The sequence below is a fragment of the Pristiophorus japonicus genome, chromosome 15, assembly GCF_044704955.1.
Source record: "Pristiophorus japonicus isolate sPriJap1 chromosome 15, sPriJap1.hap1, whole genome shotgun sequence".
In the NCBI taxonomy this organism is placed as follows: Eukaryota; Metazoa; Chordata; class Chondrichthyes; family Pristiophoridae; genus Pristiophorus; species Pristiophorus japonicus.
The window spans coordinates 94,199,375-94,340,229 of NC_091991.1; positions in this window are offsets into that span (position 1 = coordinate 94,199,375).

Consider the following 140,855-nt stretch of genomic DNA (forward strand, 5'->3'; position numbering starts at 1 on the left):
GCTCTCCACTCTCTGTCCTGTGACAGTTGGAACTGGTGCTCTCCACTCTCTCTCCTGTGACAGTTGGAACTGGTGCTCTCCACTCTCCCGTCCTGTGACAGTTGGAACTGGTGCTCTCCACGCTCCCGTCCTGTGACAGTTGGAACTGGTGCTCTCCACTCTCCCGTCCTGTGACAGTTGGAACTGGTGCTCTCCACTCTCTCTCCTGTGACAGTGGGAACTGGTGCTCCCCACTCTCCGTCCTGTGACAGTTGGAACTGGTGCTCTCCACTCTCCCGTCCTGTGACAGTTGGAACTGGTGCTCTCCACTCTCCAGTCCTGTGACAGTTGGAACTGGTGCTCTCCACTCTCCCGTCCTGTGACAGTTGGAACTGGTGCTCTCCACTCTCCCGTCCTGTGACTTTTGGAACTGGTGCTCTCCACTCTTCCATCCTGTAACAGTGGGAACTGGTGCTCTACACTCTCCCGTCCTGTGACAGTTGGAACTGGTGCTCTCCACTCTTCCATCCTGTGACAGTTGGAACTGGTGCTCTCCACTCTCCCGTCCTGTGACAGTGGGAACTGGTGCTCTCCACTCTCCCGTCCTGTGACTTTTGGAACTGGTGCTCTCCATTCTCTGTCCTGTGACAGTTGGAACTGGTGCTCTCCATTCTCTGTCCTGTGACAGTTGGAACTGGTGCTCTCCACTCTCCCGTCCTGTGACTTTTTGAACTAGTGCTCTCCACTCTTCCATCCTGTGACAGTTGGAACTGGTGCTCTCCACTCTCCCGTCCTGGGACAGTTGGAACTGGTGCTCTCCACTCTCCCGTCCTGCGACAGTTGGAACTGGTGCTCTCAACTCTCTGTCCTGTGACAGTTGGAACTGGTGCTCTCCACTCTCTGTCCTGTGACAGTTGGAACTGGTGCTCTCCACTCTCTGTCCTGTGACAGTTGGAAATGGTGCTCTCCACTCTCTCTCCTGTGACAGTTGGAACTGGTGCTCTCCACTCTCTGTCCTGTGACAGTTGGAACTGGTGCTCTCCACTCTCTGTCCTGTGACAGTTGGAAATGGTGCTCTCCACTCTCTGTCCTGTGACAGTTGGAACTGGTGCTCTCCACTCTCTCTCCTGTGACAGTTGGAACTGGTGCTCTCCACTCCATGTCCTGTGACAGTTGGAACTGGTGCTCTCCACTCTCTCTCTTGCGACACTTGGAACTGGTGCTCTCCACTCTCCCGTCCTGTGACAGTTGGAACTGGTGCTCTCCACTCTCCCGTCCTGTGACAGTTGGAGCTGGTGCTCTCCACTATCTGTCCTGTGACAGTTGGAACTGGTACTCTCCACTCTCCCGTCCTGTGACAGTTGGAACTGGTGCTCTCCACTCTCCCGTCCTGTGACAGTAGGAACTGGTGCTCTCCACTCTCCCGTCCTGTGACAGTGGGAACTGGTGCTCTCCACTCTCTGTCCTGTGACAGTTGGAACTGGTGCTCTCCACTCTCTGTCCTGTGACAGTGGGAACTGGTGCTCTCCACTCTCCCGTCCTGTGACAGTTGTAACTGGTGCTCTCCACTCTCCCGTCCTGTGACAGTTGGAACTGGTGCTCTCCACTCTCTGTCCTGTGACAGTTGGAACTGGTGCTCTCCACTCTCTCTCCTGTGACAGTTGGAACTGGTGCTCTCCACTCTCCCGTCCTGTGACAGTAGGAACTGGTGCTCTCCACTCTCTGTCCTGTGAAAGTTGGAACTGGTGCTCTCCACTCTCCCGTCCTGTGACAGTTGGAACTGGTGCTCTCCACTCTCTGTCCTGTGACAGTTGGAACTGGTGTTCTCCACTCTCTGTCCTGCGACAGTTGGAACTGGTGCTCTCCACTCTCTGTCCTGTGACAGTTGGAACTGGTGCTCTCCACTCTCTGTCCTGTGACAGTTGGAACTGGTGCTCTCCACTCTCTGTCCTGCGACAGTTGGAACTGGTGCTCTCCACTCTCTGTCCTGTGACAGTAGGAACTGGTGCTCTCCACTCTCCCGTCCTGTGACAGTTGGAACTGGTGCTCTCCACTCTCTCTCCTGTGACAGTTGGAACTGGTGCTCTGCACTCTCCCGTCCTGTGACAGTTGGAACTGGTGCTCTCCACTCTCTCTCCTGTGACAGTTGGAACTGGTGCTCTCCACTCTCTGTCCTGTGACAGTTGGAACTGGTGCTCTCCACTCTCTCTCCGGTGACAGTTGGAACTGGTGCTCTCCACTCTCTGTCCTGTGACAGTTGGAACTGGTGCTCTGCACTCTCCCGTCCTGTGACAGTTGGAACTGGTGCTCTCCACTCTCCCGTCCTGTGACAGTTGGAACTGGTGCTCTCCACTCTCTGTCCTGTGACAGTTGGAACTGGTGCTCTCCACTCTCTCTCCTGTGACAGTTGGAACTGGTGCTCTCCACTCTCCCGTCCTGTGACAGTAGGAACTGGTGCTCTCCACTCTCTGTCCTGTGACAGTTGGAACTGGTGCTCTCCACTCTCTCTCCTATGACAGTTGGAACTGATGCTCTCCACTCTCCCGTCCTGTGACAGTTGGAACTGATGCTCTCCACTCTCTGTCCTGTGACAGTAGGAACTGGTGCTCTCCACTCTCTCTCCTGTGACAGTTGGAACTGGTAATCTCCACTCTCTGTCCTGTGACAGTTGGAACTGGTGCTCTCCACTCTCTGTCCTGTGACAGTTGGAACTGGTACTCTCCACTCTCTGTCCTGTGACAGTGGGAACTGGTGCTCTCCACTCTCTGTCCTGTGACAGTTGGAACTGGTACTCTCCACTCTCTGTCCTGTGACAGTTGGAACTGGTGCTCTCCACTCTCCCGTCCTGTGAATTTTGGAACTGGTGCTCTCCATTCTCTGTCCTGTGACAGTTGGAACTGGTGCTCTCCATTCTCTGTCCTGTGACAGTTGGAACTGGTGCTCTCCACTCTCCCGTCCTGTGACTTTTGGAACTGGTGCTCTCCACTCTCCCGTCCTGTGACAGTTGGAACTGGTGCTCTCCACTCTCTCTCCTTTGACAGTTGGAACTGGTGCTCTCCACTCTCTGTCCTGTGACAGTTGGAACTGGTGCTCTCCACTCTCTCTCCTGCGACACTTGGAACTGGTGCTCTCCACTCTCCCGTCCTGTGACAGTTGGAACTGGTGCTCTCCACTCTCCCCTCCTGTGACAGTTGGAACTGGTGCTCTCCACTCTCTGTCCTGTGACAGTTGGAACTGGTGCTCTCCACTCTCTGTCCTGTGACAGTTGGAACTGGTGCTCTCCACTCTCTCTCCTGTGACAGTTGGAACTGGTGCTCTCCACTCTCTGTCCTGTGACAGTTGGACCTGGTGCTCTCCACTCTCTGTCCTGTGACAGTAGGAACTTTTGCTCTCCACTCTCTGTCCTGTGACAGTTGGAACTGGTGCTCTCCACTCTCTGTCCTGTGACAGTTGGAACTGGTGCTCTCCACTCTTCCATTCTGTGACAGTTGGAACTGGTGCTCTCCACTCTCTGTCCTGTGACAGTTGGAACTGGTGCTCTCCACTCTCTGTCCTGTGACAGTTGGATCTGGTGCTCTCCACTCTCTGTCCTGTGACAGTTGGAACTGGTGCTCTCCACTCTCTGTCCTGTGACAGTTGGAACTGGTGCTCTCCACTCTTCCATTCTGTGACAGTTGGAACTGGGGCTCTCCACTCTCCCGTCCTGTGACAGTTGGAACTGGTGCTCTCCACTCTCTGTCCTTTGACAGTTGGAACTGGTGCTCTCCACTCTCTGTCCTGTGACAGTTGGAACTGGTGCTCTCCATTCTCTCTCCTGTGACAGTTGGAACTGGTGCTCTCCACTCTCCCGTCCTGTGACAGTTGGAACTGGTGCTCACCACTCTCCCGTCCTGTGACAGTTGGAACTGGTGCTCTCCACTCTCCCGTCCTGTGACAGTTGGAACTGGTGCTCTCCACTCTCCCGTCCTGTGACAGTTGGAACTGGTGCTCTCCACTCTCTGTCCTGTGACAGTGGGAACTGGTGCTCTCCACTCTCGCATCCTGTGACTGTTGGAACTGGTGCTCTCCACTCTCCCGTCCTGTGACAGTTGGAACTGGTGCTCTCCACTCTCTGTCCTGTGACAGTTGGAACTGGTGCTCTCCATTCTCTGTCCTGTGACAGTTGGAACTGGTGCTCTCCACTCTCCCGTCCTGTGACTTTTGGAACTGGTGCTCTCCACTCTCCCGTCCTGTGACAGTTGGAACTGGTGCTCTCCACTCTCTCTCCTTTGACAGTTGGAACTGGTGCTCTCCACTCTCTGTCCTGTGACAGTTGGAACTGGTGCTCTCCACTCTCTCTCCTGCGACACTTGGAACTGGTGCTCTCCACTCTCCCGTCCTGTGACAGTTGGAACTGGTGCTCTCCACTCTCCCCTCCTGTGACAGTTGGAACTGGTGCTCTCCACTCTCTGTCCTGTGACAGTTGGAACTGGTGCTCTCCACTCTCTGTCCTGTGACAGTTGGAACTGGTGCTCTCCACTCTCTCTCCTGTGACAGTTGGAACTGGTGCTCTCCACTCTCTGTCCTGTGACAGTTGGACCTGGTGCTCTCCACTCTCTGTCCTGTGACAGTAGGAACTTTTGCTCTCCACTCTCTGTCCTGTGACAGTTGGAACTGGTGCTCTCCACTCTCTGTCCTGTGACAGTTGGAACTGGTGCTCTCCACTCTTCCATTCTGTGACAGTTGGAACTGGTGCTCTCCACTCTCTGTCCTGTGACAGTTGGAACTGGTGCTCTCCACTCTCTGTCCTGTGACAGTTGGATCTGGTGCTCTCCACTCTCTGTCCTGTGACAGTTGGAACTGGTGCTCTCCACTCTCTGTCCTGTGACAGTTGGAACTGGTGCTCTCCACTCTTCCATTCTGTGACAGTTGGAACTGGGGCTCTCCACTCTCCCGTCCTGTGACAGTTGGAACTGGTGCTCTCCACTCTCTGTCCTGTGACAGTTGGAACTGGTGCTCTCCACTCTCTGTCCTGTGACAGTTGGAACTGGTGCTCTCCATTCTCTCTCCTGTGACAGTTGGAACTGGTGCTCTCCACTCTCCCGTCCTGTGACAGTTGGAACTGGTGCTCACCACTCTCCCGTCCTGTGACAGTTGGAACTGGTGCTCTCCACTCTCCCGTCCTGTGACAGTTGGAACTGGTGCTCTCCACTCTCCCGTCCTGTGACAGTTGGAACTGGTGCTCTCCACTCTCTGTCCTGTGACAGTGGGAACTGGTGCTCTCCACTCTCGCATCCTGTGACTGTTGGAACTGGTGCTCTCCACTCTCCCGTCCTGTGACAGTTGGAACTGGTGCTCTCCACTCTCTGTCCTGTGACAGTGGGAACTGGTGCTCTCCACTCTCCCGTCCTTTGACAGTTGGAACTGGTGCTCTCCACTCTCTGTCGTGTGACAGTTGGAACTGGTGCTCTCCACTCTCCCGTCCTGTGACAGTTGGAACTGGTGCTCTCCACTCTCTGTCCTGTGACAGTTGGAACTGGTGCTCTCCACTCTCTCTCCTGTGACAGTTGGAACTGGTGCTCTCCACTCTCCCGTCCTGTGACAGTTGGAACTGGTGCTCTCCACGCTCCCGTCCTGTGACAGTTGGAACTGGTGCTCTCCACTCTCCCGTCCTGTGACAGTTGGAACTGGTGCTCTCCACTCTCTCTCCTGTGACAGTGGGAACTGGTGCTCCCCACTCTCCGTCCTGTGACAGTTGGAACTGGTGCTCTCCACTCTCCCGTCCTGTGACAGTTGGAACTGGTGCTCTCCACTCTCCAGTCCTGTGACAGTTGGAACTGGTGCTCTCCACTCTCCCGTCCTGTGACAGTTGGAACTGGTGCTCTCCACTCTCCCGTCCTGTGACTTTTGGAACTGGTGCTCTCCACTCTTCCATCCTGTAACAGTGGGAACTGGTGCTCTCCACTCTCCCGTCCTGTGACAGTTGGAACTGGTGCTCTCCACTCTCCCGTCCTGCGACAGTTGGAACTGGTGCTCTCCACTCTCCCGTCCTGTGACAGTTGGAACTGGTGCTCTCCACTCTCCCGTCCTGTGACAGTTGGAACTGGTGCTCTCCAATCTCTGTCCTGTGACAGTTGGAACTGGTGCTCTCCACTCTCTGTCCTGTGACAGTTGGAACTGGTACTCTCCACTCTCTCTCCTGTGACAGTTGGAACTGGTGCTCTCCACTCTCTGTCCTGTGACAGTTGGAACTGGTGCTCTCCACTCTCTGTCCTGTGACAGTTGGAACTGGTGCTCTCCACTCTCTGTCCTGTGACAGTTGGAACTGGTGCTCTCCACTCTCTCTCCTGTGACAGTTGGAACTGGTGCTCTCCACTCTCTCTCCTGTGACAGTAGGAACTGGTGCTCTCCACTCTCGGTCCTGTGACAGTAGGAACTGGTGCTCTCCACTCTCTGTCCTGTGACAGTTGGAACTGGTGCTCTCCACTCTCCCGTCCTGTGACAGTTGGAACTGGTGCTCTCCACTCTCCCGTCCTGTGACAGTTGGAACTGGTGCTCTCCACTCTCCCGTCCTGTGACAGTTGGAACTGGTGCTCTCCACTCTCTGTCCTGTGACATTTGGAACTGGTGCTCTCCACTCTCTGTCCTGTGACAGTTGGAACTGGTGCTCTCCACTCTCTGTCCTGTGACAGTTGGAACTGGTGCTCTCCACTCTCTCTCCTGTGACAGTTGGAACTGGTGCTCTCCACTCTCTCTCCTGCGACAGTTGGAACTGGTGCTCTCCACTCTCCCGTCCTGTGACAGTTGGAACTGGTGCTCTCCACTCTCCCGTCCTGTGACAGTTGGAACTGGTGCTCTCCAATCTCTGTCCTGTGACAGTTGGAACTGGTGCTCTCCACTCTCTCTCCTGTGACAGTGGGAACTGGTGCTCTCCACTCTCCCGTCCTGTGACAGTAGGAACTGGTGCTCTCTACTCTCTGTCCTGTGACAGAGGGAACTGGTGCTCTCCACTCTCCCGTCCTATGACAGTAGGAACTGGTGCTCTCCACTCTCTCTCCTGTGACAGTGGGAACTGGTGCTCTCCACTCTCCCATCCTGTGACAGTAGGAACTGGTGCTCTCCACTCTCTCTCCTGTGACAGTAGGAACTGGTGCTCTCCACTCTCCCGTCCTGTGACAGTTGGAACTGGTGCTCTCCACTCTCCCGTCCTGTGACAGTTGGAACTGGTGCTCTCCACTCTCTCTCCGGTGACAGTTGGAACTGGTGCTCTCCACTCTCTGTCCTGTGACAGTTGTAACTGGTGCTCTGCACTCTCCCGTCCTGTGACAGTTGGAACTGGTGCTCTCCACTCTCTCTCCTGTGACAGTTGGAACTGGTGCTCTCCACTCTCTGTCCTGTGACAGTTGGAACTGGTGCTCTCCACTCTCTCTCCGGTGACAGTTGGAACTGGTGCTCTCCACTCTCTGTCCTGTGACAGTTGGAACTGGTGCTCTGCACTCTCCCGTCCTGTGACAGTTGGAACTGGTGCTCTCCACTCTCCCGTCCTGTGACAGTTGGAACTGGTGCTCTCCACTCTCTGTCCTGTGACAGTTGGAACTGGTGCTCTCCACTCTCTCTCCTGTGACAGTTGGAACTGGTGCTCTCCACTCTCCCGTCCTGTGACAGTAGGAACTGGTGCTCTCCACTCTCTGTCCTGTGACAGTTGGAACTGGTGCTCTCCACTCTCTCTCCTATGACAGTTGGAACTGATGCTCTCCACTCTCCCGTCCTGTGACAGTTGGAACTGATGCTCTCCACTCTCTGTCCTGTGACAGTAGGAACTGGTGCTCTCCACTCTCTCTCCTGTGACAGTTGGAACTGGTAATCTCCACTCTCTGTCCTGTGACAGTTGGAACTGGTGCTCTCCACTCTCTGTCCTGTGACAGTTGGAACTGGTACTCTCCACTCTCTGTCCTGTGACAGTGGGAACTGGTGCTCTCCACTCTCTGTCCTGTGACAGTTGGAACTGGTACTCTCCACTCTCTGTCCTGTGACAGTTGGAACTGGTGCTCTCCACTCTCCCGTCCTGTGACTTTTGGAACTGGTGCTCTCCATTCTCTGTCCTGTGACATTTGGAACTGGTGCTCTCCATTCTCTGTCCTGTGACAGTTGGAACTGGTGCTCTCCACTCTCCCGTCCTGTGACTTTTGGAACTGGTGCTCTCCACTCTTCCATCCTGTGACAGTTGGAACTGGTGCTCTCCACTCTCCCGTCCTGGGACAGTTGGAACTGGTGCTCTCCACTCTCCCGTCCTGCGACAGTTGGAACTGGTGCTCTCCACTCTCCCGTCCTGTGACAGTTGGAACTGGTGCTCTCCAATCTCCCGTCCTGTGACAGTTGGAACTGGTGCTCTCCACTCTCTGTCCTGTGACAGTTGGAACTGGTGCTCTCCACTCTCTCTCCTGTGACAGTTGGAACTGGTGCTCTCCACTCTCTGTCCTGTGACAGTTGGAACTGGTGCTCTCCACTCTCTGTCCTGTGACAGTTGGAAATGGTGCTCTCCACTCTCTGTCCTGTGACAGTTGGAACTGGTGCTCTCCACTCTCTCTCCTTTGACAGTTGGAACTGGTGCTCTCCACTCTCTGTCCTGTGACAGTTGGAACTGGTGCTCTCCACTCTCTCTCCTGCGACACTTGGAACTGGTGCTCTCCACTCTCCCGTCCTGTGACAGTTGGAACTGGTGCTCTCCACTCTCCCCTCCTGTGACAGTTGGAACTGGAGCTCTCCACTCTCTGTCCTGTGACAGTTGGAACTGGTGCTCTCCACTCTCTGTCCTGTGACAGTTGGAACTGGTGCTCTCCACTCTCTCTCCTGTGAGAGTTGGAACTGGTGCTCTCCACTCTCTGTCCTGTGACAGTTGGAACTGGTGCTCTCCACTCTCTGTCCTGTGACAGTAGGAACTTTTGCTCTCCACTCTCTGTCCTGTGACAGTTGGAACTGGTGCTCTCCACTCTCTGTCCTGTGACAGTTGGAACTGGTGCTCTCCACTCTTCCATTCTGTGACAGTTGGAACTGGTGCTCTCCACTCTCCCGTCCTGTGACAGTTGGAACTGGTGCTCTCCACTCTCTGTCCTGTGACAGTTGGATCTGGTGCTCTCCACTCTCTGTCCTGTGACAGTTGGAACTGGTGCTCTCCACTCTCTGTCCTGTGACAGTTGGAACTGGTGCTCTCCACTCTTCCATTCTGTGACAGTTGGAACTGGTGCTCTCCACTCTCCCGTCCTGTGTCAGTTGGAACTGGTGCTCTCCACTCTCTGTCCTGTGACAGTTGGAACTGGTGCTCTCCACTCTCTGTCCTGTGACAGTTGGAACTGGTGCTCTCCATTCTCTCTCCTGTGACAGTTGGAACTGGTGCTCTCCACTCTCCCGTCCTGTGACAGTTGGAACTGGTGCTCACCACTCTCCCGTCCTGTGACAGTTGGAACTGGTGCTCTCCACTCTCCCGTCCTGTGACAGTTGGAACTGGTGCTCTCCACTCTCCCGTCCTGTGACAGTTGGAACTGGTGCTCTCCACTCTCTGTCCTGTGACAGTGGGAACTGGTGCTCTCCACTCTCGCATCCTGTGACTGTTGGAACTGGTGCTCTCCACTCTCCCGTCCTGTGACAGTTGGAACTGGTGCTCTCCACTCTCTGTCCTGTGACAGTGGGAACTGGTGCTCTCCACTCTCCCGTCCTTTGACAGTTGGAACTGGTGCTCTCCACTCTCTGTCGTGTGACAGTTGGAACTGGTGCTCTCCACTCTCCCGTCCTGTGACAGTTGGAACTGGTGCTCTCCACTCTCTGTCCTGTGACAGTTGGAACTGGTGCTCTCCACTCTCTCTCCTGTGACAGTTGGAACTGGTGCTCTCCACTCTCCCGTCCTGTGACAGTTGGAACTGGTGCTCTCCACGCTCCCGTCCTGTGACACTTGGAACTGGTGCTCTCCACTCTCCCGTCCTGTGACAGTTGGAACTGGTGCTCTCCACTCTCTCTCCTGTGACAGTGGGAACTGGTGCTCCCCACTCTCCGTCCTGTGACAGTTGGAACTGGTGCTCTCCACTCTCCCGTCCTGTGACAGTTGGAACTGGTGCTCTCCACTCTCCAGTCCTGTGACAGTTGGAACTGGTGCTCTCCACTCTCCCGTCCTGTGACAGTTGGAACTGGTGCTCTCCACTCTCCCGTCCTGTGACTTTTGGAACTGGTGCTCTCCACTCTTCCATCCTGTAACAGTGGGAACTGGTGCTCTACACTCTCCCGTCCTGTGACAGTAGGAACTGGTGCTCTCCACTCTCCCGTCCTGCGACAGTTGGAACTGGTGCTCTCCACTCTCCCGTCCTGTGACAGTTGGAACTGGTGCTCTCCACTCTCCCGTCCTGTGACAGTTGGAACTGGTGCTCTCCAATCTCTGTCCTGTGACAGTGAGAACTGGTGCTCTACAGTCTCCCGTCCTGTGACAGTTGGAACTGGTGCTCTCCACTCTCTGTCCTGTGACAGTTGGAACTGGTACTCTCCACTCTCTCTCCTGTGACAGTTGGAACTGGTGCTCTCCACTCTCTCTCCTGTGACAGTTGGAAATGGTGCTCTCCACTCTCTGTCCTGTGACAGTTGGAACTGGTGCTCTCCACTCTCTGTCCTGTGACAGTTGGAACTGGTGCTCTCCACTCTCTCTCCTGTGACAGTTGGAACTGGTGCTCTCCACTCTCTCTCCTGTGACAGTAGGAACTGGTGCTCTCCACTCTCGGTCCTGTGACAGTAGGAACTGGTGCACTCCACTCTCCCGTCCTGTGACAGTTGGAACTGGTGCTCTCCACTCTCCCGTCCTGTGACAGTTGGAACTGGTGCTCTCCACTCTCTGTCCTGTGACATTTGGAACTGGTGCTCTCCACTCTCTGTCCTGTGACAGTTGGAACTGGTGCTCTCCACTCTCTGTCATGTGACAGTTGGAACTGGTGCTCTCCACTCTCTCTCCTGTGACAGTTGGAACTGGTGCTCTCCACTCTCTCTCCTGCGACAGTTGGAACTGGTGCTCTCCACTCTCTGTCATGTGACAGTTGGAACTGGTGCTCTCCACTCTCTCTCCTGTGACAGTTGGAACTGGTGCTCTCCACTCTCTCTCCTGTGACAGTGGGAACTGGTGCTCTCCACTCTCCCGTCCTGTGACAGTAGGAACTGGTGCTCTCTACTCTCTGTCCTGTGACAGAGGGAACTGGTGCTCTCCACTCTCCCGTCCTATGACAGTAGGAACTGGTGCTCTCCACTCTCTCTCCTGTGACAGTGGGAACTGGTGCTCTCCACTCTCCCATCCTGTGACAGTAGGAACTGGTGCTCTCCACTCTCTCTCCTGTGACAGTAGGAACTGGTGCTCTCCACTCTCCCGTCCTGTGACAGTGGGAACTGGTGCTCTCCACTCTCCCGTCCTGTGACAGTTGGAACTGGTGCTCTCCACTCTCCCGTCCTGTGACAGTTGGAACTGGTGCTCTCCACTCTCTGTCCTGTGACAGTAGGAAATGGTGCTCTCCACTCTCCCGTCCTGTGACAGTGGGAACTGGTGCTCTCCACTCTCCCGTCCTGTGACAGTTGGAACTGGTGCTCTCCACTCTCCCGTCCTGTGACAGTTGGAACTGGTGCTCTCCACTTTCTGTCTTGTGACAGTTGGAACTGGTGCTCTCCACTCTCTGTCCTGTGACAGTGGGAACTGGTGCTCTCCACTCTCCCGTCCTGTGACAGTTGGAACTGGTGCTCTCCACTCTCCCGTCCTGTGACAGTTGGAACTGGTGCGCTCTACTCTCCCGTCCTGCGACAGTTGGAACTGGTGCTCTCTACTCTCCCGTCCTGTGACAGTTGGAACTGGTGCTCTCCACTCTCCCGTCCTGTGACAGTTGGAACTGGTGCTCTCCACTCTCTGTCCTGTGACAGTTGGAACTGGTGCTCTCCACTCTCTGTCCTGTGACAGTTGGAACTGGTACTCTCCACTCTCTCTCCTGTGACAGTTGGAACTGGTGCTCTCCACTCTCTGTCCTGTGACAGTTGGAACTGGTGCTCTCCACTCTCTCTCCTGTGACAGTAGGAACTGGTGCTCTCCACTCTCTGTCCTGTGACAGTAGGAACTGGTGCTCTCCACTCTCTGTCCTGTGACAGTAGGAACTGGTGCTCTCCACTCTCCCGTCCTGTGACAGTTGGAACTGGTGCTCTCCACTCTCCCGTCCTGTGACAGTTGGAACTGGTGCTCTCCACTCTCTGTCCTGTGACAGTTGGAACTGGTGCTCTCCACTCTCTGTCCTGTGACAGTTGGAACTGGTGCTCTCCACTCTCTGTCCTGTGACAGTTGGAACTGGTGCTCTCCACTCTCTCTCCTGTGACAGTTGGAACTGGTGCTCTCCACTCTCCCGTCCTGTGACAGTTGGAACTGGTGCTCTCCACTCTCTGTCCTGTGACAGTTGGAACTGGTGCTCTCCACTCTCTCTCCTGCGACAGTTGGAACTGGTGCTCTCCACTCTCCCGTCCTGTGACAGTTGGAACTGGTGCTCTCCAATCTCTGTCCTGTGACAGTTGGAACTGGTGCTCTCCACTCTCTCTCCTGTGACAGTGGGAACTGGTGCTCTCCACTCTCCCGTCCTGTGACAGTAGGAACTGGTGCTCTCTACTCTCTGTCCTGTGACAGAGGGAACTGTTGCTCTCCACTCTCCCGTCCTATGACAGTAGGAACTGGTGCTCTCCACTCTCTCTCCTGTGACAGTGGGAACTGGTGCTCTCCACTCTCCCATCCTGTGACAGTAGGAACTGGTGCTCTCCACTCTCTCTCCTGTGACAGTAGGAACTGGTGCTCTCCACTCTCCCGTCCTGTGACAGTGGGAACTGGTGCTCTCCACTCTCCCGTCCTGTGACAGTTGGAACTGGTGCTCTCCACTCTCCCATCCTGTGACAGTTGGAACTGGTGCTCTCCACTCTCTGTCATGTGACAGTAGGAAATGGTGCTCTCCACTCTCCCGTCCTGTGACAGTGGGAACTGGTGCTCTCCACTCTCCCGTCCTGTGACAGTTGGAACTGGTGCTCTCCACTCTCCCGTCCTGTGACAGTTGGAACTGGTGCTCTCGACTCTCTGTCTTGTGACAGTTGGAACTGGTGCTCTCCACTCTCTGTCCTGTGACAGTGGGAACTGGTGCTCTCCACTCTCCCGTCCTGTGACAGTTGGAACTGGTGCTCTCCACTCTCCCGTCCTGTGACAGTTGGAACTGGTGCGCTCTACTCTCCCATCCTGTGACAGTTGGAACTGGTGCTCTCCACTCTCCCGTCCTGTGACAGTTGGAGCTGGTGCTCTCCACTCTCCCGTCCTGTGACAGTTGGAACTGGTGCTCTCCACTCTCTGTCCTGTGACAGTTGGAACTGGTGCGCTCTACTCTCCCGTCCTGTGACAGTTGGAACTGGTGCTCTCCACTCTCTGTCCTGTGACAGTTGGAACTGGTACTCTCCACTCTCCCGTCCTGTGACAGTTGGAACTGGTGCTCTCCACTCTCCCGTCCGGTGACAGTAGGAACTGGTGCTCTCCACTCTCCCGTCCTGTGACAGTGGGAACTGGTGCTCTCCACTCTCTGTCCTGTGACAGTTGGAACTGGTGCTCTCCACTCTCTGTCCTGTGACAGTGGGAACTGGTACTCTCCACTCTCCCGTCCTGTGACAGTGGGAACTGGTGCTCTCCACTCTCTGTCCTGTGACAGTTGGAACTGGTGCTCTCCACTCTCTGTCCTGTGACAGTTGGAACTGGTGCTCTCCACTCTCTCTCCTGCGACAGTTGGAACTGGTGCTCTCCACTCTCTCTCCTGCGACAGTTGGAACTGGTGCTCTCCACTCTCCCGTCCTGCGACAGTTGGAACTGGTGCTCTCCACTCTCTCTCCTGCGACAGTTGGAACTGGTGCGCTCTACTCTCCCGTCCTGTGACAGTTGTAACTGGTGCTCTCCACTCTCCCGTCCTGTGACAGTTGGAACTGGTGCTCTCCACTCTCCCGTCCTGTGACAATGGGAACTGGTGCTCTCCACTCTCTGTCCTGTGACAGTTGGAACTGGTGCTCTCCACTCTCCCGTCCTGTGACAGTTGGAACTGGTGCTCTCCACTCTCCCGTCCTGTGACAGTTGTAACTGGTGCTCTCCACTCTCTGTCCTGTGACAGTTGGAACTGGTGCTCTCCACTCTCTGTCCTGTGACAGTTGGAACTGGTGCTCTCCACTCTCCCGTCCTGTGACAGTTGGAACTGGTGCTCTCCACTCTCTGTCCTGTGACAGTTGGAACTGGTGCTCTCCACTCTCTGTCCTGTGACAGTTGGAACTGGTGCTCTCCACTCTCTGTCCTGTGACAGTTGGAACTGGTGCTCTCCACTCTCTGTCCTGTGACAGTTGGAACTGGTGCTCTCCACTCTCTGTCCTGTGACAGTTGGAACTGGTGCTCTCCACTCTCTGTCCTGTGACAGTTGGAACTGGTGCTCTCCACTCTCTCTCCTGTGACAGTTGGAACTGGTGCTCTCCACTCTCTCTCCTGCGACAGTTGGAACTGGTGCTCTCCACTCTCCCGTCCTGTGACAGTTGGAACTGGTGCTCTCCACTCTCCCGTCCTGTGACAGTTGGAACTGGTGCTCTCCAATCTCTGTCCTGTGACAGTTGGAACTGGTGCTCTCCACTCTCTCTCCTGTGACAGTGGGAACTGGTGCTCTCCACTCTCCCGTCCTGTGAAAGTAGGAACTGGTGCTCTCTACTCTCTGTCCTGTGACAGAGGGAACTGGTGCTCTCCACTCTCCCGTCCTATGACAGTAGGAACTGGTGCTCTCCACTCTCTCTCCTGTGACAGTGGGAACTGGTGCTCTCCACTCTCCCATCCTGTGACAGTAGGAACTGGTGCTCTCCACTCTCTCTCCTGTGACAGTAGGAACTGGTGCTCTCCACTCTCCCGTCCTGTGACAGTGGGAACTGGTGCTCTCCACTCTCCCGTCCTGTGACAGTTGGAACTGGTGCTCTCCACTCTCCCGTCCTGTGACAGTTGGAACTGGTGCTCTCCACTCTCTGTCATGTGACAGTAGGAAATGGTGCTCTCCACTCTCCCGTCCTGTGACAGTGGGAACTGGTGCTCTCCACTCTCCCGTCCTGTGACAGTTGGAACTGGTGCTCTCCACTCTCTCTCCTGCGACAGTTGGAACTGGTGCTCTCCACTCTCCCGTCCTGTGACAGTTGGAACTGGTGCTCTCCACTCTCTCTCCTGTGACAGTTGGAACTGGTGGTCTCCACTCTCTCTCCTGCGACAGTTGGAACTGGTGCTCTCCACTCTCCCGTCCTGTGACAGTTGGAACTGGTGCTCTCCACTCTCCCGTCCTGTGACAGTTGGAACTGGTGCTCTCCAATCTCTGTCCTGTGACAGTTGGAACTGGTGCTCTCCACTCTCTCTCCTGTGACAGTGGGAACTGGTGCTCTCCACTCTCCCGTCCTGTGAAAGTAGGAACTGGTGCTCTCTACTCTCTGTCCTGTGACAGAGGGAACTGGTGCTCTCCACTCTCCCGTCCTATGACAGTAGGAACTGGTGCTCTCCACTCTCTCTCCTGTGACAGTGGGAACTGGTGCTCTCCACTCTCCCATCCTGTGACAGTAGGAACTGGTGCTCTCCACTCTCTCTCCTGTGACAGTAGGAACTGGTGCTCTCCACTCTCCCGTCCTGTGACAGTGGGAACTGGTGCTCTCCACTCTCCCGTCCTGTGACAGTTGGAACTGGTGCTCTCCACTCTCCCGTCCTGTGACAGTTGGAACTGGTGCTCTCCACTCTCTGTCATGTGACAGTAGGAAATGGTGCTCTCCACTCTCCCGTCCTGTGACAGTGGGAACTGGTGCTCTCCACTCTCCCGTCCTGTGACAGTTGGAACTGGTGCTCTCCACTCTCCCGTCCTGTGACAGTTGGAACTGGTGCTCTCCACTCTCTGTCTTGTGACAGTTGGAACTGGTGCTCTCCACTCTCTGTCCTGTGACAGTGGGAACTGGTGCTCTCCACTCTCCCGTCCTGTGACAGTTGGAACTGGTGCTCTCCACTCTCTGTCCTGTGACAGTTGGAACTGGTGCGCTCTACTCTCCCGTCCTGTGACAGTTGGAACTGGTGCTCTCCACTCTCCCGTCCTGTGACAGTGGGAACTGGTGCTCTCCACTCTCCCGTCCTGTGACAGTTGGAACTGGTGCGCTCTACTCTCCCGTCCTGTGACAGTGGGAACTGGTGCTCTCCACTCTCCCGTCCTGTGACAGTGGGAACTGGTGCTCTCCACTCTCCCGTCCTGTGACAGTTGGAACTGGTGCGCTCTACTCTCCCGTCCTGTGACAGTTGGAACTGGTGCTCTCCACTCTCCCGTCCTGTGACAGTTGGAGCTGGTGCTCTCCACTCTCCCGTCCTGTGACAGTTGGAACTGGTGCTCTCCACTCTCTGTCCTGTGACAGTTGGAACTGGTGCGCTCTACTCTCCCGTCCTGTGACAGTTGGAACTGGTGCTCTCCACTCTCTGTCCTGTGACAGTTGGAACTGGTACTCTCCACTCTCCCGTCCTGTGACAGTTGGAACTGGTGCTCTCCACTCTCCCGTCCTGTGACAGTAGGAACTGGTGCTCTCCACTCTCCCGTCCTGTGACAGTGGGAACTGGTGCTCTCCACTCTCTGTCCTGTGACAGTTGGAACTGGTGCTCTCCACTCTCTGTCCTGTGACAGTGGGAACTGGTACTCTCCACTCTCCCGTCCTGTGACAGTGGGAACTGGTGCTCTCCACTCTCTGTCCTGTGACAGTTGGAACTGGTGCTCTCCACTCTCTGTCCTGTGACAGTTGGAACTGGTGCTCTCCACTCTCTCTCCTGTGACAGTGGGAACTGGTGCTCTCCACTCTCCCATCCTGTGACAGTAGGAACTGGTGCTCTCCACTCTCTCTCCTGTGACAGTAGGAACTGGTGCTCTCCACTCTCCCGTCCTGTGACAGTGGGAACTGGTGCTCTCCACTCTCCCGTCCTGTGACAGTTGGAACTGGTGCTCTCCACTCTCCCGTCCTGTGACAGTTGGAACTGGTGCTCTCCACTCTCTGTCATGTGACAGTAGGAAATGGTGCTCTCCACTCTCCCGTCCTGTGACAGTGGGAACTGGTGCTCTCCACTCTCCCTTCCTGTGACAGTTGGAACTGGTGCTCTCCACTCTCTCTCCTGCGACAGTTGGAACTGGTGCTCTCCACTCTCCCGTCCTGTGACAGTTGGAACTGGTGCTCTCCACTCTCTCTCCTGTGACAGTTGGAACTGGTGGTCTCCACTCTCTCTCCTGCGACAGTTGGAACTGGTGCTCTCCACTCTCCCGTCCTGTGACAGTTGGAACTGGTGCTCTCCACTCTCCCGTCCTGTGACAGTTGGAACTGGTGCTCTCCAATCTCTGTCCTGTGACAGTTGGAACTGGTGCTCTCCACTCTCTCTCCTGTGACAGTGGGAACTGGTGCTCTCCACTCTCCCGTCCTGTGAAAGTAGGAACTGGTGCTCTCTACTCTCTGTCCTGTGACAGAGGGAACTGGTGCTCTCCACTCTCCCGTCCTATGACAGTAGGAACTGGTGCTCTCCACTCTCTCTCCTGTGACAGTGGGAACTGGTGCTCTCCACTCTCCCATCCTGTGACAGTAGGAACTGGTGCTCTCCACTCTCTCTCCTGTGACAGTAGGAACTGGTGCTCTCCACTCTCCCGTCCTGTGACAGTGGGAACTGGTGCTCTCCACTCTCCCGTCCTGTGACAGTTGGAACTGGTGCTCTCCACTCTCCCGTCCTGTGACAGTTGGAACTGGTGCTCTCCACTCTCTGTCATGTGACAGTAGGAAATGGTGCTCTCCACTCTCCCGTCCTGTGACAGTGGGAACTGGTGCTCTCCACTCTCCCGTCCTGTGACAGTTGGAACTGGTGCTCTCCACTCTCCCGTCCTGTGACAGTTGGAACTGGTGCTCTCCACTCTCTGTCTTGTGACAGTTGGAACTGGTGCTCTCCACTCTCTGTCCTGTGACAGTGGGAACTGGTGCTCTCCACTCTCCCGTCCTGTGACAGTTGGAACTGGTGCTCTCCACTCTCTGTCCTGTGACAGTTGGAACTGGTGCGCTCTACTCTCCCGTCCTGTGACAGTTGGAACTGGTGCTCTCCACTCTCCCGTCCTGTGACAGTGGGAACTGGTGCTCTCCACTCTCCCGTCCTGTGACAGTTGGAACTGGTGCGCTCTACTCTCCCGTCCTGTGACAGTGGGAACTGGTGCTCTCCACTCTCCCGTCCTGTGACAGTGGGAACTGGTGCTCTCCACTCTCCCGTCCTGTGACAGTTGGAACTGGTGCGCTCTACTCTCCCGTCCTGTGACAGTTGGAACTGGTGCTCTCCACTCTCCCGTCCTGTGACAGTTGGAGCTGGTGCTCTCCACTCTCCCGTCCTGTGACAGTTGGAACTGGTGCTCTCCACTCTCTGTCCTGTGACAGTTGGAACTGGTGCGCTCTACTCTCCCGTCCTGTGACAGTTGGAACTGGTGCTCTCCACTCTCTGTCCTGTGACAGTTGGAACTGGTACTCTCCACTCTCCCGTCCTGTGACAGTTGGAACTGGTGCTCTCCACTCTCCCGTCCTGTGACAGTAGGAACTGGTGCTCTCCACTCTCCCGTCCTGTGACAGTGGGAACTGGTGCTCTCCACTCTCTGTCCTGTGACAGTTGGAACTGGTGCTCTCCACTCTCTGTCCTGTGACAGTGGGAACTGGTACTCTCCACTCTCCCGTCCTGTGACAGTGGGAACTGGTGCTCTCCACTCTCTGTCCTGTGACAGTTGGAACTGGTGCTCTCCACTCTCTGTCCTGTGACAGTTGGAACTGGTGCTCTCCACTCTCTCTCCTGCGACAGTTGGAACTGGTGCTCTCCACTCTCTCTCCTGCGACAGTTGGAACAGGTGCTCTCCACTCTCCCGTCCTGCGACAGTTGGAACTGGTGCTCTCCACTCTCTCTCCTGCGACAGTTGGAACTGGTGCGCTCTACTCTCCCGTCCTGTGACAGTTGTAACTGGTGCTCTCCACTCTCCCGTCCTGTGACAGTTGGAACTGGTGCTCTCCACTCTCCCGTCCTGTGACAATGGGAACTGGTGCTCTCCACTCTCTGTCCTGTGACAGTTGGAACTGGTGCTCTCCACTCTCTGTCCTGTGACAGTTGGACCTGGTGTTCTCCACTCTCTGTCCTGCGACAGTTGGAACTGGTGCTCTCCACTCTCTGTCCTGTGACAGTTGGAACTGGTGCTCTCCACTCTCTGTCCTGCGACAGTTGGAACTGGTGCTCTCCACTCTCCCGTCCTGTGACAGTTGGAACTGGTGCTCTCCACTCTCCCGTCCTGTGACAGTTGGAACTGGTGCTCTCCACTCTTCCATCCTGTGGCAGTTGGAACTGGTGCTCTCCACTCTCCCGTCCTGTGACAGTTGGAACTGGTGCTCTCCACTCTCTGTCCTGTGACAGTTGGAACTGGTGCTCTCCACTCTCTCTCCGGTGACAGTTGGAACTGGTGCTCTCCACTCTCTGTCCTGTGACAGTTGGAACTGGTGCTCTGCACTCTCCCGTCCTGTGACAGTTGGAACTGGTGCTCTCCACTCTCTCTCCTGTGACAGTTGGAACTGGTGCTCTCCACTCTCCCGTCCTGTGACAGTTGGAACTGGTGCTCTCCACTCTCTGTCCTGTGACAGTTGGAACTGGTGCTCTCCACTCTCTCTCCTGTGACAGTTGGAACTGGTGCTCTCCACTCTCTGTCCTGTGACAGTTGGAACTGGGGCTCTCCACTCTCTGTCCTGTGACAGTTGGAACTGGTGCTCTCCACTCTCTGTCCTGTGACAGTTGGAACTGGTGCTCTCCACTCTCTGTCCTGTGACAGTTGGAACTGGTGCTCTCCACTCTCCCGTCCTGTGACAGTAGGAACTGGTGCTCTCCACTCTCTGTCCTGTGACAGTTGGAACTGGTGCTTTCCACTCTCTCTCCTATGACAGTTGGAACTGATGCTCTCCACTCTCCCGTCCTGTGACAGTTGGAACTGATGCTCTCCACTCTCTGTCCTGTGACAGTAGGAACTGGTGCTCTCCACTCTCTGTCCTGTGACAGTTGGAACTGGTGCTCTCCACTCTCTGTCCTGTGACAGTTGGAACTGGTGCTCCCCACTCTCTGTCCTGTGACAGTTGGAACTGGTGCTCTCCACTCTCTCTCCTGTGACAGTTGGGACTGGTGCTCTCCACTCTCTGTCCTGTGACAGTAGGAACTGGTGCTCTCCACTCTCTGTCCTGTGACAGTTGGAACTGGTGCTCTCCACTCTCCCATCCTGTGACAGTGGGAACTGGTGCTCTCCACTCTCCCGTCCTGTGACAGTTGGAACTGATGCTCTCCACTCTCTGTCCTGTGACAGTTGGAACTGGTACTCTCCACTCTCTGTCCTGTGACAGTTGGAACTGGTGCTCTCCACTCTCCCGTCCTGTGACTTTTGGAACTGGTGCTCTCCATTCTCTGTCCTGTGACAGTTGGAACTGGTGCTCTCCATTCTCTGTCCCGTGACAGTTGGAACTGGTGCTCTCCACTCTCCCGTCCTGTGACAGTTGGAACTGGTGCTCTCCACTCTTCCATCCTGTGACAGTTGGAACTGGTGCTCTCCACTCTCCCGTCCTGGGACAGTTGGAACTTGTGCTCTCCACTCTCCCGTCCTGCGACAGTTGGAACTGGTGCTCTCCACTCTCCCGTCCTGTGACAGTTGGAACTGGTGCTCTCCACTCTCCCGTCCTGTGACAGTTGGAACTGGTGCTCTCCACTCTCTGTCCTGTGACAGTTGGAACTGGTGCTCTCCACTCTCCCGTCCTGTGACAGTTGGAACTGGTGCTCTCCACTCTCTCTCCTGTGACAGTTGGAACTGGTGCTCTCCACTCTCTGTCCTGTGACAGTTGGAACTGGTGCTCTCCACTCTCTGTCCTGTGACAGTTGGAACTGGTGCTCTCCACTCTCTGTCCTGTGACAGTTGGAACTGGTGCTCTCCACTCTCTCTCCTGTGACAGTTGGAACTGGTGCTCTCCACTCTCTGTCCTGTGACAGTTGGAACTGGTGCTCTCCACTCTCTCTCCTGCGACACTTGGAACTGGTGCTCTCCACTCTCCCATCCTGTGACAGTTGGAACTGGTGCTCTCCACTCTCCCCTCCTGTGACAGTTGGAACTGGTGCTCTCCACTCTCCCGTCCTGTGACAGTTGGAACTGGTGCTCTCCACTCTCCCCTCCTGTGACAGTTGGAACTGGTGCTCTCCACTCTCTGTCCTGTGACAGTTGGAACTGGTGCTCTCCACTCTCTGTCCTGTGACAGTTGGAACTGGTGCTCTCCACTCTCTCTCCTGTGACAGTTGGAACTGGTGCTCTCCGCTCGCTCTCCTGTGACAGTGGGAACTGGTGCTCTCCACTCTCCCGTCCTGTGACAGTTGGAATTGGTGCTCTCCACTCTCCCGTCCTGTGACAGTTGGAACTGGTGCTCTCCACTCTCTGTCCTGTGACAGTTGGAACTGGTGCTCTCCACTCTCTCTCCTGTGACAGTGGGAACTGGTGCTCTCCACTCTCCCGTCCTGTGACAGTTGGAACTGGTGCTCTCCACTCTCTCTCCTGTGACAGTTGGAACTGGTGCTCTCCACTCTCTGTCCTGTGACAGTTGGAACTGGTGCTCTCCACTCTCTCTCCTGCGACACTTGGAACTGGTGCTCTCCACTCTCCCGTCCTGTGACAGTTGGAACTGGTGCTCTCCACTCTCTGTCCTGTGACAGTTGGAACTGGTGCTCTCCACTCTCTGTCCTGTGACAGTTGGAACTGGTGCTCTCCACTCTCTGTCCTTTGACAGTTGGAACTGGTGCTCTCCACTCTCTCTCCTGTGACAGTTGGAACTGGTGCTCTCCACTCGCTCTCCTGTGACAGTGGGAACTGGTGCTCTCCACTCTCCCGTCCTGTGACAGTAGGAACTGGTGCTCTCCACTCTCTGTCCTGTGACAGAGGGAACTGGTGCTCTCCACTCTCCCGTCCTATGACAGTAGGAACTGGTGCTCTCCACACTCTCTCCTGTGACAGTGGGAACTGGTGCTCTCCACTCTCCCGTCCTGTGACAGTAGGAACTGGTGCTCTCCACTCTCTGTCCTGTGACAGTAGGAACTGGTGCTCTCCACTCGCCCGTCCTGTGACAGTGGGAACTGGTGCTCTCCACTCTCCCGTCCTTTGACAGTTGGAACTGGTGCTCTCCACTCTCTGTCCTGTGACAGTTGGAACTGGTGCTCTCCACTCTCTCTCCTGTGACAGTTGGAACTGGTGCTCTCCACTCTCTGTCCTGTGACAGTTGGAACTGGTGCTCTCCACTCTCTGTCCTGTGACAGTTGGAACTGGTGCTCTCCACTCTCTGTCCTGTGACAGTTGGAACTGGTGCTCTCCACTCTCTCTCCTGTGACAGTTGGAACTGGTGCTCTCCACTCTCCCGTCCTGTGACAGTGGGAACTGGTGCTCTCCACTCTCTGTCCTGTGACAGTTGGAACTGGTGCTCTCCACTCTCTGTCCTGTGACAGTTGGAACTGGTGCTCTCCACTCTCTCTCCTGCGACACTTGGAACTGGTGCTCTCCACTCTCCCGTCCTGTGACAGTTGGAACTGGTGCTCTCCACTCTCCCCTCCTGTGACAGTTGGAACTGCTGCTCTCCACTCTCTGTCCTGTGACAGTTGGAACTGGTGCTCTCCACTCTCTGTCCTGTGACAGTTGGAACTGGTGCTCTTCACTCTCTGTCCTGTGACAGTTGGAACTGGTGCTCTCCACTCTCTCTCCTGTGACAGTTGGAACTGGTGCTCTCCACTCGCTCTCCTGTGACAGTGGGAACTGGTGCTCTCCACTCTCCCGTCCTGTGACAGTTGGAATTGGTGCTCTCCACTCTCCCGTCCTGTGACAGTTGGAACTGGTGCTCTCCACTCTCTGTCCTGTGACAGTTGGAACTGGTGCTCTCCACTCTCTCTCCTGCGACACTTGGAACTGGTGCTCTCCACTCTCCCGTCCTGTGACAGTTGGAACTGGTGCTCTCCACTCTCTGTCCTGTGACAGTTGGAACTGGTGCTCTCCACTCTCTGTCCTGTGACAGTTGGAACTGGTGCTCTCCACTCTCTGTCCTGTGACAGTTGGAACTGGTGCTCTCCACTCTCTCTCCTGTGACAGTTGGAACTGGTGCTCTCCACTCGCTCTCCTGTGACAGTGGGAACTGGTGCTCTCCACTCTCCCGTCCTGTGACAGTAGGAACTGGTGCTCTCCACTCTCTGTCCTGTGACAGAGGGAACTGGTGCTCTCCACTCTCCCGTCCTATGACAGTAGGAACTGGTGCTCTCCACACTCTCTCCTGTGACAGTGGGAACTGGTGCTCTCCACTCTCCCGTCCTGTGACAGTAGGAACTGGTGCTCTCCACTCTCTGTCCTGTGACAGTAGGAACTGGTGCTCTCCACTCGCCCGTCCTGTGACAGTGGGAACTGGTGCTCTCCACTCTCCCGTCCTGTGACAGTTGGAGCTGGTGCTCTCCACTCTCTGTCCTGTGACAGTTGGAACTGGTACTCTCCACTCTCCCGTCCTGTGACAGTGGGAACTGGTGCTCTCCACTCTCTGTCCTGTGACAGTGGGAACTGGTGCTCTCCACTCTCCCGTCCTGTGACAGTGGGAACTGGTGCTCTCCACTCTCTCTCCTGCGACAGTTGGAACTGGTGCTCTCCACTCTCCCGTCCTGTGACAGTGGGAACTGTTGCTCTCCACTCTCCTGTCCTGTGACAGTTGGAACTGGTGCTCTCCACTCTCCCGTCCTGTGACAGTTGGAACTGGTGCTCTCCACTCTCCCGTCCTGTGACAATGGGAACTGGTGCTCTCCACTCTCTGTCCTGTGACAGTTGGAACTGGTGCTCTCCACTCTCTGTCCTGTGACAGTTGGAACTGGTGTTCTCCACTCTCTGTCCTGTGACAGTGGGAACTGGTGCTCTCCACTCTCCCGTCCTGTGACAGTTGGAACTGGTGCTCTCCACTCTCCCGTCCTGTGACAATGGGAACTGGTGCTCTCCACTCTCTGTCCTGTGACAGTTGGAACTGGTGCTCCCCACTCTCTGTCCTGTGACAGTTGGAACTGGTGCTCTCCACTCTCTGTCCTGTGACAGTGGGAACTGGTGCTCTCCACTCTCCCGTCCTGTGACAGTTGGAACTGGTGCTCTCCACTCTCCCGTCCTGTGACAATGGGAACTGGTGCTCTCCACTCTCTGTCCTGTGACAGTTGGAACTGGTGTTCTCCACTCTCTGTCCTGTGACAGTGGGAACTGGTGCTCTCCACTCTCCCGTCCTGTGACAGTTGGAACTGGTGCTCTCCACTCTCTGTCCTGTGACAGTTGGAACTGGTGCTCTCCACTCTCTCTCCTGTGACAGTTGGGACTGGTGCTCTCCACTCTCCCGTCCTGTGACAGTTGGAACTGTTGCTCTCCACTCTCTGTCCTTTGACAGTAGGAACTGGTGCTCTCCACTCTCTGTCCTGTGACAGTTGGAACTGGTGCTCTCCACTCTCCCGTCCTGTGACAGTTGGAACTGGTGCTCTCCACTCTCCCGTCCTGTGACAGTTGGAACTGGTGCTCTCCACTCTCTGTCCTGTGACAGTTGGAACTGGTGCTCTCCACTCTCTGTCCTGTGACAGTTGGAACTGGTGCTCTCCACTCTCCCGTCCTGTGACAGTTGGAACTGGTGCTCTCCACTCTTCCATCCTGTGACAGTTGGAACTGGTGCTCTCCACCCTCCCGTCCTGGGACAGTTGGAACTTGTGCTCTCCACTCTCTGTCCTGTGACAGTTGGAACTGGTGCTCTCCACTCTCTGTCCTGTGACAGTTGGAACTGGTGCTCTCCACTCTCCCGTCCTGTGACAGTTGGAACTGGTGCTCTCCACTCTCCCGTCCTGCGAAAGTTGGAACTGGTGCTCTCCACTCTCCCGTCCTGTGACAGTTGGAACTGGTGCTCTCCACTCTCTCTCCTGTGACAGTTGGAACTGGTGCTCTCCACTCTCTGTCCTGTGACAGTTGGAACTGGTGCTCTCCACTCTCTGTCCTGTGACAGTTGGAACTGGTGCTCTCCACTCTCTGTCCTGTGACAGTTGGAACTGGTGCTCTCCACTCTCTCTCCTGTGACAGTTGGAACTGGTGCTCTCCACTCTCTGTCCTGTGACAGTTGGAACTGGTGCTCTCCACTCTCTCTCCTGCGACACGTGGAACTGGTGCTCTCCCATCTCCCGTCCTGTGACAGTTGGAACTGGTGCTCTCCACTCTCCCCTCCTGTGACAGTTGGAACTGGTGCTCTCCACTCTCTGTCCTGTGACAGTTGGAACTGGTGTTCTCCACTCTCTGTCCTGTGACAGTTGGAACTGGTGCTCTCCACTCTCTGTCCTGTGACAGTTGGAACTGGTGCTCTCCACTCTCTCTCCTGTGACAGTTGGAACTGGTGCTCTCCACTCTCCCGTCCTGTGACAGTTGGAACTGGTGCTCTCCACTCGCTCTCCTGTGACAGTGGGAACTGGTGCTCTCCACTCTCTCTCCTGTGTCAGTGGGAACTGGTGCTCTCCACTCTCCCGTCCTGTGACAGTTGGAACTGGTGCTCTCCACTCTCCCGTCCTGTGACAGTTGGAACTGGTGCTCTCCACTCTCTGTCCTGTGACAGTTGGAACTGGTGCTCTCCACTCTCTCTCCTGTGACAGTGGGAACTGGTGCTCTCCACTCTCCCGTCCTGTGACAGTTGGAACTGGTGCTCTCCACTCTCTCTCCTGTGACAGTTGGAACTGGTGCTCTCCACTCTCTGTCCTGTGACAGTTGGAACTGGTGCTCTCCACTCTCTCTCCTGCGACACTTGGAACTGGTGCTCTCCACTCTCCCGTCCTGTGACAGTTGGAACTGGTGCTCTCCACTCTCTGTCCTGTGACAGTTGGAACTGGTGCTCTCCACTCTCTGTCCTGTGACAGTTGGAACTGGTGCTCTCCACTCTCTCTCCTGTGACAGTTGGAACTGGTGCTCTCCACTCGCTCTCCTGTGACAGTGGGAACTGGTGCTCTCCACTCTCCCGTCCTGTGACAGTAGGAACTGGTGCTCTCCACTCTCTGTCCTGTGACAGTAGGAATTGGTGCTCTCCACTCGCCCGTCCTGTGACAGTGGGAACTGGTGCTCTCCACTCTCCCGTCCTGTGACAGTTGGAGCTGGTGCTCTCCACTCTCTGTCCTGTGACAGTTGGAACTGGTACTCTCCACTCTCCCGTCCTGTGACAGTTGGAACTGGTGCTCTCCACTCTCTGTCCTTTGACAGTAGGAACTGGTGCTCTCCACTCTCTGTCCTGTGACAGTTGGAACTGGTGCTCTCCACTCTCTGTCCTGTGACAGTTGGAACTGGTGCTCTCCACTCTCTCTCCTGTGACAGTTGGAACTGGTGCTCTCCACTCTCTGTCCTGTGACAGTTGGAACTGGTGCTCTCCACTCTCTGGCCTGTGACAGTTGGAACTGGTGCTCTCCACTCTCTCTCCTGCGACACGTGGAACTGGTGCTCTCCACTCTCCCGTCCTGTGACAGTTGGAACTGGTGCTCTCCACTCTCCCCTCCTGTGACAGTTGGAACTGGTGCTCTCCACTCTCTGTCCTGTGACAGTTGGAACTGGTGTTCTCCACTCTCTGTCCTGTGACAGTTGGAACTGGTGCTCTCCACTCTCTGTCCTGTGACAGTTGGAACTGGTGCTCTCCACTCTCCCGTCCTGTGACAGTTGGAGCTGGTGCTCTCCACTCTCTGTCCTGTGACAGTTGGAACTGGTACTCTCCACTCTCCCGTCCTGTGACAGTTGGAACTGGTGCTCTCCACTCTCTGTCCTTTGACAGTAGGAACTGGTGCTCTCCACTCTCTGTCCTGTGACAGTTGGAACTGGTGCTCTCCACTCTCTGTCCTGTGACAGTTGGAACTGGTGCTCTCCACTCTCTGTCCTGTGACAGTTGGAACTTGTGCTCTCCACTCTCTGTCCTGTGACAGTTGGAACTGGTGCTCTCCACTCTCTGTCCTGTGACAGTTGGAACTGGTGCTCTCCACTCTCTCTCCTGCGACACGTGGAACTGGTGCTCTCCACTCTCCCGTCCTGTGACAGTTGGAACTGGTGCTCTCCACTCTCCCCTCCTGTGACAGTTGGAACTGGTGCTCTCCACTCTCTGTCCTGTGACAGTTGGAACTGGTGTTCTCCACTCTCTGTCCTGTGACAGTTGGAACTGGTGCTCTCCACTCTCTGTCCTGTGACAGTTGGAACTGGTGCTCTCCACTCTCTCTCCTGTGACAGTTGGAACTGGTGCTCTCCACTCTCCCGTCCTGTGACAGTTGGAACTGGTGCTCTCCACTCGCTCTCCTGTGACAGTGGGAACTGGTGCTCTCCACTCTCTCTCCTGTGTCAGTGGGAACTGGTGCTCTCCACTCTCCCGTCCTGTGACAGTTGGAACTGGTGCTCTCCACTCTCCCGTCCTGTGACAGTTGGAACTGGTGCTCTCCACTCTCTGTCCTGTGACAGTTGGAACTGGTGCTCTCCACTCTCTCTCCTGTGACAGTGGGAACTGGTGCTCTCCACTCTCCCGTCCTGTGACAGTTGGAACTGGTGCTCTCCACTCTCTCTCCTGTGACAGTTGGAACTGGTGCTCTCCACTCTCTGTCCTGTGACAGTTGGAACTGGTGCTCTCCACTCTCTCTCCTGCGACACTTGGAACTGGTGCTCTCCACTCTCCCGTCCTGTGACAGTTGGAACTGGTGCTCTCCACTCTCTGTCCTGTGACAGTTGGAACTAGTGCTCTCCACTCTCTGTCCTGTGACAGTTGGAACTGGTGCTCTCCACTCTCTGTCCTGTGACAGTTGGAACTGGTGCTCTCCACTCTCTCTCCTGTGACAGTTGGAACTGGTGCTCTCCACTCGCTCTCCTGTGACAGTGGGAACTGGTGCTCTCCACTCTCCCGTCCTGTGACAGTAGGAACTGGTGCTCTCCACTCTCTGTCCTGTGACAGAGGGAACTGGTGCTCTCCACTCTCCCGTCCTATGACAGTAGGAACTGGTGCTCTCCATACTCTCTCCTGTGACAGTGGGAACTGGTGCTCTCCACTCTCCCGTCCTGTGACAGTAGGAACTGGTGCTCTCCACTCTCTGTCCTGTGACAGTAGGAATTGGTGCTCTCCACTCGCCCATCCTGTGACAGTGGGAACTGGTGCTCTCCACTCTCCCGTCCTATGACAGTAGGAACTGGTGCTCTCCATACTCTCTCCTGTGACAGTGGGAACTGGTGCTCTCCACTCTCTGTCCTGTGACAGTTGGAACTGGTGCTCTCCACTCTCTGTCCTGTGACAGTTGGAACTGGTGTTCTCCACTCTCTGTCCTGTGACAGTGGGAACTGGTGCTCTCCACTCTCCCGTCCTGTGACAGTTGGAACTGGTGCTCTCCACTCTCCCGTCCTGTGACAATGGGAACTGGTGCTCTCCACTCTCTGTCCTGTGACAGTTGGAACTGGTGCTCCCCACTCTCTGTCCTGTGACAGTTGGAACTGGTGCTCTCCACTCTCTGTCCTGTGACAGTGGGAACTGGTGCTCTCCACTCTCCCGTCCTGTGACAGTTGGAACTGGTGCTCTCCACTCTCCCGTCCTGTGACAATGGGAACTGGTGCTCTCCACTCTCTGTCCTGTGACAGTTGGAACTGGTGTTCTCCACTCTCTGTCCTGTGACAGTGGGAACTGGTGCTCTCCACTCTCCCGTCCTGTGACAGTTGGAACTGGTGCTCTCCACTCTCTGTCCTGTGACAGTTGGAACTGGTGCTCTCCACTCTCTCTCCTGTGACAGTTGGGACTGGTGCTCTCCACTCTCCCGTCCTGTGACAGTTGGAACTGGTGCTCTCCACTCTCTGTCCTTTGACAGTAGGAACTGGTGCTCTCCACTCTCTGTCCTGTGACAGTTGGAACTGGTGCTCTCCACTCTCCCGTCCTGTGACAGTTGGAACTGGTGCTCTCCACTCTCCCGTCCTGTGACAGTTGGAACTGGTGCTCTCCACTCTCTGTCCTGTGACAGTTGGAACTGGTACTCTCCACTCTCTGTCCTGTGACAGTTGGAACTGGTGCTCTCCACTCTCCCGTCCTGTGACAGTTGGAACTGGTGCTCTCCACTCTTCCATCCTGTGACAGTTGGAACTGGTGCTCTCCACCCTCCCGTCCTGGGACAGTTGGAACTTGTGCTCTCCACTCTCTGTCCTGTGACAGTTGGAACTGGTGCTCTCCACTCTCTGTCCTGTGACAGTTGGAACTGGTGCTCTCCACTCTCCCGTCCTGTGACAGTTGGAACTGGTGCTCTCCACTCTCCCGTCCTGCGACAGTTGGAACTGGTGCTCTCCACTCTCCCGTCCTGTGACAGTTGGAACTGGTGCTCTCCACTCTCTCTCCTGTGACAGTTGGAACTGGTGCTCTCCACTCTCTGTCCTGTGACAGTTGGAACTGGTGCTCTCCACTCTCTGTCCTGTGACAGTTGGAACTGGTGCTCTCCACTCTCTGTCCTGTGACAGTTGGAACTGGTGCTCTCCACTCTCTCTCCTGTGACAGTTGGAACTGGTGCTCTCCACTCTCTGTCCTGTGACAGTTGGAACTGGTGCTCTCCACTCTCTCTCCTGCGACACGTGGAACTGGTGCTCTCCACTCTCCCGTCCTGTGACAGTTGGAACTGGTGCTCTCCACTCTCCCCTCCTGTGACAGTTGGAACTGGTGCTCTCCACTCTCTGTCCTGTGACAGTTGGAACTGGTGTTCTCCACTCTCTGTCCTGTGACAGTTGGAACTGGTGCTCTCCACTCTCTGTCCTGTGACAGTTGGAACTGGTGCTCTCCACTCTCTCTCCTGTGACAGTTGGAACTGGTGCTCTCCACTCTCCCGTCCTGTGACAGTTGGAACTGGTGCTCTCCACTCGCTCTCCTGTGACAGTGGGAACTGGTGCTCTCCACTCTCTCTCCTGTGTCAGTGGGAACTGGTGCTCTCCACTCTCCCGTCCTGTGACAGTTGGAACTGGTGCTCTCCACTCTCCCGTCCTGTGACAGTTGGAACTGGTGCTCTCCACTCTCTGTCCTGTGACAGTTGGAACTGGTGCTCTCCACTCTCTCTCCTGTGACAGTGGGAACTGGTGCTCTCCACTCTCCCGTCCTGTGACAGTTGGAACTGGTGCTCTCCACTCTCTCTCCTGTGACAGTTGGAACTGGTGCTCTCCACTCTCTGTCCTGTGACAGTTGGAACTGGCGCTCTCCACTCTCTCTCCTGCGACACTTGGAACTGGTGCTCTCCACTCTCCCGTCCTGTGACAGTTGGAACTGGTGCTCTCCACTCTCTGTCCTGTGACAGTTGGAACTGGTGCTCTCCACTCTCTGTCCTGTGACAGTTGGAACTGGTGCTCTCCACTCTCTCTCCTGTGACAGTTGGAACTGGTGCTCTCCACTCGCTCTCCTGTGACAGTGGGAACTGGTGCTCTCCACTCTCCCGTCCTGTGACAGTAGGAACTGGTGCTCTCCACTCTCTGTCCTGTGACAGTAGGAATTGGTGCTCTCCACTCGCCCGTCCTGTGACAGTGGGAACTGGTGCTCTCCACTCTCCCGTCCTGTGACAGTTGGAGCTGGTGCTCTCCACTCTCTGTCCTGTGACAGTTGGAACTGGTGCTCTCCACTCTCTGTCCTGTGACAGTGGGAACTGGTGCTCTCCACTCTCCCGTCCTGTGACAGTAGGAACTGGTGCTCTCCACTCTCTGTCCTGTGACAGTTGGAACTGGTGCTCTCCACTCTCCCGTCCTGTGACAGTTGGAACTGGTGCTCTCCACTCTCCCGTCCTGTGACAGTTGGAACTGGTGCTCTCCACTCTCTGTCCTTTGACAGTAGGAACTGGTGCTCTCCACTCTCTGTCCTGTGACAGTTGGAACTGGTGCTCTCCACTCTCTGTCCTGTGACAGTTGGAACTGGTGCTCTCCACTCTCTCTCCTGTGACAGTTGGAACTGGTGCTCTCCACTCTCTGTCCTGTGACAGTTGGAACTGGTGCTCTCCACTCTCTGGCCTGTGACAGTTGGAACTGGTGCTCTCCACTCTCTCTCCTGCGACACGTGGAACTGGTGCTCTCCACTCTCCCGTCCTGTGACAGTTGGAACTGGTGCTCTCCACTCTCCCCTCCTGTGACAGTTGGAACTGGTGCTCTCCACTCTCTGTCCTGTGACAGTTGGAACTGGTGTTCTCCACTCTCTGTCCTGTGACAGTTGGAACTGGTGCTCTCCACTCTCTGTCCTGTGACAGTTGGAACTGGTGCTCTCCACTCTCCCGTCCTGTGACAGTTGGAGCTGGTGCTCTCCACTCTCTGTCCTGTGACAGTTGGAACTGGTACTCTCCACTCTCCCGTCCTGTGACAGTTGGAACTGGTGCTCTCCACTCTCTGTCCTTTGACAGTAGGAACTGGTGCTCTCCACTCTCTGTCCTGTGACAGTTGGAACTGGTGCTCTCCACTCTCTGTCCTGTGACAGTTGGAACTGGTGCTCTCCACTCTCTGTCCTGTGACAGTTGGAACTTGTGCTCTCCACTCTCTGTCCTGTGACAGTTGGAACTGGTGCTCTCCACTCTCTGTCCTGTGACAGTTGGAACTGGTGCTCTCCACTCTCTCTCCTGCGACACGTGGAACTGGTGCTCTCCACTCTCCCGTCCTGTGACAGTTGGAACTGGTGCTCTCCACTCTCCCCTCCTGTGACAGTTGGAACTGGTGCTCTCCACTCTCTGTCCTGTGACAGTTGGAACTGGTGTTCTCCACTCTCTGTCCTGTGACAGTTGGAACTGGTGCTCTCCACTCTCTGTCCTGTGACAGTTGGAACTGGTGCTCTCCACTCTCTCTCCTGTGACAGTTGGAACTGGTGCTCTCCACTCTCCCGTCCTGTGACAGTTGGAACTGGTGCTCTCCACTCGCTCTCCTGTGACAGTGGGAACTGGTGCTCTCCACTCTCTCTCCTGTGTCAGTGGGAACTGGTGCTCTCCACTCTCCCGTCCTGTGACAGTTGGAACTGGTGCTCTCCACTCTCCCGTCCTGTGACAGTTGGAACTGGTGCTCTCCACTCTCTGTCCTGTGACAGTTGGAACTGGTGCTCTCCACTCTCTCTCCTGTGACAGTGGGAACTGGTGCTCTCCACTCTCCCGTCCTGTGACAGTTGGAACTGGTGCTCTCCACTCTCTCTCCTGTGACAGTTGGAACTGGTGCTCTCCACTCTCTGTCCTGTGACAGTTGGAACTGGTGCTCTCCACTCTCTCTCCTGCGACACTTGGAACTGGTGCTCTCCACTCTCCCGTCCTGTGACAGTTGGAACTGGTGCTCTCCACTCTCTGTCCTGTGACAGTTGGAACTAGTGCTCTCCACTCTCTGTCCTGTGACAGTTGGAACTGGTGCTCTCCACTCTCTGTCCTGTGACAGTTGGAACTGGTGCTCTCCACTCTCTCTCCTGTGACAGTTGGAACTGGTGCTCTCCACTCGCTCTCCTGTGACAGTGGGAACTGGTGCTCTCCACTCTCCCGTCCTGTGACAGTAGGAACTGGTGCTCTCCACTCTCTGTCCTGTGACAGAGGGAACTGGTGCTCTCCACTCTCCCGTCCTATGACAGTAGGAACTGGTGCTCTCCATACTCTCTCCTGTGACAGTGGGAACTGGTGCTCTCCACTCTCCCGTCCTGTGACAGTAGGAACTGGTGCTCTCCACTCTCTGTCCTGTGACAGTAGGAATTGGTGCTCTCCACTCGCCCATCCTGTGACAGTGGGAACTGGTGCTCTCCACTCTCCCGTCCTGTGACAGTTGGAGCTGGTGCTCTCCACTCTCTGTCCTGTGACAGTTGGAACTGGTACTCTCCACTCTCCCGTCCTGTGACAGTTGGAACTGGTGCTCTCCACTCTCTGTCCTTTGACAGTAGGAACTGGTGCTCTCCACTCTCTGTCCTGTGACAGTTGGAACTGGTGCTCTCCACTCTCCCGTCCTGTGACAGTTGGAACTGGTGCTCTCCACTCTCCCGTCCTGTGACAGTTGGAACTGGTGCTCTCCACTCTCTGTCCTGTGACAGTTGGAACTGGTACTCTCCACTCTCTGTCCTGTGACAGTTGGAACTGGTGCTCTCCACTCTCCCGTCCTGTGACAGTTGGAACTGGTGCTCTCCACTCTTCCATCCTGTGACAGTTGGAACTGGTGCTCTCCACCCTCCCGTCCTGGGACAGTTGGAACTTGTGCTCTCCACTCTCTGTCCTGTGATAGTTGGAACTGGTGCTCTCCACTCTCTGCCCTGTGACAGTTGGAACTGGTGCTCTCCACTCTCCCGTCCTGTGACAGTTGGAACTGGTGCTCTCCACTCTCCCGTCCTGCGACAGTTGGAACTGGTGCTCTCCACTCTCCCGTCCTGTGACAGTTGGAACTGGTGCTCTCCACTCTCTCTCCTGTGACAGTTGGAACTGGTGCTCTCCACTCTCTGTCCTGTGACAGTTGGAACTGGTGCTCTCCACTCTCTGTCCTGTGACAGTTGGAACTGGTGCTCTCCACTCTCTGTCCTGTGACAGTTGGAACTGGTGCTCTCCACTCTCTCTCCTGTGACAGTTGGAATTGGTGCTCTCCACTCTCTGTCCTGTGACAGTTGGAATTGGTGCTCTCCACTCTCTCTCCTGCGACACGTGGAACTGGTGCTCTCCACTCTCCCGTCCTGTGACAGTTGGAACTGGTGCTCTCCACTCTCCCCTCCTGTGACAGTTGGAACTGGTGCTCTCCACTCTCTGTCCTGTGACAGTTGGAACTGGTGTTCTCCACTCTCTGTCCTGTGACAGTTGGAACTGGTGCTCTCCACTCTCTGTCCTGTGACAGTTGGAACTGGTGCTCTCCACTCTCTCTCCTGTGACAGTTGGAACTGGTGCTCTCCACTCTCCCGTCCTGTGACAGTTGGAACTGGTGCTCTCCACTCGCTCTCCTGTGACAGTGGGAACTGGTGCTCTCCACTCTCTCTCCTGTGTCAGTGGGAACTGGTGCTCTCCACTCTCCCGTCCTGTGACAGTTGGAACTGGTGCTCTCCACTCTCCCGTCCTGTGACAGTTGGAACTGGTGCTCTCCACTCTCTGTCCTGTGACAGTTGGAACTGGTGCTCTCCACTCTCTCTCCTGTGACAGTGGGAACTGGTGCTCTCCACTCTCCCGTCCTGTGACAGTTGGAACTGGTGCTCTCCACTCTCTCTCCTGTGACAGTTGGAACTGGTGCTCTCCACTCTCTGTCCTGTGACAGTTGGAACTGGTGCTCTCCACTCTCTGTCCTGTGACAGTTGGAACTGGTGCTCTCCACTCTCTCTCCTGTGACAGTTGGAACTGGTGCTCTCCACTCGCTCTCCTGTGACAGTGGGAACTGGTGCTCTCCACTCTCCCGTCCTGTGACAGTAGGAACTGGTGCTCTCCACTCTCTGTCCTGTGACAGAGGGAACTGGTGCTCTCCACTCTCCCGTCCTATGACAGTAGGAACTGGTGCTCTCCATACTCTCTCCTGTGACAGTGGGAACTGGTGCTCTCCACTCTCCCGTCCTGTGACAGTAGGAACTGGTGCTCTCCACTCTCTGTCCTGTGACAGTAGGAATTGGTGCTCTCCACTCGCCCGTCCTGTGACAGTGGGAACTGGTGCTCTCCACTCTCCCGTCCTGTGACAGTTGGAGCTGGTGCTCTCCACTCTCTGTCCTGTGACAGTTGGAACTGGTACTCTCCACTCTATCGTCCTGTGACAGTTGGAACTGGTGCTCTCCAGTCTCCCGTCCTGTGACAGTAGGAACTGGTGCTCTCCACTCTCCCGTCCTGTGACAGTGGGAACTGGTGCTCTCCACTCTCTGTCCTGGGACAGTGGGAACTGGTGCTCTCCACTCTCCCGTCCTGTGACAGTGGGAACTGGTGCTCTCCACTCTCTCTCCTGCGACAGTTGGAACTGGTGCTCTCCACTCTCCCGTCCTGTGACAGTGGGAACTGTTGCTCTCCACTCTCCCGTCCTGTGACAGTTGGAACTGGTGCTCTCCACTCTCCCGTCCTGTGACAGTTGGAACTGGTGCTCTCCACTCTCCCGTCCTGTGACAATGGGAACTGGTGCTCTCCACTCTCTGTCCTGTGACAGTTGGAACTGGTGCTCTCCACTCTCTGTCCTGTGACAGTTGGAACTGGTGTTCTCCACTCTCTGTCCTGTGACAGTGGGAACTGGTGCTCTCCACTCTCCCGTCCTGTGACAGTTGGAACTGGTGCTCTCCACTCTCCCGTCCTGTGACAATGGGAACTGGTGCTCTCCACTCTCTGTCTTGTGACAGTTGGAACTGGTGCTCTCCAATCTCTGTCCTGTGACAGTGGGAACTGGTGCTCTCCACTCTCCCGTCCTGTGACAGTTGGAACTGGTGCTCTCCGCTCTCCCGTCCTGTGACAGTTGGAACTGGTGCTCTCCACTCTCCCGTCCTGTGACAGTTGGAGCTGGTGCTCTCCACTCTCTGTCCTGTGACAGTTGGAACTGGTACTCTCCAATCTCCCGTCCTGTGACAGTTGGAACTGGTGCTCTCCACTCTCCCGTCCTGTGACAGTAGGAACTGGTGCTCTCCACTCTCCCGTCCTGTGACAGTGGGAACTGGTGCTCTCCACTCTCTGTCCTGTGACAGTGGGAACTGGTGCTCTCCACTCTCCCGTCCTGTGACAGTGGGAACTGGTGCTCTCCATTCTCCCGTCCTGTGACAGTTGGAACTGGTGCTCTGCACTCTCCCGTCTTGTGACAGTTGGAACTGGTGCTCTCCACTCTCCCGTCCTGTGACAATGGGAACTGGTGCTCTCCACTCTCTGTCCTGTGACAGTTGGAACTGGTGCTCTCCACTCTCTGTCCTGTGACAGTTGGAACTGGTGTTCTCCACTCTCTGTCCTGTGACAGTGGGAACTGGTACTCTCCACTCTCCCGTCCTGTGACAGTTGGAACTGGTGCTCTCCACTCTCCCGTCCTGTGACAGTTGGAACTGGTGCTCTCCACTCTTCCATCCTGTGACAGTTGGAACTGGTGCTCTCCACTCTCCCGTCCTGTGACAGTTGGAACTGGTGCTCTCCACTCTCTGTCCTGTGACAGTTGGAACTGGTGCTCTCCACTCTCTGTCCTGTGACAGTGGGAACTGGTGCTCTCCACCCTCTGTCCTGTGACAGTTGGAACTGGTGCTCTCCACTCTCTCTCCTGTGACAGTTTGAACTGGTGCTCTCCACTCTCTGTCCTGTGACAGTTGGAACTGGTGCTCTCCACTCTCTGTCCTGTGACAGTTTGAACTGGTGCTCTCCACTCTCCCGTCCTGTGACAGTTGGAACTGGTGCTCTCCACTCTCCCGTCCTGTGACAGTTGGAACTGGTGCTCTCCACTCTCTGTCCTGTGAGTGTTGGAACTGGTGCTCTGCACTCTCTGTCCTGTGACAGTGGGAACTGGTGCTCTCCACGATCCCGTCCTGTGACAGTTGGAACTGGTGCTCTCCACTGTCCCATCCTGTGACAGTTGGAACTGGTGCTCTCCACTCTCCCGTCCTGTGACAGTTGGAACTGGTGCTCTCCACTCTCTGTCCTGTGACAGTTGGAACTGGTGCTCTCCACTCTCTCTCCTGTGACAGTTGGAACTGGTGCTCTCCACTCTCCCGTCCTGTGACAGTAGGAACTGGTGCTCTCCACTCTCTGTCCTGTGACTGTTGGAACTGGTGCTCTCCACTCTCTTTCCTGTGACAGTTGGAACTGGTGCTCTCCACTCTCCCGTCCTGTGACAGTTGGAACTGGTGCTCTCCACTCTCTGTCCAGTGACAGTAGGAACTGGTGCTCTCCACTCTCTGTCCTGTGACATTTGGAACTGGTGCTCTCCACTCTCCCGTCCTGTGACAATGGGAACTGGTGCTCTCCACTCTCCCGTCCTGTGACAGTGGGAACTGGTGCTCTCCATTCTCCGGTCCTGTGACAGTGGGAACTGGTGCTCTCCACTCTCCCGTCCTTTGACAGTTGGAACTGGTGCTCTCCACTCTCCCGTCCTGTGACAGTTGGAACTGGTACTCTCCACTCTCTGTCCTGTGACAGTTGGAACTGGTGCTCTCCACTCTCTGTCCTGTGACAGTTGGAACTGGTGCTCTCCACTCTCTGTCCTGTGACAGTGGGAACTGGTGCTCTCCACTCTCCCGTCCTGTGACAGTTGGAACTGGTGCTCTCCACTCTCCCGTCCTGTGACAGTGGGAACTGGTGCTCTCCACTCTCCCGTCCTGTGACAGTTGGAACTGGTGCTCTCCACTCTCCCGTCCTGTGACAGTTGGAACTGGTGCTCTCCACTCTCCCGTCCTGTGACAGTTGGAGCTGGTGCTCTCCACTTTCTGTCCTGTGACAGTTGGAACTGGTACTCTCCACTCTCCCGTCCTGTGACAGTTGGAACTGGTGCTCTCCACTCTCCCGTCCTGTGACAGTAGGAACTGGTGCTCTCCACTCTCCCGTCCTGTGACAGTGGGAACTGGTGCTCTCCACTCTCTGTCCTGTGACAGTGGGAACTGGTGCTCTCCACTCTCCCGTCCTGTGACAGTGGGAACTGGTGCTCTCCACTCTCTCTCCAGCGACAGTTGGAACTGGTGCTCTCCACTCTCCCGTCCTGTGACAGTGGGAACTGTTGCTCTCCACTCTCCCGTCCTGTGACAGTTGGAACTGGTGCTCTCCACTCTCCCGTCTTGTGACAGTTGGAACTGGTGCTCTCCACTCTCCCGTCCTGTGACAATGGGAACTGGTGCTCTCCACTCTCTGTCCTGTGACAGTTGGAACTGGTGCTCTCCACTCTCTGTCCTGTGACAGTTGGAACTGGTGTTCTCCACTCTCTGTCCTGTGACAGTGGGAACTGGTACTCTCCACTCTCCCGTCCTGTGACAGTTGGAACTGGTGCTCTCCACTCTCCCGTCCTGTGACAGTTGGAACTGGTGCTCTCCACTCTTCCATCCTGTGACAGTTGGAACTGGTGCTCTCCACTCTCCCGTCCTGTGACAGTTGGAACTGGTGCTCTCCACTCTCTGTCCTGTGACAGTTGGAACTGGTGCTCTCCACTCTCTGTCCTGTCACAGCTTGAACTGGTGCTCTCCACTCTCCCGTCCTGTGACAGTTGGAACTGGTGCTCTCCACTCTCCCGTCCTGTGACAGTTGGAACTGGTGCTCTCCACTCTCTGTCCTGTGAGTGTTGGAACTGGTGCTCTCCACTCTCTGTCCTGTGACAGTGGGAACTGGTGCTCTCCACGATCCCGTCCTGTGACATTTGGAACTGGTGCTCTCCACTGTCCGATCCTGTGACAGTTGGAACTGGTGCTCTCCACTCTCCCGTCCTGTGACAGTTGGAACTGGTGCTCTCCACTCTCTGTCCTGTGACAGTTGGAACTGGTGCTCTCCACTCTCCCATCCTGTGACAGTTGGAACTGGTGCCATCTACTCTCCGTCCTGTGACAGTTGGAACTGGTGCTCTCCACTCTCTGTCCTGTGACAGTTGGAACTGGTGCTCTCCACTCTCTCTCCTGTGACAGTTGGAACTGGTGCTCTCCACTCTCTCTCCTGTGACAGTTGGAACTGGTGCTCTCCACTCTCTGTCCTGTGACAGTTGGAACTGGTGCTCGCCACTCTCCCGTCCTGTGACAGTTGGAACTGGTGCTCTCCACTCTCTCTCCTGTGACAGTTGGAACTGGTGCTCACCACTCTCCCGTCCTGCGACAGTTGGAACTGGTGCTCTCCACTCTCTGTCCTGTGACAGTTGGAACTGGTGCTCTCCACTCTCCCGTCCTGTGACAGTTGGAACTGGTGCTCTCCACTCTCTGTCCTGTGACAGTTGGAATTGGTGCTCTCCACTCTCCCGTCCTGTGACAGTTGGAACTGGTGCTCTCCACTCTTTGTCCTGTGACAGTTGGAACTGGTGCTCTCCACTCTCTCTCCTGTGACAGTTGGAATTGGTGCTGTCCACTCTCCCGTCCTGTGACATTTGGAACTGGTGCTCTCCACTCTCTGTCCTGTGACAGTTGGAACTGGTGCTCTCCACTCTCTCTCCTGTGACAGTTGGAACTGGTGCTCTCCACTCTCCCGTCCTGTGACAGTAGGAACTGGTGCTCTCCACTCTCTGTCCTGTGACAGTTGGAACTGGTGCTCTCCACTCTCTTTCCTGTGAGAGTTGGAACTGGTGCTCTCCACTCTCCCGTCCTGTGACAGTTGGAACTGGTGCTCTCCACTCTCTGTCCTGTGACAGTAGGAACTCGTGCTCTCCACTCTCTGTCCTGTGACAGTTGGAACTGGTGCTCTCCACTCTCCCGTCCTGTGACAATGGGAACTGGTGCTCTCCACTCTCTGTCCTGTGACAGTTGGAACTGGTGCTCTCCACTCTCTGTCCTGTGACAGTGGGAACTGGTGCTCTCCACTCTCTGTCCTGTGACAGTGGGAACTGGTGCTCTCCACTCTCTCTCCTGTGACAGTTGGAACTGGTGCTCTCCATTCTTCCATTCTGAGACAGTTGGAACTGGCGCTCTCCACTCTCCCGTCCTGTGACAGTGGGAACTGGTGCTCTAAACTCTCTGTCCTGTGACAGTGGGAACTGGTGCTCTCCACTCTCTGTCCTGTGACAGTGGGAACTGGTGCTCTCCACTCTCTGTCCTGTGACAGTTGGAACTGGTGCTCTCCATTCTTCCATTCTGAGACAGTTGGAACTGGCGCTCTCCACTCTCCCGTCCTGTGACAGTGGGAACTGGTGCTCTCCACTCTCTGTCGTTTGACAGTTGGAACTGGTGCTCTCCACTCTCTCTCCTGTGACAGTTGGAACTGGTGCTCTCCACTCTCCCGTCCTGTGACAGTTGGAACTGGTGCTCTCCACTCTCTGTCCTGTGACAGTTGGAACTGGTGCTCTCCACTCTCTGTCCTGTGACAGTGGGAACTGGTGCTCTCCACTCTCTCTCCTGTGACAGTGGGAACTGGTGCTCTCCACTCTCTGTCCTGTGACAGTGGGAACTGGTGCTCTCCACTCTCTCTCCTGTGACAGTTGGGACTGGTGCTCTCCACTCTCCCGTCCTGTGACAGTTGGAACTGGTGCTCTCCACTCTCCCGTCCTGTGACAGTTGGAACTGGTGCTCTCCACTCTCCCGTCCTGTGACAGTTGGAACTGGTGCTCTCCACTCTCTCTCCTGTGACAGTTGGAACTGGTGCTCTCCAGTCTCTGACATGTGACAGTTGGAACTGGTGCTCTCCACTCTCCCGTCCTGTGACAGTTGGAACTGGTGCTCTCCACTATCCCGTCCTGTGACAGTTGGAACTGGTGCTCTCCACTCTCCCGTCCTGTGACAGTTGGAACTGGTGCTCTCCACTATCCCGTCCTGTGACAGTTGGAACTGGTGCTCTCCACTATCCCGTCCTGTGACAGTTGGAACTGGTGCACTCCACTCTCTGTCCTGTGACAGTTGGAACTGGTGCTCTCCACTCTCTGTCCTGTGACAGTGGGAACTGGTGCTCTCCACTCTCGCATCTTTTGACTGTTGGAACTGGTGCTCTCCACTCTCCCATCCTGTGACAGTTGGAACTGGTGCTCTCCACTCTCCCGTCCTGTGACAGTTGGAACTGGTGCTCTCCACTCTCCCGTCCTGTGACAGTTGGAACTGGTGCTCTCCACTCTCTGTCCTGTGACAGTTGGAACTGGTGCTCTCCACTCTCTCTCCTGTGACAGTGGGAACTGGTGCTCTCCACTCTCTGTCCTGTGACAGTTGGAACTGGTGCTCTCCACTCTCTGTCCTGTGACAGTTGGAACTGGTGCTCTCCACTCTCTCTCCTGCGACACTTGGAACTGGTGCTCTCCACTCTCCCGTCCTGTGACAGTTGGAACTGGTGCTCTCCACTCTCCCCTCCTGTGACAGTTGGAACTGGTGCTCTCCACTCTCTGTCCTGTGACAGTTGGAACTGGTGCTCTCCACTCTCTGTCCTGTGACAGTTGGAACTGGTGCTCTCCACTCTCTGTCCTGTGACAGTTGGAACTGGTGCTCTCCACTCTCTCTCCTGTGACAGTTGGAACTGGTGCTCTCCACTCGCTCTCCTGTGACAGTGGGAACTGGTGCTCTCCACTCTCCCGTCCTGTGACAGTAGGAACTGGTGCTCTCCACTCTCTGTCCTGTGACAGAGGGAACTGGTGCTCTCCACTCTCCCGTCCTATGACAGTAGGAACTGGTGCTCTCCACACTCTCTCCTGTGACAGTGGGAACTGGTGCTCTCCACTCTCCCGTCCTGTGACAGTAGGAACTGGTGCTCTCCACTCTCTGTCCTGTGACAGTAGGAACTGGTGCTCTCCACTATCCCGTCCTGTGACAGTGGGAACTGGTGCTCTCCACTCTCCCGTCCTGTGACAGTTGGAGCTGGTGCTCTCCACTCTCTGTCCTGTGACAGTTGGAACTGGTACTCTCAACTCTCCCGTCCTGTGACAGTTGGAACTGGTGCTCTCCACTCTCCCGTCCTGTGACAGTAGGAACTGGTGCTCTCCACTCTCCCGTCCTGTGACAGTGGGAACTGGTGCTCTCCACTCTCTGTCCTGTGACAGTGGGAACTGTGCTCTCCACTCTCCCGTCCTGTGACAGTGGGAACTGGTGCTCTCCACTCTCTCTCCTGCGACAGTTGGAACTGGTGCTCTCCACTCTCCCGTCCTGTGACAGTGGGAACTGTTGCTCTCCACTCTCCCGTCCTGTGACAGTTGGAACTGGTGCTCTCCACTCTCCCGTCCTGTGACAGTTGGAACTGGTGCTCTCCACTCTCCCGTCCTGTGACAATGGGAACTGGTGCTCTCCACTCTCTGTCCTGTGACAGTTGGAACTGGTGCTCTCCACTCTCTGTCCTGTGACAGTTGGAACTGGTGTTCTCCACTCTCTGTCCTGTGACAGTGGGAACTGGTGGTCTCCACTCTCCCGTCCTGTGACAGTTGGAACTGGTGCTCTCCACTCTCCCGTCCTGTGACAATGGGAACTGGTGCTCTCCACTCTCTGTCTTGTGACAGTTGGAACTGGTGCTCTCCAATCTCTGTCCTGTGACAGTTGGAACTGGTGCTCTCCACTCTCCCGTCCTGTGACAGTTGGAACTGGTGCTCTCCACTCTCTGTCCTGTGACAGTTGGAACTGGTGCTCTCCACTCTCTGTCCTGTGACAGTGGGAACCGGTGCTCTCCACTCTCGCATCCTGTGACTGTTGGAACTGGTGCTCTCCACTCTCCCATCCTGTGACAGTGGGAACTGGTGCTCTCCACGATCCCGTCCTGTGACAGTTGGAACTGGTGCTCTCCACTGTCCCATCCTGTGACAGTTGGAACTGGTGCTCTCCACTCTCCCGTCCTGTGACAGTTGGAACTGGTGCTCTCCACTCTCTGTCCTGTGACAGTTGGAACTGGTGCTCTCCACTCTCTCTCCTGTGACAGTTGGAACTGGTGCTCTCCACTCTCTGTCCTGTGACAGTTGGAACTGATGCTCTCCACTCTCTGTCCTGTGACAGTTGGAACTGGTGCTCTCCACTCTCTGTCCTGTGACTGTTGGAACTGGTGCTCTCCACTCTCCCGTCCTGTGACAGTGGGAACTGGTGCTCGCCACTCTCCCCTCCTGTGACAGTTGGAACTGGTGCTCTCCACTCTCTGTCCTGTGACAGTTGGAACTGGTGCTCTCCACTCTCCCGTCCTGTGACAGTGGGAACTGGTGCTCGCCACTCTCCCCTCCTGTGACAGTTGGAACTGGTGCTCTCCACTCTCTCTCCTGTGACAGTTGGAACTGGTGCTCTCCACTCTCCCGTCCTGTGACAGTGGGAACTGGTGCTCTCCACTCTCTGCCCTGTGACAGTTGGAACTGGTGCTCTCCACTCTCTCTCCTGTGACAGTTGGAACTGGTGCTCTCCACTCTCCCGTCCTGTGACAGTAGGAACTGGTGCTCTCCACTCTCTGTCCTGTGACAGTTGGAACTGGTGCTCTCCACTCTCCCGTCCTGTGACAGTTGGAACTGGTGCTCTCCACTCTCTGTCCTGTGACAGTAGGAACTGGTGCTCTCCACTCTCTGTCCTGTGACAGTTGGAACTGGTGCTCTCCACTCTCCCGTCCTGTGACAATGGGAACTGGTGCTCTCCACTCTCTGTCCTGTGACAGTTGGAACTGGTGCTCTCCACTCTCTGTCCTGTGACAGTTGGAACTGGTGCTCTCCACTCTCCCGTCCTGTGACAGTTGGAACTGGTGCTCTCCACTCTCTGTCCTGTGACAGTTGGAACTGGTGCTCTCCACTCTTCCATTCTGAGACAGTTGGAACTGGCGCTCTCCACTCTCCCGTCCTGTGACAGTGGGAACTGGTGCTCTCCACTCTCTGTCGTGTGACAGTTGGAACTGGTGCTCTCCACTCTCTCTCCTGTGACAGTTGGAACTGGTGCTCTCCACTCTCCCGTCCTGTGACAGTTGGAACTGGTGCTCTCCACTCTCTGTCCTGTGACAGTGGGAACTGGTGCTCTCCACTCTCTCTCCTGTGACAGTGGGAACTGGTGCTCTCCACTCTCTGTCCTGTGACAGTGGGAACTGGTGCTCTCCACTCTCTCTCCTGTGACAGTTGGAACTGGTGCTCTCCACTCTCCCGTCCTGTGACAGTTGGAACTGGTGCTCTCCACTCTCCCGTCCTGTGACAGTTGGAACTGGTGCTCTCCACTCTCTGTCCTGTGACAGTTGGAACTGGTGCTCTCCACTCTCCCGTCCTGTGACAGTGGGGACTGGTGCTCTCCACTCTCTCTCCTGTGACAGTTGGAACTGGTGCTCCCCACTCTCTGACATGTGACAGTTGGAACTGGTGCTCTCCACTCTCTGTCCTGTGACAGTGGGAACTGGTGCTCTCCACTCTCTGTCCTGTGACAGTGGGAACTGGTGCTCTCCACTCTCTGTCCTGTGACAGTTGGAACTGGTGCTCTCCACTCTCCCGTCCTGTGACAGTTGGAACTGGTGCTCTCCACTCTCTGTCCTGTGACAGTTGGAAATGGTGCTCTCCACTCTCGCATCCTGTGACTGTTGGAACTGGTGCTCTCCACTCTCCCATCCTGTGACAGTTGGAACTGGTGCTCTCCACTCTCCCGTCCTGTGACAGTTGGAACTGGTGCTCTCCACTCTCCCGTCCTGTGACAGTTGGAACTGGTGCTCTCCACTCTCTGTCCTGTGACAGTTGGAACTGGTGCTCTCCACTCTCTCTCCTGTGACAGTGGGAACTGGTGCTCTCCACTCACCCGTCCTGTGACAGTTGGAACTGGTGCTCTCCACTCTCTGTCCTGTGACAGTTGGAACTGGTGCTCTCCACTCACTCTCCTGTGACAGTTGGAACTGGTGCTCTCCACTCTCCCGTCCTGTGACAGTAGGAACTGGTGCTCTCCACTCTCTGTCCTGTGACAGTTGGAACTGGTGCTCTCCACTCTCTTTCCTGTGACAGTTGGAACTGGTGCTCTCCACTCTCTGTCCTGTGACAGTTGGAACTGGTGCTCTCCACTCTCTGTCCTGTGACAGTTGGAACTGGTGCTCTCCACTCTCTCTCCTGTGACAGTGGGAACTGGTGCTCTCCACTCTCCCGTCCTGTGACAGTTGGAACTGGTGCTCTCCACTCTCTGTCCTGTGACAGTTGGAACTGGTGCTCTCCACTCTCTCTCCTGTGACAGTTGGAACTGGTGCTCTCCACTCTCCCGTCCTGTGACAGTAGGAACTGGTGCTCTCCACTCTCTGTCCTGTGACAGTTGGAACTGGTGCTCTCCACTCTCTTTCCTGTGACAGTTGGAACTGGTGCTCTCCACTCTCTTTCCTGTGACAGTTGGAACTGGTGCTCTCCACTCTCTGTCCTGTGACAGTGGGAACTGGTGCTCTCCACTCTCTGTCCTGTGACAGTTGGAACTGGTGCTCTCCACTCTCTTTCCTGTGACAGTTGGAACTGGTGCTCTCCACTCTCCCGTCCTGTGACAGTTGGAACTGGTGCTCTCCACTCTCTGTCCTGTGACAGTTGGAACTGGTGCTCTCCACTCTCTGTCCTGTGACAGTGGGAACTGGTGCTCTCCACTCTCCCGTCCTGTGACAATGGGAACTCGTGCTCTCCACTCTCTGTCCTGTGACAGTTGGAACTGGTGCTCTCCACTCTCTTTCCTGTGACAGTTGGAACTGGTGCTCTCCACTCTCTGTCCTGTGACAGTTGGAACTGGTGCTCTCCACTCTCTGTCCTGTGACAGTTGGAACTGGTGCTCTCCACTCTCTGTCCTGTGACAGTTGGAACTGGTGCTCTCCACTCTCCCGTCCTGTGACAGTTGGAACTGGTGCTCTCCACTCTCTGTCCTGTGACAGTTGGAACTGGTGCTCTCCACTCTCTCTCCTGTGACAGTGGGAACTGGTGCTCTCCACTCTCTGTCCTGTGACAGTTGGAACTGGTGCTCTCCACTCTCTGTCCTGTGACAGTTGGAACTGGTGCTCTCCACTCTCTCTCCTGCGACACTTGGAACTGGTGCTCTCCACTCTCCCGTCCTGTGACAGTTGGAACTGGTGCTCTCCACTCTCCCCTCCTGTGACAGTTGGAACTGATGCTCTCCACTCTCTGTCCTGTGACAGTTGGAACTGGTGCTCTCCACTCTCTGTCCTGTGACAGTTGGAACTGGTGCTCTCCACTCTCTGTCCTGTGACAGTTGGAACTGTTGCTCTCCACTCTCTCTCCTGTGACAGTTGGAACTGGTGCTCTCCACTCGCTCTCCTGTGACAGTGGGAACTGGTGCTCTCCACTCTCCCGTCCTGTGACAGTAGGAACTGGTGCTCTCCACTCTCTGTCCTGTGACAGAGGGAACTGGTGCTCTCCACTCTCCCATCCTATGACAGTAGGAACTGGTGCTCTCCACACTCTCTCCTGTGACAGTGGGAACTGGTGCTCTCCACTCTCCCGTCCTGTGACAGTAGGAACTGGTGCTCTCCACTCTCTGTCCTGTGACAGTAGGAACTGGTGCTCTCCACTATCCCGTCCTGTGACAGTGGGAACTGGTGCTCTCCACTCTCCCGTCCTGTGACAGTTGGAGCTGGTGCTCTCCACTCTCTGTCCTGTGACAGTTGGAACTGGTACTCTCCACTCTCCCGTCCTGTGACAGTTGGAACTGGTGCTCTCCACTCTCCCGTCCTGTGACAGTAGGAACTGGTGCTCTCCACTCTCCCGTCCTGTGACAGTGGGAACTGGTGCTCTCCACTCTCTGTCCTGTGACAGTGGGAACTGGTGCTCTCCACTCTCCCGTCCTGTGACAGTGGGAACTGGTGCTCTCCACTCTCTCTCCTGCGACAGTTGGAACTGGTGCTCTCCACTCTCCCGTCCTGTCACAGTGGGAACTGGTGCTCTCCACTCTCCCGTCCTGTGACAGTGGGAACTGGTGCTCTCCACTCTCTCTCCTGTGACAGTGGGAACTGGTGCTCTCCACTCTCCCGTCCTGTGACAGTTGGAACTGGTGCTCTCCACTCTCTGTCCTGTGACAGTTGGAACTGGTGCTCTCCACTCTCTCTCCTGTGACAGTTGGAACTGGTGCTCTCCACTCTCCCGTCCTGTGACAGTAGGAACTGGTGCTCTCCACTCTCTGTCCTGTGACAGTTGGAACTGGTGCTCTCCACTCTCTTTCCTGTGACAGTTGGAACTGGTGCTCTCCACTCTCTGTCCTGTGACAGTTGGAACTGGTGCTCTCCACTCTCTGTCCTGTGACAGTTGGAACTGGTGCTCTCCACTCTCTCTCCTGTGACAGTGGGAACTGGTGCTCTCCACTCTCCCGTCCTGTGACAGTTGGAACTGGTGCTCTCCACTCTCTGTCCTGTGACAGTTGGAACTGGTGCTCTCCACTCTCTGTCCTGTGACAGTGGGAATTGGTGCTCTCCACTCTCGCATCTTTTGACTGTTGGAACTGGTGCTCTCCACTCTCCCATCCTGTGACAGTTGGAACTGGTGCTCTCCACTCTCCCGTCCTGTGACAGTTGGAACTGGTGCTCTCCACTCTCCCGTCCTGTGACAGTTGGAACTGGTGCTCTCCACTCTCTGTCCTGTGACAGTTGGAACTGGTGCTCTCCACTCTCTCTCCTGTGACAGTGGGAACTGGTGCTCTCCACTCTCTGTCCTGTGACAGTTGGAACTGGTGCTCTCCACTCTCTGTCCTGTGACAGTTGGAACTGGTGCTCTCCACTCTCTCTCCTGCGACACTTGGAACTGGTGCTCTCCACTCTCCCGTCCTGTGACAGTTGGAACTGGTGCTCTCCACTCTCCCCTCCTGTGACAGTTGGAACTGGTGCTCTCCACTCTCTGTCCTGTGACAGTTGGAACTGGTGCTCTCCACTCTCTGTCCTGTGACAGTTGGAACTGGTGCTCTCCACTCTCTGTCCTGTGACAGTTGGAACTGGTGCTCTCCACTCTCTCTCCTGTGACAGTTGGAACTGGTGCTCTCCACTCGCTCTCCTGTGACAGTGGGAACTGGTGCTCTCCACTCTCCCGTCCTGTGACAGTAGGAACTGGTGCTCTCCACTCTCTGTCCTGTGACAGAGGGAACTGGTGCTCTCCACTCTCCCGTCCTATGACAGTAGGAACTGGTGCTCTCCACACTCTCTCCTGTGACAGTGGGAACTGGTGCTCTCCACTCTCCCGTCCTGTGACAGTAGGAACTGGTGCTCTCCACTCTCTGTCCTGTGACAGTAGGAACTGGTGCTCTCCACTATCCCGTCCTGTGACAGTGGGAACTGGTGCTCTCCACTCTCCCGTCCTGTGACAGTTGGAGCTGGTGCTCTCCACTCTCTGTCCTGTGACAGTTGGAACTGGTACTCTCCACTCTCCCGTCCTGTGACAGTTGGAACTGGTGCTCTCCACTCTCCCGTCCTGTGACAGTAGGAACTGGTGCTCTCCACTCTCCCGTCCTGTGACAGTGGGAACTGGTGCTCTCCACTCTCTGTCCTGTGACAGTGGGAACTGGTGCTCTCCACTCTCCCGTCCTGTGACAGTGGGAACTGGTGCTCTCCACTCTCTCCTGCGACAGTTGGAACTGGTGCTCTCCACTCTCCCGTCCTGTGACAGTGGGAACTGTTGCTCTCCACTCTCCCGTCCTGTGACAGTTGGAACTGGTGCTCTCCACTCTCCCGTCCTGTGACAGTTGGAACTGGTGCTCTCCACTCTCCCGTCCTGTGACAATGGGAACTGGTGCTCTCCACTCTCTGTCCTGTGACAGTTGGAACTGGTGCTCTCCACTCTCTGTCCTGTGACAGTTGGAACTGGTGTTCTCCACTCTCTGTCCTGTGACAGTGGGAACTGGTGCTCTCCACTCTCCCGTCCTGTGACAGTTGGAACTGGTGCTCTCCACTCTCCCGTCCTGTGACAGTTGGAACTGGTGCTCTCCACTCTCCCGTCCTGTGACAATGGGAACTGGTGCTCTCCACTCTCTGTCTTGTGACAGTTGGAACTGGTGCTCTCCAATCTCTGTCCTGTGACAGTTGGAACTGGTGCTCTCCAATCTCCCGTCCTGTGACAGTTGGAACTGGTGCTCTCCACTCTCTGTCCTGTGACAGTTGGAACTGGTGCACTCCACTCTCTGTCCTGTGACAGTGGGAACCGGTGCTCTCCACTCTCGCATCCTGTGACTGTTGGAACTGGTGCTCTCCACTCTCCCATCCTGTGACAGTGGGAACTGGTGCTCTCCACGATCCCGTCCTGTGACAGTTGGAACTGGTGCTCTCCACTGTCCCATCCTGTGACAGTTGGAACTGGTGCTCTCCACTCTCCCGTCCTGTGACAGTTGGAACTGGTGCTCTCCACTCTCTGTCCTGTGACAGTTGGAACTGGTACTCTCCACTCTCTCTCCTGTGACAGTTGGAACTGGTGCTCTCCACTCTCTCTCCTGTGACAGTTGGAACTGGTGCTCTCCACTCTCTGTCCTGTGACAGTTGGAACTGATGCTCTCCACTCTCTGTCCTGTGACAGTTGGAACTGGTGCTCTCCACTCTCTGTCCTGTGACTGTTGGAACTGGTGCTCTCCACTCTCCCGTCCTGTGACAGTGGGAACTGGTGCTCGCCACTCTCCCCTCCTGTGACAGTTGGAACTGGTGCTCTCCACTCTCTGTCCTGTGACAGTTGGAACTGGTGCTCTCCACTCTCCCGTCCTGTGACAGTGGGAACTGGTGCTCGCCACTCTCCCCTCCTGTGACAGTTGGAACTGGTGCTCTCCACTCTCTCTCCTGTGACAGTTGGAACTGGTGCTCTCCACTCTCCCGTCCTGTGACAGTTGGAACTGGTGCTCTCCACTCTCTGCCCTGTGACAGTTGGAACTGGTGCTCTCCACTCTCTCTCCTGTGACAGTTGGAACTGGTGCTCTCCACTCTCCCGTCCTGTGACAGTTGGAACTGGTGCTCTCCACTCTCTTTCCTGTGACAGTTGGAACTGGTGCTCTCCACTCTCCCGTCCTGTGACAGTTGGAACTGGTGCTCTCCACTCTCTGTCCTGTGACAGTAGGAACTGGTGCTCTCCACTCTCTGTCCTGTGACAGTTGGAACTGGTGCTCTCCACTCTCCCGTCCTGTGACAATGGGAACTGGTGCTCTCCACTCTCTGTCCTGTGACAGTTGGAACTGGTGCTCTCCACTCTCTGTCCTGTGACAGTTGGAACTGGTGCTCTCCACTCTCCCGTCCTGTGACAGTTGGAACTGGTGCTCTCCACTCTCTGTCCTGTGACAGTTGGAACTGGTGCTCTCCACTCTTCCATTCTGAGACAGTTGGAACTGGCGCTCTCCACTCTCCCGTCCTGTGACAGTGGGAACTGGTGCTCTCCACTCTCTGTCGTGTGACAGTTGGAACTGGTGCTCTCCACTCTCTCTCCTGTGACAGTTGGAACTGGTGCTCTCCACTCTCCCGTCCTGTGACAGTTGGAACTGGTGCTCTCCACTCTCTGTCCTGTGACAGTGGGAACTGGTGCTCTCCACTCTCTCTCCTGTGACAGTGGGAACTGGTGCTCTCCACTCTCTGTCCTGTGACAGTGGGAACTGGTGCTCTCCACTCTCTCTCCTGTGACAGTTGGAACTGGTGCTCTCCACTCTCCCGTCCTGTGACAGTTGGAACTGGTGCTCTCCACTCTCCCGTCCTGTGACAGTTGGAACTGGTGCTCTCCACTCTCTGTCCTGTGACAGTTGGAACTGGTGCTCTCCACTCTCCCGTCCTGTGACAGTGGGGACTGGTGCTCTCCACTCTCTCTCCTGTGACAGTTGGAACTGGTGCTCCCCACTCTCTGACATGTGACAGTTGGAACTGGTGCTCTCCACTCTCTGTCCTGTGACAGTGGGAACTGGTGCTCTCCACTCTCTGTCCTGTGACAGTGGGAACTGGTGCTCTCCACTCTCTGTCCTGTGACAGTTGGAACTGGTGCTCTCCACTCTCCCGTCCTGTGACAGTTGGAACTGGTGCTCTCCACTCTCTGTCCTGTGACAGTTGGAACTGGTGCTCTCCACTCTCGCATCCTGTGACTGTTGGAACTGGTGCTCTCCACTCTCCCATCCTGTGACAGTTGGAACTGGTGCTCTCCACTCTCCCGTCCTGTGACAGTTGGAACTGGTGCTCTCCACTCTCCCGTCCTGTGACAGTTGGAACTGGTGCTCTCCACTCTCTGTCCTGTGACAGTTGGAACTGGTGCTCTCCACTCTCTCTCCTGTGACAGTGGGAACTGGTGCTCTCCACTCACCCGTCCTGTGACAGTTGGAACTGGTGCTCTCCACTCTCTGTCCTGTGACAGTTGGAACTGGTGCTCTCCACTCACTCTCCTGTGACAGTTGGAACTGGTGCTCTCCACTCTCCCGTCCTGTGACAGTAGGAACTGGTGCTCTCCACTCTCTGTCCTGTGACAGTTGGAACTGGTGCTCTCCACTCTCTTTCCTGTGACAGTTGGAACTGGTGCTCTCCACTCTCTGTCCTGTGACAGTTGGAACTGGTGCTCTCCACTCTCTGTCCTGTGACAGTTGGAACTGGTGCTCTCCACTCTCTCTCCTGTGACAGTGGGAACTGGTGCTCTCCACTCTCCCGTCCTGTGACAGTTGGAACTGGTGCTCTCCACTCTCTGTCCTGTGACAGTTGGAACTGGTGCTCTCCACTCTCTCTCCTGTGACAGTTGGAACTGGTGCTCTCCACTCTCCCGTCCTGTGACAGTAGGAACTGGTGCTCTCCACTCTCTGTCCTGTGACAGTTGGAACTGGTGCTCTCCACTCTCTTTCCTGTGACAGTTGGAACTGGTGCTCTCCACTCTCTTTCCTGTGACAGTTGGAACTGGTGCTCTCCACTCTCTGTCCTGTGACAGTGGGAACTGGTGCTCTCCACTCTCTGTCCTGTGACAGTTGGAACTGGTGCTCTCCACTCTCTTTCCTGTGACAGTTGGAACTGGTGCTCTCCACTCTCCCGTCCTGTGACAGTTGGAACTGTTGCTCTCCACTCTCTCTCCTGTGACAGTTGGAACTGGTGCTCTCCACTCGCTCTCCTGTGACAGTGGGAACTGGTGCTCTCCACTCTCCCGTCCTGTGACAGTAGGAACTGGTGCTCTCCACTCTCTGTCCTGTGACAGAGGGAACTGGTGCTCTCCACTCTCCCGTCCTGTGACAGTTGGAACTGGTGCTCTCCACTCTCTGTCCTGTGACAGTTGGAACTGGTGCTCTCCACTCTCCCGTCCTGTGACAGTGGGGACTGGTGCTCTCCACTCCCTCTCCTGTGACAGTTGGAACTGGTGCTCCCCACTCTCTGACATGTGACAGTTGGAACTGGTGCTCTCCACTCTCTGTCCTGTGACAGTGGGAACTGGTGCTCTCCACTCTCTGTCCTGTGACAGTGGGAACTGGTGCTCTCCACTCTCTGTCCTGTGACAGTTGGAACTGGTGCTCTCCACTCTCCCGTCCTGTGACAGTTGGAACTGGTGCTCTCCACTCTCTGTCCTGTGACAGTTGGAACTGGTGCTCTCCACTCTCGCATCCTGTGACTGTTGGAACTGGTGCTCTCCACTCTCCCATCCTGTGACAGTTGGAACTGGTGCTCTCCACTCTCCCGTCCTGTGACAGTTGGAACTGGTGCTCTCCACTCTCCCGTCCTGTGACAGTTGGAACTGGTGCTCTCCACTCTCTGTCCTGTGACAGTTGGAACTGGTGCTCTCCACTCTCTCTCCTGTGACAGTGGGAACTGGTGCTCTCCACTCACCCGTCCTGTGACAGTTGGAACTGGTGCTCTCCACTCTCTGTCCTGTGACAGTTGGAACTGGTGCTCTCCACTCACTCTCCTGTGACAGTTGGAACTGGTGCTCTCCACTCTCCCGTCCTGTGACAGTAGGAACTGGTGCTCTCCACTCTCTGTCCTGTGACAGTTGGAACTGGTGCTCTCCACTCTCTTTCCTGTGACAGTTGGAACTGGTGCTCTCCACTCTCTGTCCTGTGACAGTTGGAACTGGTGCTCTCCACTCTCTGTCCTGTGACAGTTGGAACTGGTGCTCTCCACTCTCTCTCCTGTGACAGTGGGAACTGGTGCTCTCCACTCTCCCGTCCTGTGACAGTTGGAACTGGTGCTCTCCACTCTCTGTCCTGTGACAGTTGGAACTGGTGCTCTCCACTCTCTCTCCTGTGACAGTTGGAACTGGTGCTCTCCACTCTCCCGTCCTGTGACAGTAGGAACTGGTGCTCTCCACTCTCTGTCCTGTGACAGTTGGAACTGGTGCTCTCCACTCTCTTTCCTGTGACAGTTGGAACTGGTGCTCTCCACTCTCTTTCCTGTGACAGTTGGAACTGGTGCTCTCCACTCTCTGTCCTGTGACAGTGGGAACTGGTGCTCTCCACTCTCTGTCCTGTGACAGTTGGAACTGGTGCTCTCCACTCTCTTTCCTGTGACAGTTGGAACTGGTGCTCTCCACTCTCCCGTCCTGTGACAGTTGGAACTGTTGCTCTCCACTCTCTCTCCTGTGACAGTTGGAACTGGTGCTCTCCACTCGCTCTCCTGTGACAGTGGGAACTGGTGCTCTCCACTCTCCCGTCCTGTGACAGTAGGAACTGGTGCTCTCCACTCTCTGTCCTGTGACAGAGGGAACTGGTGCTCTCCACTCTCCCGTCCTATGACAGTAGGAACTGGTGCTCTCCACACTCTCTCCTGTGACAGTGGGAACTGGTGCTCTCCACTCTCCCGTCCTGTGACAGTAGGAACTGGTGCTCTCCACTCTCTGTCCTGTGACAGTAGGAACTGGTGCTCTCCACTATCCCGTCCTGTGACAGTGGGAACTGGTGCTCTCCACTCTCTCTCCTGTGACAGTGGGAACTGGTGCTCTCCACTCTCCCGTCCTGTGACAGTTGGAACTGGTGCTCTCCACTCTCTGTCCTGTGACAGTTGGAACTGGTGCTCTCCACTCTCTGTCCTGTGACAGTGGGAACTGGTGCTCTCCACTCTCTCTCCTGTGACAGTGGGAACTGGTGCTCTCCACTCTCTGTCCTGTGACAGTGGGAACTGGTGCTCTCCACTCTCTCTCCTGTGACAGTTGGAACTGGTGCTCTCCACTCTCCCGTCCTGTGACAGTTGGAACTGGTGCTCTCCACTCTCCCGTCCTGTGACAGTTGGAACTGGTGCTCTCCACTCTCTGTCCTGTGACAGTTGGAACTGGTGCTCTCCACTCTCCCGTCCTGTGACAGTGGGGACTGGTGCTCTCCACTCTCTCTCCTGTGACAGTTGGAACTGGTGCTCCCCACTCTCTGACATGTGACAGTTGGAACTGGTGCTCTCCACTCTCTGTCCTGTGACAGTGGGAACTGGTGCTCTCCACTCTCTGTCCTGTGACAGTGGGAACTGGTGCTCTCCACTCTCTGTCCTGTGACAGTTGGAACTGGTGCTCTCCACTCTCCCGTCCTGTGACAGTTGGAACTGGTGCTCTCCACTCTCTGTCCTGTGACAGTTGGAACTGGTGCTCTCCACTCTCGCATCCTGTGACTGTTGGAACTGGTGCTCTCCACTCTCCCATCCTGTGACAGTTGGAACTGGTGCTCTCCACTCTCCCGTCCTGTGACAGTTGGAACTGGTGCTCTCCACTCTCCCGTCCTGTGACAGTTGGAACTGGTGCTCTCCACTCTCTGTCCTGTGACAGTTGGAACTGGTGCTCTCCACTCTCTCTCCTGTGACAGTGGGAACTGGTGCTCTCCACTCACCCGTCCTGTGACAGTTGGAACTGGTGCTCTCCACTCTCTGTCCTGTGACAGTTGGAACTGGTGCTCTCCACTCACTCTCCTGTGACAGTTGGAACTGGTGCTCTCCACTCTCCCGTCCTGTGACAGTAGGAACTGGTGCTCTCCACTCTCTGTCCTGTGACAGTTGGAACTGGTGCTCTCCACTCTCTGTCCTGTGACAGTTGGAACTGGTGCTCTCCACTCTCCCGTCCTGTGACAGTAGGAACTGGTGCTCTCCACTCTCTGTCCTGTGACAGTTGGAACTGGTGCTCTCCACTCACTGTCCTGTGACAGTTGGAACTGGTGCTCTCCACTCTCTGTCCTGTGACAGTTGGAACTGGTGCTCTCCACTCTCTGTCCTGTGACAGTTGGAACTGGTGCTCTCCACTCTCTTTCCTGTGACAGTTGGAACTGGTGCTCTCCACTCTCTGTCCTGTGACAGTTGGAACTGGTGCTCTCCACTCTCTGTCCTGTGACAGTTGGAACTGGTGCTCTCCACTCTCTCTCCTGTGACAGTGGGAACTGGTGCTCTCCACTCTCTGTCCTGTGACAGTTGGAACTGGTGCTCTCCACTCTCTCTCCTGTGACAGTTGGAACTGGTGCTCTCCACTCTCCCGTCCTGTGACAGTAGGAACTGGTGCTCTCCACTCTCTGTCCTGTGACAGTTGGAACTGGTGCTCTCCACTCTCTTTCCTGTGACAGTTGGAACTGGTGCTCTCCACTCTCTTTCCTGTGACAGTTGGAACTGGTGCTCTCCACTCTCTGTCCTGTGACAGTGGGAACTGGTGCTCTCCACTCTCTGTCCTGTGACAGTTGGAACTGGTGCTCTCCACTCTCTTTCCTGTGACAGTTGGAACTGGTGCTGTCCACTCTCCCGTCCTGTGACAGTTGGAACTGTTGCTCTCCACTCTCTCTCCTGTGACAGTTGGAACTGGTGCTCTCCACTCGCTCTCCTGTGACAGTGGGAACTGGTGCTCTCCACTCTCCCGTCCTGTGACAGTAGGAACTGGTGCTCTCCACTCTCTGTCCTGTGACAGAGGGAACTGGTGCTCTCCACTCTCCCGTCCTATGACAGTAGGAACTGGTGCTCTCCACACTCTCTCCTGTGACAGTGGGAACTGGTGCTCTCCACTCTCCCGTCCTGTGACAGTAGGAACTGGTGCTCTCCACTCTCTGTCCTGTGACAGTAGGAACTGGTGCTCTCCACTATCCCGTCCTGTGACAGTGGGAACTGGTGCTCTCCACTCTCCCGTCCTGTGACAGTTGGAGCTGGTGCTCTCCACTCTCTGTCCTGTGACAGTTGGAACTGGTACTCTCCACTCTCCCGTCCTGTGACAGTTGGAACTGGTGCTCTCCACTCTCCCGTCCTGTGACAGTAGGAACTGGTGCTCTCCACTCTCCCGTCCTGTGACAGTGGGAACTGGTGCTCTCCACTCTCTGTCCTGTGACAGTGGGAACTGGTGCTCTCCACTCTCCCGTCCTGTGACAGTGGGAACTGGTGCTCTCCACTCTCTCTCCTGCGACAGTTGGAACTGGTGCTCTCCACTCTCCCGTCCTGTCACAGTGGGAACTGGTGCTCTCCACTCTCCCGTCCTGTGACAGTGGGAACTGGTGCTCTCCACTCTCTCTCCTGTGACAGTGGGAACTGGTGCTCTCCACTCTCCCGTCCTGTGACAGTTGGAACTGGTGCTCTCCACTCTCTGTCCTGTGACAGTTGGAACTGGTGCTCTCCACTCTCTCTCCTGTGACAGTTGGAACTGGTGCTCTCCACTCTCCCGTCCTGTGACAGTAGGAACTGGTGCTCTCCACTCTCTGTCCTGTGACAGTTGGAACTGGTGCTCTCCACTCTCTTTCCTGTGACAGTTGGAACTGGTGCTCTCCACTCTCTGTCCTGTGACAGTTGGAACTGGTGCTCTCCACTCTCTGTCCTGTGACAGTTGGAACTGGTGCTCTCCACTCTCTCTCCTGTGACAGTGGGAACTGGTGCTCTCCACTCTCCCGTCCTGTGACAGTTGGAACTGGTGCTCTCCACTCTCTGTCCTGTGACAGTTGGAACTGGTGCTCTCCACTCTCTGTCCTGTGACAGTGGGAATTGGTGCTCTCCACTCTCGCATCTTTTGACTGTTGGAACTGGTGCTCTCCACTCTCCCATCCTGTGACAGTTGGAACTGGTGCTCTCCACTCTCCCGTCCTGTGACAGTTGGAACTGGTGCTCTCCACTCTCCCGTCCTGTGACAGTTGGAACTGGTGCTCTCCACTCTCTGTCCTGTGACAGTTGGAACTGGTGCTCTCCACTCTCTCTCCTGTGACAGTGGGAACTGGTGCTCTCCACTCTCTGTCCTGTGACAGTGGGAACTGGTGCTCTCCACTCTCTCTCCTGTGACAGTGGGAACTGGTGCTCTCCACTCTCCCGTCCTGTGACAGTAGGAACTGGTGCTCTCCACTCTCTGTCCTGTGACAGTAGGAACTGGTGCTCTCCACTATCCCGTCCTGTGACAGTGGGAACTGGTGCTCTCCACTCTCCCGTCCTGTGACAGTTGGAGCTGGTGCTCTCCACTCTCTGTCCTGTGACAGTTGGAACTGGTACTCTCCACTCTCCCGTCCTGTGACAGTTGGAACTGGTGCTCTCCACTCTCCCGTCCTGTGACAGTAGGAACTGGTGCTCTCCACTCTCCCGTCCTGTGACAGTGGGAACTGGTGCTCTCCACTCTCTGTCCTGTGACAGTGGGAACTGGTGCTCTCCACTCTCCCGTCCTGTGACAGTGGGAACTGGTGCTCTCCACTCTCTCCTGCGACAGTTGGAACTGGTGCTCTCCACTCTCCCGTCCTGTGACAGTGGGAACTGTTGCTCTCCACTCTCCCGTCCTGTGACAGTTGGAACTGGTGCTCTCCACTCTCCCGTCCTGTGACAGTTGGAACTGGTGCTCTCCACTCTCCCGTCCTGTGACAATGGGAACTGGTGCTCTCCACTCTCTGTCCTGTGACAGTTGGAACTGGTGCTCTCCACTCTCTGTCCTGTGACAGTTGGAACTGGTGTTCTCCACTCTCTGTCCTGTGACAGTGGGAACTGGTGCTCTCCACTCTCCCGTCCTGTGACAGTTGGAACTGGTGCTCTCCACTCTCCCGTCCTGTGACAGTTGGAACTGGTGCTCTCCACTCTCCCGTCCTGTGACAATGGGAACTGGTGCTCTCCACTCTCTGTCTTGTGACAGTTGGAACTGGTGCTCTCCAATCTCTGTCCTGTGACAGTTGGAACTGGTGCTCTCCAATCTCCCGTCCTGTGACAGTTGGAACTGGTGCTCTCCACTCTCTGTCCTGTGACAGTTGGAACTGGTGCACTCCACTCTCTGTCCTGTGACAGTGGGAACCGGTGCTCTCCACTCTCGCATCCTGTGACTGTTGGAACTGGTGCTCTCCACTCTCCCATCCTGTGACAGTGGGAACTGGTGCTCTCCACGATCCCGTCCTGTGACAGTTGGAACTGGTGCTCTCCACTGTCCCATCCTGTGACAGTTGGAACTGGTGCTCTCCACTCTCCCGTCCTGTGACAGTTGGAACTGGTGCTCTCCACTCTCTGTCCTGTGACAGTTGGAACTGGTACTCTCCACTCTCTCTCCTGTGACAGTTGGAACTGGTGCTCTCCACTCTCTCTCCTGTGACAGTTGGAACTGATGCTCTCCACTCTCTGTCCTGTGACAGTTGGAACTGGTGCTCTCCACTCTCTGTCCTGTGACTGTTGGAACTGGTGCTCTCCACTCTCCCGTCCTGTGACAGTGGGAACTGGTGCTCGCCACTCTCCCCTCCTGTGACAGTTGGAACTGGTGCTCTCCACTCTCTGTCCTGTGACAGTTGGAACTGGTGCTCTCCACTCTCCCGTCCTGTGACAGTGGGAACTGGTGCTCGCCACTCTCCCCTCCTGTGACAGTTGGAACTGGTGCTCTCCACTCTCTCTCCTGTGACAGTTGGAACTGGTGCTCTCCACTCTCCCGTCCTGTGACAGTTGGAACTGGTGCTCTCCACTCTCTGCCCTGTGACAGTTGGAACTGGTGCTCTCCACTCTCTCTCCTGTGACAGTTGGAACTGGTGCTCTCCACTCTCCCGTCCTGTGACAGTTGGAACTGGTGCTCTCCACTCTCTTTCCTGTGACAGTTGGAACTGGTGCTCTCCACTCTCCCGTCCTGTGACAGTTGGAACTGGTGCTCTCCACTCTCTGTCCTGTGACAGTAGGAACTGGTGCTCTCCACTCTCTGTCCTGTGACAGTTGGAACTGGTGCTCTCCACTCTCCCGTCCTGTGACAATGGGAACTGGTGCTCTCCACTCTCTGTCCTGTGACAGTTGGAACTGGTGCTCTCCACTCTCTGTCCTGTGACAGTTGGAACTGGTGCTCTCCACTCTCCCGTCCTGTGACAGTTGGAACTGGTGCTCTCCACTCTCTGTCCTGTGACAGTTGGAACTGGTGCTCTCCACTCTTCCATTCTGAGACAGTTGGAACTGGCGCTCTCCACTCTCCCGTCCTGTGACAGTGGGAACTGGTGCTCTCCACTCTCTGTCGTGTGACAGTTGGAACTGGTGCTCTCCACTCTCTCTCCTGTGACAGTTGGAACTGGTGCTCTCCACTCTCCCGTCCTGTGACAGTTGGAACTGGTGCTCTCCACTCTCTGTCCTGTGACAGTGGGAACTGGTGCTCTCCACTCTCTCTCCTGTGACAGTGGGAACTGGTGCTCTCCACTCTCTGTCCTGTGACAGTGGGAACTGGTGCTCTCCACTCTCTCTCCTGTGACAGTTGGAACTGGTGCTCTCCACTCTCCCGTCCTGTGACAGTTGGAACTGGTGCTCTCCACTCTCCCGTCCTGTGACAGTTGGAACTGGTGCTCTCCACTCTCTGTCCTGTGACAGTTGGAACTGGTGCTCTCCACTCTCCCGTCCTGTGACAGTGGGGACTGGTGCTCTCCACTCTCTCTCCTGTGACAGTTGGAACTGGTGCTCCCCACTCTCTGACATGTGACAGTTGGAACTGGTGCTCTCCACTCTCTGTCCTGTGACAGTGGGAACTGGTGCTCTCCACTCTCTGTCCTGTGACAGTGGGAACTGGTGCTCTCCACTCTCTGTCCTGTGACAGTTGGAACTGGTGCTCTCCACTCTCCCGTCCTGTGACAGTTGGAACTGGTGCTCTCCACTCTCTGTCCTGTGACAGTTGGAACTGGTGCTCTCCACTCTCGCATCCTGTGACTGTTGGAACTGGTGCTCTCCACTCTCCCATCCTGTGACAGTTGGAACTGGTGCTCTCCACTCTCCCGTCCTGTGACAGTTGGAACTGGTGCTCTCCACTCTCCCGTCCTGTGACAGTTGGAACTGGTGCTCTCCACTCTCTGTCCTGTGACAGTTGGAACTGGTGCTCTCCACTCTCTCTCCTGTGACAGTGGGAACTGGTGCTCTCCACTCACCCGTCCTGTGACAGTTGGAACTGGTGCTCTCCACTCTCTGTCCTGTGACAGTTGGAACTGGTGCTCTCCACTCACTCTCCTGTGACAGTTGGAACTGGTGCTCTCCACTCTCCCGTCCTGTGACAGTAGGAACTGGTGCTCTCCACTCTCTGTCCTGTGACAGTTGGAACTGGTGCTCTCCACTCTCTTTCCTGTGACAGTTGGAACTGGTGCTCTCCACTCTCTGTCCTGTGACAGTTGGAACTGGTGCTCTCCACTCTCTCTCCTGTGACAGTGGGAACTGGTGCTCTCCACTCTCCCATCCTGTGACAGTTGGAACTGGTGCTCTCCACTCTCTGTCCTGTGACAGTTGGAACTGGTGCTCTCCACTCTCTCTCCTGTGACAGTTGGAACTGGTGCTCTCCACTCTCCCGTCCTGTGACAGTAGGAACTGGTGCTCTCCACTCTCTGTCCTGTGACAGTTGGAACTGGTGCTCTCCACTCTCTTTCCTGTGACAGTTGGAACTGGTGCTCTCCACTCTCTTTCCTGTGACAGTTGGAACTGGTGCTCTCCACTCTCTGTCCTGTGACAGTGGGAACTGGTGCTCTCCACTCTCTGTCCTGTGACAGTTGGAACTGGTGCTCTCCACTCTCTTTCCTGTGACAGTTGGAACTGGTGCTCTCCACTCTCCCGTCCTGTGACAGTTGGAACTGGTGCTCTCCACTCTCTGTCCTGTGACAGTAGGAACTGGTGCTCTCCACTCTCTGTCCTGTGACAGTTGGAACTGGTGCTCTCCACTCTCCCGTCCTGTGACAATGGGAACTGGTGCTCTCCACTCTCTGTCCTGTGACAGTTGGAACTGGTGCTCTCCACTCTCTTTCCTTTGACAGTTGGAACTGGTGCTCTCCACTCTCTGTCCTGTGACAGTTGGAACTGGTGCTCTCCACTCTCTGTCCTGTGACAGTTGGAACTGGTGCTCTCCACTCTCTCTCCTGTGACAGTGGGAACTGGTGCTCTCCACTCTCCCGTCCTGTGACAGTTGGAACTGGTGCTCTCCACTCTCTGTCCTGTGACAGTTGGAACTGGTGCTCTCCACTCTCTCTCCTGTGACAGTTGGAACTGGTGCTCTCCACTCTCCCGTCCTGTGACAGTAGGAACTGGTGCTCTCCACTCTCTGTCCTGTGACTGTTGGAACTGGTGCTCTCCACTCTCTTTCCTGTGACAGTTGGAACTGGTGCTCTCCACTCTCCCGTCCTGTGACAGTTGGAACTGGTGCTCTCCACTCTCTGTCCTGTGACAGTAGGAACTGGTGCTCTCCACTCTCTGTCCTGTGACAGTTGGAACTGGTGCTCTCCACTCTCCCGTCCTGTGACAATGGGAACTGGTGCTCTCCACTCTCTGTCCTGTGACAGTTGGAACTGGTGCTCTCCACTCTCTGTCCTGTGACAGTTGGAACTGGTGCTCTCCACTCTCCCGTCCTGTGACAGTTGGAACTGGTGCTCTCCACTCTCTGTCCTGTGACAGTTGGAACTGGTGCTCTCCACTCTTCCATTCTGAGACAGTTGGAACTGGCGCTCTCCACTCTCCCGTCCTGTGACAGTGGGAACTGGTGCTCTCCACTCTCTGTCGTGTGACAGTTGGAACTGGTGCTCTCCACTCTCTCTCCTGTGACAGTTGGAACTGGTGCTCTCCACTCTCCCGTCCTGTGACAGTTGGAACTGGTGCTCTCCACTCTCTGTCCTGTGACAGTTGGAACTGGTGCTCTCCACTCTCCCGTCCTGTGACAGTTGGAACTGGTGCTCTCCACTCTCCCGTCCTGTGACAGTTGGAACTGGTGCTCTCCACTCTCCCGTCCTGTGACAGTTGGAACTGGTGCTCTCCACTCTCTCTCCTGTGACAGTTGGAACTGGTGCTCCCCATTCTCTGACATGTGACAGTTGGAACTGGTGCTCTCCACTCTCCCGTCCTGTGACAGTTGGAACTGGTGCTCTCCACTATCCCGTCCTGTGACAGTTGGAACTGGTGCTCTCCACTCTCCCGTCCTGTGACAGTTGGAACTGGTGCTCTCCACTCTCTGTCCTGTGACAGTTGGAACTGGTGCTCTCCACTCTCTGTCCTGTGACAGTTGGAACTGGTGCTCTCCACTCTCTGTCCTGTGACAGTTGGAACTGGTGCTCTCCACTCTCTGTCCTGTGACAGTTGGAACTGGTGCTCTCCACTCTCTGTCCTGTGATAATGGGAACTGGTGCTCTCCACTCTCGCATCCTGTGACTGTTGGAACTGGTGCTCTCCACTCTCCCATCCTGTGACAGTTGGAACTGGTGCTCTCCACTCTCCCGTCCTGTGACAGTTGGAACTGGTGCTCTCTACTCTCCCGTCCTGTGACAGTTGGAACTGGTGCTCTCCACTCTCTGTCCTGTGACAGTTGGAACTGGTGCTCTCCACTCTCTCTCCTGTGAGAGTGGGAACTGGTGCTCTCCACTCTCTGTCCTGTGACAGTTGGAACTGGTGCTCTCCACTCTCTGTCCTGTGACAGTTGGAACTGGTGCTCTCCACTCTCTCTCCTGCGACACTTGGAACTGGTGCTCTCCTCTCTCCCGTCCTGTGACAGTTGGAACTGGTGCTCTCCACTCTCCCCTCCTGTGACAGTTGGAACTGATGCTCTCCACTCTCTGTCCTGTGACAGTTGGAACTGGTGCTCTCCACTCTCTGTCCTGTGACAGTTGGAACTGGTGCTCTCCACTCTCTCTCCTGTGACAGTTGGAACTGGTGCTCTCCACTCGCTCTCCTGTGACAGTGGGAACTGGTGCTCTCCACTCTCCCGTCCTGTGACAGTAGGAACTGGTGCTCTCCACTCTCTGTCCTGTGACAGAGGGAACTGGTGCTCTCCACTCTCCCGTCCTATGACAGTAGGAACTGGTGCTCTCCACACTCTCTCCTGTGACAGTGGGAACTGGTGCTCTCCACTCTCCCGTCCTGTGACAGTAGGAACTGGTGCTCTCCACTCTCTGTCCTGTGACAGTAGGAACTGGTGCTCTCCACTATCCCGTCCTGTGACAGTGGGAACTGGTGCTCTCCACTCTCCCGTCCTGTGACAGTTGGAGCTGGTGCTCTCCACTCTCTGTCCTGTGACAGTTGGAACTGGTGCTCTCCACTCTCTCTCCTGTGACAGTTGGAACTGGTGCTCTCCACTCGCTCTCCTGTGACAGTGGGAACTGGTGCTCTCCACTCTCCCGTCCTGTGACAGTGGGAACTGGTGCTCTCCACTCTCTCTCCTGTGACAGTGGGAACTGGTGCTCTCCACTCTCCCGTCCTGTGACAGTTGGAACTGGTGCTCTCCACTCGCTGTCCTGTGACAGTTGGAACTGGTGCTCTCCACTCTCTCTCCTGTGACAGTTGGAACTGGTGCTCTCCACTCTCCCGTCCTGTGACAGTAGGAACTGGTGCTCTCCACTCTCTGTCCTGTGACAGTTGGAACTGGTGCTCTCCACTCTCTTTCCTGTGACAGTTGGAACTGGTGCTCTCCACTCTCTGTCCTGTGACAGTTGGAACTGGTGCTCTCCACTCTCTGTCCTGTGACAGTTGGAACTGGTGCTCTCCACTCTCTCTCCTGTGACAGTGGGAACTGGTGCTCTCCACTCTCCCGTCCTGTGACAGTTGGAACTGGTGCTCTCCACTCTCTGTCCTTTGACAGTTGGAACTGGTGCTCTCCACTCTCTCTCCTGTGACAGTTGGAACTGGTGCTCTCCACTCTCCCGTCCTGTGACAGTTGAAACTGGTGCTCTCCACTCTCTGTCCTGTGACAGTTGGAACTGGTGCTCTCCACTCTCTTTCCTGTGATAGTTGGAACTGGTGCTCTCCACTCTCCCGTCCTGTGACAGTTGGAACTGGTGCTCTCCACTCTCTGTCCTGTGACAGTTGGAACTGGTGCTCTCCACTCTCTTTCCTGTGACAGTTGGAATTGGTGCTCTCCACTCTCCCGTCCTGTGACAGTTGGAACTGGTGCTCTCCACTCTCTGTCCTGTGACAGTAGGAACTGGTGCTCTCCACTCTCTGTCCTGTGACTGTTGGAACTGGTGCTCTCCACTCTCCCGTCCTGTGACAATGGGAACTGGTGCTCTCCACTCTCTGTCCTGTGACAGTTGGAACTGGTGCTCTCCACTCTCTGTCCTGTGACAGTTGGAATTTGTGCTCTCCACTCTCCCGTCCTGTGACAGTTGGAACTGGTGCTCTCCACTCTCTGTCCTGTGACAGTTGGAACTGGTGCTCTTCACTCTTCCATTCTGAGACAGTTGGAACTGGCGCTCTCCACTCTCCCGTCCTGTGACAGTGGGAACTGGTGCTCTCCACTCTCTGTCGTGTGACGGTTGGAACTGGTGCTCTCCACTCTCTCTCCTGTGACAGTTGGAACTGGTGCTCTCCACTCTCCCGTCCTGTGACAGTTGGAACTGGTGCTCTCCACTCTCTGTCCTGTGACAGTTGGAACTGGTGCTCTCCACTCTCCCGTCCTGTGACAGTTGGAACTGGTGCTCTCCACTCTCCCGTCCTGTGACAGTTGGAACTGGTGCTCTCCACTCTCCCGTCCTGTGACAGTTGGAACTGGTGCTCTCCACTCTCTCTCCTGTGACAGTTGGAACTGGTGCTCCCCACTCTCTGACATGTGACAGTTGGAACTGGTGCTCTCCACTCTCCCGTCCTGTGACAGTTGGAACTGGTGCTCTCCACTATCCCGTCCTGTGACAGTTGGAACTGGTGCTCTCCACTCTCCTGTCCTGTGACAGTTGGAACTGGTGCTCTCCACTCTCTGTCCTGTGACAGTTGGAACTGGTGCTCTCCACTCTCTGTCCTGTGACAGTGGGAACTGGTGCTCTCCACTCTCGCATCCTGTGACTGTTGGAACTGGTGCTCTCCACTCTCCCATCCTGTGACAGTTGGAACTGGTGCTCTCCACTCTCCCGTCCTGTGACAGTTGGAACTGGTGCTCTCCACTCTCCCGTCCTGTGACAGTTGGAACTGGTGCTCTCCACTCTCTGTCCTGTGACAGTTGGAACTGGTGCTCTCCACTCTCTCTCCTGTGACAGTTGGAACTGGTGCTCTCCACTCTCTGTCCTGTGACAATGGGAACTGGTGCTCTCCACTCTCTGTCCTGTGACAGTTGGAACTGGTGCTCTCCACTCTCTCTCCTGCGACACTTGGAACTGGTGCTCTCCACTCTCCCGTCCTGTGACAGTTGGAACTGGTGCTCTCCACTCTCTGTCCTGTGACAGTTGGAACTGGTACTCTCCACTCTCTGTCCTGTGACAGTTGGAACTGATGCTCTCCACTCTCTGTCCTGTGACAGTTGGAACTGGTGCTCTCCACTCTCTGTCCTGTGACAGTTGGAACTGGTGCTCTCCACTCTCTGTCCTGTGACAGTTGGAACTGGTGCTCTCCACTCTCTCTCCTGTGACAGTTGGAACTGGTGCTCTCCACTCTCTGTCCTGTGACAATGGGAACTGGTGCTCTCCACTCTCTGTCCTGTGACAGTTGGAACTGGTGCTCTCCACTCTCTCTCCTGCGACACTTGGAACTGGTGCTCTCCACTCTCCCGTCCTGTGACAGTGGAAACTGGTGCTCTCCACTCTCTGTCCTGTGACAGTTGGAACTGGTGCTCTCCACTCTCTGTCCTGTGACAGTTGGAACTGATGCTCTCCACTCTCTGTCCTGTGACAGTTGGAACTGGTGCTCTCCACTCTCCCCTCCTGTGACAGTTGGAACTGATGCTCTCCACTATCCCGTCCTGTGACAGTGGGAACTGGTGCTCTCCACTCTCCCGTCCTGTGATAGTTGGATCTGGTGCTCTCCACTCTCTGTCCTGTGACAGTTGGAACTGGTACTCTCCACTCTCCCGTCCTGTGACAGTTGGAGCTGGTGCTCTCCACTCTCTGTCCTGTGACAGTTGGAACTGGTACTCTCCACTCTCCCGTCCTGTGACAGTTGGAACTGGTGCTCTCCACTCTCCCGTCCTGTGACAGTAGGAACTGGTGCTCTCCACTCTCCCGTCCTGTGACAGTGGGAACTGGTGCTCTCCACTCTCTGTCCTGTGACAGTGGGAACTGGTGCTCTCCACTCTCCCGTCCTGTGACAGTGGGAACTGGTGCTCTCCACTCTCTCTCCTGCGACAGTTGGAACTGGTGCTCTCCACTCTCCCGTCCTGTCACAGTGGGAACTGGTGCTCTCCACTCTCCCGTCCTGTGACAGTGGGAACTGGTGCTCTACACTCTCTCTCCTGTGACAGTGGGAACTGGTGCTCTCCACTCTCCCGTCCTGTGACAGTTGGAACTGGTGCTCTCCACTCTCTGTCCTGTGACAGTTGGAACTGGTGCTCTCCACTCTCTCTCCTGTGACAGTTGGAACTGGTGCTCTCCACTCTCCCGTCCTGTGACAGTAGGAACTGGTGCTCTCCACTCTCTGTCCTGTGACAGTTGGAACTGGTGCTCTCCACTCTCTTTCCTGTGACAGTTGGAACTAGTGTTCTCCACTCTCTGTCCTGTGACAGTTGGAACTGGTGCTCTCCACTCTCTGTCCTGTGCCAGTTGGAACTGGTGCTCTCCACTCTCTCTCCTGTGACAGTGGGAACTGGTGCTCACCACTCTCCCATCCTGTGACAGTTGGAACTGGTGCTCTCCACTCTCTGTCCTGTGACAGGTGGAACTGGTGCTCTCCACTCTCTCTCCTGTGACAGTTGGAACTGGTGCTCTCCACTCTCCCGTCCTGTGACAGTAGGAACTGGTGCTCTCCACTCTCTGTCCTGTGACAGTTGGAACTGGTGCTCTCCACTCTCTTTCCTGTGACAGTTGGAACTGGTGCTCTCCACTCTCCCGTCCTGTGACAGTTGGAACTGGTGCTCTCCACTCTCTGTCCTGTGACAGTAGGAACTGGTGCTCTCCACTCTCTGTCCTGTGACAGTTGGAACTGGTGCTCTCCACTCTCCCGTCCTGTGACATTGGGAACTGGTGCTCTCCACTCTCTGTCCTGTGACAGTTGGAACTGGTGCTCTCCACTCTCTGTCCTGTGACAGTTGGAATTTGTGCTCTCCACTCTCCCGTCCTGTGACAGTTGGAACTGGTGCTCTCCACTCTCTGTCCTGTGACAGTTGGAACTGGTGCTCTTCACTCTTCCATTCTGAGACAGTTGGAACTGGCGCTCTCCACTCTCCCGTCCTGTGACAGTGGGAACTGCTGCTCTCCACTCTCTGTCGTGTGACGGTTGGAACTGGTGCTCTCCACTCTCTCTCCTGTGACAGTTGGAACTGGTGCTCTCCACTCTCTGTCCTGTGACAGTTGGAACTGGTGCTCTCCACTCTCCCGTCCTGTGACAGTTGGAACTGGTGCTCTCCACTCTCTGTCCTGTGACAGTTGGAACTGGTGCTCTCCACTCTCCCGTCCTGTGACAGTTGGAACTGGTGCTCTCCACTCTCCCGTCCTGTGACAGTTGGAACTGGTGCTCTCCACTCTCCCGTCCTGTGACAGTTGGAACTGGTGCTCTCCACTCTCTCTCCTGTGACAGTTGGAACTGGTGCTCCCCACTCTCTGACATGTGACAGTTGGAACTGGTGCTCTCCACTCTCCCGTCCTGTGACAGTTGGAACTGGTGCTCTCCACTATCCCGTCCTGTGAGAGTTGGAACTGGTGCTCTCCACTCTCCCGTCCTGTGACAGTTGGAACTGGTGCTCTCCACTCTCTGTCCTGTGACAGTTGGAACTGGTGCTCTCCACTCTCTGTCCTGTGACAGTGGGAACTGGTGCTCTCCACTCTCGCATCCTGTGACTGTTGGAACTGGTGCTCTCCACTCTCTGTCCTGTGACAGTTGGAACTGGTGCTGTCCACTCTCCCGTCCTGTGACAGTTGGAACTGGTGCTCTCCAATCTCCCGTCCTGTGACAGTTGGAACTGGTGCTCTCCACTCTCTGTCCTGTGACAGTTGGAACTGGTGCTCTCCACTCTCTCTCCTGTGACAGTTGGAACTGGTGCTCTCCACTCTCTGTCCTGTGACAATGGGAACTGGTGCTCTCCACTCTCTGTCCTGTGACAGTTGGAACTGGTGCTCTCCACTCTCCCATCCTGTGACAGTTGGAACTGGTGCTCTCCACTCTCCCCTCCTGTGACAGTTGGAACTGATGCTCTCCACTCTCTGTCCTGTGACAGTGGGAACTGGTGCTCTCCACTCTCTGTCCTGTGACAGTTGGAACTGGTGCTCTCCACTCTCTCTCCTGCGACACTTGGAACTGGTGCTCTCCACTCTCCCGTCCTGTGACAGTTGGAACTGGTGCTCTCCACTCTCCCCTCCTGTGACAGTTGGAACTGATGCTCTCCACTCTCTGTCCTGTGACAGTTGGAACTGGTGCTCTCCACTCTCTGTCCTGTGACAGTTGGAACTGGTGCTCTCCACTCTCTGTCCTGTGACAGTTGGAACTGGTGCTCTCCACTCTCTCTCCTGTGACAGTTGGAACTGGTGCTCTCCACTCGCTCTCCTGTGACAGTGGGAACTGGTGCTCTCCACTCTCCCGTCCTATGACAGTAGGAACTGGTGCTCTCCACACTCTCTCCTGTGACAGTGGGAACTGGTGCTCTCCACTCTCCCGTCCTGTGACAGTAGGAACTGGTGCTCTCCACTCTCTGTCCTGTGACAGTAGGAACTGGTGCTCTCCACTATCCCGTCCTGTGACAGTGGGAACTGGTGCTCTCCACTCTCCCGTCCTGTGACAGTTGGAGCTGGTGCTCTCCACTCTCTGTCCTGTGACAGTTGGAACTGGTACTCTCCACTCTCCCGTCCTGTGACAGTTGGAACTGGTGCTCTCCACTCTCCCGTCCTGTGACAGTAGGAACTGGTGCTCTCCACTCTCCCGTCCTGTGACAGTGGGAACTGGTGCTCTCCACTCTCTGTCCTGTGACAGTGGGAACTGGTGCTCTCCACTCTCCCGTCCTGTGACAGTGGGAACTGGTGCTCTCCACTCTCTCTCCTGCGACAGTTGGAACTGGTGCTCTCCACTCTCCCGTCCTGTGACAGTGGGAACTGTTGCTCTCCACTCTCCCGTCCTGTGACAGTTGGAACTGGTGCTCTCCACTCTCCCGTCCTGTGACAGTTGGAACTGGTGCTCTCCACTCTCCCGTCCTGTGACAATGGGAACTGGTGCTCTCCACTCTCTGTCCTGTGACAGTTGGAACTGGTGCTCTCCACTCTCTGTCCTGTGACAGTTGGAACTGGTGTTCTCCACTCTCTGCCCTGTGACAATGGGAACTGGTGGTCTCCACTCTCCCGTCCTGTGACAGTTGGAACTGGTGCTCTCCACTCTCCCGTCCTGTGACAATGGGAAGTGGTGCTCTCCACTCTCTGTCTTGTGACAGTTGGAACTGATGCTCTCCAATCTCTGTCCTGTGACAGTGGGAACTGGTGCTCTCCACTCTCCCGTCCTGTGACAGTTGGAACTGGTGCTCTCCACTCTCTGTCCTGTGACAGTTGGAACTGGTGCTCTCCACTCTCTGTCCTGTGACAGTGGGAACTGGTGCTCTCCACTCTCGCATCCTGTGACTGTTGGAACTGGTGCTCTCCACTCTCCCATCCTGTGACAGTGGGAACTGGTGCTCTCCACGATCCCGTCCTGTGACAGTTGGAACTGGTGCTCTCCACTGTCCCATCCTGTGACAGTTGGAACTGGTGCTCTCCACTCTCCCGTCCTGTGACAGTTGGAACTGGTGCTCTCCACTCTCTGTCCTGTGACAGTTGGAACTGGTGCTCTCCACTCTCTCTCCTGTGACAGTTGGAACTGGTGCTCTCCACTCTCTCTCCTGTGACAGTTGGAACTGGTGCTCTCCACTCTCTGTCCTGTGACAGTTGGAACTGATGCTCTCCACTCTCTGTCCTGTGACAGTTGGAACTGGTGCTCTCCACTCTCTGTCCTGTGACAGTTGGAACTGGTGCTCTCCACTCTCTGTCCTGTGACAGTTGGAACTGGTGCTCTCCACTCTCCCGTCCTGTGACAGTGGGAACTGGTGCTCGCCACTCTCCCGTCCTGTGACATTTGGAACTGGTGCTCTCCACTCTCTCTCCTGTGACAGTTGGAACTGGTGCTCTCCACTCTCCCGTCCTGTGACAGTTGGAACTGGTGCTCTCCACTCTCTGTCCTGTGACAGTTGGAACTGGTGCTCTCCACTCTCTCTCCTGTGACAGTTGGAATTGGTGCTCTCCACTCTCCCGTCCTGTGACAGTAGGAACTGGTGCTCTCCACTCTCTGTCCTGTGACAGTTGGAACTGGTGCTCTCCACTCTCTTTCCTGTGACAGTTGGAACTGGTGCTCTCCACTCTCCCGTCCTGTGACAGTTGGAACTGGTGCTCTCCACTCTCTGTCCTGTGACAGTAGGAACTGGTGCTCTCCACTCTCTGTCCTGTGACAGTTGGAACTGGTGCTCTCCACTCTCCCGTCCTGTGACAATGGGAACTGGTGCTCTCCACTCTCTGTCCTGTGACAGTTGGAACTGGTGCTCTCCACTCTCTTTCCTGTGACAGTTGGAACTGGTGCTCTCCACTCTCCCGTCCTGTGACAGTGGGAACTGGTGCTCTCCACTCTCTGTCCTGTGACAGTTGGAACTGGTGCTCTCCACTCTCTGTCCTGTGACAGTAGGAACTGGTGCTCTCCACTCTCTGTCCTGTGACAGTTGGAACTGGTGCTCTCCACTCTCCCGTCCTGTGACAATGGGAACTGGTGCTCTCCACTCTCTGTCCTGTGAAAGTTGGAACTGGTGCTCTCCACTCTCTTTCCTGTGACAGTTGGAACTGGTGCTCTCCACTCTCCCGTCCTGTGACAGTGGGAACTGGTGCTCTCCACTCTCTGCCCTGTGACAGTTGGAACTGGTGCTCTCCACTCTCTGTCCTGTGACAGTAGGAACTGGTGCTCTCCACTCTCTGTCCTGTGACAGTTGGAACTGGTGCTCTCCACTCTCCCGTCCTGTGACAATGGGAACTGGTGCTCTCCACTCTCTGTCCTGTGACAGTTGGAACTGGTGCTCTCCACTCTCTGTCCTGTGACAGTTGGAACTGGTGCTCTCCACTCTCCCGTCCTGTGACAGTTGGAACTGGTGCTCTCCACTCTCTGTCCTGTGACAGTTGGAACTGGTGCTCTCCACTCTTCCATTCTGAGACAGTTGGAACTGGCGCTCTCCACTCTCCCGTCCTGTGACAGTGGGAACTGGTGCTCTCCACTCTCTGTCGTGTGACAGTTGGAACTGGTGCTCTCCACTCTCTCTCCTGTGACAGTTGGAACTGGTGCTCTCCACTCTCCCGTCCTGTGACAGTTGGAACTGGTGCTCTCCACTCTCTGTCCTGTGACAGTTGGAACTGGTGCTCCCCACTCTCTGTCCTGTGAAAGTGGGAACTGGTGCTCTCCACTCTCTCTCCTGTGACAGTGGGAACTGGTGCTCTCCACTCTCTGTCCTGTTACAGTGGGAACTGGTGCTCTCCACTCTCCCGTCCTGTGACAGTTGGAACTGGTGCTCTCCACTCTCTCTCCTGTGACAGTTGGAACTGGTGCTCCCCACTCTCTGTCCTGTGACAGTTGGAACTGGTGCTCTCCACTATCCCGTCCTGTGACAGTTGGAACTGGTGCTCTCCACTCTCCCGTCCTGTGACAGTTGGAACTGGTGCTCTCCACTCTCTGTCCTGTGACAGTTGGAACTGGTGCTCTCCACTCTCTGTCCTGTGACAGTGGGAACTGGTGCTCTCCACTCTCGCATCCTGTGACTGTTGGAACTGGTGCTCTCCACTCTCCCATCCTGTGACAGTTGGAACTGGTGCTCTCCACTCTCCCGTCCTGTGACAGTTGGAACTGGTGCTCTCCACTCTCTGTCCTGTGACAGTTGGAACTGATGCTCTCCACTCTCTCTCCTGTGACAGTGGGAACTGGTGCTCTCCACTCTCCCGTCCTGTGACAGTTGGAACTGGTGCTCTCCACTCTCTGTCCTGTGACAGTTGGAACTGGTGCTCTCCACTCTCTCTCCTGTGACAGTTGGAACTGGTGCTCTCCACTCTCCCGTCCTGTGACAGTAGGAACTGGTGCTCTCCACTCTCCCGTCCTGTGACAGTAGGAACTGGTGCTCTCCACTCTCTGTCCTGTGACAGTGGGAACTGGTGCTCTCCACTCTCTTTCCTGTGACAGTTGGAACTGGTGCTCTCCACTCTCTGTCCTGTGACAGTTGGAACTGGTGCTCTCCACTTTCTGTCCTGTGACAGTTGGAACTGGTGCTCTCCACTCTCTCTCCTGTGACAGTGGGAACTGGTGCTCTCCACTCTCCCGTCCTGTGACAGTTGGAACTGGTGCTCTCCACTCTCTGTCCTGTGACAGTGGGAACTGGTGCTCTCCACTCTCTGTCCTGTGACAGAAGGAACTGGTGCTCTCCACTCTCCCGTCCTGTGACAGTTGGAACTGGTGCTCTCCACTCTCCCGTCCTGTGACAATGGGAACTGGTGCTCTCCACTCTCTGTCCTGTGACAGTTGGAACTGGTGCTCTCCACTCTCTGTCCTGTGACAGTTGGAACTGGTGCTCTCCACTCTCCCGTCCTGTGACAGTTGGAACTGGTGCTCTCCACTCTCTGTCCTGTGACAGTTGGAACTGGTGCTCTCCACTCTTCCATTCTGAGACAGTTGGAACTGGCGCTCTCCACTCTCCCGTCCTGTGACAGTGGGAACTGGTGCTCTCCACTCTCTGTCGTGTGACAGTTGGAACTGGTGCTCTCCACTCTCTCTCCTGTGACAGTTGGAACTGGTGCTCTCCACTCTCCCGTCCTGTGACAGTTGGAACTGGTGCTCTCCACTCTCTGTCCTGTGACAGTTGGAACTGGTGCTCTCCACTCTCTCTCCTGTGACAGTTGGAACTGGTGCTCTCCACTCTCCCGTCCTGTGACAGTTGGAACTGGTGCTCTCCACTCTCTGTCCTGTGACAGTTGGAACTGGTGCTCTCCACTCTCTGTCCTGTGACAGTTGGAACTGGTGCTCTCCACTCTCTGTCCTGTGACAGTGGGAACTGGTGCTCTCCACTCTCTCTCCTGTGACAGTGGGAACTGGTGCTCTCCACTCTCTCTCCTGTGACAGTTGGAACTGGTGCTCTCCACTCTCTCTCCTGTGACAGTTGGAACTGGTGCTCTCCACTCTCTGTCCTGTGACAGTTGGAACTGGTGCTCTCCACTCTCTGTCCTGTGACAGTGGGAACTGGTGCTCTCCACTCTCTCTCCTGTGACAGAGGGAACTGGTGCTCTCCACTCTCTGTCCTGTGACAGTGGGAACTGGTGCTCTCCACTCTCTCTCGTGTGACAGTTGGAACTGGTGCTCTCCACTCTCCCGTCCTATGACAGTTGGAACTGGTGCTCTCCACTCTCCCGTCCTGTGACAGTTGGAACTGGTGCTCTCCACTCTCCCGTCCTGTGACAGTTGGAACTGGTGCTCTCCACTCTCCCATCCTGTGACAGTTGGAACTGGTGCTCTCCACTCTCTCTCCTGTGACAGTTGGAACTGGTGCTCCCCACTCTCTGACATGTGACAGTTGGAACTGGTGCTCTCCACTCTCCCGTCCTGTGACAGTTGGAACTGGTGCTCTCCACTCTCTGTCCTGTGACAGTTGGAACTGGTGCTCTCCACTCTCCCGTCCTGTGACAGTTGGAACTGGTGCTCTCCACTCTCTGTCCTGTGACAGTTGGAACTGGTGCTCTCCAATCTCTGTCCTGTGACAGTGGGAACTGGTGCTCTCCACTCTCGCATCCTGTGACTGTTGGAACTGGTGCTCTCCACTCTCTCTCCTGTGACAGTGGGAACTGGTGCTCTCCACTCTCTGTCCTGTGACAGTTGGAACTGGTGCTCTCCACTCTCTCTCCTGTGACAGTGGGAACTGGTGCTCTCCACTCTCTGTCCTGTGACAGTTGGAACTGGTGCTCTCCACTCTCCCGTCCTGTGACAGTTGGAACTGGTGCTCTCCACTCTCTGTCCTGTGACAGTTGGAACTGGTGCTCTCCACTCTCTCTCCTGTGACAGTGGGAACTGGTGCTCTCCACTCTCTGTCCTGTGACAGTTGGAACTGGTGCTCTCCACTCTCTGTCCTGTGACAGTTGGAACTGGTGCTCTCCACTCTCTCTCCTGCGACACTTGGAACTGGTGCTCTCCACTCTCCCGTCCTGTGACAGTTGGAACTGGTGCTCTCCACTCTCCCCTCCTGTGACAGTTGGAACTGATGCTCTCCACTCTCTGTCCTGTGACAGTTGGAACTGGTGCTCTCCACTCTCTGTCCTGTGACAGTTGGAACTGGTGCTCTCCACTCTCTGTCCTGTGACAGTTGGAACTGGTGCTCTCCACTCTCTCTCCTGTGACAGTTGGAACTGGTGCTCTCCACTCGCTCTCCTGTGACAGTGGGAACTGGTGCTCTCCACTCTCCCGTCCTGTGACAGTTGGAACTGGTGCTCTCCACTCTCCCGTCCTGTGACAGTAGGAACTGGTGCTCTCCACTCTCTGTCCTGTGACAGAGGGAACTGGTGCTCTCCACTCTCTCTCCTGTGACAGTTGGAACTGGTGCTCTCCACTCTCCCGTCCTGTGACAGTTGGAACTGGTGCTCTCCACTCTCCCGTCCTGTGACAGTAGGAACTGGTGCTCTCCACTCTCTGTCCTGTGACAGAGGGAACTGGTGCTCTCCACTCTCCCGTCCTATGACAGTAGGAACTGGTGCTCTCCACACTCTCTCCTGTGACAGTGGGAACTGGTGCTCTCCACTCTCCCGTCCTGTGACAGTAGGAACTGGTGCTCTCCACTCTCTGTCCTGTGACAGTAGGAACTGGTGCTCTCCACTATCCCGTCCTGTGACAGTGGGAACTGGTGCTCTCCACTCTCCCGTCCTGTGACAGTTGGAGCTGGTGCTCTCCACTCTCTGTCCTGTGACAGTTGGAACTGGTACTCTCCACTCTCCCGTCCTGTGACATTTGGAACTGGTGCTCTCCACTCTCCCGTCCTGTGACAGTAGGAACTGGTGCTCTCCACTCTCCCGTCCTGTGACAGTGGGAACTGGTGCTCTCCACTCTCTGTCCTGTGACAGTGGGAATTGGTGCTCTAGAGAGATCATAAGATGAGATCATTAATCCACTCTCTCTCCTACGACAGTTGAACAGGTGCACTCCACTCTCCCGTCCTGTGACAGAGGAGATCACTGAGAGATGTACTCCACTCTCTCTCCTGCTGACAGTTGGAACTGGTGCTCTCCACTCTCCCGTCCCTGTGACAGTTGGGAACTGTTGCTCTCCACTCTCCCGTCCTGTGGACAGTTGGAAACTGGTGCTCTCCACTCTCTGTCCTGTGACAGTTGGAACTGGTGCTCTCCACTCTCTGTCCTGTGACAGTTGGAACTGGTGTTCTCCACTCTCTGTCCTGTGACAGTGGGAACTGGTGGTCTCCACTCTCCCGTCCTGTGACAGTTGGAACTGGTGCTCTCCACTCTCTGTCTTGTGACAGTTGGAACTGGTACTCTCCACTCTCTCTCCTGTGACAGTTGGAACTGGTGCTCTCCACTCTCTCTCCTGTGACAGTTGGAACTGGTGCTCTCCACTCTCTGTCCTGTGACAGTTGGAACTGGTGCTCTCCACTCTCTGTCCTGTGACAGTTGGAACTGGTGCTCTCCACTCTCTGTCCTGTGACAGTTGGAACTGGTGCTCTCCAATCTCCCGTCCTGTGACAGTGGGAACTGGTGCTCGCCACTCTCCCGTCCTGTGACATTTGGAACTGGTGCTCTCCACTCTCTCTCCTGTGACAGTTGGAACTGGTGCTCTCCACTCTCCCGTCCTGTGACAGTTGGAACTGGTGCTCTCCACTCTCTGTCCTGTGACAGTTGGAACTGGTGCTCTCCACTCTCTTTCCTGTGACAGTTGGAACTGGTGCTCTCCACTCTCCCGTCCTGTGACAGTTGGAACTGGTGCTCTCCACTCTCTGTCCTGTGACAGTAGGAACTGGTGCTCTCCACTCTCTGTCCTGTGACAGTTGGAACTGGTGCTCTCCACTCTCTGTCCTGTGACAGTAGGAACTGGTGCTCTCCACTCTCTGTCCTGTGACAGTAGGAACTGGTGCTCTCCACTCTCTGTCCTGTGACAGTTGGAACTGGTGCTCTCCACTCTCTGTCCTGTGACAGTTGGAACTGGTGCTCTCCACTCTCCCGTCCTGTGACAGTTGGAACTGGTGCTCTCCACTCTCTGTCCTGTGACAGTTGGAACTGGTGCTCTCCACTCTCCCGTCCTGTGACAGTGGGAACTGGTGCTCTCCACTCTCTGTCGTGTGACAGTTGGAACTGGTGCTCTCCACTCTCTCTCCTGTGACAGTTGGAACTGGTGCTCTCCACTCTCCCGTCCTGTGACAGTTGGAACTGGTGCTCTCCACTCTCTGTCCTGTGACAGTTGGAACTGGTGCTCTCCACTCTCTGTCCTGTGACAGTGGGAACTGGTGCTCTCCACTCTCTCTCCTGTGACAGTGGGAACTGGTGCTCTCCACTCTCTGTCCTGTGACAGTGGGAACTGGTGCTCTCCACTCTCTCTCCTGTGACAGTTGGAACTGGTGCTCTCCACTCTCCCGTCCTGTGACAGTTGGAACTGGTGCTCTCCACTCTCCCGTCCTGTGACAGTTGGAACTGGTGCTCTCCACTCTCCCCTCCTGTGACAGTTGGAACTGATGCTCTCCACTCTCTGTCCTGTGACAGTTGGAACTGGTGCTCTCCACTCTCTGTCCTGTGACAGTTGGAACTGGTGCTCTCCACTCTCTGTCCTGTGACAGTTGGAACTGGTGCTCTCCACTCTCTCTCCTGTGACAGTGGGAACTGGTGCTCTCCACTCTCCCGTCCTGTGACAGTAGGAACTGGTGCTCTCCACTCTCTGTCCTGTGACAGAGGGAACTGGTGCTCTCCACTCTCCCGTCCTATGACAGTAGGAACTGGTGCTCTCCACACTCTCTCCTGTGACAGTGGGAACTGGTGCTCTCCACTCTCCCGTCCTGTGACAGTAGGAACTGGTGCTCTCCACTCTCTGTCCTGTGACAGTAGGAACTGGTGCTCTCCACTATCCCGTCCTGTGACAGTGGGAACTGGTGCTCTCCACTCTCCCGTCCTGTGACAGTTGGAGCTGGTGCTCTCCACTCTCTGTCCTGTGACAGTTGGAACTGGTACTCTCCACTCTCCCGTCCTGTGACAGTTGGAACTGGTGCTCTCCACTCTCCCGTCCTGTGACAGTAGGAACTGGTGCTCTCCACTCTCCCGTCCTGTGACAGTGGGAACTGGTGCTCTCCACTCTCTGTCCTGTGACAGTGGGAACTGGTGCTCTCCACTCTCCCGTCCTGTGACAGTGGGAACTGGTGCTCTCCACTCTCTCTCCTGCGACAGTTGGAACTGGTGCTCTCCACTCTCCCGTCCTGTGACAGTGGGAACTGTTGCTCTCCACTCTCCCGTCCTGTGACAGTTGGAACTGGTGCTCTCCACTCTCCCGTCCTGTGACAGTTGGAACTGGTGCTCTCCACTCTCCCGTCCTGTGACAATGGGAACTGGTGCTCTCCACTCTCTGTCCTGTGACAGTTGGAACTGGTGCTCTCCACTCTCTGTCCTGTGACAGTTGGAACTGGTGTTCTCCACTCTCTGTCCTGTGACAGTGGGAACTGGTGGTCTCCACTCTCCCGTCCTGTGACAGTTGGAACTGGTGCTCTCCACTCTCTGTCTTGTGACAGTTGGAACTGGTACTCTCCACTCTCTCTCCTGTGACAGTTGGAACTGGTGCTCTCCACTCTCTCTCCTGTGACAGTTGGAACTGGTGCTCTCCACTCTCTGTCCTGTGACAGTTGGAACTGGTGCTCTCCACTCTCTGTCCTGTGACAGTTGGAACTGGTGCTCTCCACTCTCCCGTCCTGTGACAGTGGGAACTGGTGCTCGCCACTCTCCCGTCCTGTGACATTTGGAACTGGTGCTCTCCACTCTCTCTCCTGTGACAGTTGGAACTGGTGCTCTCCACTCTCCCGTCCTGTGACAGTTGGAACTGGTGCTCTCCACTCTCTGTCCTGTGACAGTTGGAACTGGTGCTCTCCACTCTCTTTCCTGTGACAGTTGGAACTGGTGCTCTCCACTCTCCCGTCCTGTGACAGTTGGAACTGGTGCTCTCCACTCTCTGTCCTGTGACAGTAGGAACTGGTGCTCTCCACTCTCTGTCCTGTGACAGTTGGAACTGGTGCTCTCCACTCTCTGTCCTGTGACAGTAGGAACTGGTGCTCTCCACTCTCTGTCCTGTGACAGTAGGAACTGGTGCTCTCCACTCTCTGTCCTGTGACAGTTGGAACTGGTGCTCTCCACTCTCTGTCCTGTGACAGTTGGAACTGGTGCTCTCCACTCTCCCGTCCTGTGACAGTTGGAACTGGTGCTCTCCACTCTCTGTCCTGTGACAGTTGGAACTGGTGCTCTCCACTCTTCCATTCTGAGACAGTTGGAACTGGCGCTCTCCACTCTCCCGTCCTGTGACAGTGGGAACTGGTGCTCTCCACTCTCTGTCGTGTGACAGTTGGAACTGGTGCTCTCCACTCTCTCTCCTGTGACAGTTGGAACTGGTGCTCTCCACTCTCCCGTCCTGTGACAGTTGGAACTGGTGCTCTCCACTCTCTGTCCTGTGACAGTTGGAACTGGTGCTCTCCACTCTCTGTCCTGTGACAGTGGGAACTGGTGCTCTCCACTCTCTCTCCTGTGACAGTGGGAACTGGTGCTCTCCACTCTCTGTCCTGTGACAGTGGGAACTGGTGCTCTCCACTCTCTCTCCTGTGACAGTTGGAACTGGTGCTCTCCACTCTCCCGTCCTGTGACAGTTGGAACTGGTGCTCTCCACTCTCCCGTCCTGTGACAGTTGGAACTGGTGCTCTCCACTCTCCCGTCCTGTGACAGTTGGAACTGGTGCTCTCCACTCTCTCTCCTGTGACAGTTGGAACTGGTGCTCCCCACTCTCTGACATGTGACAGTTGGAACTGGTGCTCTCCACTCTCCCGTCCTGTGACAGTTGGAACTGGTGCTCTCCACTATCCCGTCCTGTGACAGTTGGAACTGGTGCTCTCCACTCTCCCGTCCTGTGACAGTTGGAACTGGTGCTCTCCACTCTCTGTCCTGTGACAGTTGGAACTGGTGCTCTCCACTCTCTGTCCTGTGACAGTGGGAACTGGTGCTCTCCACTCTCGCATCCTGTGACTGTTGGGACTGGTGCTCTCCACTCTCCCATCCTGTGACAGTTGGAACTGGTGCTCTCCACTCTCCCGTCCTGTGACAGTTGGAACTGGTGCTCTCCACTCTCCCGTCCTGTGACAGTTGGAACTGGTGCTCTCCACTCTCTGTCATGTGACAGTTGGAACTGGTGCTCTCCACTCTCCCGTCCTGTGACAGTTGGAACTGGTGCTCTCCACTCTCTGTCCTGTGACAGTTGGAACTGGTGCTCTCCACTCTCTGTCATGTGACAGTTGGAACTGGTGCTCTCCACTCTCTCTCCTGTGACAGTGGGAACTGGTGCTCTCCACTCTCCCGTCCTGTGACAGTTGGAACTGGTGCTCTCCACTCTCTCTCCTGTGACAGTTGGAACTGGTGCTCTCCACTCTCCCGTCCTGTGACAGTTGGAACTGGAGCTCTCCACTCTCCGTCCTGTGACAGTGGGAACTGGTGCTCTCCACTCTCCCGTCCTGTGACAGTGGGAACTGGAGCTCTCCACTCTCCGTCCTGTGACAGTGGGAACTGGTGCTCTCCACTCTCCCGTCCTGTGACAGTTGGAACTGGTGCTCTCCACTCTCTCTCCTGTGACAGTTGGAACTGGTGCTCTCCACTCTCCCGTCCTGTGACAGTTGGAACTGGTGCTCTCCACTCTCTCTCCTGTGACAGTTGGAACTGGTGCTCTCCACTCTCCCGTCCTGTGACAGTGGGAACTGGTGCTCTCCAATCTCTGTCCTGTGACAGTGGGAACTGGTGCTCTCCACTCTCTGTCCTGTGACAGTTGGAACTGGTGCTCTCCACTCTCTTTCCTGTGACAGTTGGAACTGGTGCTCTCCACTCTCTGTCCTGTGACAGTTGGAACTGGTGCTCTCCACTCTCTGTCCTGTGACAGTTGGAACTGGTGCTCTCCACTCTCTCTCCTTTGACAGTGGGAACTGGTGCTCTCCACTCTCCCGTCCTGTGACAGTTGGAACTGGTGCTCTCCACTCTCTGTCCTGTGACAGTTGGAACTGGTGCTCTCCACTCTCTCTCCTGTGACAGTTGGAACTGGTGCTCTCCACTCTCCCGTCCTGTGACAGTAGGAACTGGTGCTCTCCACTCTCTGTCCTGTGACAGTTGGAACTGGTGCTCTCCACTCTCTTTCCTGTGACAGTTGGAACTGGTGCTCTCCACTCTCCCGTACTGTGACAGTTGGAACTGGTGCTCTCCACTCTCTGTCCTGTGACAGTTGGAACTGGTGCTCTCCACTCTCTGTCCTGTGACAGTTGGAACTGGTGCTCTCCACTCTCTCTCCTGTGACAGTTGGAACTGGTGCTCTCCACTCTCTGTCCTGTGACAGTTTGAACTGGTGCTCTCCACTCTCTGTCCTGTGACAGTTGGAACTGGTGCTCTCCACTCTCCCGTCCTGTGACAGTTGGAACTGGTGCTCTCCACTCTCTGTCCTGTGACAGTTGGAACTGGTGCTCTCCACTCTTCCATTCTGAGACAGTTGGAACTGGCGCTCTCCACTCTCCCGTCCTGTGACAGTGGGAACTGGTGCTCTCCACTCTCTGTCGTGTGACAGTTGGAACTGGTGCTCTCCACTCTCTCTCCTGTGACAGTTGGAACTGGTGCTCTCCACTCTCCCGTCCTGTGACAGTTGGAACTGGTGCTCTCCACTCTCTGTCCTGTGACAGTTGGAACTGGTGCTCTCCACTCTCTGTCCTGTGACAGTGGGAACTGGTGCTCTCCACTCTCTCTCCTGTGACAGTGGGAACTGGTGCTCTCCACTCTCTGTCCTGTGACAGTGGGAACTGGTGCTCTCCACTCTCTCTCCTGTGACAGTTGGAACTGGTGCTCTCCACTCTCCCGTCCTATGACAGTTGGAACTGGTGCTCTCCACTCTCCCGTCCTGTGACAGTTGGAACTGGTGCACTCCACTCTCCCGTCCTGTGACAGTTGGAACTGGTGCTCTCCACTCTCTCTCCTGTGACAGTTGGAACTGGTGCTCCCCACTCTCTGACATGTGACAGTTGGAACTGGTGCTCTCCACTCTCCCGTCCTCTGACAGTTGGAACTGGTGCTCTCCACTCTCTGTCCTGTGACAGTTGGAACTGGTGCTCTCCACTATCCCGTCCTGTGACAGTTGGAACTGGTGCTCTCCACTCTCCCGTCCTGTGACAGTTGGAACTGGTGCTCTCCACTCTCTGTCCTGTGACAGTTGGAACTGGTGCTCTCCACTCTCCCATCCTGTGACAGTGGGAACTGGTGCTCTCCATGATCCCGTCCTGTGACAGTTGGAACTGGTGCTCTCCACTGTCCCATCCTGTGACAGTTGGAACTGGTGCTCTCCACTCTCCCGTCCTGTGACAGTTGGAACTGGTGCTCTCCACTCTCTGTCCTGTGACAGTTGGAACTGGTACTCTCCACTCTCTCTCCTGTGACAGTTGGAACTGGTGCTCTCCACTCTCTCTCCTGTGACAGTTGGAACTGGTGCTCTCCACTCTCTGTCCTGTGACAGTTGGAACTGATGCTCTCCACTCTCTGTCCTGTGACAGTTGGAACTGGTGCTCTCCACTCTCTGTCCTGTGACAGTTGGAACTGGTGCTCTCCACTCTCTGTCCTGTGACAGTTGGAACTGGTGCTCTCCACTCTCCCGTCCTGTGACAGTGGGAACTGGTGCTCGCCACTCTCCCGTCCTGTGACATTTGGAACTGGTGCTCTCCACTCTCTCTCCTGTGACAGTTGGAACTGGTGCTCTCCACTCTCCCGTCCTGTGACAGTTGGAACTGGTGCTCTCCACTCTCTGTCCTGTGACAGTTGGAACTGGTGCTCTCCACTCTCTTTCCTGTGACAGTTGGAACTGGTGCTCTCCACTCTCTGTCCTGTGACAGTTGGAACTGGTGCTCTCCACTCTCTTTCCTGTGACAGTTGGAACTGGTGCTCTCCACTCTCTGTCCTGTGACAGTTGGAACTGGTGCTCTCCACTCTCTTTCCTGTGACAGTTGGAACTGGTGCTCTCCACTCTCTGTCCTGTGACAGTTGGAACTGGTGCTCTCCACTCTCTGTCCTGTGACAGTTGGAACTGGTGCTCTCCACTCTCTTTCCTGTGACAGTTGGAACTGGTGCTCTCCACTCTCCCGTCCTGTGACAGTTGGAACTGGTGCTCTCCACTCTCTGTCCTGTGACAGTAGGAACTGGTGCTCTCCACTCTCTGTCCTGTGACAGTTGGAACTGGTGCTCTCCACTCTCCCGTCCTGTGACAATGGGAACTGGTGCTCTCCACTCTCTGTCCTGTGACAGTTGGAACTGGTGCTCTCCACTCTCTGTCCTGTGACAGTTGGAACTGGTGCTCTCCACTCTCCCGTCCTGTGACAGTTGGAACTTGTGCTCTCCACTCTCTGTCCTGTGACAGTGGGAACTGGTGCTCTCCACTCTCTGTCCTGTGACAGTGGGAACTGGTGCTCTCCACTCTCTCTCCTGTGACAGTGGGAACTGGTGCTCTCCACTCTCCCGTCCTGTGACAGTTGGAACTGGTGCTCTCCACTATCCCGTCCTGTGACAGTTGGAACTGGTGCTCTCCACTCTTCCATTCTGAGACAGTTGGAACTGGCGCTCTCCACTCTCCCGTCCTGTGACAGTGGGAACTGGTGCTCTCCACTCTCTGTCCTGTGACAGTGGGAACTGGTGCTCTCCACTCTCTCTCCTGTGACAGTGGGAACTGGTGCTCTCCACTCTCCCGTCCTGTGACAGTTGGAACTGGTGCTCTCCACTATCCCGTCCTGTGACAGTTGGAACTGGTGCTCTCCACTCTCCCGTCCTGTGACAGTTGGAACTGGTGCTCTCCACTCTCTGTCCTGTGACAGTTGGAACTGGTGCTCCCCACTCTCTGACATGTGACAGTTGGAACTGGTGCTCTCCACTCTCCCGTCCTGTGACAGTTGGAACTGGTGCTCTCCACTATCCCGTCCTGTGACAGTTGGAACTGGTGCTCTCCACTCTCCCGTCCTGTGACAGTTGGAACTGGTGCTCTCCACTCTCTGTCCTGTGACAGTTGGAACTGGTGCTCTCCACTCTCTGTCCTGTGACAGTGGGAACTGGTGCTCTCCACTCTCGCATCCTGTGACTGTTGGAACTGGTGCTCTCCACTCTCCCGTCCTGTGACAGTTGGAACTGGTGCTCTCCACTCTCTGTCCTGTGACAGTTGGAACTGGTGCTCTCCACTCTCCCATCCTGTGACAGTTGGAACTGGTGCTCTCCACTCTCCCGTCCTGTGACAGTTGGAACTGGTGCTCTCCACTCTCCCGTCCTGTGACAGTTGGAACTGGTGCTCTCCACTCTCTGTCATGTGACAGTTGGAACTGGTGCTCTCCACTCTCTCTCCTGTGACAGTGGGAACTGGTGCTCTCCACTATCCCGTCCTGTGACAGTTGGAACTGGTGCTCTCCACTCTCTCTCCTGTGACAGTTGGAACTGGTGCTCTCCACTCTCTGTCCTGTGACAGTGGGAACTGGTGCTCTCCACTCTCTCTCCTGTGACAGTGGGAACTGGTGCTCTCCACTATCCCGTCCTGTGACAGTTGGAACTGGTGCTCTCCACTCTCTCTCCTGTGACAGTTGGAACTGGTGCTCTCCACTCTCTGTCCTGTGACAGTTGGAACTGGTGCTCTCCACTCTCTCTCCTGCGACACTTGGAACTGGTGCTCTCCACTCTCCCGTCCTGTGACAGTTGGAACTGGTGCTCTCCACTCTCCCCTCCTGTGACAGTTGGAACTGGTGCTCTCCACTCTCTGTCCTGTGACAGTTGGAACTGGTGCTCTCCACTCTCTGTCCTGTGACAGTTGGAACTGGTGCTCTCCACTCTCTGTCCTGTGACAGTTGGAACTGGTGCTCTCCACTCTCTCTCCTGTGACAGTTGGAACTGGTGCTCTCCACTCGCTCTCCTGTGACAGTGGGAACTGGTGCTCTCCACTCTCCCGTCCTGTGACAGTAGGAACTGGTGCTCTCCACTCTCTGTCCTGCGACAGAGGGAACTGGTGCTCTCCACTCTCCCGTCCTATGACAGTAGGAACTGGTGCTCTCCACACTCTCTCATGTGACAGTGGGAACTGGTGCTCTCCACTCTCCCGTCCTGTGACAGTAGGAACTGGTGCTCTCCATTCTCTGTCCTGTGACAGTAGGAACTGGTGCTCTCCACTCGCCCGTCCTGTGACAGTGGGAACTGGTGCTCTCCACTCTCCCGTCCTGTGACAGTTGGAGCTGGAGCTCTCCACTCTCTGTCCTGTGACAGTTGGAACTGGTACTCTCCACTCTCCCGTCCTGTGACAGTTGGAACTGGTGCTCTCCACTCTCCCGTCCTGTGACAGTAGGAACTGGTGCTCTCCACTCTCCCGTCCTGTGACAGTGGGAACTGGTGCTCTCCAGTCTCTGTCCTGTGACAGTGGGAACTGGTGCTCTCCACTCTCCCGTCCTGTGACAGTGGGAACTGGTGCTCTCCACTCTCTCTCCTGCGACAGTTGGAACTGGTGCTCTCCACTCTCCCGTCCTGTGACAGTGGGAACTGTTGCTCTCCACTCTCCCGTCCTGTGACAGTTGGAACTGGTGCTCTCCACTCTCCCGTCCTGTGATTGTTGCAACTGGTGCTCTCCACTCTCCCGTCCTGTGACAATGGGAACTGGTGCTCTCCACTCTCTGTCCTGTGACAGTTGGAACTGGTGCTCTCCACTCTCTGTCCTGTGACAGTTGGAACTGGTGTTCTCCACTCTCTGTCCTGTGACAGTGGGAACTGGTGCTCTCCACTCTCCCATCCTGTGACAGTTGGAACTGGTGCTCTCCACTCTCCCGTCCTGTGACAATGGGAACTGGTGCTCTCCACTCTCTGTCTTGTGACAGTTGGAACTGGTGCTCTCCAATCTCTGTCCTGTGACAGTGGGAACTGGTGCTCTCCACTCTCCCGTCCTGTGACAGTTGGAACTGGTGCTCTCCACTCTCCCGTCCTGTGACAGTTGGAACTGGTGCTCTCCACTCTCCCGTCCTGTGACAGTTGGAGCTGGTGCTCTCCACTCTCTGTCCTGTGACAGTTGGAACTGGTACTCTCCACTCTCCCGTCCTGTGACAGTTGGAACTGGTGCTTTCCACTCTCCCGTCCTGTGACAGTAGGAACTGGTGCTCTCCACTCTCCCGTCCTGTGACAGTGGGAACTGGTGCTCTCCACTCTCTGTCCTGTGACAGTGGGAACTGGTGCTCTCCACTCTCCCGTCCTGTGACAGTGGGAACTGGTGCTCTCCACTCTCCCGTCCTGTGACAGTTGGAACTGGTGCTCTCCACTCTCCCGTCTTGTGACAGTTGGAACTGGTGCTCTCCACTCTCCCGTCCTGTGACAGTTGGAGCTGGTGCTCTCCACTCTCCCGTCCTGTGACAGTTGGAACTGGTGCTCTCCACTCTCTGTCCTGTGACAGTTGGAACTGGTGCTCTCCACTCTCTGTCCTGTGACAGTTGGAACTGGTGTTCTCCACTCTCTGTCCTGTGACAGTGGGAACTGGTGGTCTCCACTCTCCCGTCCTGTGACAGTTGGAACTGGTGATCTCCACTCTCCCGTCCTGTGACAGTTGGAAATGGTGCTCTCCACTCTTCCATCCTGTGACAGTTGGAACTGGTGCTCTCCACTCTCCCGTCCTGTGACAGTTGGAACTGGTGCTCTCCACTCTCTGTCCTGTGACAGTGGGAACTGGTGCTCTCCACTCTCTGTCCTGTGACAGTTGGAACTGGTGCTCTCCACTCTCCGTCCTGTGACAGTTGGAACTGGTGCTCTCCACTCTCTCTCCTGTGACAGTTTGAACTGGTGCTCTCCACTCTCTGTCCTGTGACAGTTGGAACTGGTGCTCTCCACTCTCTGTCCTGTGACAGTTTGAACTGGTGCTCTCCACTCTCCCGTCCTGTGACAGTTGGAACTGGTGCTCTCCACTCTCCCGTCCTGTGACAGTTGGAACTGGTGCTCTCCACTCTCTGTCCTGTGAGTGTTGCAACTGGTGCTCTGCACTCTCTGTCCTGTGACAGTGGGAACTGGTGCTCTCCACGATCCCGTCCTGTGACAGTTGGAACTGGTGCTCTCCACTGTCCCATCCTGTGACAGTTGGAACTGGTGCTCTCCACTCTCTGTCCTGTGACAGTTGGAACTGGTGCTCTCCACTCTCTCTCCTGTGACATTTGGAACTGGTGCTCTCCACTCTCCCGTCCTGTGACAGTAGGAACTGGTGCTCTCCACTCTCTGTCCTGTGACAGTTGGAACTGGTGCTCTCCACTCTCTTTCCTGTGACAGTTGGAACTGGTGCTCTCCACTCTCCCGTCCTGTGACAGTTGGAACTGGTGCTCTCCACTCTCCCGTCCTGTGACAATGGGAACTGGTGCTCTCCACTCTCTCTCCTGTGACAGTGGGAACTGGTGCTCTCCATTCTCCGGTCCTGTGACAGTGGGAACTGGTGCTCTCCACTCTCCCGTCCTGTGACAGTGGGAACTGGTGCTCTCCATTCTCCGGTCCTGTGACAGTGGGAACTGGTGCTCTCCACTCTCCCGTCCTTTGACAGTTGGAACTGGTGCTCTCCACTCTCCCGTCCTGTGACAGTTGGAACTGGTACTCTCCACTCTCTGTCCTGTGACAGTTGGAACTGGTGCTCTCCACTCTCTGTCCTGTGACAGTTGGAACTGGTGCTCTCCACTCTCTGTCCTGTGACAGTGGGAACTGGTGCTCTCCACTCTCCCGTCCTGTGACAGTTGGAACTGGTGCTCTCCAATCTCTGTCCTGTGACAGTGGGAACTGGTGCTCTCCACTCTCCCGTCCTGTGACAGTTGGAACTGGTGCTCTCCACTCTCCCGTCCTGTGACAGTTGGAACTGGTGCTCTCCACTCTCCCGTCCTGTGACAGTTGGAGCTGGTGCTCTCCACTTTCTGTCCTGTGACAGTTGGAACTGGTACTCTCCACTCTCCCGTCCTGTGACAGTGGGAACTGGTGCTCTCCACTCTCGCATCCTGTGACTGTTGGAACTGGTGCTCTCCACTCTCCCATCCTGTGACAGTTGGAACTGGTGCTCTCCACTCTCCCGTCCTGTGACAGTTGGAACTGGTGCTCTCCACTCTCCCGTCCTGTGACAGTTGGAACTGGTGCTCTCCACTCTCTGTCCTGTGACAGTTGGAACTGGTGCTCTCCACTCTCTCTCCTGTGACAGTGGGAACTGGTGCTCTCCACTCTCTCTCCTGTGACATTTGGAACTGGTGCTCTCCACTCTCTGTCCTGTGACAGTTGGAACTGGTGCTCTCCACTCTCTCTCCTGCGACACTTGGAACTGGTGCTCTCCACTCTCCCGTCCTGTGACAGTTGGAACTGGTGCTCTCCACTCTCCCCTCCTGTGACAGTTGGAACTGGTGCTCTCCACTCTCTGTCCTGTGACAGTTGGAACTGGTGCTCTCCACTCTCTGTCCTGTGACAGTTGGAACTGGTGCTCTCCACTCTCTGTCCTGTGACAGTTGGAACTGGTGCTCTCCACTCTCTCTCCTGTGACAGTTGGAACTGGTGCTCTCCACTCGCTCTCCTGTGACAGTGGGAACTGGTGCTCTCCACTCTCCCGTCCTGTGACAGTAGGAACTGGTGCTCTCCACTCTCTGTCCTGTGACAGAGGGAACTGGTGCTCTCCACTCTCCCGTCGTATGAAAGTAGGAACTGGTGCTCTCCACACTCTCTCCTGTGACAGTGGGAACTGGTGCTCTCCACTCTCCCGTCCTGTGACAGTAGGAACTGGTGCTCTCCATTCTCTGTCCTGTGACAGTAGGAACTGGTGCTCTCCACTCGCCCGTCCTGTGACAGCGGGAACTGGTGCTCTCCACTCTCCCGTCCTGTGACAGTTGGAGCTGGTGCTCTCCACTCTCTGTCCAGTGACAGTTGGAACTGGTACTCTCCACTCTCCCGTCCTGTGACAGTTGGAACTGGTTCTCTCCACTCTCCCGTCCTGTGACAGTAGGAACTGGTGCTCTCCACTCTCCCGTCCTGTGACAGTGGGAACTGGTGCTCTCCACTCTCTGTCCTGTGACAGTGGGAACTGGTGCTCTCCACTCTCCCGTCCTGTGACAGTGGGAACTGGTGCTCTCCACTCTCTCTCCTGCGACAGTTGGAAATGGTGCTCTCCACTCTCCCGTCCTGTGACAGTGGGAACTGTTGCTCTCCACTCTCCCGTCCTGTGACAGTTGGAACTGGTGCTCTCCACTCTCCCGTCCTGTGACAGTTGGAACTGGTGCTCTCCACTCTCCCGTCCTGTGACAATGGGAACTGGTGCTCTCCACTCTCTGTCCTGTGACAGTTGGAACTGGTGCTCTCCACTCTCTGTCCTGTGACAGTTGGAACTGGTGTTCTCCACTCTCTGTCCTGTGACAGTGGGAACTGGTGCTCTCCACTCTCCCGTCCTGTGACAGTTGGAACTGGTGCTCTCCACTCTCCCGTCCTGTGACAATGGGAACTGGTGCTCTCCACTCTCTGTCTTGTGACAGTTGGAACTGGTGCTCTCCAATCTCTGTCCTGTGACAGTGGGAACTGGTGCTCTCCACTCTCCCGTCCTGTGACAGTTGGAACTGGTGCTCTCCACTCTCCCGTCCTGTGACAGTTGGAACTGGTGCTCTCCACTCTCCCGTCCTGTGACAGTTGGAGCTGGTGCTCTCCACTCTCTGTCCTGTGACAGCTGGAACTGGTGCTCTCCACTCTCCCGTCCTGTGACAGTTGGAACTGGTGCTCTCCACTCTCCCGTCCTGTGACAGTAGGAACTGGTGCTCTCCACTCTCCCGTCCTGTGACAGTGGGAACTGGTGCTCTCCACTCTCTGTCCTGTGACAGTGGGAACTGGTGCTCTCCACTCTCCCGTCCTGTGACAGTGGGAACTGGTGCTCTCCACTCTCCCGTCCTGTGACAGTTGGAACTGGTGCTCTCCACTCTCCCGTCTTGTGACAGATGGAACTGGTGCTCTCCACTCTCCCGTCCTGTGACAATGGGAACTGGTGCTCTCCACTCTCTGTCCTGTGACAGTTGGAACTGGTGCTCTCCACTCTCTGTCCTGTGACAGTTGGAACTGGTGCTCTCCACTCTTCCATTCTGAGACAGTTGGAACTGGCGCTCTCCACTCTCCCGTCCTGTGACAGTTGGAACTGGTGCTCTCCACTCTCTGTCGTGTGACAGTTGGAACTGGTGCTCTCCACTCTCTCTCCTGTGACAGTTGGAACTGGTGCTCTCCACTCTCCCGTCCTGTGACAGTTGGAACTGGTGCTCTCCACTCTCTGTCCTGTGACAGTTGGAACTGGTGTTCTCCACTCTCTGTCCTGTGACAGTGGGAACTGGTACTCTCCACTCTCCCGTCCTGTGACAGTTGGAACTGGTGCTCTCCACTCTCCCGTCCTGTGACAGTTGGAACTGGTGCTCTCCACTCTTCCATCCTGTGACAGTTGGAACTGGTGCTCTCCACTCTCCCGTCTTGTGACAGTTGGAACTGGTGCTCTCCACTCTCCCGTCCTGTGACAATGGGAACTGGTGCTCTCCACTCTCCCGTCCTGTGACAGTTGGAACTGGTGCTCTCCACTCTCTGTCCTGTGACAGTTGGAACTGGTGCTCTCCTCTCTCCCATCCTGTGACAGTTGGAATTGGTGCTCTCCACTCTCCCGTCCTGTGACAGTAGGAACTGGTGCTCTCCACTCTCTGTCCTGTGACAGTTGGAACTGGTGCTCTCCACTCTCCCGTCCTGTGACAATGGGAACTGGTGCTCTCCACTCTCTGTCCTGTGACAGTAGGAACTGGTGCTCTCCACTCTCTGTCCTGTGACAGTTGGAACTGGTGCTCTCCACTCTCTGTCCTGTGACAGTTGGAACTGGTGCTCTCCACTCTCTGTCCTGTGACAGTTGGAACTGGTGCTCTCCACTCTCCCGTCCTGTGACAGTTTGAACTGGTGCTCTCCACTCTCCCGTCCTGTGACAGTTGGAACTGGTGCTCTCCACTCTCTGTCCTGTGACAGTTGGAACTGGTGCTCTCCACTCTCCCATCCTGTGACAGTTGGAACTGGTGCTCTCCACTCTCCCGTCCTGTGACAGTTGGAACTGGTGCTCTCCTCTCTCCCGTCCTGTGACAGTTGGAATTGGTGCTCTCCACTCTCCCGTCCTGTGACAGTAGGAACTGGTGCTCTCCACTCTCTGTCCTGTGACAGTTGGAACTGGTGCTCTCCACTCTCCCGTCCTGTGACAATGGGAACTGGTGCTCTCCACTCTCTGTCCTGTGACAGTAGGAACTGGTGCTCTCCACTCTCTGTCATGTGACAGTTGGAACTGGTGCTCTCCACTCTCTGTCCTGTGACAGTTGGAACTGGTGCTCTCCACTCTCTGTCCTGTGACAGTTGGAACTGGTGCTCTCCATTCTCTGTCCTGTGACAGTTGGAACTGGTGCTCTCCACTCTCCCGTCCTGTGACAGTTGGAACTGGTGCTCTCCACTCTCCCGTCCTGTGACAGTTGGAACTGGTGCTCTCCACTCTCTGTCCTGTGACAGTTGGAACTGGTGCTCTCCACTCTCTGTCCTGTGACAGTTGGAACTGGTGCTCTCCATTCTCTGTCCTGTGACAGTTGGAACTGGTGCTCTCCACTCTCCCGTCCTGTGACAGTTGGAACTGGTGCTCTCCACTCTCCGGTCCTGTGACAGTGGGAACTGGTGCTCTCCACTCTCCCGTCCTGTGACAGTTTGAACTGGTGCTCTCCACTCTCCCGTCCTGTGACAGTTGGAACTGGTGCTCTCCACTCTCTGTCCTGTGACAGTTGGAACTGGTGCTCTCCACTCTCTGTCCTGTGACAGTTGGAACTGGTGCTCTCCACTCTCCCGTCCTGTGACAGTTGGAACTGGTGCTCTCCACTCTCCCGTCCTGTGACAGTGGGAACTGGTGCTCTCCACTCTCTGTCCTGTGACAGTTGGAACTGGTACTCTCCACTCTCTCTCCTGTGACAGTTGGAACTGGTGCTCTCCACTCTCCCGTCCTGTGACAGTTGGAACTGGTGCTCTCCACTCTCCCGTCCTGTGACAGTGGGAACTGGTGCTCTCCACTCTCCCGTCCTGTGACAGTTGGAACTGGTGCTCTCCACTCTCCCGTCCTGTGACAATGGGAACTGGTGCTCTCCACTCTCTGTCCTGTGACAGTTGGAACTGGTACTCTCCACTCTCTCTCCTGTGACAGTTGGAACTGGTGCTCTCCACTCTCTCTCCTGTGACAGTTGGAACTGGTGCTCTCCACTCTCTGTCCTGTGACAGTTGGAACTGGTGCTCTCCACTCTCCCGTCCTGTGACAGTTGGAACTGGTGCTCTCCACTCTCTGTCCTGTGACAGTTGGAACTGGTGCTCTCCACTCTCTGTCCTGTAACAGTTGGAACTGGTGCTCTCCACTCTCTCTCCTGTGACAGTTGGAACTGGTGCTCTCCACTCTCTCTCCTGTGACAGTTGGAAATGGTGCTCTCCACTCTCTGTCCTGTGACAGTTGGAACTGGTGCTCTCCACTCTCCCGTCCTGTGACAGTTGGAACTGGTGCTCTCCACTCTCCCGTCCTGTGACAGTTGGAACTGGTGCTCTCCACTCTCTGTCCTGTGACAGTTGGAACTGGTGCTCTCCACTCTCTGTCCTGTGACAGTTGGAACTGGTGCTCTCCACTCTCTGTCCTGTGACAGTTGGAACTGGTGCTCTCCACTCTCCCGTCCTGTGACAATGGGAACTGGTGCTCTCCACTCTCTGTCCTGTGACAGTTGGAACTGGTGCTCTCCACTCTCTGTCCTGTGACAGTTGGAACTGGTGCTCTCCACTCTCTGTCCTGTGACAATGGGAACTGGTGCTCTCCACTCTCCCGTCCTGTGACAGTTGGAACTGGTGCTCTCCACTCTCCCGTCCTGTGACAGTTGGAACTGGTGCTCTCCACTCTCTGTCCTGTGACAGTTGGAACTGGTGCTCTCCACTCTCTCTCCTGTGACAGTTGGAACTGGTGCTCTCCACTCTCCCGTCCTGTGACAGTAGGAACTGGTGCTCTCCGCTCTCTGTCCTGTGACAGTTGGAACTGGTGCTCTCCACTCTCTGTCCTGTGACAGTTGGAACTGGTGCTCTCCACTCTCCCATCCTGTGACAGTTGGAACTGGTGCTCTCCACTCTCCCGTCCTGTGACAATGGGAACTGGTGCTCTCCACTCTCTGTCCTGTGACAGTTGGAACTGGTGCTCTCCACTCTCTGTCCTGTGACAGTTGGAACTGGTGCTCTCCACTCTCTGTCCTGTGACAGTTGGAACTGGTGCTCTCCACTCTCTGTCCTGTGACAGTTGGAACTGTTGCTCTCCACTCTCTGTCCTGTGACAGTTGGAACTGGTGCTCTCCACTCTTCCATTCTGTGACAGTTGGAACTGGCGCTCTCCACTCTCCCGTCCTGTGACAGTGGGAACTGGTGCTCTCCACTCTCTGCCGTGTGACAGCTGGAACTGGTGCTCTCCACTCTCCCGTCCTGTGACAGTAGGAACTGGTGCTCTCCACTCTCCCGTCCTGTGACAGTTGAAACTGGTGGTCTCCACTCTCCCGTCCTGTGACAGTTGGAACTGGTGCTCTCCACTCTCCCGTCCTGTGACAGTTGGAACTGGTGCTCTCCACTCTCTCTCCTGTGACAGTTGGAACTGGTGCTCCCCACTCTCTGACATGTGACAGTTGGAACTGGTGCTCTCCACTCTCCCGTCCTGTGACAGTTGGAACTGGTGCTCTCCACTCTCCCGTCCTGTGACAGTTGGAACTGGTGCTCTCCACTCTCTGTCCTGTGACAGTTGGAACTGGTGCTCTCCACTATCCCGTCCTGTGACAGTTGGAACTGGTGCTCTCCACTTTCCCGTCCTGTGACAGTTGGAACTGGTGCTCTCCACTCTCTGTCCTGTGACAGTTGGAACTGGTGCTCTCCACTCTCTGTCCTGTGACAGTGGGAACTGGTGCTCTCCACTCTCCCGTCCTTTCACAGTTGGAACTGGTGCTCTCCACTCTCTGTCGTGTGACAGTTGGAACTGGTGCTCTCCACTCTCCCGTCCTGTGACAGTTGGAACTGGTGCTCTCCACTCTCCCGTCCTGTGACAGTTGGAACTGGTGCTCTCCACTCTCTGTCCTGTGACAGTTGGAACTGGTGCTCTCCACTCTCTGTCCTGTGACAGTTGGAACTGGTGCTCTCCACTCTTCCATTCTGTGACAGTTGGAACTGGTGCTCTCCACTCTCTGTCCTGTGACAGTTGGAACTGGTGCTCTCCACTCTTCCATTCTGTGACAGTTGGAACTGGCGCTCTCCACTCTCCCGTCCTGTGACAGTTGGAACTGGTGCTCTCCACTCTCTGTCCTGTGACAGTTGGAACTGGTGCTCTCCACTCTCTGTCCTGTGACAGTTGGAACTGGTGCTCTCCACTCTCTGTCCTGTGACAGTGGGAACTGGTGCTCTCCACTCTCTGTCGTGTGACAGTTGGAACTGGTGCTCTCCACTCTCCCGTCCTGTGACAGTTGGAACTGGTGCTCTCCACTCTCCCGTCCTGTGACAGTTGGAACTGGTGCTCTCCACTCTCCCGTCCTGTGAAAGTTGGAACTGGTGCTCTCCACTCTCCCGTCCTGTGACAGTTGGAACTGGTGCTCTCCACTCTCTCTCCTGTGACAGTTGGAACTGGTGCTCCCCACTCTCTGACATGTGACAGTTGGAACTGGTGCTCTCCACTCTCTGTCCTGTGACAGTTGGAACTGGTGCTCTCCACTCTCTGTCCTGTGACAGTTGGAACTGGTGCTCTCCACTCTCTGTCCTGTGACAGTGGGAACTGGTGCTCTCCACTCTCCCGTCCTGTGACAGTGGGAACTGGTGCTCTCCACTCTCCCGTCCTGTGACAGTGGGAACTGGTGCTCGCCACTCTCTGTCCTGTGACAGTTGGAACTGGTGCTCTCCACTCTCTGTCCTGTGACAGTTGGAACTGTGCTCTCCACTCTCGCATCCTGTGACTGTTGGAACTGGTGCTCTCCACTCTCCCATCCTGTGACAGTTGGAACTGGTGCTCTCCACTCTCCCGTCCTGTGACAGTTGGAACTGGTGCTCTCCACTCTCCCGTCCTGTGACAGTTGGAACTGGTGCTCTCCACTCTCTGTCCTGTGACAGTAGGAACTGGTGCTCTCCCCTCTCCCGTCCTGTGACCGTTGGAACTGGTGCTCTCCACTCTCTCTCCTGTGACAGTTGGAACTGGTGCTCTCCACTCTCCCATCCTGTGACAGTTGGAACTGGTGCTCTCCACTCTCCCGTCCTGTGACAGTTGGAACTGGTGCTCTCCACTCTCTGTCCTGTGACAGTGGGAACTGGTGCTCTCCACTCTCCCGTCCTTTGACAGTTGGAACTGGTGCTCTCCACTCTCTGCCGTGTGACAGTTGGAACTGGTGCTCTCCACTCTCCCGTTCTGTGACAGTTGGAACTGGTGCTCTCCACTCTCTGTCCTGTGACAGTTGGAACTGGTGCTCTCCACTCTCTCTCCTGTGACAGTTGGAACTGGTGCTCTCCACTCTCTGTCGTGTGACAGTTGGAACTGGTGCTCTCCACTCTCCCGTCCTGTGACAGTTGGAACTGGTGCTCTTCACTCTCTGTCCTGTGACAGTTGGAACTGGTGCTCTCCACTCTCTGTCCTGTGACAGTGGGAAGTGGTGCTCTCCACTCTCTGTCCTGCGACAGTTGGAACTGGTGCTCTCCACTCTCTGTCCTGTGACAGTTGGAACTGGTGCTCTCCACTCTCTGTCCTGTGACAGTTGGAACTGGTGCTCTCCACTCTCCCGTCCTGTGACAGTTGGAACTGGTGCTCTCCACTCTCCCGTCCTGTGACAGTTGGAACTGGTGCTCTCCACTCTCCCGTCCTGTGACAGTGGGAACTGGTGCTCTCCACTCTCTGTCCTGTGACAGTAGGAACTGGTGCTCTCCACTCTCTGTCCTGTGACAGTTGGAACTGGTGCTCTCCACTCTCTGTCCTGTGACAGTGGAAACTGGTGCTCTCCACTCTCTGTCCTGTGACATTTGGAACTGGTGCTCTCCACTCTCTGTCCTGTGACAGTTGGAACTGGTGCTCTCCACTCTCTGTCCTGTGACAGTTGGAACTGGTGCTCTCCACTCTCTCTCCTGTGACAGTTGGAACAGGTGCTCTCTACTCTTCCATCCTGTGACAGTTGGAACTGGTGCTCTCCACTCTCCCGTCCTGTGACAGTTGGAACTGGTGCTCTCCACTCTCTGTCCTGTGACAGTTGGAACTGGTGCTCTCCACTCTCTGTCCTGTGACATTTGGAACTGGTGCTCTCCACTCTCCCGTCCTGTGACAGTGGGAACTGGTGCTCTCCACTCTCTGTCCTGTGACAGTTGGAACTGGTGCTCTCCACTCTCTGTCCTGTGACAGTTGGAACTGGTGCTCTCCACTCTCTGTCCTGTGACAGTTGGAACTGGTGCTCTCCACTCTCCCGTCCTGTGACAGTTGGAACTGGTGCTCTCCACTCTCTGTCCTGTGACAGTTGGAACTGGTGCTCTCCACTCTCTCTCCTGTGACAGTTGGAACTGGTGCTCTCCACTCTCCCGTCCTGTGACAGTAGGAACTGGTGCTCTCCACTCTCTGTCCTGTGACAGTTGGATCTGGTGCTCTCCACTCTCTCTCCTGTGACAGTTGGAGCTGGTGCTCTCCACTCTCCCGTCCTGTGACAGTTGGAACTGGTGCTCTCCACTCTCTGTCCTGTGACAGTTGGAACTGGTGCTCTCCACTCTCCCATCCTGTGACAGTTGGAACTGGTGCTCTCCACTCTCTGTCCTGTGACAGTTGGAACTGGTGCTCTCCACTCTCTGTCCTGTGACAGTTGGAACTGGTGCTCTCCACTCTCCCGTCCTGTGACAGTTGGAACTGGTGCTCTCCACTCTCTGTCCTGTGACAGTTGGAACTGGTGCTCTCCACTCTCCAATCCTGTGACAGTTGGAACTGGTGCTCTCCACTCTCTGTCCTGTGACAGTTGGAACTGGTGCTCTCCACTCTCTGTCCTGTGACAGTTGGAACTGGTGCTCTCCACTCTCCCGTCCTGTGACAGTTGGAACTGGTGCTCTCCACTCTCTGTCCTGTGACAGTTGGAACTGGTGCTCTCCACTCTCCCGTCCTGTGACAGTTGGAACTGGTGCTCTCCACTCTCTGTCCTGTGACAGTTGGAACTGGTGCTCTACACTCTCTCTCCTGTGACAGTTGGAACTGGTGCTCTCCACTCTCCCGTCCTGTGACAGTTGGAACTGGTGCTCTCCACTCTCCCGTCCTGTGACAGTTGAAACTGTTGGTCTCCACTCTCCCGTCCTGTGACAGTTGGAACTGGTGCTCTCCATTCTCCCGTCCTGTGACAGTTGGAACTAGTGCTCTCCACTCTCTGTCCTGTGACAGTTGGAACTGGTGCTCTCCACTCTCTCTCCTGTGACAGTTGGAACTGGTGCTCTCCACTCTCCCGTCCTGTGACAGTTGGAACTGGTGCTCTCCACTCTCTGTCCTGTGACAGTTGGAACTGGTGCTCTCCACTCTCCCGTCCTGTGACAATGGGAACTGGTGCTCTCCACTCTCCCGTCCTGTGACAGTTGGAACTGGTGCTCTCCACTCTCCCGTCCTGTGACAGTTGGAACTGGTGCTCTCCACTCTCTGTCCTGTGACAGTTGGAACTGGTGCTCTCCACTCTCTGTCCTGTGACAGTTGGAACTGGTGCTCTCCACTCTCCCGTCCTGTGACAGTGGGAACTGGTGCTCTCCACTCTCTGTCCTGTGACAGTTGGAACTGGTGCTCTCCACTCTCTGTCCTGTGACAGTTGGAACTGGTGCTCTACACTCTCTCTCCTGTGACAGTTGGAACTGGTGCTCTCCACTCTCCCGTCCTGTGACAGTTGGAACTGGTGCTCTCCACTCTCCCGTCCTGTGACAGTTGGAACTGGTGCTCTCCACTCTCCCGTCCTGTGACAGTTGGAACTGGTGCTCTCCACTCTCTGTCCTGTGACAGTTGGAACTGGTGCTCTCCACTCTCTGTCCTGTGACGGTGGGAACTGGTGCTCTCCACTCTCCCGTCCTGTGACAGATGGAACTGGTGCTCTGCACTCTCTGTCCTGTGACAGTTGGAACTGGTGCTCTCCACTCTCCCGTCCTGTGACAGTTGGAACTGGTGCTCTCCACTCTCTGTCCTGTGACAGTTGGAACTGGTGCTCTCCACTCTCCCGTCCTGTGACAGTGGGAACTGGTGCTCTCCACTCTCTGTCCTGTGACAGTTGGAACTGGTGCTCTCCACTCTCTGTCCTGTGACAGTGGGAACTGGTGCTCTCCACTCTCTCTCCTGTGACAGTTGGAACTGGTGCTCTCCACTCTCTCTCCTGTGACAGTTGGAACTGGTGCTCTCCACTCTCTGTCCTGTGACAGTTGGAAATGGTGCTCTCCACTCTCCCGTCCTGTGACAGTAGGAACTGGTGCTCTCCACTCTCTGTCCTGTGACAGTTGGAACTGGTGCTCTCCACTCTCTGTCCTGTGACAGTTGGAACTGGTGCTCTCCACTCTCCCGTCCTGTGACAGTTGGAACTGGTGCTCTCCACTCTCCCGTCCTGTGACAGTTGGAACTGGTGCTCTCCACTCTCCCGTCCTGTGACAGTGGGAACTGGTGCTCTCCACTCTCTGTCCTCTGACAGTTGGAACTGGTGCTCTCCACTCTCCCGTCCTGTGACAATGGGAACTGGTGCTCTCCACTCTCTGTCCTGTGACAGTTGGAACTGGTGCTCTCCACTCTCTGTACTGTGACAGTTGGAACTGGTGCTCTCCACTCTCCCGTCCTGTGACAGTTGGAACTGGTGCTCTCCACTCTCTGTCCTGTGACAGTTGGAACTGGTGCTCTCCACTCTCCCGTCCTGTGACAGTTGGAACTGGTGCTCTCCACTCTTCCATCCTGTGACAGTTGGAACTGGTACTCTCCACTCTCCCGTCCTGTGACAGTTGGAACTGGTGCTCTCCACTCTCCCATCCTGTGACAGTTGGAATTGGTGCTCTCCACTCTCCCGTCTTGTGACAGTTGGAAGTGGTGCTCTCAACTCTCCCGTCCTGTGAGTGTTGGTACTGGTGCTCTCCACTCTCTGTCCTGTGAGTGTTGGAACTGGTGCTCTCCACTCTCTGTCCTGTGACAGTGGGAACTGGTGCTCTCCACTATCCCGTCCTGTGACAGTTGGAACTGGTGCTCTCCACTCTCTGTCCTGTGACAGTTGGAACTGGTGCTCTCCACTCTCCCGTCCTGTGACAGTTGGAACTGGTGCTCTCCACTCTCTGTCGTGTGACATTTGGAACTGGTGCTCTTCACTCTCCCGTCCTGTGACAGTTGGAACTGGTGCTCTCCACTCTCCCGTCCTGTGACAGTTGGAACTGGTGCTCTTCACTCTCCCGTCCTGTGACAGTTGGAACTGGTGTTCTCCACTCTCTGTCCTGTGACAGTGGGAACTGATAGTCTCCACTCTCCCGTCCTGTGATAGTTGGAACTGGTGCTCTCCACTCTCCCGTCCTGTGACAGTTGGAACTGGTGCTCTCCACTCTTCCATCCTGTGACAGTTGGAACTGGTGCTCTCTACTCTCCCGTCCTGTGACAGTTGGAACTGGTGCTCTCCATTCTCTGTCCTGTGACAGTTGGAACTGGTGCTCTCCACTCTCTGTCCTGTGACAGTTTGAACTGGTGCTCTCCACTCTCCCGTCCTGTGACAGTTGGAACTGGTGCTCTCCATTCTCTGTCCTGTGAGTGTTGGAACTGGTGCTCTCCACTCTCTGTCCTGTGACAGTGGGAACTGGTGCTCTCCACGATCCCGTCCTGTGACAGTTGGAACTGGTGCTCTCCACTGTCCCATCCTGTGACAGTTGGAACTGGTGCTCTCCACTCTCTGTCCTGTGACATTTGGAACTGGTGCTCTCCACTCTCTGTCCTGTGACAGTTGGAACTGGTGCTCTCCACTCTCTGTCCTGTGACAGTTGGAACTGGTGCTCTCCACTCTCCCGTCCTGTGACAGTTGGAACTGGTGCTCTCCACTCTCCCGTCAAGTGACAGTTGGAACTGGTGCTCTCCACTCTCTGTCCTGTGACAGTTGGAACTGGTGCTCTCCACTCTCTGTCCTGTGACAGTTGGAACTGGTGCTCTCCACTCTCTCTCCTATGACAGTTGGAACTGGTGCGCTCCACTCTCCCGTCCTGTGACAGTAGGAACTGGTGCTCTCCACTCTCTGTCCTGTGACAGTTGGAACTGGTGCTCTCCACTCTCCCGTCCTGTGACAGTTGGAACTGGTGCTCTCCACTCTCTCTCCTGTGACAGTTGGAACTGGTGCTCTCCACTCTCTCTCCTGTGACAGTTGGAACTGGTGCTCTCCACTCTCTCTCCTGTGACAGTTGGAACTGGTGCTCTCCACTCTCTCTCCTGTGACAGTTGGAACTGGTGCTCTCCACTCTCCCGTCCTGTGACAGTTGGAACTGGTGCTCTCCACTCTCTCTCCTGTGACAGTTGGAACTGGTGCTCTCCACTCTCTGTCCTGTGACAGTTGGAACTGGTGCTCTCCACTCTCTCTCCTGTGACAGTTGGAACTGCTGCTCTCCACTCTCCCGTCCTGTGACAGTTGGAACTGGTGCTCTCCACTCTCTGCCCTGTGACAGTAGGAACTGGTGCTCTCCACTCTCTGTCCTGTGACAGTTGGAACTGGTGCTCTCCACTCTCCCGTCCTGTGACAGTTGGAACTGGTGCTCTCCACTCTCCCGTCCTGTGACAGTTGGAACTGGTGCTCTCCACTCTCTGTCCTGTGACAGTTGGAACTGGTGCTCTCCACTCTCCCGTCCTGTGACAGTTGGAACTGGTTCTCTCCACTCTCCCGTCCTGTGACAATGGGAACTGGTGCTCTCCACTCTCCCGTCCTGTGACAGTTGGAACTGGTGCTCTCCACTCTCTGTCCTGTGACAGTGGGAACTGGTGCTCTCCACTCTCCCGTCCTGTGACAGTTGGAACTGGTGCTCTCCACTCTCTGTCCTGTGACAGTTGGAACTGGTGCTCTCCACTCTCTGTCCTGTGACAGTTGGAACTGGTGCTCTCCACTCTCTGTCCTGTGACAGTGGGAACTGGTGCTCTCCACTCTCCCGTCCTGTGACAGTTGGAACTGGTGCTCTCCACTCTCCCGTCCTGTGACAGTTGGAACTGGTGCTCTCCACTCTCCCGTCCTGTGACAGTTGGAACTGGTGCACTCCACTCTCTGTCCTGTGACAGTTGGAACTGGTGCTCTCCACTCTCCCGTCCTGTGACAGTTGGAACTGGTGCTCTCCACTCTCTGTCCTGTGACAGTTGGAACTGGTGCTCTCCACTCTCTGTCCTGTGACAGTTGGAACTGGTGCTCTCCACTCTCCCGTCCTGTGACAGATGGAACTGGTGCTCTCCACTCTCTGTCCTGTGACAGTTGGAACTGGTGCTCTCCACTCTCTGTCCTGTGACAGTGGGAACTGGTGCTCTCCACTCTCTGTCCTGTGATAGTTGGAACTGGTGCTCTCCACTCTCTGTCCTGTGACAGTTGGAACTGGTGCTCTCCACTCTCCCGTCCTGTGACAGTTGGAACTGGTGCTCTCCACTCTCTCTCCTGTGACAGTTGGAACTGGTGCTCTCCACTCTCTGTCCTGTGACAGTTGGAACAGGTGCTCTCCACTCTCCCGTCCTGTGACAGTGGGAACTGGTGCTCTCCACTCTCTGTCCTGTGACAGTTGGAACTGGTGCTCTCCACTCTCTGTCCTGTGACAGTAGGAAGTGGTGATCTCCATTCTCTGTCCTGTGACAGTTGGAACTGGTGCTCTCCACTCTCCCGTCCTGTGACAGTTGGAACTGGTGCTCTCCACTCTCCCGTCCTGTGACAATGGGAACTGGTGCTCTCCACTCTCTGTCCTCTGACAGTTGGAACTGGTGCTCTCCACTCTCCCGTCCTGTGACAATGGGAACTGGTGCTCTCCACTCTCCCGTCCTGTGACAGTTGGAACTGGTGCTCTCCACTCTCTGTCCTGTCACAGTTGGAACTGGTGCTCTCCACTCTTCCATCCTGTGACAGTTGGAACTGGTGCTCTCCACTCTCTGTCCTGTGAAAGTTGGAACTGGTGCTCTCCACTCTCTCTCTGTGACAGTTGGAACTGGTGCTCTCCACTCTCCCGTCCTGTGACAGTTGGAACTGGTGCTCTCCACTCTCTGTCCTGTGACAGTTGGAACTGGTGCTCTCCACTCTCCCGTCCTGTGACAGTTGGAACTGGTGCTGTCCACTCTCCCGTCTTGTGACAGTTGGAACTGGTGCTCTCCACTCTCCCGTCCTGTGAGTGTTGGAACTGGTGCTCTCCACTCTCTGTCCTGTGACAGTTGGAACTGGTGCTCTCCACTCTCTGTCCTGTGACAGTTTAACTGGTGCTCTCCACTCTCTGTCCTGTGACAGTTGGAACTGGTGCTCTCCACTCTCCCGTCCTGTGACAGTTGGAACTGGTGCTCTCCACTCTCTGTCCTGTGACAGTTGGAACTGGTGCTCTCCACTCTCTGTCCTGTGACGGTGGGAACTGGTGCTCTCCACTCTCCCGTCCTGTGACAGATGGAACTGGTGCTCTCCACTCTCTGTCCTGTGACAGTTGGAACTGGTGCTCTCCACTCTCCCGTCCTGTGACAGTTGGAACTGGTGCTCTCCACTCTCTGTCCTGTGACAGTTGGAACTGGTGCTCTCCACTCTCCCGTCCTGTGACAGTTGGAACTGGTGCTCTCCACTCTCTGTCCTGTGACAGTTGGAACTGGTGCTCTCCACTCTCCCGTCCTGTGATAGTGGGAACTGGTGCTCTCCACTCTCTGTCCTGTGACAGTTGGAACTGGTGCTCTCCACTCTCTGTCCTGTGACAGTTGGAACTGGTGCTCTCCACTCTCTGTCCTGTGACAGTTGGAACTGGTGCTCTCCACTCTCTCTCCTGTGACAGTTGGAACTGGTGCTCTCCACTCTCTCTCCTGTGACAGTTGGAACTGGTGCTCTCCACTCTCTGTCCTGTGACAGTTGGAAATGGTGCTCTCCACTCTCCCGTCCTGTGACAGATGGAACTGGTGCTCTCCACTCTCTGTCCTGTGACAGTTGGAACTGGTGCTCTCCACTCTCTCTCCTGTGACAGTTGGAACTGGTGCTCTCCACTCTCTGTCCTGTGACAGTGGGAACTGGTGCTCTCCACTCTCTGTCCTGTGACAGTTGGAACTGGTGCTCTCCACTCTCCCGTCCTGTGACAGTTGGAACTGGTGCTCTCCACTCTCTGTCCTGTGACAGTTGGAACTGGTGCTCTCCACTCTCTCTCCTGTGACAGTTGGAACTGGTGCTCTCCACTCTCTGTCCTGTGACAGTGGGAACTGGTGCTCTCCACTCTCTGTCCTGTGACAGTTGGAACTGGTGCTCTCCACTCTCCCGTCCTGTGACAGTTGGAACTGGTGCTCTCCACTCTCTGTCCTGTGACAGTTGGAACTGGTGCTCTCCACTCTCTGTCCTGTGACAGTGGGAACTGGTGCTCTCCACTCTCTGTCCTGTGACAGTTGGAACTGGTGCTCTCCACTCTCTGTCCTGTGACAGTGGGAACTGGTGCTCTCCACTCTCTGTCCTGTGACAGTTGGAACTGGTGCTCTCTACTCTCTGTCCTGTGACAGTGGGAACTGGTGCTCTCCACTCTCTCTCCTGTGACAGTTGGAACTGGTGCTCTCCACTCTCTCTCCTGTGACAGTTGGAACTGGTGCTCTCCACTCTCTGTCCTGTGACAGTTGGAACTGGTGCTCTCCACTCTCTGTCCTGTGACAGTTGGAAATGGTGCTCTCCACTCTCCCGTCCTGTGACAGTGGGAACTGGTGCTCTCCACTCTCCCGTCCTGTGACAGTAGGAACTGGTGCTCTCCACTCTCTGTCCTGTGACAGTTGGAACTGGTGCTCTCCACTCTCTGTCCTGTGACAGTTGGAACTGGTGCTCTCCACTCTCCCGTCCTGTGACAGTTGGAACTGGTGCTCTCCACTCTCCCGTCCTGTGACAGTTGGAACTGGTGCTCTCCACTCTCCCGTCCTGTGACAGTGGGAACTGGTGCTCTCCACTCTCTGTCCTCTGACAGTTGGAACTGGTGCTCTCCACTCTCCCGTCCTGTGACAATGGGAACTGGTGCTCTCCACTCTCTGTCCTGTGACAGTTGGAACTGGTGCTCTCCACTCTCTGTACTTGTGACAGTTGGAACTGGTGCTCTCCACTCTCCCGTCCTGTGACAGTTGGAACTGGTGCTCTCCACTCTCTGTCCTGTGACAGTTGGAACTGGTGCTCTCCACTCTCCCGTCCTGTGACAGTTGGAACTGGTGCTCTCCACTCTTCCATCCTGTGACAGTTGGAACTGGTACTCTCAACTCTCCCGTCCTGTGACAGTTGGAACTGGTGCTCTCCACTCTTCCATCCTGTGACAGTTGGAACTGGTGCTCTCCACTCTCTGTCCTGTGAAAGTTGGAACTGGTGCTCTCCACTCTCTCTCTGTGACAGTTGGAACTGGTGCTCTCCACTCTCCCGTCCTGTGACAGTTGGAACTGGTGCTCTCCACTCTCTGTCCTGTGACAGTTGGAACTGGTGCTCTCCACTCTCCCGTCCTGTGACAGTTGGAACTGGTGCTGTCCACTCTCCCGTCTTGTGACAGTTGGAACTGGTGCTCTCCACTCTCCCGTCCTGTGAGTGTTGGAACTGGTGCTCTCCACTCTCTGTCCTGTGACAGTTGGAACTGGTGCTCTCCACTCTCTGTCCTGTGACAGTTTAACTGGTGCTCTCCACTCTCTGTCCTGTGACAGTTGGAACTGGTGCTCTCCACTCTCCCGTCCTGTGACAGTTGGAACTGGTGCTCTCCACTCTCTGTCCTGTGACAGTTGGAACTGGTGCTCTCCACTCTCTGTCCTGTGACGGTGGGAACTGGTGCTCTCCACTCTCCCGTCCTGTGACAGATGGAACTGGTGCTCTCCACTCTCTGTCCTGTGACAGTTGGAACTGGTGCTCTCCACTCTCCCGTCCTGTGACAGTTGGAACTGGTGCTCTCCACTCTCTGTCCTGTGACAGTTGGAACTGGTGCTCTCCACTCTCCCGTCCTGTGACAGTTGGAACTGGTGCTCTCCACTCTCTGTCCTGTGACAGTTGGAACTGGTGCTCTCCACTCTCCCGTCCTGTGATAGTGGGAACTGGTGCTCTCCACTCTCTGTCCTGTGACAGTTGGAACTGGTGCTCTCCACTCTCTGTCCTGTGACAGTTGGAACTGGTGCTCTCCACTCTCTGTCCTGTGACAGTTGGAACTGGTGCTCTCCACTCTCTCTCCTGTGACAGTTGGAACTGGTGCTCTCCACTCTCTCTCCTGTGACAGTTGGAACTGGTGCTCTCCACTCTCTGTCCTGTGACAGTTGGAAATGGTGCTCTCCACTCTCCCGTCCTGTGACAGATGGAACTGGTGCTCTCCACTCTCTGTCCTGTGACAGTTGGAACTGGTGCTCTCCACTCTCTCTCCTGTGACAGTTGGAACTGGTGCTCTCCACTCTCTGTCCTGTGACAGTGGGAACTGGTGCTCTCCACTCTCTGTCCTGTGACAGTTGGAACTGGTGCTCTCCACTCTCCCGTCCTGTGACAGTTGGAACTGGTGCTCTCCACTCTCTGTCCTGTGACAGTTGGAACTGGTGCTCTCCACTCTCTCTCCTGTGACAGTTGGAACTGGTGCTCTCCACTCTCTGTCCTGTGACAGTGGGAACTGGTGCTCTCCACTCTCTGTCCTGTGACAGTTGGAACTGGTGCTCTCCACTCTCCCGTCCTGTGACAGTTGGAACTGGTGCTCTCCAATCTCTGTCCTGTGACAGTTGGAACTGGTGCTCTCCACTCTCTGTCCTGTGACAGTGGGAACTGGTGCTCTCCACTCTCTGTCCTGTGACAGTTGGAACTGGTGCTCTCCACTCTCTGTCCTGTGACAGTGGGAACTGGTGCTCTCCACTCTCTGTCCTGTGACAGTTGGAACTGGTGCTCTCTACTCTCTGTCCTGTGACAGTGGGAACTGGTGCTCTCCACTCTCTCTCCTGTGACAGTTGGAACTGGTGCTCTCCACTCTCTCTCCTGTGACAGTTGGAACTGGTGCTCTCCACTCTCTGTCCTGTGACAGTTGGAACTGGTGCTCTCCACTCTCTGTCCTGTGACAGTTGGAAATGGTGCTCTCCACTCTCCCGTCCTGTGACAGTGGGAACTGGTGCTCTCCACTCTCCCGTCCTGTGACAGTAGGAACTGGTGCTCTCCACTCTCTGTCCTGTGACAGTTGGAACTGGTGCTCTCCACTCTCTGTCCTGTGACAGTTGGAACTGGTGCTCTCCACTCTCCCGTCCTGTGACAGTTGGAACTGGTGCTCTCCACTCTCCCGTCCTGTGACAGTTGGAACTGGTGCTCTCCACTCTCCCGTCCTGTGACAGTGGGAACTGGTGCTCTCCACTCTCTGTCCTCTGACAGTTGGAACTGGTGCTCTCCACTCTCCCGTCCTGTGACAATGGGAACTGGTGCTCTCCACTCTCTGTCCTGTGACAGTTGGAACTGGTGCTCTCCACTCTCTGTACTGTGACAGTTGGAACTGGTGCTCTCCACTCTCCCGTCCTGTGACAGTTGGAACTGGTGCTCTCCACTCTCTGTCCTGTGACAGTTGGAACTGGTGCTCTCCACTCTCCCGTCCTGTGACAGTTGGAACTGGTGCTCTCCACTCTTCCATCCTGTGACAGTTGGAACTGGTACTCTCCACTCTCCCGTCCTGTGACAGTTGGAACTGGTGCTCTCCACTCTCCCATCCTGTGACAGTTGGAATTGGTGCTCTCCACTCTCCCGTCTTGTGACAGTTGGAAGTGGTGCTCTCAACTCTCCCGTCCTGTGAGTGTTGGTACTGGTGCTCTCCACTCTCTGTCCTGTGAGTGTTGGAACTGGTGCTCTCCACTCTCTGTCCTGTGACAGTGGGAACTGGTGCTCTCCACTATCCCGTCCTGTGACAGTTGGAACTGGTGCTCTCCACTCTCTGTCCTGTGACAGTTGGAACTGGTGCTCTCCACTCTCCCGTCCTGTGACAGTTGGAACTGGTGCTCTCCACTCTCTGTCGTGTGACATTTGGAACTGGTGCTCTTCACTCTCCCGTCCTGTGACAGTTGGAACTGGTGCTCTCCACTCTCCCGTCCTGTGACAGTTGGAACTGGTGCTCTTCACTCTCCCGTCCTGTGACAGTTGGAACTGGTGTTCTCCACTAACTGTCCTGTGACAGTGGGAACTGATAGTCTCCACTCTCCCGTCCTGTGATAGTTGGAACTGGTGCTCTCCACTCTCCCGTCCTGTGACAGTTGGAACTGGTGCTCTCCACTCTTCCATCCTGTGACAGTTGGAACTGGTGCTCTCTACTCTCCCGTCCTGTGACAGTTGGAACTGGTGCTCTCCATTCTCTGTCCTGTGACAGTTGGAACTGGTGCTCTCCACTCTCTGTCCTGTGACAGTTTGAACTGGTGCTCTCCACTCTCCCGTCCTGTGACAGTTGGAACTGGTGCTCTCCATTCTCTGTCCTGTGAGTGTTGGAACTGGTGCTCTCCACTCTCTGTCCTGTGACAGTGGGAACTGGTGCTCTCCACGATCCCGTCCTGTGACAGTTGGAACTGGTGCTCTCCACTGTCCCATCCTGTGACAGTTGGAACTGGTGCTCTCCACTCTCTGTCCTGTGACATTTGGAACTGGTGCTCTCCACTCTCTGTCCTGTGACAGTTGGAACTGGTGCTCTCCACTCTCTGTCCTGTGACAGTTGGAACTGGTGCTCTCCACTCTCCCGTCCTGTGACAGTTGGAACTGGTGCTCTCCACTCTCTGTCCTGTGACAGTTGGAACTGGTGCTCTCCACTCTCTGTCCTGTGACAGTTGGAACTGGTGCTCTCCACTCTCTCTCCTATGACAGTTGGAACTGGTGCGCTCCACTCTCCCGTCCTGTGACAGTTGGAACTGGTGCTCTCCACTCTCTGTCCTGTGACAGTGGGAACTGGTGCTCTCCACTCTCTGTCCTGTGACAGTTGGAACTGGTGCTCTCCACTCTCCCGTCCTGTGACAGTTGGAACTGGTGCTCTCCACTCTCTCTCCTGTGACAGTTGGAACTGGTGCTCTCCACTCTCTGTCCTGTAACAGTGGGAACTGGTGCTCTCCACTCTCTGTCCTGTAACAGTGGGAACTGGTGCTCTCCACTCTCTGTCCTGTGACAGTTGGAACTGGTGCTCTCCACTCTCCCGTCCTGTGACAGTTGGAACTGGTGCTCTCCACTCTCTCTCCTGTGACAGTTGGAACTGGTGCTCTCCACTCTCTCTCCTGTGACAGTTGGAACTGGTGCTCTCCACTCTCTCTCCTGTGACAGTTGGAACTGGTGCTCTCCACTCTCTCTCCTGTGACAGTTGGAACTGGTGCTCTCCACTCTCCCGTCCTGTGACAGTTGGAACTGGTGCTCTCCACTCTCTCTCCTGTGACAGTTGGAACTGGTGCTCTCCACTCTCTGTCCTGTGACAGTTGGAACTGGTGCTCTCCACTCTCTCTCCTGTGACAGTTGGAACTGCTGCTCTCCACTCTCCCGTCCTGTGACAGTTGGAACTGGTGCTCTCCACTCTCTGTCCTGTGACAGTAGGAACTGGTGCTCTCCACTCTCTGTCCTGTGACAGTTGGAACTGGTGCTCTCCACTCTCCCGTCCTGTGACAGTTGGAACTGGTGCTCTCCACTCTCCCGTCCTGTGACAGTTGGAACTGGTGCTCTCCACTCTCTGTCCTGTGACAGTTGGAACTGGTGCTCTCCACTCTCCCGTCCTGTGACAGTTGGAACTGGTTCTCTCCACTCTCCCGTCCTGTGACAATGGGAACTGGTGCTCTCCACTCTCCCGTCCTGTGACAGTTGGAACTGGTGCTCTCCACTCTCTGTCCTGTGACAGTGGGAACTGGTGCTCTCCACTCTCCCGTCCTGTGACAGTTGGAACTGGTGCTCTCCACTCTCTGTCCTGTGACAGTTGGAACTGGTGCTCTCCACTCTCTGTCCTGTGACAGTTGGAACTGGTGCTCTCCACTCTCTGTCCTGTGACAGATGGAACTGGTGCTCTCCACTCTCTGTCCTGTGACAGTGGGAACTGGTGCTCTCCACTCTCCCGTCCTGTGACAGTTGGAACTGGTGCTCTCCACTCTCCCGTCCTGTGACAGTTGGAACTGGTGCTCTCCACTCTCCCGTCCTGTGACAGTTGGAACTGGTGCACTCCACTCTCTGTCCTGTGACAGTTGGAACTGGTGCTCTCCACTCTCCCGTCCTGTGACAGTTGGAACTGGTGCTCTCCACTCTCTGTCCTGTGACAGTTGGAACTGGTGCTCTCCACTCTCTGTCCTGTGACAGTTGGAACTGGTGCTCTCCACTCTCCCGTCCTGTGACAGATGGAACTGGTGCTCTCCACTCTCTGTCCTGTGACAGTTGGAACTGGTGCTCTCCACTCTCTGTCCTGTGACAGTGGGAACTGGTGCTCTCCACTCTCTGTCCTGTGACAGTTGGAACTGGTGCTCTCCACTCTCCCGTCCTGTGACAGTTGGAACTGGTGCTCTCCACTCTCTGTCCTGTGATAGTTGGAACTGGTGCTCTCCACTCTCTGTCCTGTGACAGTTGGAACTGGTGCTCTCCACTCTCCCGTCCTGTGACAGTTGGAACTGATGCTCTCCACTCTCTGTCCTGTGACAGTTGGAACTGGTGCTCTCCACTCTCTGTCCTGTGATAGTTGGAACTGGTGCTCTCCACTCTCTGTCCTGTGACAGTTGGAACTGGTGCTCTCCACTCTCCCGTCCTGTGACAGTTGGAACTGGTGCTCTCCACTCTCTCTCCTGTGACAGTGGGAACTGGTGCTCTCCACTCTCCCGTCCTGTGACAGTTGGAACTGGTGCTCTCCACTCTCTGTCCTGTGACAGTTGGAACTGGTGCTCTCCACTCTCTGTCCTGTGACAGTTGGAACTGGTGCTCTCCACTCTCTGTCCTGTGACAGTTGGAACTGGTGCTCTCCACTCTCTGTCCTGTGACAGTTGGAACAGGTGCTCTCCACTCTCCCGTCCTGTGACAGTAGGAACTGGTGCTCTCCACTCTCTGTCCTGTGACAGTAGGAAGTGGTGATCTCCATTCTCTGTCCTGTGACAGTTGGAACTGGTGCTCTCCACTCTCCCGTCCTGTGACAGTTGGAACTGGTGCTCTCCACTCTCCCATCCTGTGACAATGGGAACTGGTGCTCTCCACTCTCTGTCCTCTGACAGTTGGAACTGGTGCTCTCCACTCTCCCGTCCTGTGACAATGGGAACTGGTGCTCTCCACTCTCCCGTCCTGTGACAGTTGGAACTGGTGCTCTCCACTCTCTGTCCTGTCACAGTTGGAACTGGTGCTCTCCACTCTTCCATCCTGTGACAGTTGGAACTGGTGCTCTCCACTCTCTGTCCTGTGAAAGTTGGAACTGGTGCTCTCCACTCTCTCTCTGTGACAGTTGGAACTGGTGCTCTCCACTCTCCCGTCCTGTGACAGTTGGAACTGGTGCTCTCCACTCTCTGTCCTGTGACAGTTGGAACTGGTGCTCTCCACTCTCCCGTCCTGTGACAGTTGGAACTGGTGCTGTCCACTCTCCCGTCTTGTGACAGTTGGAACTGGTGCTCTCCACTCTCCCGTCCTGTGAGTGTTGGAACTGGTGCTCTCCACTCTCTGTCCTGTGACAGTTGGAACTGGTGCTCTCCACTCTCTGTCCTGTGACAGTTTAACTGGTGCTCTCCACTCTCTGTCCTGTGACAGTTGGAACTGGTGCTCTCCACTCTCCCGTCCTGTGACAGTTGGAACTGGTGCTCTCCACTCTCTGTCCTGTGACAGTTGGAACTGGTGCTCTCCACTCTCTGTCCTGTGACAGTTTAACTGGTGCTCTCCACTCTCTGTCCTGTGACAGTTGGAACTGGTGCTCTCCACTCTCCCGTCCTGTGACAGTTGGAACTGGTGCTCTCCACTCTCCCGTCCTGTGATAGTTGGAACTGGTGCTCTCCACTCTCCCGTCCTGTGACAGTTGGAACTGGTGCTCTCCACTCTTCCATCCTGTGACAGTTGGAACTGGTGCTCTCTACTCTCCCGTCCTGTGACAGTTGGAACTGGTGCTCTCCATTCTCTGTCCTGTGACAGTTGGAACTGGTGCTCTCCACTCTCTGTCCTGTGACAGTTTGAACTGGTGCTCTCCACTCTCCCGTCCTGTGACAGTTGGAACTGGTGCTCTCCACTCTCTGTCCTGTGACAGTTGGAACTGGTGCTCTCCACTCTCCCGTCCTGTGACAGTTGGAACTGGTGCTCTCCACTCTTCCATCCTGTGACAGTTGGAACTGGTGCTCTCCACTCTCCCGTCCTGTGACAGTTGGAACTGGTGCTCTCCACTCTCCCGTCCTGTGACAGTTGGAACTGGTGCTCTCCATTCTCTGTCCTGTGAGTGTTGGAACTGGTGCTCTCCACTCTCTGTCCTGTGACAGTGGGAACTGGTGCTCTCCACGATCCCGTCCTGTGACAGTTGGAACTGGTGCTCTCCACTGTCCCGTCCTGTGACAGTTGGAACTGGTGCTCTCCACTCTCTGTCCTGTGACAGTTGGAACTGGTGCTCTCCAATCTCTGTCCTGTGACAGTTGGAACTGGTGCTCTCCACTCTCTGTCCTGTGACAGTTGGAACTGGTGCTCTCCACTCTCTCTCCTGTGACAGTTGGAACTGGTGCTCTCCACTCTCCCGTCCTGTGACAGTAGGAACTGGTGCTCTCCACTCTCTGTCCTGTGACAGTTGGAACTGGTGCTCTCCACTCTCTCTCCTGTGACAGTTGGAACCGCTGCTCTCCACTCTCCCGTCCTGTGACAGTTGGAACTGGTGCTCTCCACTCTCTGTCCTGTGACAGTAGGAACTGGTGCTCTCCACTCTCTGTCCTGTGACAGTTGGAACTGGTGCTCTCCACTCTCCCGTCCTGTGACAGTTGGAACTGGTGCTCTCCACTCTCCCGTCCTGTGACAGTTGGAACTGGTGCTCTCCACTCTCCCGTCCTGTGACAGTTGGAACTGGTGCTCTCCACTCTCTGTCCTGTGACAGTGGGAACTGGTGCTCTCCACTCTCTGTCCTGTGACAGTTGGAACTGGTGCTCTCCACTCTCCGTCCTGTGACAGTTGGAACTGGTGCTCTCCACTCTCCCGTCCTGTGACAGTTGGAACTGGTGCTCTCCACTCTCTGTCCTGTGACAGTTGGAACTGGTGCTCTCCACTCTCTCTCCTGTGACAGTTGGAACTGGTGCTCTCCACTCTCCCGTCCTGTGACAGTGGGAACTGGTGCTCTCCACTCTCTGTCCTGTGACAGTAGGAACTGGTGCTCTCCACTCTCTGTCCTGTGACAGTTGGAACTGGTGCTCTCCACTCTCTGTCCTGTGACAGTAGGAACTGGTGCTCTCCACTCTCTGTCCTGTGACAGTTGGAACTGGTGCTCTCCACTCTCCCGTCCTGTGACAGTTGGAACTGGTTCTCTCCACTCTCCCGTCCTGTGACAATGGGAACTGGTGCTCTCCACTCTCCCGTCCTGTGACAGTTGGAACTGGTGCTCTCCACTCTCTGTCGTGTGACATTTGGAACTGGTGCTCTTCACTCTCCCGTCCTGTGACAGTTGGAACTGGTGCTCTCCACTCTCCCGTCCTGTGACAGTTGGAACTGGTGCTCTTCACTCTCCCGTCCTGTGACAGTTGGAACTGGTGTTCTCCACTCTCTGTCCTGTGACAGTGGGAACTGATAGTCTCCACTCTCCCGTCCTGTGATAGTTGGAACTGGTGCTCTCCACTCTCCCGTCCTGTGACAGTTGGAACTGGTGCTCTCCACTCTTCCATCCTGTGACAGTTGGAACTGGTGCTCTCTACTCTCCCGTCCTGTGACAGTTGGAACTGGTGCTCTCCATTCTCTGTCCTGTGACAGTTGGAACTGGTGCTCTCCACTCTCTGTCCTGTGACAGTTTGAACTGGTGCTCTCCACTCTCCCGTCCTGTGACAGTTGGAACTGGTGCTCTCCATTCTCTGTCCTGTGAGTGTTGGAACTGGTGCTCTCCACTCTCTGTCCTGTGACAGTGGGAACTGGTGCTCTCCACGATCCCGTCCTGTGACAGTTGGAACTGGTGCTCTCCACTGTCCCATCCTGTGACAGTTGGAACTGGTGCTCTCCACTCTCTGTCCTGTGACATTTGGAACTGGTGCTCTCCACTCTCTGTCCTGTGACAGTTGGAACTGGTGCTCTCCACTCTCTGTCCTGTGACAGTTGGAACTGGTGCTCTCCACTCTCCCGTCCTGTGACAGTTGGAACTGGTGCTCTCCACTCTCCCGTCAAGTGACAGTTGGAACTGGTGCTCTCCACTCTCTGTCCTGTGACAGTTGGAACTGGTGCTCTCCACTCTCTGTCCTGTGACAGTTGGAACTGGTGCTCTCCACTCTCTCTCCTATGACAGTTGGAACTGGTGCGCTCCACTCTCCCGTCCTGTGACAGTTGGAACTGGTGCTCTCCACTCTCTCTCCTATGACAGTTGGAACTGGTGCTCTCCACTCTCTGTCCTGTGACAGTTGGAACTGGTGCTCTCCACTCTCTGTCCTGTGACAGTTGGAACTGGTGCTCTCCACTCTCCCGTCCTGTGACAGTTGGAACTGGTGCTCTCCACTCTCTCTCCTGTGACAGTTGGAACTGGTGCTCTCCACTCTCTCTCCTGTGACAGTTGGAACTGGTGCTCTCCACTCTCTCTCCTGTGACAGTTGGAACTGGTGCTCTCCACTCTCTCTCCTGTGACAGTTGGAACTGGTGCTCTCCACTCTCCCGTCCTGTGACAGTTGGAACTGGTGCTCTCCACTCTCTCTCCTGTGACAGTTGGAACTGGTGCTCTCCACTCTCTGTCCTGTGACAGTTGGAACTGGTGCTCTCCACTCTCTCTCCTGTGACAGTTGGAACTGCTGCTCTCCACTCTCCCGTCCTGTGACAGTTGGAACTGGTGCTCTCCAATCTCTGTCCTGTGACAGTAGGAACTGGTGCTCTCCACTCTCTGTCCTGTGACAGTTGGAACTGGTGCTCTCCACTCTCCCGTCCTGTGACAGTTGGAACTGGTGCTCTCCACTCTCCCGTCCTGTGACAGTTGGAACTGGTGCTCTCCACTCTCTGTCCTGTGACAGTTGGAACTGGTGCTCTCCACTCTCCCGTCCTGTGACAGTTGGAACTGGTTCTCTCCACTCTCCCGTCCTGTGACAATGGGAACTGGTGCTCTCCACTCTCCCGTCCTGTGACAGTTGGAACTGGTGCTCTCCACTCTCTGTCCTGTGACAGTTGGAACTGGTGCTCTCCACTCTCTGTCCTGTGACAGTTGGAACTGGTGCTCTCCACTCTCTGTCCTGTGACAGTTGGAACTGGTGCTCTCCACTCTCTGTCCTGTGACAGTTGGAACTGGTGCTCTCCACTCTCTGTCCTGTGACAGTTGGAACTGGTGCTCTCCACTCTCTGTCCTGTGACAGTGGGAACTGGTGCTCTCCACTCTCTGTCCTGTGACAGTTGGAACTGGTGCTCTCCACTCTCTGTCCTGTGACAGTGGGAACTGGTGCTCTCCACTCTCTGTCCTGTGACAGTGGGAACTGGTGCTCTCCACTCTCCCGTCCTGTGACAGTTGGAACTGGTGCTCTCCACTCTCTGTCCTGTGACAGTTGGAACTGGTGCTCTCCACTCTCTGTCCTGTGACAGTTGGAACTGGTGCTCTCCACTCTCTGTCCTGTGACAGTTGGAACTGGTGCTCTCCACTCTCTGTCCTGTAACAGTGGGAACTGGTGCTCTCCACTCTCCCGTCCTGTGACAGTTGGAACTGGTGCTCTCCACTCTCCCGTCCTGTGACAGTTGGAACTGGTGCTCTCCACTCTCCCGTCCTGTGACAGTTGGAACTGGTGCACTCCACTCTCTGTCCTGTGACAGTTGGAACTGGTGCTCTCCACTCTCCCGTCCTGTGACAGTTGGAACTGGTGCTCTCCACTCTCTGTCCTGTGACAGTTGGAACTGGTGCTCTCCACTCTCTGTCCTGTGACAGTTGGAACTGGTGCTCTCCACTCTCCCGTCCTGTGACAGATGGAACTGGTGCTCTCCACTCTCTGTCCTGTGACAGTTGGAACTGGTGCTCTCCACTCTCTGTCCTGTGACAGTGGGAACTGGTGCTCTCCACTCTCTGTCCTGTGATAGTTGGAACTGGTGCTCTCCACTCTCTGTCCTGTGACAGTTGGAACTGGTGCTCTCCACTCTCCCGTCCTGTGACAGTTGGAACTGGTGCTCTCCACTCTCTCTCCTGTGACAGTTGGAACTGGTGCTCTCCACTCTCTGTCCTGTGACAGTTGGAACAGGTGCTCTCCACTCTCCCGTCCTGTGACAGTAGGAACTGGTGCTCTCCACTCTCTGTCCTGTGACAGTAGGAAGTGGTGATCTCCATTCTCTGTCCTGTGACAGTTGGAACTGGTGCTCTCCACTCTCCCGTCCTGTGACAGTTGGAACTGGTGCTCTCCACTCTCCCGTCCTGTGACAATGGGAACTGGTGCTCTCCACTCTCTGTCCTCTGACAGTTGGAACTGGTGCTCTCCACTCTCCCGTCCTGTGACAATGGGAACTGGTGCTCTCCACTCTCCCGTCCTGTGACAGTTGGAACTGGTGCTCTCCACTCTCTGTCCTGTCACAGTTGGAACTGGTGCTCTCCACTCTTCCATCCTGTGACAGTTGGAACTGGTGCTCTCCACTCTCTGTCCTGTGAAAGTTGGAACTGGTGCTCTCCACTCTCTCTCTGTGACAGTTGGAACTGGTGCTCTCCACTCTCCCGTCCTGTGACAGTTGGAACTGGTGCTCTCCACTCTCTGTCCTGTGACAGTTGGAACTGGTGCTCTCCACTCTCCCGTCCTGTGACAGTTGGAACTGGTGCTGTCCACTCTCCCGTCTTGTGACAGTTGGAACTGGTGCTCTCCACTCTCCCGTCCTGTGAGTGTTGGAACTGGTGCTCTCCACTCTCTGTCCTGTGACAGTTGGAACTGGTGCTCTCCACTCTCTGTCCTGTGACAGTTTAACTGGTGCTCTCCACTCTCTGTCCTGTGACAGTTGGAACTGGTGCTCTCCACTCTCCCGTCCTGTGACAGTTGGAACTGGTGCTCTCCACTCTCTGTCCTGTGACAGTTGGAACTGGTGCTCTCCACTCTCTGTCCTGTGACAGTTTAACTGGTGCTCTCCACTCTCTGTCCTGTGACAGTTGGAACTGGTGCTCTCCACTCTCCCGTCCTGTGACAGTTGGAACTGGTGCTCTCCACTCTCCCGTCCTGTGATAGTTGGAACTGGTGCTCTCCACTCTCCCGTCCTGTGACAGTTGGAACTGGTGCTCTCCACTCTTCCATCCTGTGACAGTTGGAACTGGTGCTCTCTACTCTCCCGTCCTGTGACAGTTGGAACTGGTGCTCTCCATTCTCTGTCCTGTGACAGTTGGAACTGGTGCTCTCCACTCTCTGTCCTGTGACAGTTTGAACTGGTGCTCTCCACTCTCCCGTCCTGTGACAGTTGGAACTGGTGCTCTCCACTCTTCCATCCTGTGACAGTTGGAACTGGTGCTCTCCACTCTCCCGTCCTGTGACAGTTGGAACTGGTGCTCTCCACTCTCCCGTCCTGTGACAGTTGGAACTGGTGCTCTCCATTCTCTGTCCTGTGACAGTGGGAACTGGTGCTCTCCACGATCCCGTCCTGTGACAGTTGGAACTGGTGCTCTCCACTGTCCCGTCCTGTGACAGTTGGAACTGGTGCTCTCCACTCTCTGTCCTGTGACAGTTGGAACTGGTGCTCTCCACTCTCTGTCCTGTGACAGTTGGAACTGGTGCTCTCCACTCTCTGTCCTGTGACAGTTGGAACTGGTGCTCTCCACTCTCTCTCCTGTGACAGTTGGAACTGGTGCTCTCCACTCTCCCGTCCTGTGACATTAGGAACTGGTGCTCTCCACTCTCTGTCCTGTGACAGTTGGAACTGGTGCTCTCCACTCTCTCTCCTGTGACAGTTGGAACCGCTGCTCTCCACTCTCCCGTCCTGTGACAGTTGGAACTGGTGCTCTCCACTCTCTGTCCTGTGACAGTAGGAACTGGTGCTCTCCACTCTCTGTCCTGTGACAGTTGGAACTGGTGCTCTCCACTCTCCCGTCCTGTGACAGTTGGAACTGGTGCTCTCCACTCTCCCGTCCTGTGACAGTTGGAACTGGTGCTCTCCACTCTCCCGTCCTGTGACAGTTGGAACTGGTGCTCTCCACTCTCTGTCCTGTGACAGTGGGAACTGGTGCTCTCCACTCTCTGTCCTGTGACAGTTGGAACTGGTGCTCTCCACTCTCCGTCCTGTGACAGTTGGAACTGGTGCTCTCCACTCTCCCGTCCTGTGACAGTTGGAACTGGTGCTCTCCACTCTCTGTCCTGTGACAGTTGGAACTGGTGCTCTCCACTCTCTCTCCTGTGACAGTTGGAACTGGTGCTCTCCACTCTCCCGTCCTGTGAAAGTAGGAACTGGTGCTCTCCACTCTCTGTCCTGTGACAGTTGGAACTGGTGCTCTCCACTCTCCCGTCCTGTGACAGTTGGAACTGGTTCTCTCCACTCTCCCGTCCTGTGACAATGGGAACTGGTGCTCTCCACTCTCCCGTCCTGTGACAGTTGGAACTGGTGCTCTCCACTCTCTGTCCTGTGACAGTGGGAACTGGTGCTCTCCACTCTCCCGTCCTGTGACAGTTGGAACTGGTGCTCTCCACTCTCTGTCCTGTGACAGTTGGAACTGGTGCTCTCCACTCTCTGTCCTGTGACAGTTGGAACTGGTGCTCTCCACTCTCTGTCCTGTGACAGTGGGAACTGGTGCTCTCCACTCTCCCGTCCTGTGACAGTTGGAACTGGTGCTCTCCACTCTCCCGTCCTGTGACAGTTGGAACTGGTGCTCTCCACTCTCCCGTCCTGTGACAGTTGGAACTGGTGCACTCCACTCTCCCGTCCTGTGACAGTTGGAACTGGTGCTCTCCACTCTCCCGTCCTGTGACAGTTGGAACTGGTGCTCTCCACTCTCCCGTCCTGTGACAGTTGGAACTGGTGCTCTCCACTCTCTGTCCTGTGACAGTTGGAACTGGTGCTCTCCACTCTCTGTCCTGTGACAGTTGGAACTGGTGCTCTCCACTCTCCCGTCCTGTGACAGATGGAACTGGTGCTCTCCACTCTCTGTCCTGTGACAGTTGGAACTGGTGCTCTCCACTCTCTGTCCTGTGACAGTGGGAACTGGTGCTCTCCACTCTCTGTCCTGTGACAGTTGGAACTGGTGCTCTCCACTCTCTGTCCTGTGACAGTTGGAACTGGTGCTCTCCACTCTCCCGTCCTGTGACAGTTGGAACTGGTGCTCTCCACTCTCTCTCCTGTGACAGTTGGAACTGGTGCTCTCCACTCTCTGTCCTGTGACAGTTGGAACTGGTGCTCTCCACTCTCCCGTCCTGTGACAGTAGGAACTGGTGCTCTCCATTCTCTGTCCTGTGACAGTAGGAAGTGGTGCTCTCCATTCTCTGTCCTGTGACAGTTGGAACTGGTGCTCTCCACTCTCCCGTCCTGTGACAGTTGGAACTGGTGCTCTCCACTCTCCCGTCCTGTGACAATGGGAACTGGTGCTCTCCACTCTCTGTCCTCTGACAGTTGGAACTGGTGCTCTCCACTCTCTGTCCTGTGACAATGGGAACTGGTGCTCTCCACTCTCCCGTCCTGTGACAGTTGGAACTGGTGCTCTCCACTCTCTGTCCTGTCACAGTTGGAACTGGTGCTCTCCACTCTTCCATCCTGTGACAGTTGGAACTGGTGCTCTCCACTCTCTGTCCTGTGACAGTTGGAACTGGTGCTCTCCACTCTCTCTCTGTGACAGTTGGAACTGGTGCTCTCCACTCTCCCGTCCTGTGACAGTTGGAACTGGTGCTCTCCACTCTCCCGTCTTGTGACAGTTGGAACTGGTGCTCTCCACTCTCCCGTCCTGTGACAGTGGGAACTGGTGCTCTCCACTCTCTGTCCTGTGACAGTTGGAACTGGTGCTCTCCACTCTCCCGTCCTGTGACAGTTGGAACTGGTGCTCTCCACTCTCCCGTCCTGTGACAGTTGGAACTGGTGCTCTCCACTCTCCCGTCCTGTGACAGTTGGAACTGGTGCTCTCCACTCTCTCTCCTGTGACAGTTGGAACTGGTGCTCTCCACTCTCTGTCCTGTGACAGTTTAACTGGTGCTCTCCACTCTCTGTCCTGTGACAGTTGCAACTGGTGCTCTCCACTCTCCCGTCCTGTGACAGTTGGAACTGGTGCTCTCCACTCTCTGTCCTGTGACAATGGGAACTGGTGCTCTCCACTCTCCCGTCCTGTGACAGTTGGAACTGGTGCTCTCCACTCTCCCGTCCTGTGACAGTTGGAACTGGTGCTCTCCACTCTCCCGTCCTGTGACAGTTGGAACTGGTGCTCTCCACTCTCTGTCGTGTGACATTTGGAACTGGTGCTCTCCACTCTCTCTCCTGTGACAGTGGGAACTGGTGCTCTCCACTCTCTGTCCTGTGACAGTTGGAACTGGTGCTCTCCACTCTCTGTCCTGTGACAGTTGGAACTGGTGCTCTCCACTCTCCCGTCCTGTGACAGTTGGAACTGGTGCTCTCCACTCTCTGTCGTGTGACATTTGGAACTGGTGCTCTCCACTCTCTGTCCTGTGACAGTGGGAACTGGTGCTCTCCACTCTCTGTCCTGTGACAGTTGGAACTGGTGCTCTCCACTCTCTCTCCTGTGACAGTGGGAACTGGTGCTCTCCACTCTCTGTCCTGTGACAGTTGGAACTGGTGCTCTCCACTCTCTGTCCTGTGACAGTGGGAACTGGTGCTCTCCACTCTCCCGTCCTGTGACAGTTGGAACTGGTGCTCTCCACTCTCCCGTCCTGTGACAGTTGGAACTGGTGCTCTCCACTCTCCCGTCCTGTGACAGTTGGAACTGGTGCTCTCCACTCTCTGTCCTGTGACAGTTGGAACTGGTGCTCTCCACTCTCCCGTCCTGTGACAGTTGGAACTGGTGTTCTCCACTCTCTGTCCTGTGACAGCTGGAACTGGTGCTCTCCACTCTCCCATCCTGTGACAGTTGGAACTGGTGCTCTCCACTCTCTGTCGTGTGACATTTGGAACTGGTGCTCTCCACTCTCCCGTCCTGTGACAGCTGGAACTGGTGCTCTCCACTCTCCCGTCCTGTGACAGTTGGAACTGGTGCTCTCCACTCTCTGTCGTGTGACATTTGGAACTGGTGCTCTTCACTCTCCCGTCCTGTGACAGTTGGAACTGGTGCTCTCCACTCTCCCGTCCTGTGACAGTTGGAACTGGTGCTCTTCACTCTCCCGTCCTGTGACAGTTGGAACTGGTGTTCTCCACTCTCTGTCCTGTGACATTGGGAACTGGTGCTCTCCACTCTCCCGTCCTGTGACAGTTGGAACTGGTGCTCTTCACTCTCCCGTCCTGTGACAGTAGGAACTGGTGCTCTCCACTCTCCCGTCCTGTGACAGTTGGAACTGGTGCTCTCCACTCTCCCGTCCTGTGACAGTGGGAACTGGTGCTCTCCACTCTCTGTCCTGTGACAGTTGGAACTGATGCTCTCCACTCTCTGTCCTGTGACAGTTGGAACTGGTGCTCTCCACTCTCCCGTCCTGTGACTGTTGGAACTGGTGCTCTCCACTCTCTGTCCTGTGACAGTTGGAACTGGTGCTCTCCACTCTCCCGTCCTGTGACTGTTGGAACTGGTGCTCTCCACTCTCTGTCCTGTGACAGTTGGAACTGGTGCTCTCCACTCTCCCGTCCTGTGACTGTTGGAACTGGTGCTCTCCACTCTCTGTCCTGTGACAGTTGGAACTGGTGCTCTCCACTCTCCCGTCCTGTGACAGTTGGAACTGGTGCTCTCCACTCTTCCATCCTGTGACAGTTGGAACTGGTGCTCTCCACTCTCCCGTCCTGTGACAGTTGGAACTGGTGCTCTCCACTCTCTGTCCTGTGACAGTTGGAACTGGTGCTCTCCACTCTCCCGTCCTGTGACAGTTGGAACTGGTGCTCTCCACTCTCTGTCCTGTGACAGTTGGAACTGGTGCTCTCCACTCTCCCGTCCTGTGACAATGGGAACTGGTGCTCTCCACTCTCTGTCCTGTGACAGTTGGAACTGGTGCTCTCCACTCTCCCGTCCTGTGACAGTTGGAACTGGTGCTCTCCACTCTTCCATCCTGTGACAGTTGGAACTGGTGCTCTCCACTCTCCCGTCCTGTGACTGTTGGAACTGGTGCTCTCCAATCTCTGTCCTGTGACAGTTGGAACTGGTGCTCTCCAATCTCCCGTCCTGTGACAGTTTGAACTGGTGCTCTCCACTCTCCCGTCCTGTGACAGTTGGAACTGGTGCTCTCCACTCTCCCGTCCTGTGACAGTGGGAACTGGTGCTCTCCACGATCCCGTCCTGTGACAGTTGGAACTGGTGCTCTCCACTCTCCCGTCCTGTGACAGTTGGAACTGGTGCTCTCCATTCTCTGTCCTGTGAGTGTTGGAACTGGTGCTCTCCACTCTCTGTCCTGTGACAGTGGGAACTGGTGCTCTCCACTCTCTGTCCTGTGACAGTGGGAACTGGTGCTCTCCACGATCCCGTCCTGTGACAGTTGGAACTGGTGCTCTCCACTCTCTGTCCTGTGACAGTTGGAACTGGTGCTCTCCACTCTCTCTCCTGTGACAGTTGGAACTGGTGCTCTCCACTCTCTGTCCTGTGACAGTGGGAACTGGTGCTCTCCACTCTCTGTCCTGTGACAGTGGGAACTGGTGCTCTCCACGATCCCGTCCTGTGACAGTTGGAACTGGTGCTCTCCACTCTCTGTCCTGTGACAGTTGGAACTGGTGCTCTCCACTCTCTCTCCTGTGACAGTTGGAACTGGTGCTCTCCACTCTCTGTCCTGTGACAGTTGGAACTGTTGCTCTCCACTCTCTGTCCTGTGACAGTTGGAACTGGTGCTCTCCACTCTCCCGTCCTGTGACAGTAGGAACTGGTGCTCTCCATTCTCTGTCCTGTGACAGTAGGAAGTGGTGCTCTCCATTCTCTGTCCTGTGACAGTTGGAACTGGTGCTCTCCACTCTCCCGTCCTGTGACAGTTGGAACTGGTGCTCTCCACTCTCCCGTCCTGTGACAATGGGAACTGGTGCTCTCCACTCTCTGTCCTCTGACAGTTGGAACTGGTGCTCTCCACTCTCTGTCCTGTGACAATGGGAACTGGTGCTCTCCACTCTCCCGTCCTGTGACAGTTGGAACTGGTGCTCTCCACTCTCTGTCCTGTCACAGTTGGAACTGGTGCTCTCCACTCTTCCATCCTGTGACAGTTGGAACTGGTGCTCTCCACTCTCTGTCCTGTGACAGTTGGAACTGGTGCTCTCCACTCTCTCTCTGTGACAGTTGGAACTGGTGCTCTCCACTCTCCCGTCCTGTGACAGTTGGAACTGGTGCTCTCCACTCTCCCGTCTTGTGACAGTTGGAACTGGTGCTCTCCACTCTCCCGTCCTGTGACAGTGGGAACTGGTGCTCTCCACTCTCTGTCCTGTGACAGTTGGAACTGGTGCTCTCCACTCTCCCGTCCTGTGACAGTTGGAACTGGTGCTCTCCACTCTCCCGTCCTGTGACAGTTGGAACTGGTGCTCTCCACTCTCCCGTCCTGTGACAGTTGGAACTGGTGCTCTCCACTCTCTCTCCTGTGACAGTTGGAACTGGTGCTCTCCACTCTCTGTCCTGTGACAGTTTAACTGGTGCTCTCCACTCTCTGTCCTGTGACAGTTGCAACTGGTGCTCTCCACTCTCCCGTCCTGTGACAGTTGGAACTGGTGCTCTCCACTCTCTGTCCTGTGACAATGGGAACTGGTGCTCTCCACTCTCCCGTCCTGTGACAGTTGGAACTGGTGCTCTCCACTCTCCCGTCCTGTGACAGTTGGAACTGGTGCTCTCCACTCTCCCGTCCTGTGACAGTTGGAACTGGTGCTCTCCACTCTCTGTCGTGTGACATTTGGAACTGGTGCTCTCCACTCTCTCTCCTGTGACAGTGGGAACTGGTGCTCTCCACTCTCTGTCCTGTGACAGTTGGAACTGGTGCTCTCCACTCTCTGTCCTGTGACAGTTGGAACTGGTGCTCTCCACTCTCCCGTCCTGTGACAGTTGGAACTGGTGCTCTCCACTCTCTGTCGTGTGACATTTGGAACTGGTGCTCTCCACTCTCTGTCCTGTGACAGTGGGAACTGGTGCTCTCCACTCTCTGTCCTGTGACAGTTGGAACTGGTGCTCTCCACTCTCTCTCCTGTGACAGTGGGAACTGGTGCTCTCCACTCTCTGTCCTGTGACAGTTGGAACTGGTGCTCTCCACTCTCTGTCCTGTGACAGTGGGAACTGGTGCTCTCCACTCTCCCGTCCTGTGACAGTTGGAACTGGTGCTCTCCACTCTCCCGTCCTGTGACAGTTGGAACTGGTGCTCTCCACTCTCCCGTCCTGTGACAGTTGGAACTGGTGCTCTCCACTCTCTGTCCTGTGACAGTTGGAACTGGTGCTCTCCACTCTCCCGTCCTGTGACAGTTGGAACTGGTGTTCTCCACTCTCTGTCCTGTGACAGCTGGAACTGGTGCTCTCCACTCTCCCATCCTGTGACAGTTGGAACTGGTGCTCTCCACTCTCTGTCGTGTGACATTTGGAACTGGTGCTCTCCACTCTCCCGTCCTGTGACAGCTGGAACTGGTGCTCTCCACTCTCCCGTCCTGTGACAGTTGGAACTGGTGCTCTCCACTCTCTGTCGTGTGACATTTGGAACTGGTGCTCTTCACTCTCCCGTCCTGTGACAGTTGGAACTGGTGCTCTCCACTCTCCCGTCCTGTGACAGTTGGAACTGGTGCTCTTCACTCTCCCGTCCTGTGACAGTTGGAACTGGTGTTCTCCACTCTCTGTCCTGTGACATTGGGAACTGGTGCTCTCCACTCTCCCGTCCTGTGACAGTTGGAACTGGTGCTCTTCACTCTCCCGTCCTGTGACAGTAGGAACTGGTGCTCTCCACTCTCCCGTCCTGTGACAGTTGGAACTGGTGCTCTCCACTCTCCCGTCCTGTGACAGTGGGAACTGGTGCTCTCCACTCTCTGTCCTGTGACAGTTGGAACTGATGCTCTCCACTCTCTGTCCTGTGACAGTTGGAACTGGTGCTCTCCACTCTCCCGTCCTGTGACTGTTGGAACTGGTGCTCTCCACTCTCTGTCCTGTGACAGTTGGAACTGGTGCTCTCCACTCTCCCGTCCTGTGACTGTTGGAACTGGTGCTCTCCACTCTCTGTCCTGTGACAGTTGGAACTGGTGCTCTCCACTCTCCCGTCCTGTGACTGTTGGAACTGGTGCTCTCCACTCTCTGTCCTGTGACAGTTGGAACTGGTGCTCTCCACTCTCCCGTCCTGTGACAGTTGGAACTGGTGCTCTCCACTCTTCCATCCTGTGACAGTTGGAACTGGTGCTCTCCACTCTCCCGTCCTGTGACAGTTGGAACTGGTGCTCTCCACTCTCTGTCCTGTGACAGTTGGAACTGGTGCTCTCCACTCTCCCGTCCTGTGACAGTTGGAACTGGTGCTCTCCACTCTCTGTCCTGTGACAGTTGGAACTGGTGCTCTCCACTCTCCCGTCCTGTGACAATGGGAACTGGTGCTCTCCACTCTCTGTCCTGTGACAGTTGGAACTGGTGCTCTCCACTCTCCCGTCCTGTGACAGTTGGAACTGGTGCTCTCCACTCTTCCATCCTGTGACAGTTGGAACTGGTGCTCTCCACTCTCCCGTCCTGTGACTGTTGGAACTGGTGCTCTCCAATCTCTGTCCTGTGACAGTTGGAACTGGTGCTCTCCAATCTCCCGTCCTGTGACAGTTTGAACTGGTGCTCTCCACTCTCCCGTCCTGTGACAGTTGGAACTGGTGCTCTCCACTCTCCCGTCCTGTGACAGTGGGAACTGGTGCTCTCCACGATCCCGTCCTGTGACAGTTGGAACTGGTGCTCTCCACTCTCCCGTCCTGTGACAGTTGGAACTGGTGCTCTCCATTCTCTGTCCTGTGAGTGTTGGAACTGGTGCTCTCCACTCTCTGTCCTGTGACAGTGGGAACTGGTGCTCTCCACTCTCTGTCCTGTGACAGTGGGAACTGGTGCTCTCCACGATCCCGTCCTGTGACAGTTGGAACTGGTGCTCTCCACTCTCTGTCCTGTGACAGTTGGAACTGGTGCTCTCCACTCTCTCTCCTGTGACAGTTGGAACTGGTGCTCTCCACTCTCTGTCCTGTGACAGTGGGAACTGGTGCTCTCCACTCTCTGTCCTGTGACAGTGGGAACTGGTGCTCTCCACGATCCCGTCCTGTGACAGTTGGAACTGGTGCTCTCCACTCTCTGTCCTGTGACAGTTGGAACTGGTGCTCTCCACTCTCTCTCCTGTGACAGTTGGAACTGGTGCTCTCCACTCTCTCTCCTGTGACAGTTGGAACTGGTGCTCTCCACTCTCTGTCCTGTGACAGTTGGAACTGCTGCTCTCCACTCTCTGTCCTGTGACAGTGGGAACTGGTGCTCTCCACTCTCCCGTCCTGTGACAGTTGGAACTGGTGCTCTCCACTCTCTGTCCTGTGACAGTGGGAACTGGTGCTCTCCACTCTCCCGTCCTGTGACAGTTGGAACTGGTGCTCTCCACTCTCCCGTCCTGTGACAGTAGGAACTGGTGCTCTCCATTCTCCCGTCCTGTGACAGTTGGAACTGGTGCTCTCCACTCTCTGTCCTGTGACAGTTGGAACTGGTGCTCTCCACTCTCCCGTCCTGTGACAGGGGGAACTGGTGCTCTCCACTCTCTGTCCTGTGACAGTTGGAACTGGTGCTCTCCACTCTCCCGTCCTGCGACAGTTTGAACTGGTGCTCTCCACTCTCCCGTCCTGTGACAGTTGGAACTGGTGCTCTCCACTCTCTGTCCTGTGACAGTTGGAACTGGTGCTCTCCACTCTCTCTCCTGTGACAGTTGGAACTGGTGCTCTCCACTCTCTGTCCTGTGACAGTTGGAGCTGGTGCTCTCCACTCTCTGTCCTGTGACAGTTGGAACTGGTGCTCTCCACTCTCTGTCCTGTGACAGTGGGAACTGGTGCTCTCCACTCTCTGTCCTGTGACAGTGGGAACTGGTGCTCTCCACTCTCTCTCCTGTGACAGTTGGAACTGGTGCTCTCCACTCTCTCTCCTGTGACAGTTGGAACTGGTGCTCTCCACTCTCTCGTCCTGTGACAGTTGGAACTGGTGCTCTCCACTCTCCCGTCCTGTGACAGTTGGAACTGGTGCTCTCCACTCTCTGTCCTGTGACAGTTGGAACTGGTGCTCTCCACTCTCTCTCCTGTGACAGTTGGAACTGGTGCTCTCCACTCTCTGTCCTGTGACAGTTGGAGCTGGTGCTCTCCACTCTCTGTCCTGTGACAGTTGGAACTGGTGCTCTCCACTCTCTGTCCTGTGACAGTGGGAACTGGTGCTCTCCACTCTCTGTCCTGTGACAGTGGGAACTGGTGCTCTCCACTCTCTCTCCTGTGACAGTTGGAACTGGTGCTCTCCACTCTCCCGTCCTGTGACAGTTGGAACTGGTGCTCTCCACTCTCTGTCCTGTGACAGTTGGAACTGGTGCTCTCCACTCTCCCGTCCTGTGACAGTTGGAACTGGTGCTCTCCACTCTCCCGTCCTGTGACAGTTGGAACTGGTGCTCTCCACTCTCCCGTCCTGTGACAGTTGGAACTGGTGCTCTCCACTCTCCCGTCCTGTGACAGTTGGAACTGGTGCTCTCCACTCTCTGTCCTGTGACAGTGGGAACTGGTGCTCTCCACTCTCTGTCCTGTGACAGTTGGAACTGGTGCTCTCCACTCTCCCGTCCTGTGACAGTGGGAACTGGTGCTCTCCACTCTCTGTCCTGTGACAGTTGGAACTGGTGCTCTCCACTCTCCCGTCCTGTGACAGTGGGAACTGGTGCTCTCCACTCTCTGTCCTGTGACAGTTGGAACTGGTGCTCTCCACTCTCTCTCCTGTGACAGTTGGAACTGGTGCTCTCCACTCTCTGTCCTGTGACAGTGGGAACTGGTGCTCTCCACTCTCCCGTCCTGTGACAGTGGGAACTGGTGCTCTCCACTCTCCCGTCCTGTGACAGTTGGAACTGGTGCTCTCCACTCTCCCGTCCTGTGACAGTTGGAACTGGTGCTCTCCACTCTCTGTCCTGTGACAGTGGGAACTGGTGCTCTCCACTCTCTGTCCTGTGACAGTTGGAACTGGTGCTCTCCACTCTCTCTCCTGTGACAGTTGGAACTGGTGCTCTCCACTCTCCCGTCCTGTGACAGTTGGAACTGGTGCTCTCCACTCTCCCGTCCTGTGACAGTTGGAACTGGTGCTCTCCACTCTCTGTCCTGTGACAGTTGGAACTGGTGCTCTCCACTCTCTCTCCTGTGACAGTTGGAACTGGTGCTCTCCACTCTCCCGTCCTGTGACAGTTGGAACTGGTGCTCTCCACTCTCTGTCCTGTGACAGTTGGAACTGGTGCTCTCCACTCTCTGTCCTGTGACAGTTGGAACTGGTGCTCTCCACTCTCTCTCCTGTGACAGTTGGAACTGGTGCTCTCCACTCTCTGTCCTGTGACAGTTGGAACTGGTGCTCTCCACTCTCTGTCCTGTGAGAGTTGGAACTGGTGCTCTCCACTCTCCCGTCCTGTGACAGTGGGAACTGGTGCTCTCCACTCTCTGTCCTGTGACAGTTTGAACTGGTGCTCTCCACTCTCTGTCCTGTGACAGTTGGAACTGGTGCTCTCCACTCTCTGTCCTGTGACAGTTGGAACTGGTGCTCTCCACTCTCTGTCCTGTGACAGTGGGAACTGGTGCTCTCCACTCTCTGTCCTGTGACAGTTGGAACTGGTGCTCTCCACTCTCTGTCCTGTGACAGTTGGAACTGGTGCTCTCCACTCTCTGTCCTGTGACATTTGGAACTGGTGCTCTCCACTCTCTGTCCTGTGACAGTTGGAACTGGTGCTCTCCACTCTCTGTCCTGTGACAGTAGGAACTGGTGCTCTCCACTCTCCCGTCCTGTGACAGTTGGAACTGGTGCTCTCCACTCTCTGTCCTGTGACAGTTGGAACTGGTGCTCTCCACTCTCTGTCCTGTGACAGTGGGAACTGGTGCTCTCCACTCTCTGTCCTGTGATAGTTGGAACTGGTGCTCTCCACTCTCTGTCCTGTGACAGTTGGAACTGGTGCTCTCCACTCTCCCGTCCTGTGACAGTTGGAACTGGTGCTCTCCACTCTCTCTCCTGTGACAGTTGGAACTGGTGCTCTCCACTCTCTGTCCTGTGACAGTTGGAACAGGTGCTCTCCACTCTCCCGTCCTGTGACAGTAGGAACTGGTGCTCTCCACTCTCTGTCCTGTGACAGTAGGAAGTGGTGATCTCCATTCTCTGTCCTGTGACAGTTGGAACTGGTGCTCTCCACTCTCCCGTCCTGTGACAGTTGGAACTGGTGCTCTCCACTCTCCCGTCCTGTGACAATGGGAACTGGTGCTCTCCACTCTCTGTCCTCTGACAGTTGGAACTGGTGCTCTCCACTCTCCCGTCCTGTGACAATGGGAACTGGTGCTCTCCACTCTCCCGTCCTGTGACAGTTGGAACTGGTGCTCTCCACTCTCTGTCCTGTCACAGTTGGAACTGGTGCTCTCCACTCTTCCATCCTGTGACAGTTGGAACTGGTGCTCTCCACTCTCTGTCCTGTGAAAGTTGGAACTGGTGCTCTCCACTCTCTCTCTGTGACAGTTGGAACTGGTGCTCTCCACTCTCCCGTCCTGTGACAGTTGGAACTGGTGCTCTCCACTCTCTGTCCTGTGACAGTTGGAACTGGTGCTCTCCACTCTCCCGTCCTGTGACAGTTGGAACTGGTGCTGTCCACTCTCCCGTCTTGTGACAGTTGGAACTGGTGCTCTCCAATCTCCCGTCCTGTGAGTGTTGGAACTGGTGCTCTCCACTCTCTGTCCTGTGACAGTTGGAACTGGTGCTCTCCACTCTCTGTCCTGTTACAGTTTAACTGGTGCTCTCCACTCTCTGTCCTGTGACAGTTGGAACTGGTGCTCACCACTCTCCCGTCCTGTGACAGTTGGAACTGGTGCTCTCCACTCTCTGTCCTGTGACAGTTGGAACTGGTGCTCTCCACTCTCTGTCCTGTGACAGTTTAACTGGTGCTCTCCACTCTCTGTCCTGTGACAGTTGGAACTGGTGCTCTCCACTCTCCCGTCCTGTGACAGTTGGAACTGGTGCTCTCCACTCTTCCATCCTGTGACAGTTGGAACTGGTGCTCTCCACTCTCCCGTCCTGTGACAGTTGGAACTGGTGCTCTCCACTCTCCCGTCCTGTGACAGTTGGAACTGGTGCTCTCCATTCTCTGTCCTGTGAGTGTTGGAACTGGTGCTCTCCACTCTCTGTCCTGTGACAGTGGGAACTGGTGCTCTCCACGATCCCGTCCTGTGACAGTTGGAACTGGTGCTCTCCACTGTCCCGTCCTGTGACAGTTGGAACTGGTGCTCTCCACTCTCTGTCCTGTGACAGTTGGAACTGGTGCTCTCCACTCTCTGTCCTGTGACAGTTGGAACTGGTGCTCTCCACTCTCTGTCCTGTGACAGTTGGAACTGGTGCTCTCCACTCTCTGTCCTGTGACAGTTGGAACTGGTGCTCTCCACTCTCTGTCCTGTGACAGTTGGAACTGGTGCTCTCCACTCTCTCTCCTGTGACAGTTGGAACTGGTGCTCTCCACTCTCTGTCCTGTGACAGTTGGAACTGGTGCTCTCCACTCTCTGTCCTGTGACAGTTGGAACTGGTGCTCTCCACTCTCCCGTCCTGTGACAGTAGGAACTGGTGCTCTCCACTCTCTGTCCTGTGACAGTAGGAACTGGTGCTCTCCACTCTCTGTCCTGTGACAGTTGGAACTGGTGCTCTCCACTCTCTCTCCTGTGACAGTTGGAACTGGTGCTCTCCACTCTCCCGTCCTGTGACAGTGGGAACTGGTGCTCTCCACTCTCCCGTCCTGTGACAGTTGGAACTGGTGCTCTCCACTCTCCCGTCCTGTGACAGTTGGAACTGGTGCTCTCCACTCTCCCGTCCTGTGACAGTTGGAACTGGTGCTCTCCACTCTCTCTCCTGTGACAGTTGGAACTGGTGCTCTCCACTCTCTGTCCTGTGACAGTTGGAACTGGTGCTCTCCACTCTCTCTCCTGTGACAGTTGGAACTGGTGCTCTCCACTCTCCCGTCCTGTGACAGTAGGAACTGGTGCTCTCCACTCTCTGTCCTGTGACAGTTGGAACTGGTGCTCTCCACTCTCTCTCCTGTGACAGTTGGAACTGGTGCTCTCCACTCTCCCGTCCTGTGACAGTGGGAACTGGTGCTCTCCACTCTCCCGTCCTGTGACAGTTGGAACTGGTGCTCTCCACTCTCTGTCCTGTGACAGTGGGAACTGGTGCTCTCCACTCTCCCGTCCTGTGACAGTTGGAACTGGTGCTCTCCACTCTCCCGTCCTGTGACAGTGGGAACTGATGCTCTCCACTCTCCCGTCCTGTGACAGTTGGAACTGGTGCTCTCCACTCTCTGTCCTGTGACAGTGGGAACTGGTGCTCTCCACTCTCCCGTCCTGTGACAGTTGGAACTGGTGCTCTCCACTCTCCCGTCCTGTGACAGTTGGAACTGGTGCTCTCCACTCTCCCGTCCTGTGACAGTTGGAACTGGTGCTCTCCACTCTCCCGTCCTGTGACAGTTGGAACTGGTGCTCTCCACTCTCCGTCCTGTGACAGTTGGAACTGGTGCTCTCCACTCTCCCGTCCTGAGACAGTTGGAACTGTTGCTCTCCACTCTCCCGTCCTGTGACAGTTGGAACTGGTGCTCTCCACTCTCTGTCCTGTGACAGTTGGAACTGGTGCTCTCCACTCTCTCTCCTGTGACAGTTGGAACTGGTGCTCTCCACTCTCCCGTCCTGTGACAGTAGGAACTGGTGCTCTCCACTCTCTGTCCTGTGACAGTTGGAACTGGTGCTCTCCACTCTCCCGTCCTGTGACAGTTGGAACTGGTTCTCTCCACTCTCCCGTCCTGTGACAATGGGAACTGGTGCTCTCCACTCTCCCGTCCTGTGACAGTTGGAACTGGTGCTCTCCACTCTCTGTCCTGTGACAGTGGGAACTGGTGCTCTCCACTCTCCCGTCCTGTGACAGTTGGAACTGGCGCTCTCCACTCTCTGTCCTGTGACAGTTGGAACTGGTGCTCTCCACTCTCTGTCCTGTGACAGTTGGAACTGGTGCTCTCCACTCTCTGTCCTGTGACAGTGGGAACTGGTGCTCTCCACTCTCCCGTCCTGTGACAGTTGGAACTGGTGCTCTCCACTCTCCCGTCCTGTGACAGTTGGAACTGGTGCTCTCCACTCTCCCGTCCTGTGACAGTTGGAACTGGTGCACTCCACTCTCTGTCCTGTGACAGTTGGAACTGGTGCTCTCCACTCTCCCGTCCTGTGACAGTTGGAACTGGTGCACTCCACTCTCTGTCCTGTGACAGTTGGAACTGGTGCTCTCCACTCTCTGTCCTGTGACAGTTGCAACTGGTGCTCTCCACTCTCCCGTCCTGTGACAGTTGGAACTGGTGCTCTCCACTCTCCCGTCCTGTGACAGTTGGAACTGGTGCTCTCCACTCTCTGTCCTGTGACAGTGGGAACTGGTGCTCTCCACTCTCTGTCCTGTGACAGTTGGAACTGGTGCTCTCCACTCTCCCGTCCTGTGACAGATGGAACTGGTGCTCTCCACTCTCTGTCCTGTGACAGTTGGAACTGGTGCTCTCCACTCTCTGTCCTGTGACAGTGGGAACTGGTGCTCTCCACTCTCCCGTCCTGTGACAGTTGGAACTGGTGCTCTCCACTCTCCCGTCCTGTGACAGTTGGAACTGGTGCTCTCCACTCTCTCTCCTGTGACAGTTGGAACTGGTGCTCTCCACTCTCTGTCCTGTGACAGTTGGAACTGGTGCTCTCCACTCTCCCGTCCTGTGACAGTAGGAACTGGTGCTCTCCACTCTCTGTCCTGTGACAGTAGGAAGTGGTGCTCTCCACTCTCTGTCCTCTGACAGTTGGAACTGGTGCTCTCCACTCTCCCGTCCTGTGACAATGGGAACTGGTGCTCTCCACTCTCCCGTCCTGTGACAGTTGGAACTGGTGCTCTCCACTCTCTGTCCTGTCACAGTTGGAACTGGTGCTCTCCACTCTTCCATCCTGTGACAGTTGGAACTGGTGCTCTCCACTCTCTGTCCTGTGACAGTTGGAACTGGTGCTCTCCACTCTCTCTCTGTGACAGTTGGAACTGGTGCTCTCCACTCTCCCGTCCTGTGACAGTTGGAACTGGTGCTCTCCACTCTCCCGTCTTGTGACAGTTGGAACTGGTGCTCTCCACTCTCCCGTCCTGTGACAGTGGGAACTGGTGCTCTCCACTCTCTGTCCTGTGACAGTTGGAACTGGTGCTCTCCACTCTCCCGTCCTGTGACAGTTGGAACTGGTGCTCTCCACTCTCCCGTCCTGTGACAGTTGGAACTGGTGCTCTCCACTCTCCCGTCCTGTGACAGTTGGAACTGGTGCTCTCCACTCTCTCTCCTGTGACAGTTGGAACTGGTGCTCTCCACTCTCTGTCCTGTGACAGTTTAACTGGTGCTCTCCACTCTCTGTCCTGTGACAGTTGGAACTGGTGCTCTCCACTCTCCCGTCCTGTGACAGTTGGAACTGGTGCTCTCCACTCTCTGTCCTGTGACAATGGGAACTGGTGCTCTCCACTCTCCCGTCCTGTGACAGTTGGAACTGGTGCTCTCCACTCTCCCGTCCTGTGACAGTTGGAACTGGTGCTCTCCACTCTCCCGTCCTGTGACAGTTGGAACTGGTGCTCTCCACTCTCTGTCGTGTGACATTTGGAACTGGTGCTCTCCACTCTCCCGTCCTGTGACAGTTGGAACTGGTGTTCTCCACTCTCTGTCCTGTGACAGCTGGAACTGGTGCTCTCCACTCTCCCATCCTGTGACAGTTGGAACTGGTGCTCTCCACTCTCTGTCGTGTGACATTTGGAACTGGTGCTCTCCACTCTCCCGTCCTGTGACAGCTGGAACTGGTGCTCTCCACTCTCCCGTCCTGTGACAGTTGGAACTGGTGCTCTCCACTCTCTGTCGTGTGACATTTGGAACTGGTGCTCTTCACTCTCCCGTCCTGTGACAGTTGGAACTGGTGCTCTCCACTCTCCCGTCCTGTGACAGTTGGAACTGGTGCTCTTCACTCTCCCATCCTGTGACAGTTGGAACTGGTGTTCTCCACTCTCTGTCCTGTGACATTGGGAACTGGTACTCTCCACTCTCCCGTCCTGTGACAGTTGGAACTGGTGCTCTCCACTCTCTGTCCTGTGACAGTTGGAACTGGTGCTCTCCACTCTCTGTCCTGTGACAGTTGGAACTGGTGCTCTCCACTCTCCCGTCCTGTGACAGTGGGAACTGGTGCTCTCCACTCTCTGTCCTGTGACAGTTGGAACTGATGCTCTCCACTCTCTGTCCTGTGACAGTTGGAACTGGTGCTCTCCACTCTCCCGTCCTGTGACTGTTGGAACTGGTGCTCTCCACTCTCCCGTCCTGTGACAGTTGGAACTGGTGCTCTCCACTCTTCCATCCTGTGACAGTTGGAACTGGTGCTCTCCACTCTCCCGTCCTGTGACAGTTGGAACTGGTGCTCTCCACTCTCTGTCCTGTGACAGTTGGAACTGGTGCTCTCCACTCTCCCGTCCTGTGACAGTTGGAACTGGTGCTCTCCACTCTCTGTCCTGTGACAGTTGGAACTGGTGCTCTCCACTCTCTCGTCCTGTGACTGTTGGAACTGGTGCTCTCCACTCTCCCGTCCTGTGACAGTTGGAACTGGTGCTCTCCACTCTTCCATCCTGTGACAGTTGGAACTGGTGCTCTCCACTCTCCCGTCCTGTGACAGTTGGAACTGGTGCTCTCCACTCTCTGTCCTGTGACAGTTGGAACTGGTGCTCTCCACTCTCCCGTCCTGTGACAGTTTGAACTGGTGCTCTCCACTCTCCCGTCCTGTGACAGTTGGAACTGGTGCTCTCCAATCTCCCGTCCTGTGACAGTGGGAACTGGTGCTCTCCACGATCCCGTCCTGTGACAGTTGGAACTGGTGCTCTCCACTCTCCCGTCCTGTGACAGTTGGAACTGGTGCTCTCCATTCTCTGTCCTGTGAGTGTTGGAACTGGTGCTCTCCACTCTCTGTCCTGTGACAGTGGGAACTGGTGCTCTCCACTCTCTGTCCTGTGACAGTGGGAACTGGTGCTCTCCACGATCCCGTCCTGTGACAGTTGGAACTGGTGCTCTCCACTCTCTGTCCTGTGACAGTTGGAACTGGTGCTCTCCACTCTCTGTCCTGTGACAGTTGGAACTGGTGCTCTCCACTCTCTGTCCTGTGACAGTTGGAACTGGTGCTCTCCACTCTCTGTCCTGTGACAGTTGGAACTGGTGCTCTCCACTCTCTGTCCTGTGACAGTTGGAACTGGTGCTCTCCACTCTCTCTCCTGTGACAGTTGGAACTGGTGCTCTCCACTCTCTGTCCTGTGACAGTTGGAACTGGTGCTCTCCACTCTCCCGTCCTGCGACAGTTGGAACTGGTGCTCTCCACTCTCTCTCCTGTGACAGTTGGAACTGGTGCTCTCCACTCTCTGTCCTGTGACAGTTGGAACTGGTGCTCTCCACTCTCCCGTCCTGTGACAGTTGGAACTGGTGCTCTCCACTCTCTGTCCTGTGACAGTTGGAACTGGTGCTCTCCACTCTCTCTCCTGTGACAGTTGGAACTGGTGCTCTCCACTCTCTCTCCTGTGACAGTTGGAACTGGTGCTCTCCACTCTCTGTCCTGTGACAGTGGGAACTGGTGCTCTCCACTCTCCCGTCCTGTGACAGTTGGAACTGGTGCTCTCCACTCTCCCGTCCTGTGACAGTAGGAACTAGTGCTCTCCATTCTCCCGTCCTGTGACAGTTGGAACTGGTGCTCTCCACTCTCCCGTCCTGTGACAGTTGGAACTGGTGCTCTCCACTCTCCCGTCCTGTGACAGTAGGAACTAGTGCTCTCCATTCTCCCGTCCTGTGACAGTTGGAACTGGTGCTCTCCACTCTCCCGTCCTGTGACAGTTGGAACTGGTGCTCTCCACTCTCTGTCCTGTGACAGTTGGAACTGGTGCTCTCCACTCTCCCGTCCTGTGACAGGGGGAACTGGTGCTCTCCACTATCCCGTCCTGTGACAGTTGGAACTGGTGCTCTCCACTCTCTGTCCTGTGACAGTTGGAACTGGTGCTCTCCACTCTCTGTCCTGTGACAGTTGGAACTGGTGCTCTCCACTCTCCCGTCCTGCGACAGTTTGAACTGGTGCTCTCCACTCTCCCGTCCTGTGACAGTTGGAACTGGTGCTCTCCACTCTCCCGTCCTGTGACAGTGGGAACTGGTGCTCTCCATTCTCCCGTCCTGTGACAGTTGGAACTGGTGCTCTCCACTCTCTGTCCTGTGACAGTTGGAACTGGTGCTCTCCACTCTCCCGTCCTGTGACAGCTGGAACTGGTGCTCTCCACTCTCCCGTCCTGTGACAGTGGGAACTGGTGCTCTCCACTCTCTGTCCTGTGACAGTTGGAACTGGTGCTCTCCACTCTCTCTCCTGTGACAGTTGGAGCTGGTGCTCTCCACTCTCTGTCCTGTGACAGTTGGAACTGGTGCTCTCCACTCTCTGTCCTGTGACAGTGGGAACTGGTGCTCTCCACTCTCTGTCCTGTGACAGTTGGAGCTGGTGCTCTCCACTCTCTGTCCTGTGACAGTTGGAGCTGGTGCTCTCCACTCTCTGTCCTGTGACAGTTGGAGCTGGTGCTCTCCACTCTCTGTCCTGTGACAGTTGGAACTGGTGCTCTCCACTCTCTCGTCCTGTGACAGTTGGAACTGGTGCTCTCCACTCTCCCGTCCTGTGACAGTTGGAACTGGTGCTCTCCACTCTCTGTCCTGTGACAGTGGGAACTGGTGCTCTCCACTCTCCCGTCCTGTGACAGTTGGAACTGGTGCTCTCCACTCTCCCGTCCTGTGACAGTTGGAACTGGTGCTCTCCACTCTCTGTCCTGTGACAGTTGGAACTGGTGCTCTCCACTCTCCCGTCCTGTGACAGTTGGAACTGGTGCTCTCCACTCTCTCTCCTGTGACAGTGGGAACTGGTGCTCTCCACTCTCTCTCCTGTGACAGTTGGAACTGGTGCTCTCCACTCTCTCTCCTGTGACAGTTGGAACTGGTGCTCTCCACTCTCTGTCCTGTGACAGTGGGAACTGGTGCTCTCCACTCTCTGTCCTGTGACAGTAGGAACTGGTGCTCTCCACTCTCCCGTCCTGTGACAGTTGGAACTGGTGCTCTCCACTCTCTGTCCTGTGACAGTTGGAACTGGTGCTCTCCACTCTCTGTCCTGTGAGAGTTGGAACTGGTGCTCTCCACTCTCCCGTCCTGTGACAGTGGGAACTGGTGCTCTCCACTCTCTGTCCTGTGACAGTTTGAACTGGTGCTCTCCACTCTCTGTCCTGTGACAGTTGGAACTGGTGCTCTCCACTCTCTGTCCTGTGACAGTTGGAACTGGTGCTCTCCACTCTCTGTCCTGTGACAGTGGGAACTGGTGCTCTCCACTCTCTGTCCTGTGACAGTGGGAACTGGTGCTCTCCACTCTCTGTCCTGTGACAGTTGGAACTGGTGCTCTCCACTCTCTGTCCTGTGACAGTTGGAACTGGTGCTCTCCACTCTCTGTCCTGTGACATTTGGAACTGGTGCTCTCCACTCTCTGTCCTGTGACAGTTGGAACTGGTGCTCTCCACTCTCTGTCCTGTGACAGTAGGAACTGGTGCTCTCCACTCTCCCGTCCTGTGACAGTTGGAACTGGTGCTCTCCACTCTCTGTCCTGTGACAGTTGGAACTGGTGCTCTCCACTCTCCCGTCCTGTGACAGTTGGAACTGGTGCTCTCCACTCTCTGTCCTGTGACAGTTGGAACTGGTGCTCTCCACTCTCCCGTCCTGTGACAGTTGGAACTGGTGCTCTCCACTCTCCCGTCCTGTGACAGTGGGAACTGGTGCTCTCCACTCTCCCGTCCTGTGACAGTTGGAACTGGTGCTCTCCACTCTCTGTCCTGTGACAGTTGGAACTGGTGCTCTCCACTCTCTGTCCTGTGACAGTTGGAACTGGTGCTCTCCACTCTCCCGTCCTGCGACAGTTGGAACTGGTGCTCTCCACTCTCCCGTCCTGTGACAGTTGGAACTGGTGCTCTCCACTCTCTGTCCTGTGACAGTTGGAACTGGTGCTCTCCACTCTCTGTCCTGTGACAGTGGGAATTGGTGCTCTTCACTCTCCCGTCCTGTGACAGTAGGAACTGGTGCTCTCCACTCTCTGTCCTGTGACAGTTGGAACTGGTGCTCTCCACTCTCCCGTCCTGCGACAGTTGGAACTGGTGCTCTCCACTCTCCCGTCCTGTGACAGTTGGAACTGGTGCTCTCCACTCTCTGTCCTGTGACAGTTGGAAATGGTGCTCTCCACTCTCTGTCCTGTGACAGTGGGAATTGGTGCTCTTCACTCTCCCGTCCTGTGACAGTAGGAACTGGTGCTCTCCACTCTCTGTCCTGTGACAGAGGGAACTGGTGCTCTCCACTCTCTGTGCTGTGACAGTTGGAACTGGTGCTCTCCACTCTCTGTCCTGTGACAGTTGGAACTGGTGCTCTCCACTCTCTGTCCTGTGACAGTTGGAACTGGTGCTCTCCACTCTCTGTCCTGTGACAGTTGGACTGGTGCTCTCCACTCTCTCTCCTGTGACAGTTGGAACTGGTGCTCTCCATTCTCTGTCCTGTGACAGTTGGAACTGGTGCTCTCCACTCTCTCTCCTGTGACAGTTGGAACTGGTGCTATCCAATCTCTGTCCTGTGACAGTGGGAACTGGTGCTCTCCACTCTCCCGTCCTGTGATAGTTGGAACTGGTGCTCTCCACTCTCTGTCCTGTGACAGTGGGAACTGGTGCTCTCCATTCTCCTGTCCTGTGACAGTTTGAACTGGTGCTCTCCACTCTCCCGTCCTGTGACAGTGGGAACTGGTGCTCTCCACTCTCCCGTCCTGTGACAGTTGGAACTGGTGCTCTCCACTCTCTGTCCTGTGACAGTTGGAACTGGTGCTCTCCACTCTCTGTCCTGTGACAGTTGGAACTGGTGCTCTCCACTCTCTGTCCTGTGACAGTTGGAACTGGTGCTCTCCACTCTCTGTCCTGTGACAGTTGGAACTGGTGCTCTCCACTCTCTGTCCTGTGACAGTGGGAACTGGTGCTCTCCATTCTCCTGTCCTGTGACAGTTTGAACTGGTGCTCTCCACTCTCCCGTCCTGTGACAGTGGGAACTGGTGCTCTCCACTCTCTGTCCTGTGACAGTTGGAACTGGTGCTCTCCACTCTCTGTCCTGTGACAGTTGGAACTGGTGCTCTCCACTCTCCCGTCCTGTGACAGTTGGAACTGGTGCTCTCCACTCTCTGTCCTGTGACAGTTGGAACTGGTGCTCTCCACTCTCTGTCCTGTGACAGTTGGAACTGGTGCTCTCCACTCTCCCGTCCTGTGACAGTTGGAACTGGTGCTCTCCACTCTCTGTCCTGTGACAGTTGGAACTGGTGCTCTCCACTCTCCCGTCCTGTGACAGTTGGAACTGGTGCTCTCCACTCTCTGTCCTGTGACAGTTGGAACTGGTGCTCTCCACTCTCTCTCCTGTGACAGTGGGAACTGGTGTTCTCCACTCTCCCGTCCTGTGACAGTGGGAACTGGTGCTCTCCACTCTCTGTCCTGTGACAGTTGGAACTGGTGCTCTCCACTCTCCCGTCCTGTGACAGTTGGAACTGGTGCTCTCCACTCTCCCGTCCTGTGACAGTGGGAACTGGTGCTCTCCACTCTCTGTCCTGTGACACTTGGAAGTGGTGCTCTCCACTCTCCCGTCCTGTGACAGTGGGAACTGGTGCTCTCCACTCTCTGTCCTGTGACAGTTGGAACTGGTGCTCTCCACTCTCCCGTCCTGTGACAGTGGGAACTGGTGCTCTCCACTCTCTGTCCTGTGACAGTTGGAACTGGTGCTCTCCACTCTCTGTCCTGTGACAGTTGGAACTGGTGCTCTCCACTCTCTGTCCTGTGACAGTTGGAACTGGTGCTCTCCACTCTCTGTCCTGTGACAGTTGGAACTGGTGCTCTCCACTCTCCCGTCCTGTGACAGTTGGAACTGGTGCTCTCCACTCTCTGTCCTGTGACAGTTGGAACTGGTGCTCTCCACTCTCTCTCCTGTGACAGTTGGAACTGGTGCTCTCCACTCTCCCGTCCTGTGACAGTTGGAACTAGTGCTCTCCACTCTCCCGTCCTGTGACAGTGGGAACTGGTGCTCTCCACTCTCTCTCCTGTGACAGTTGGAACTGGTGCTCTCCACTCTCCCGTCCTGTGACAGTTGGAACTGGTACTCTCCACTCTCTGTCCTGTGACAGTGGGAACTGGTGTTCTCCACTCTCTCTCCTGTGACAGTTGGAACTGGTGCTCTCCACTCTCTGTCCTGTGACAGTTGGAACTGGTGCTCTCCACTCTCTCTCCTGTGACAGTGGGAACTGGTGCTCTCCACTCTCTCTCCTGTGACAGTGGGAACTGGTGTTCTCCACTCTCTCTCCTGTGACAGTTGGAACTGGTGCTCTCCACTCTCTGTCCTGTGACAGTTGGAACTGGTGCTCTCCACTCTCTCTCCTGTGACAGTGGGAACTGGTGCTCTCCACTCTCTCTCCTGTGACAGTGGGAACTGGTGCTCTCCACTCTCTCTCCTGTGACAGTGGGAACTGGTGCTCTCCACTCTCTCTCCTGTGACAGTGGGAACTGGTGCTCTCCACTCTCTCTCCTGTGACAGTGGGAACTGGTGCTCTCCACTCTCCCGTCCTGTGACAGTGGGAACTGGTGCTCTCCACTCTCCCGTCCTGTGACAGTGGGAACTGGTGCTCTCCACTCTCTGTCCCCCAGTCTCTCTCTTCCCCCAGTCTCTCTATCTCTCTCTCTCTTCCCCCAGTCTCTCTCTCTCTCTCTCTCTCATCCCCCAGTCTCTCTCTCTCTCTCTCTCTTCCCCCAGTCTCTCTCTGCCACCCACAGTCTCTCTCTCCCTCTCCCTCCCCCCAGTCTCTTTCTCCTCGCCCCAGTCTGTCTCACCACGCCCCCGCATGTCTCTCTCTCCCCCCCGTCTCTCCCCCCCTGTCTCTCTCTCCCCCCTCCAGTCTCTCTCTCCGCCCCCCCCCAGTGTCTCTCTCTCCGCCCCCCCAGTCTCTCTCTCCGCCACCCCAGTCACTCTCTCTCCACCCCCACAGTTTCTCTCTCTCCACCCCCCCAGTCTCTCTCCGCCGCCCCCCCCAGTCTCTCTCCGCCGCCCCTCCCAGTCTCTCTCTGCCCACCCCCCCCAGTCTCTCTCTCTTCCCCCAGTCTCTCTCTCTCTTACATAGAAAATAGGTACAGGAGTAGGCCATTCGGCCCTTCTAGCCTGCACCACCATTCAATGAGTTCATGGCTGAACAAGCAACTTCAGTACCCGATTCCTGCTTTCTCGCCATACCCCTTGATCCCCCTAGTAGTAAGGACTTCATCTCACTCCTTTTTGAATATATTTAGTGAATTGGCCTCAACAACTTTCTATGGTAGAGAATTCCACAGGTTCACCACTCTCTGGGTGAAAAAATTTCTCCTCATCTCGGTCCTGAATGGCTTGCCCCTTATCCTTAGAATGTGACCCCTGGTTCTGGACTTCCCCAACATTGGGAACATTCTTCCTGCATCGAACCTGTCCGAACCCATCAGAATTTTAAACATTGCTATGAGGTCCCATCTTCCCCCAGTCTCTCTCTCTCCATCCCACCAGTCTCTCTCCGTCGCCCCTTCCAATCTCTCTCCGCCCCCCTCAGTCTCTCTCTCTTCCCCCAGTCTCTCGCTCTTCCCCCAGTCTCTCTCTTTCACCCAGTCTCTCTCTCTCTCTTACATAGAAACATAGAAAATAGGTGCAGGAGTAGGCCATTCGGCCCTTCTAGCCTGCACCGCCATTCAATGAGTTGAACATGCAACTTCAGTACCCAATTCCTGCTTTCTCGCCATACCCCTTGATCCCCCTAGTAGTAAGGACTTCATCTCACTCCTTTTTGACTTTATTTAGTGAATTGGCCTCAACAACTTTCTGTGGTAGAAAATTCCACAGGTTCACCACTCTCTGGGTGAAAAAGTTTCTCCTCATCTCGGTCCGAAATGGCTTACCCCTTTTCCTTAGAATGTGACCCCTGGTTCTGGACTTCCCCAACATTGGGAACATTCTTCTTGCATCTGACCTGTCTGAACCCATCAGAATTTTAAACGTTTCTATGAGGTCCCCTCTTACCCCAGTCTCTCTCTCTCTCTTTTCCCCCAGTCTCTCTCTCTCTCTCTCTCTCTCCCCAGTCTCTCTCTCTCTCTCTTGCCCCAGTCTCTCTCTCTCTCTTCCCCCAGTCTCTCTCTCTCTCTCTCTCTCTCTTCCCCAG